This window comes from Prionailurus viverrinus, chromosome D4 (genome assembly GCF_022837055.1).
Source record: "Prionailurus viverrinus isolate Anna chromosome D4, UM_Priviv_1.0, whole genome shotgun sequence".
NCBI lineage: Eukaryota > Metazoa > Chordata > Mammalia > Carnivora > Felidae > Prionailurus > Prionailurus viverrinus.
Window position 1 is genome coordinate 50506512 of NC_062573.1, and position 144179 is coordinate 50650690.

Sequence of the window (144179 nt, forward strand, 5' to 3'; positions counted from 1 at the left end):
GAGGGAATACCAAGCAGACTCCATACTGTCATCCCAGGGCCCAACCTGGGGCTTGAATGCACACATCCTGAGATCATGACCTGAGCTGAAATCAAGAGTCAGATGCTTAACTGACTGAGCCACCCAGGTACCCCAAGCTTAACTTTTAAGAAGGGAAAAAAAATGATATAGCCTATCTTATATTATATAACCCTACCTTAAGGGAGATAAATCCACACACATGCATTCTAAAATATTTTCTAACTATTTCAACACATTTAGTTTTGTGATTGTTTTCCTTTTCCAGCATGCATCTAAAAATGCTTTTACAGGTAACTCCTACAGTTATATTTAATAAGAAAATAACAAAATTCCAGTGCGACGATTTGAATGGCCTGTATTTACAAGTCTATGAGTTCCTCCACTTTGTTAATATATTTTTGAAATACAAGGAACATGAGAATTTTATCGGAAAGTGAACTTGTTCACACTGCTGGCAATATCAAATAAATGCTTCGAGCGAAAACCTTATAAGCAAGCTTCAAAGTGGTAAATATGTGTAATCGTCCTGATGACTCAGCCATCTAGCAGTTACTTGGTTTCATAAAAAGCCAAAAGAGAGATGATTTGAAAGGAATGAACCTCTTCCTCTTCTTAATTTTATTTTAATTACCTAACTACTTGAGGAGCTTCAAAACATTGACCCCCCTGTATTACACTAGGTTGAACCCTGTGCCATTATAAGATGCTTCTTTTTGCAACATTTGATTTGTGTTGTTTGATTTTGTTTCAATTTTGGTAAAATAAGAATAACAAAATTTATAGTTTTAATCATTCATAAGTGTACATTTCACTGGCATGAATATATATTCACCCTGGTGGGTAACCATCTCTACCGTCCATCTTCAGGACTTGTTTTCACGTGTAACACAAACTGTATCCATTAAGCAAATCCCCCTTGCCCCCTCCCCCCAGCCCATGGTTACCACCATTCTCCTCTCCTTCCCAATGGATTTGACTACCCCAGGTACCTCATGTAAATGGAATCATACAGTATTTATCTTTTGACTGGCTTCTTCACTTAGCATAATGTCTTTAAAGTTCATCTGTGTGCTACCATGTGGCAGAATTGCATTCCTTTTCAAAGTTGAATAATTTTCCACTTGATGAGTGCACCATATTTTGTTTACACATACATCTGTCAGTGTATGCTCCAGTTGCTTCCACCTTTGGTCATTTGTGGATAATGCTGATGTAAACATGGGTGTAAAGATAGCCATTCATGTCCCTGGCTTCAGTTAGTTTAAGTATATACCCAGAAGTGAGATTGCTGGATCATATGGTCATTCTGTTTTTAAGCCTTTGAGGAAACAATTTACTGTTTTCTCGAGTGGCTGCAACACTGTTTTATATCCCCGCTACCAGTGCACAAGTGTTCCAATTTCTCTACATCATCACTAACACTTGTTATTTATTACCTTTTAAAGTTGTAATTTTTTCTGTGGGGGCACCTGGCTGGCTCCGTTACTTGATTTTGTCTCAGGTCATGATCTCAAGGTCCTGAGATTGTGCCCCATGTAGGGCTCCACACTGGGCACAGAGCCTGCTTCATTCTCTCCCTCCCTCACCCTCTGCGTTTCCACTCTCTGCATGTGCATTCTCTCTCTCTCTCTCTCTCTCTCTCTCTCAAACAAATAAATAATAAAGAAAATAATAGTTGTTCTAATTAGCACAAGGTGGTATCTCATTGTGTTGTTTTTCTTTTTCCATTGTGGTTTCAATTTGCATTTCCCTAATAATGATGTTGAGCACTTTTTCTTGTGTTGCTAACTATTTGTGTCTTTGAAGAAATGTTTATTTATCTTTGGTTATTTATTAAATGTTTTTTTTAATTGTTGAGTTTTACTCTATTTGGGATATCACCCCTATCCAGATAGGCAACTCACAAATATTTCTACTATTTTGTGGCTTGCCTTTTCATTCTGTTGCTAGTATCCTTTAATGCACAAAAGATTTAATTTTGATAGAGTCCAATGTGTCTTTTTTGTCGCCTAGGCATTTGGCATCCAAGGAATATCCAAGGAATCATTGTCAAGACCAAGGTCATGATGTTTTTCCTTTGTTTTCTTCTAAGAATTTTATAGTTTTAGCTCTTAAATTTAGGTCTGTGATTATGTATGTGTGTACGTATATATGTATGTATTATTTTAGAGAGCACACAACCAGGGGAGGGGGGCAGAGGGGAGAGAAAGAGAGAATCTTACACAGGCTCTATGCTCAGCACAGAGCCTAGTGCCTGGCTCGATTCCACAACTCTGGGAACATGACCCTAACTGAAATCAAGAGTTGGATGCACAACCAACTGAGCCAAGCAGGCATCCCAGGTGTGTGCTCATTTAAATTAATTTTGTGTATGGTGTTAGGTAAAGATCCAACTTCATTCTTTTGTTGTGGATTTTCAGCTTTCCTCAGAACCATTGTTGAAAAACTGTTCTCTTTTTCAAGATGGTTTTGACTACTTGGGGTTCCTTGAGATTCCATATAAATTTTAGAATTGGTTTTTCTATTTCTGCAGAAAACATGCTTGGGATTTTAATAGGGATTACAATGAATCTGTAGATCATTTAGAGTAGTATTGACAATAGTACTGAGTTTTCTGACCAATGAACATGGGATGGCTTTCCATTGATTTTTGTTTTCTTTAAATTCTTTCAGCATTGTTTTGTAGTTTTCATTTTATAAATCTGTCAACACCCTGGTTAAGTTAATTTCTAAGTATGTTATTCTTTTTGTACCATTGTAAGTGCAATTAAAAAAAAAGATATACCACTCACTTTGAGGAAAGACTTTTAAGCTTATTGAAGTTTTGTTGTAGTAAGGTGTCATGGAGTGAGTGACAAAATTGGAAACATAATTGAAATCTTGTTTTCAGGTCCAGTTTACTTTTCTGTTACATTTTAACACTAGATCCTGCAATATCATTAATTTTACATACAAGAAAGTGGTAGTTGAAATATTAGTCATTTAGCATCTACCAGGACATTAATGTTGCAAAGTGCTCTAAAATCTGTCAATTTGCTATAAAGAAACTTGATGAGAGAATTCTAATAATTATTCTACCTAGTTAAACTGTGGAAGCAGAACTCAAATGGGATAAATGGCCTACCCAAGTTCATGCTAGATATTGTGAAACCACAGTAAATACAAAGACTAATCAAATACCCTCTCACAATGAACTCAGAGGCAGCATCTAAAAATAGAGACGGAACTTGGAAGCTAAACTCCAAGCTCAAATTTGAAACCATTACATTTGAAACCATTAAATCCCTATTGAGAAACCCCAAACATTTTCTGAATGGTATAATTGAGTGTTATTATATTCCTGGTTTGAAATATTATTGCTGGAATGCAAACAATTAATGCTACTATACACTTGGAACATTACAATAAAATTGTTTTCATTTATCTCAATGTATAATATGCAGCTCAGTATAGCATTTTAGAAGCAACATCTTTAGGACCTTCCAGATATATTAGTGACTAATGAAATGAGTTTTAACAGTTACCCTTTAAAAAAAATAATAAATGGGATATTATCTGTCACCTACCAAATTGTCAAATATCTCTGTAACTGATCATATGCCATGTTTGCAATTGTTTTGTGAGTTTTGTTGCTTTTTTTTTTTTTTTTTAGTAAACCTGCTTGGAAACTAAATTGGTCCAAATTTTGTGAATATTAACATGAAAATATGAGTCAAGAGCCTCCATAAAATCCATAGACTCTGATTAATTATTTTGTAAAATACAAAATGTAGAAATAAGCATAAGTGATTTCATGAATCATATATTGAAGTAAATATATTGACTGCTTTTTTATAATAGCATAAAATTGGAAACTTAAAGTTTAAATGGACTATTATGCAATTACTAAAAACAGTGATGTTGAAAAAAATGACAACATTAAATCCTGAAGTTCTAAAAGCTTTATTTATTTATTTATTTATTTATTTATTTATTTATTTATATTTTTAATGTTTATTTATTTTGGAGAGAGAGACAGAGCATGAGCAAGGGAGGGGCAGAGAGAGAGAGAGAGAGAGAGACAGAGAGAGACAGAGAGAGACAGAGAGAGACAGAGAGCCTGAAGCAGGCTCCAGGCTCCGTGCTAACAGCACGGAGCCCAACGTGGGGCTTGAACTCATGAACTGTGAGATCATGACCTGAGCCAAAGTCAGATGCTCAACCGACTAAGCCACCCAGGTGCCCCAATTTTTATATATTTTGTAAGTGAATCTTTTACATTTAAAAGTGAATCTTTCAAATTAATGTTGTCTCAGAAAAATCAGAAAATCTTTTCACATATAGCGCAGGTCACCTTTTAGAGAGTTTCACCATTGATGAATAAAATGAACTTTAAAACTGAGAACATTTATTTTCTGACAATGTATAACACAAAAAGGCAAATTTTTAATACTCTCCTTTCTTCCCTCGATTACGTCTATTTTACCTTACTGTTTTTCTTTAGTTTTCTGCATTAGCCTATTCTCATACTTTTTCCTTACGTATATAATTAAGAGATATGCAAGCATTATGCTATTTATTTTTCATATTGATACTTTTAGCAATTCACTAATTGTGGTTTTTCTCTATGGAGGAAGTGTTTGGATTTCCCTGAGGGGCTTTAACAGTGGTCCCAGCATTCAGTATTTTTTAAATTGAGGTTTTGTACCATCCATACAGAGTGGAATTCTGAATATTTAATAAGGAGAACTGATTAGCTGTGAACTGAAGTTAGCTTTCTTCTTTTCCCTAAATAGCTTTTTAAAGCTTTTATGATTAATTACCCTTCCTCATGTCATATTTAAATTTAGAACCAATTTAAGAAAAAAAATTAAGTATTTTAGGCACTTCTGTGTAGGGAGAGAGGCAAGATAGAACATAGATTAATTAGAAACAATTAAGTAATTCTTTTTTTAAAAAAATACAGTCCTTGGATATTGTTGAATGGGGCGGGCTCATTCAGATGAAGCCTATCACTCAAAAAACAAATAGAGAACTGAATGGTAAAGCGATCATTGAATTGGAATTCTGAATTAAATGGCATCCACAAAATTCCAAAGTGTCTGAAACTTTGCCATTTTGTGCTGACCAAGACATTTCACAGAAGCATAGCATGTGAGAGCTGGACAGGGGCTCAGGTATCCTGTGTTTCACATACTTTTCTCATAAATGTGGAAACTAAGGTTCAAGAAAATAACCTGTGTTAGTTACCGTGTTAGTATTAGACTTCTAAAAGAGTTTTATCGCAACTTTGATGTTTAACCATAAATCTAGATAAGCAATTTATGAACATGGTCATGTTTGTCCCTTAGTAATTCTATCTTACTTGATGCAACTTAGATACAAGCAGTTACAGCATAGTTATTCTTTCCCAGTTCCGTTGTATCTCAGCATCCTACTACAAGGCAAAGCATAAATGATTGTTTGAGAAAATAAGCTCTAATCTGAGCAGCTACTGAGAGTCCAGAGAAACAAACTGACAATGGCCAACTGGATATGCAATAGAACTCTAACCCACAATGTGCAGTAAACAGTTTTTGCAATTATAGACTAAAAATGGTCAGGACTCAGTTCATAATTACTATCTTCCCTAATTTTTCACCCTCCTTCCATTTTAGGGCCAGTCGGAGAAAGGGAAATATGCTCCCCTGCCCTACAACATAGGATGTCTGCTTCTGATTAACGTACCTCCAGCTTTCCCATGTGAGCAACCTCCCATCAGAGCATTACTGAAACCCTCCTGTTTTCCACTGTAAAGCTTTTCAACTAACCTGCCTGGTTTTGCGTCTCTCCCAAAATGCAAACAGCAGAGCCTGACTCCCTTGTTATAGCAAACTCTGAATCGTTTCTGTCTCTGCTTGTTTGATTGGTCTTCACTTATTTACACAATATATTTAAATGACCATATAATTTATTGTCCACTTCTGACCACGGGTGAGAGTAAAAGAGAATGCTTAATAATACCATCAGGAAGCACCTGGTTGGCTCAGCGGGTTAAGCATGGGACTTTGGCTCAGGTCATGATCTCAGGGTTCGTGGGTTCGAGACTCGCATTGGGCTCTGTGCTGACAGCTCAGAGCCTGGAGTCTGCCTCGGGTTCTGTGTCTCCTTCTCTCTCTGACCCTCCCCCACTCGCACTCAGTCAGTCTCTCTTTCTCTCTCTCTCTCTCTCTCTCTCTCTCTCTCTCTCTCTCTCTCAAATATACATAAACATTGAAAATAATAATAATATCAGGATTCTAGATGTAATCTGGGAGTTTCTTGGTAAGTTTGGATGTTGATCTGATTCAGGAAAAACAGCCAGAGGCAGGGAGCCAATCCACATTGTACTTGATCAAATGGAATCAGATATGAAGCAGGTTAATAATTATCAGGTTTTGAGGAGTGGAGAAATGTGAGGTTTGCCAAAGAGACCTATACGTTTCCTGCAATCAGCTCTCTCTGTATGTACGTGGTTTTTCTACGTGGAATTCCTGTGTGTACACACATGTAAACCATTTGCACCTCCCTCCTCTACTGAAGCACATTTAGTGCCCACACAACTTCTTCCTCTTGGAGTCTCTCTTTTCTATCTTTATCTGCTCTGTCATTTCTTAATTCTTTCCTTTCCACATCTCCCAAGCCCTCCTTTCCTTGGAGTCCTTACACATACTTTAAGAACAATTAGCTGTTTTTACGGTATAAAATTAGATACTCTGTTATGAAATTAAAATCTAGCTGTATTGAATATTTTATTAACAGCATTCCTTTTCAACAATAAATGTTTGCAGTTAACATTTTTTGTAAATACAGGGTGAGTAGAGTCCAATAAACAAATGAAACTGAGGAAAAGGGAAAGAGAAAAATGAAGAGAGAATAATTTACAACTGGGGTGTGTGTGCGTGTGTGTGAGTGTGTGTGTGTGTGTGTGTGTGTGTGTGTGTGTGTGTGTGGTGTTAAAGTCGTCGATTCGCCTTCTGCACTTTGAATCCATGGTAATGGTATATTTCTATTATTTTGCTACATTTTATTTTTCAAATTCGTTTAGACAATATTGAAGATAAGAATGGGCAAATATTTGTGCACTGACTGCTTAACTAAGTGAATCTTCTTCCACTCCTTGTGGTAGTAAAATGTTTGCTATACATTATTGCTGGCTATAGCACATGCTTGAGTTAAGATAATTACAGTCTAAATAGCCCATTCCCATTAACTTCTGTAAAGTTCTCTTCGATACAGAGGTCATCAGCACATTTTGACATTCTAATTTAGTTACAGGGCTAAGGTTTCCAAAAACATTGAGATCAGCAGAAGGGAGTGTCAGGGTTTGTCTTTTTCAGAAATAAACCCCCTTAATAAAATATCATACACTGTAGCAAGAAAACATTGGGAAATGGAGAAGTCTGAATGACCGAACAGAGTAGGGCCACATGGTGATTAAATTGAACCATGATCTGGTTTCAGTTAAATTCAGTCAAGATTTTCAGTTTATCAATTTGTAAAAGCAAGAAGTAGTTACCTCTTCAAGACACTACAAGATCTTCAGAGCAAGTTATCAAGTGATGCATACAATATGGCTGTCACCAAAAAGCAATTCCATATATTGTATGTCATTAATGTTTCGAAATGTCAGTAATTCCGTAGGAAATAAAAGTCAATTTTCAAATGTTCTCTTTCGATATTAAGTTATTAACTTGAAAATTAGATGTCTTTGCTGTGAATTTTCTTGTTAGTACACATAACATCAACTTTGAAGCTATAATTGGATTATGAATGGACTAACCAAAAGGAAGTTGATTTTCACTGTTACAAGCAATACTTGAAAGAAGGAAAAATTGACACTTCACAGCTATTTATTTCTCAAAGCTTTTATAGCATTAAGGGCTCAGTTATGCACACTTCAGCATACAGGCAGGATAATTCCTGCTTTAATGAAATGGCCAATTTATCCTAACACTAATAGTAAAATACAAAATTAAAGGTCAAATCCCCATCAGGCACTGGTCTTGGGCATGGGTGTTCTTCATAATTGTCATTGCGTTGCAAAGATCTAAATACTAATCTATTTCTCCTGCAGAAATTCTTGAGCGGTACAATGAATATCTAATCCTTTACTTATTACATTATTAAAATATACAGAAATCTGCTAGATGTTTCCCAAGTCCTTAATTACTGCAAAGATGCTATTTCTATATTTAGCACCAAGCATATCATATACAAAATCTCACTGTTAAGTCAGCCTTTCCCATAGTGTATTTTTCTCCCTATGGGCTTTCTGAAATTGTTTCAAAGTTGTTTTTTTTTCTTTTTTTTTTTTGAAACGTCAGAAATTACAGGTTAGGGAATGTAGTGGATGCCAGACTTTTTATCCGCTTCACCAATCTGGCACAGCTCCCATAATGTGGAATTGCTTATGCAGTCAATACTTAACGGATTTTGGAGCGACTTCCCTTCTAAATCATACTATGAGTAAATCACATTAACTTTTCAAAACTCTTCAGTTAATTCCAGGTCAGGAGCCCATGGCACTTACTGCCTCATGCACCATGATTGGGTACACTGCAAGGCACATAGTCAGTATATTGTCTGAGAATCTAATGGGATTTGGCAGGTAATGTTTATCTCCTGCTCCCTGCCCCACCCTACAGAGAGATTTAAACTTCTGTCATATGAGTTCGGGGGATACTAGCAGGTCTCTCAATGGAACCAGGCTACATATATTTTGTGAAGTAAGTAATATTGATTTTTAATAAAAGAGAAGACCTTTCTTCTCCAATGTATCTGAGATGTTTCAAAAATGTTATCCTCAAAAGAGACAGATATTCTTCAAGGATATGTTAGGTTTGGCCCAGTTTAAAAATGAAAAACTGGCCCTCAAATAGATGTCCTTCTAACCCTCACTCCATGCATACACTTTTAGAGTATGTAATTTGGTAAAGCTTTGTTTATGCTATTCACTGAATAGTATAAATAGCTAAAAGAGCTTCCTAAAAATATGTAGCCTTTCATAGAGTTTGGAGATGCATATTTTATTCCTCAGAACAAGAAATGAAAAAAAAATTAATAGGGCTCAATGGTGGAGTATACAAATCCACTGATTTTATTTCATAATCCAGAGTTTGAAAGAAAGATAAACGTGTATAAACCTTCTACAAAATATATATATATATATATATATATATATATATATATATATAGATGCAATTTAATTTCCTATATATTTTAACCTTACATTTAGTTTATTAAAAAATCTATTTCTGAGGCGCCTCAGTGGCTCAGTTGGTTAAGCCTCAAACTCTTGATTCTGGCTCAGGTCATGATCTCCCATTGGTGGGATCGAGATCCACCCCCGCGCCCCCCACCCATGTCTGGCTCCGTGCTGGCAGAGCTGAGTCTGCTTGGGATTTTCTCCCTCCCTCACCCTCTGCCCCTCCCCTACTTGCATGTGTGTTTGTGCTCTCTCTCTCTCTCTCTCTCTCTCTCTCTCTCAAAATAAAAAGCACTGAAAAAAATCCTTAATGAAATCTATTTCTTAGAATTAAGAAATGAAAAGATCTATGACTTAAGGGCAGCATTTAAAAAATGGAAATCACTCTTTTTAACTATTTTATTTCATAACCCGAGTCAAGAGAATATATAAGAAAATAAAAAATAGGTTATTTTATGAAATAAATCACTTATGTAATTTAATTTCATTTTCATTTAATCCTAATACGTAATTTTTAAGTCTATTTAATATATCTTTTGTAGTAACACCTTCAGGTTAAGCAGAAGAGACTTTGGGGGAAATAAGGCCCCTTGGTCTTCCCTTTGAAGGGAGGCGGTCTGAGAAGGGAAGACATATGGAAGCCTTGTTTCCTAGAAATAAAAATAACTGGGGCACCCGGGTGGCTCAGTCAGTTAAGCGAACGACTGGGCTCAGGTTATAATCTCGCAGTTCGTGGGTTTAAACCCCGCATCAAGCTCTGTGCTGACATCTCAGAACCTGGAGCCTGCTTCAGATTCTGTGTCTCCCTCACTCTCTGCCCCTCCCCCCACTCATGCTCGCTGTCTCTCTCTCTCTCTCTCTCTCTCTCTCTCTCTCTCTCTCTGTCTCTCTCTCTCAAAAATAAATGAACATTAAAAAAATTAAAGACATAAAAATAACAGCAGACGACTAAGAAGGTCCTAATTTGCCATCCCCGAAGTATCCTGAGGCTATAAAACAGATTGTTTCCACTGGATTTCTTAAGCTTTGTAACATCCATGTTTGCCACCTTTGTTTGTTCTTGAGTGTTTAGTAGAAAACAAAATAGTAAAAATTTTCTAGGTGACTTATCAGTGAAATGACAAATCTCTCATTCAGCAAACAGACTTGGATCAAAAGTAAGAAATCACTACAAGACTGTATTTCTCAAACAGCTATTCAGGCATGATCTATGAGTTTTGTTGGTGTTTTTGTTATAATTAGAACCCTTAAAATAGTGTCACATGATTATAATAATTCAAATATGCCTTTGTGCTTCTGGTTTATAGTGAAGCCTAATTGTGCTAATATATTCAGATTACTGGAGAAGGTGTGGGGGGGAAATGTTAGATGAATGATGACTTTATATTAAGGAAGGAAAAAAAATTACAATCAACCATTTTTTCACTAGAGTGAATAAAGAGGGGCTCCTGGGTGGCTCAGTCAGTTAAGCATCAGACTCTTGATTTCAGCTCAGGTCATGATCTCCTGGTTCCTGAAATCAAGCCCCGCATTGGGCTCTGTGCTGAGAGTGTGGAGCCTGCTTGAGATTTTCTCTCTCTCTTTCTCTCTCTCTCTCTCTCTCTCTCTCTCTCTCTCTCTCCTCCCCCCCACACTCTTTTCCCCTCCTCCACTTGTGCTCTCTCTCCCCCTCTCTCAAAAATAAATAAACATTTTTAAATAATGAATAAAGAAAAACGTGAGAGAATTAGGCATTCACACCGTAGATTAATGATGGGAAAGCTGAACTCAAACTATGTCATTCCAAAGCAGTCAGTTCCATTTTTGCATTGTTTTGGCGAATTGCCCCTCAGAAACAGTGAACCAGTCATGACCAAGACTGTCTATTTTGCTTCTGAAGTACCTCTCATCTGTTGCTTTCCATGTTTCCTATCAGCATCAACATCGTGCTGACAGCGTCCCTCTCTCCTCCTGCTGGTCAACTCTAAGGACCTCTTGCATTTCTACATCCATTCACTTTTGGATCCACAGACTTGTATCCACATTCCAGCAACAGTGACTTTTACAAAATAGAAAACTCTTTACATGATCCCATGGAAAAGAACCTTGAATGGCTTCTCAGTGCTCTAGAGATAAACACCATAAAACTTAAGATGGTCTCTCATGCCCTTATGATCAAAGTCTTAGACTTTTCCTTCAGCTTCATTCCCACTGAGTCACAAATCTCTCCCCATGCACAGGACGTGGAAACCATCTTTCTGGTCCGCAAAGGTGACATGAACTTCACATCATGGCAATCTACCTAAATTCTGTATAGATAATTTACTTGATTCATCTTTTAGTTCTTACAGCAAATCTGTTTCCTTATTGCAGCCTCCAGTTCCTCAAACTCAAGTTCCTATTGTAAGTTGTTATGAAACGACATATCTTCACTTCATAGTATTTGTCAAAGTTTATAATTAGATAATTATTGAGATTATTGATGACTGTTTCATCCCACTGAAATGTAAGCTCGAAGAAGTCAGAGATCATGGCTGTTTGTGCTCACTGTTTATCCCTAGGAAGCACACAAGTTCTGAAACAAACTTTGCTGAAGGAATGAAAAACGTGTCAAGGCATGAAGTCTATTGTGTTACCAAATTAGTTTTGTAGACTTAAAATTTCTTTATTTATATTTTTCATTTAACTTGCAGATTTGGGGGCACCTGGGTGGGTCAGTTGGTTAAGCATCTGAATTCAGGTTAGGTCATGATCTCAAGGTTCATGAGTGGGAGCCCCGCGTCTGGCTGTGTGCTGACAGCTCAGAGCCTACAGCCTGCTTCAGATTCTGTCTCCCCCTGTCTCTGCCCTCACCCCCCCACTCGTGTTCTGTCTCTGTCTCAAAAATAAACATTAAAAAAAACAAAATAGGGGCGCCTGGGTGGCTCAGTCAGTTAAGTGTCCAACTTCAGCTCCGGTCATGATCTCACTGTTTGTGGGTTTGAACCCCACATCAGGCTCTGTGCTGTCAGCTCAGAGCCTGGAGCCTGCTTCAGATTCCGTGTCTCCCTCTCTCTCTGCAACCCACCTCCCACATTCTGTCTCTCTCTCTTCCTCAAAAATAAATAAACATTCAAAAGTTTAAAAAATAATTTTCAGATTTGTTTTAATTTTACCGTTCTTAATGATTTATAATGTAAATTTGTTTTAGTTTAGTTTTTACATATAGAAGTTACAATATGATACACCAATATAATAAATTGGAATTTTTTTTTCCTTCTGAATTGAATGTGCTACTGAACTACACTGAATGATTTATGGATCAGAAACAAACACTTAGCTATCAAAGGAGAAAGCAAGTTGAGTTCTCAGGCCCTTTATAAAAATGTAAGAGCATATGAAATTTGCTTAATCTTTAGAGGGACCTATGCTGGAAGATATAATCACATTATTTTTGAAAAACAATTTAAGTAATATATGTTCTATTTCTTAGCACTTTTTATTTTCTTTTTTTTAAACTAAAAATGAAGGTAAATTATTCATTGGGGAGCTTAAAAATTGTGGAGAATAAAATTCTCAGCATGTCGATGTCAGAAAATCATAATGATCCTCTGAAAAAAAGGTCAGTAATGGATAGAATTTCAGGAGAATCTGAAATAAAGACAAACTTCAAGAAGTTATTTGAGGCTCATGCTCAGTTCCCATCACCTCCTATTTTATCTTGTTTCAATCCTCAATTACTTTTGAAATAAACTACTTGGGGTTAGGTTAAACTTCACAGGTTAGGGGTACACTCCCCTCTTAAAGCAGACTTCAGACACCAGCTGAAAGTTTGCATGTTCTCACGCCCTCTCACATATAACAATCAGTCTATATAAATTCAGGAATTGCCACTACCTGTGCAGGTTTGACAATTCACTAGAAAAACTCACCAAACACACAAAAAAACATTATACTTAGTATCAAAATTTAAAAATAGATTTATTTCTAAAGCAATTTCAAGTTTACAGCAAAATTGAATCAAAGGCATACAGGTTTGTCATATACTCCCAATTCCAACATATGGAAAGCCTCCTCACTGTTAATATCCCGCAGTGGAGTGGTATATTTGTTAGAATTGTTGAACCTACATTGATACAATATTAACATCCAAACTCCTTACTTTATGTTAGAGTACATACTTGGTATTGTATATTATATGGCTCTTAAAATGTATAGTGATATGTATTCACCATTACAGTATCGTACAGAGTAGTTTCACTGCCCTAAAAATTCTGTCCTCTGCTTATTCATCTCTCACTGTCTGCTTACCGCTGGAAACCCTGATACTTTTTTAATGACTTTGTTGTTTTAACACAGAGTCTTATTATAAAATTGAGATTAAGGTACAGAGATTTGCCATATGGCCTCTGCGCCCACACATGCACACCCTCCTTCATTATCAAATCACTCACTAGAACGGTATATTCTTTTTATCAAGGATAAGCTACATTGAGACATCATAGTTGCCCAACATCCATAGTTTACCTTAAGGTTGACTCTTGGTGTTGTAATTCAAAGGGCTGGGACAAATGTATAATGGCATGTATCCATCATTACAGTGTCATTTAGAGTGTTTTCACCATTCTAAAAATCTTCTGTGTTTCACTTATTCATCCTTTTCTCCACGCTAACCTCTGGCAAACACTGTCGTTTTTACTGTGCCGATTGTTTTGCATTTTTCAGAATGTTGTGGAGTCAGCATCATGCATGCAGTATGCAGCTTTCTCAGATTAGCTTTTTCACGTAGTAATATACATTTAGGTTTCTTCCATTGTTTTCATAACTTCATAGGTCATTTCTTTTTAGCACTGGATAATATTCCATTATCTGGAAACACCACCGTTTATTTATTGGTTCATATACAGAAAGACATCTTGGTTGCTAACAAGTATTGGTGATTATGGAGTAAGCTTCTATAAATACCCATGCCCAGGCTTTTATATGGAAATAAGTTTTCAGTCCTTTTAAGTAAATATCAGTAGGAGTGATTGCTGGATCATATGGTGAACATACGTTGATTTTTGTGAGAAACTGCCAAACAGCTTGTCAAAGTGTCTATACATTTTGCGTTCCCGCCAGCAAGGAGTGAGAATTCCTGTTGTTCCATATCCTCACCTGTGTTTCACATTGTTCATGTTTTGGATTTTGGCTAACCTAATAGGTGTGTAGTGATATTTGTTTTAATTTTTTTTCCCGTATATTATATGTAGTAGACTATCTTTTTATTTGTTTGTCATTTATATTATCTTCTTTGGCTAGGTGTCCTTTCAGTTATTTGGCACATTTTTTAAAATTATTTTCTTATTCTTCATGTATTTTGAATAATAGTCCTTTATCAGATGTGTCTTTTGTAACTATTTCAAGTCTGTGGCTTTTCTTTTTATTTCCTTCACAGTGCTTTTTCAGAGCAGAGACTTTTCACTTTAATGGAATCTATCATTTAATGGAATCTTATCAATTCTTTCTTTCACAGATCTTGCCTTTGGTGTTGTATCTAAAAAGGCAACACCAAACGCTATCAATCTGGAATTATTTCCTCTTTGTTATCTTCTAGGAATTTTATAGTTTTACATTTTAAATTTAAATCTGGGATCCATTTTGAATTGTTTTGGTGAAGGATATAATTTCTGTGTCCAGACTGATTTTTTTGCACATGCATGTCTAGTTGTCCCAGCACCATTTGTTGAAGAGACTATTTTTGTTTTATTGTATTGCCTATGCTCCTTGGTCAAAGATCCATTAACTACATTTATGTCGGTCTGTTTCTTGGCTGTCTGTATTATTCCATTTATCTATTTGTCTATTCTTTTGCCAATACCACACTGTTTTCATGACTGTAGTAGCGTTACACTAAGTCTTGAATTTGGGCAGTTTTAGTCCCCCCACTTTGTTCTATTTTATATTGTGTTAGCTATTTATGGGTCTCTTGGCCCTCCCTATAGAATTTATAATTAGTTTGTCAATACTAATAAAATAACTGGCTGGAATTTTGATTGAAGTTACCTTGAATCTATACATCATTTTGGGAAATATTGAAATCTTGGCAATATTGTCTTCCTATCCATTAATGTGTAATATTTCTCAATATATTTTTTATTCTTTTCATCAGTCTTTGGGATTTTTCTCCTATAGGTTTTGCACATATGTTTCTTTTACGTTTATAGTAAAAATTTCATTTTTAGAATGACATTTTGAATAGTATTGTGGGATTTTCTAATTGAGGTAGGGTTGAAACACAATGCTATATTAGTTTCAAATGTACAACATAATGATTCAGCAAGACTATACATTAGTCTATGCTTACCATGAGAGTAGCTACCATCTGTCAACATACAACACTATTATAATACTATTGAATAATGACCTATACTGTACCTTTTATCCTTAGGACTTATTCATTCCATAAGTGGAAGCCTTTATCTCCCACTCTCCTTGTCTCATTTTTCCATTCCCCTACGCTATGCCTCTGGCAGCCATCAATTTGCTCTCTGTATTTATGGGTCTGATTCCGTTGGCTGCTTGGTTGGTTTTGTTTTTTTTTTAGATTCCACATATAAATGGAATAATATGGAATTTGTCTTTCTCTGTCAATTATTTACTTAGAATGATGCCATCTGAGTCTATCCATGTTGTCACAAATGGCAAGAGCTTACTCTCATTTTTGGCTGATTAATACTCCATTGTGTGAATGTGTGTGTGTGTGTGTGTGTGTGTGTGTGTGTGTGTGTGTATCACATTGTTCTTATCCATTCATCTGTTGATAGATACTTGAGTTGCTTACATGTCTTGGCTATTGTAATTAATACTATAATAAACTTAGGGGCACATGTGTATTTTCCAATAGTGTTTTCATTTTTATGAGTAAGTACTCAGAAGAAAATTTAGTGGATCATATGATATTTCTATTTTTAATTTTTTGAGAAACTTCCATACTGTTTTCTATAGTAGCTACATCATTTACATTTCCAATAGTGCACGAGGGTTCTTTTGTCTCCACATCCTTGCCAACACTTGTTATTTCATGTCTTTTTGATTCTAGCCATTCTGACAGGAGTGAAATATCTCAATGTGGTTTTGATTTGTATATCCTTGATGATTAGGGATGTTGAGCATTTTTTCATGTATCCGTGGGCTATCTGGATGTCTTCTTGGAAAAATGCTGATTCAGGGCTTCTGCCTGTTTATTAATTGTTTTTTGTTTTGGGGTTGGGTTTTATGAGTTCCTTTTTGGATGTTAATCCCTTATTAGATATATCACATGCAAATATCTTATCCCAATCAGTAGCTTACCTGTTCATTTTGCTGTGCAAAACCTTTTTATTCTGGTGTAGTGCCAATACTTTGTTCTTGTTTTTGTTTCTCTGGCCAGAGGAAACATATCCAGAAAATATAATTTCAGGTCTCACATTTGTATCTTTAATACATTTTGAGTTTATTTTTTTGTATGTAGGTGTAAGACAGTGGTTCAGTTTCTTTCTTTCTTTCTTTCTTTCTTTCTTTCTTTCTTTCTTTCTTTCTTTCTTTTTTTGCATATAACTGACCATTTATTCTAGCACCATTTATTGAAGAGATTATTTTTTCCCCATTGTATATTCTTGCCTGCCTTGTTGTGAACTAATTGACCATAAATCTATAGGTTTATATCTGGGCTCTCTATTTTGTTCCATTGATCTACATTTCTATTTTTGTTCTAGTGTAATACTGTTTTGATTGACACAGCTTTGTAGTATGTCTTGAAATCTGGGATTTTGATCCCTCCAGTTTTGTTCTTTGTCAAGATTGGCTCTCCAGGTCTTTTGCGATCTGTACAAATTTTAGTATTATTGTTCTAATTCTGTGGAAAATGCTCTTGGTGTTTTGTTAGGGATTGCACTGAATCTGTCGATTGCTTTGGTAATATGAACATTTTTTTATAATACTAATTCTCCTAATTGTTTGTGTCATCTTCAACTTTTCTCATCAGTGTCTGATAGTTTGTAGAGTGTAGATTTACCACATCCTGGATTGAGTTTATTCATAGGTATCTTGTTCTTTTTTGGTGTAATTGTAAATGGATTTATTGTCTTAACTTCTCTTTCTGCTACTTTGTTATTAGTTTATAGAAATGCAGCATATTTCTGCGTATTAAGTTGGTATCATGTAACTTTACTGAAATCCTTTATTATTTCTAAGAGTTTTTGGTAGAGTATTTGGGGTGTCCCATGTACGTTATCATGTTATCTGCAAATAGTAACAGTATAACTACTTCCTTAGTAACCTGGTGATTTCTTGTATGATTGCTACACCTAGGATTTCTACTACTAGTTTGAATAGAAGTGGTGAAGGTGGACATCCTTGTCTTGTTCCTGATCTTAAAGGAAACCTCTCAGGTATTCACTATTGAGTATGATGTTACCTGTGGGTTTTTCATAGATGGTCCTTATTAGGCTGAGGTATGTTCCCTCTCCACCCACAATGTGGAGAATTTTTACCATGAATGGATATTGCATTTTGTCAAATGCTTTCCCTGCATCATTGAGATGATCACAATTTTTTTTAGTGTTTATTGATTTAAGAGAGATAGAGAGTATGAACAGGGGAGGGAGAGAGAGGGAGGGAGAGAGAGAGAGAGAGAGAGAGAGAGAGAGAGAGAGAGAGAGAGAGGAGAATCCCAAGCAGGTTCTGCACTGTCAGTGCAGAGCCTAACATGGGGCTTGATCTCATGAACAGTGAGATCAAGACCTGAGCTTAAATCAAGAGCTTGACACTTAACTGACTGAGCCACGCAGGTGTCTGATCACATGTATATTTTTTTTATCCTCTGTTTATTAACATCGTATATCACATTGATTGATTTGTGACTACTCAACCATCCTTGCATCCATCCCTGGAATAAAACTCATTTGATCACAGTGAACCATCTTTCAATGTATTATTGATATAGTTTGCTAATATTTTGCTGAGGATTTTTGTATCTATGTTCAGCAGGGTTATTGGCCTGTAGTCTTTTCTTGTAGTGTCTTTGTCCAGTTTTGGTATCAAGATAATGCTGGCCTTGGAGAATATATTTGGAAACTTTCCTTCTATTTATTAGAATAGTTTGAAAAAAAATGTATTAACTCTTTAAATGCTTAGAGATTTCACCTGGTTTGGTGAATCCATCTGGTCCTAGACTTTTGTTAGTGGGTGTTTTTTGATTACCAATTCAATTTCATTACTAGTAATGGGTCTGTTTCAATTTTCTATTTCTTCCAGATTCAGTTTTGTAATATAGTATGTTTCTAGGAATTTATCCATTTCTTCTAGGTTTTCCACTTTGTTGTCATTATATTATTATTGTTGTTGTTGTTGTTGTTGTTATATAATATTATATTATATATTATATTATTATAATTTCTTGCAATAGTCCTTATAATTCTTTGCATTTCTGTGCTGTCGGTTGTACTTCTCTTCTTTCACTTTTGCTTTTATTGATTTGAATCCTCTCTCTTTTTGCTTGATGAGTCTGGCTATAGATTTATCAGGTTTGTTTTTTTCACAGAACCAGTTCTTGGTTTCATTGATCTTATTTATTTATTTATATATTTTTTAGTCTCTAATTTATTTCTGCTCTGATATTTATTATTTATTTCCTTCTACTAACTTTGGGATTTGCTTGTTCTTTTTGTTGTTTCTTAGATTATAAGATTAGATGGTTTGAGATTCTTCTTGTTTGAGGTAGACCTATGTTGCTATAAATTTCCCTCTAGAACTTCTTTTGCTATGTTTCAAGATTTTGGATTGTTTATATTTTCATTTGTCTCCATGTATTTTCATAATCCCCCTTTGGTATCTGTATTGGCCCATTGGTTTCTTAGTAGCAAGTTGTTCAATTTCTATGTGTTGTGTTTTTTCCCCCAGGGTTTTTCTTGTGATTAACCTCTAGTTTCATACTATTGTGGTCAGAAACGACAAATGATATGACTTTAATCTTCCTAAATTTATTGAGATTTGTTTTATAATTACACATGTGATCTATCCTGGAAAATGTTCCATGTGTGCTTAAAAAGAATGCATATTCTATTGTTTTGGGATGGAATATTCTCAATACATCTGTTAAGTTCATCTGGTCCAATGTATTATTTAAAAATACTGTTTCTTCATGATTTTCCTTCTGGATGATCTACCCATTGATGTAAGTGCAGTGTTAAAGTCCCCTACTAATATTTTATTACTGACAGTTTTTCTTTTATGTTCGTTAATATCTATGTTATAAATTTAGATGCTCCAATGTTAAGTACACAGATATTTACAACTGCTATGTCCTCTTGTTGGATTGATCCTTTATCATTAGACAATGCCATTATTGTATGTTTTATGGTCTTTGTTTTAAAGTCTATTTTATATGTTACAAGTATTGCTACCCCAGCTGTTTTTCACTTCTATTTTCATGGTAACTTTTTTCTATCTTTTCACTTTCAGTCTATGTATGTCTTTAGGTATGAAATGATGCTGTTGTAAGCAGTATATAGATGGGTCCTGATTTGTATCCATTCTCTCATCCTATGTCTTTTGATTGGAACATTTAGATGATTTTCATTTTAAGTAATTATTGATAGTTATGTACTAATTGCCATTTTGTTAAATGTTATCTGGTTGATTTTGTAGTTCTCTGTTCTTTTCTTTCCTTTCTCTATCATTGTGTGATGGCTCTCTTTAATGTCATGATTGGAATACTTTGTTTTTATTTTTCATGTATGTATTATAGTTTTTTATTATTATTACCATAAGGTTTGTTTACAACATCTTAATATATAGCAATTTAGATTAAGTTGAGAGTCACTTAAATTTGAACACATTCTACAAGAATTTCTTTTTTTACTCTCCCTTTCTCTTTTTATGTAAATGTTGTCATATTTTACATCTTTTCATTCATAATTTTATTATTTTGAATTATGGCCTTTTCATACTCCCTTTAACATTTCTTGTAAGCCTGGGTTAGTAGTGATGAACTTCTTTTTAAGTTTTGTTTGTCTAGGAAGCCCTTTATCTCCCCTTCATTCTGAAAGATAACCTTGACAAGTAGTGTATTCTTGGTGGAAGTTTTTTTTTTCCTTTCAGCATTTTGAATATATCATGACACTGTCTTCTGTCCTGCAAAATTTCTCCTAAAGAATCAGCTGAGAGTCTTATGCAGTTTCCATTGTTTGTCACGATTTTCTTCTTTCTTGCTGCTTTTAAACTTCTCTTTATTGTTAAAATTTGACATTTTAATTATAGTGTGTTGTAGTATGGACCTCCTTGGATCATTCTGTTTGTGATCTTCTGTCATTCTTGAACATGAATGTTTGTTTCCTTTTTCAGGTTAGGGACATTTGCAACTATTATTTCTTCAAATAATTGTCTGTCCCTTTTTCTTTCTCTTCTCCTCTGGGATCCCTATAATGAGAATGTTTGTTTGCTTGATATTGCCAAGACATCCCTTAATTTATCCTCTTTTTAAAATTTTCACTTTCTTGCTCTTCAGTTTGTGTGCTTTCCATTTCCCTGTCTTCAGATACCTGATCCATTCTTCTGCTTCCTCTAATCTCCTCTAGTCTCTCAGTATCTAATATACTATACCTCTACTGTATTTTTTTAATTTCAGTTCTTGTATTCTTTAACTGTCATTGGTTCTTTTTATATATTCTATTACTTTGTTGAAGTTCTCACTGAGTTCTTCTCCTCTTCTCTCCAGTCTGGTGAGCATCTTTATGACCATTACTTTAAACTCTTTATGAATAATCATTATTTTTCTGAGCATTTGTCTTGCTTTTTTATGGAGGCTTTTCCTCTTTCTTATCATTTTGCGTGACTTTCTATATTTGTTTCGATTAACTAGGCAGAACAGCTACTTTTCCTTGAGTTGAAGGAATGGTCTTGTGTATGGTCATCTCCTGTGTGGACCTTGCATGCCTGGTGACTTTGGCTGGATGGATCAAGCCAAGGCTGGTATGAGCTGGGAGTTTGGGGCATTATGTACTATGCTGCCTTGGTGGGATAGCCAGAACTGAAGTGGGCATGAGTCAGGGTGGTACCAGGGCTCTCCATGCAGAGAGTACCCAGGTAGGATTGCTAAAGCTGAAGTGGGAGCAAGCCTGGTGGTACCAGGGTTCTGTGCACAGAGGGCACACTGGCAGGACAGCTAAAGCTAAAGTGGAAGAGGTCCAGGGTAATCCTAGGGTTCTCTGTGCAGAAAGTGCCATGGCAGGATAGCTGAAGATAAAATTGGTACAAGACAGGGGGGGTCCTGGGTCTCTCCACACAGAGAGCACCCTAAGAAGGTAGATGAAGCTTAAGTGGGGGAAAGCTGGGGTGTCCCAGATATCCTCATGCAGGGGGTACCTCAGTGTGGTGGCTCTAACCAAGGTGGGTTGTGAGCTGGTGGTCCTGGGTTCTCCATGCAGGGCACACCCTGGCAAGACAGTTACAGGTGAAGTGGGTGCTAGCTAAGGGTTCCTGGGGATCTCCACGAAGAGGACACCGTGGGAAGACAGCTGAAACTGAAGTTGGTGCTTGTCAAGATGTCCTGCAGTTCTCAGTACAGAGGGTGCCCTGGCAGGGTGGCTGTAGCTGAGGTGGGATGTGAGCCAGGATATTATGTGTCACTCTGCACAGAAGGTGACTGGCAGGATGGCTGAAGCCAAGGCCAGTATGGGCTGGGGGTTACTGGGGGTACTCTATGCAAGGGGTGTCCTGTGGGTCTTCTGGAACCAATGCAGGCTCATGCAGAAAAGTCCTGGGTTACTTTTGATGTGAGTGTCCTAGCAAGTCATCTGGAGCCATACTGGTATGGGCCTGGAGCGTTATGGAGTGTTTTGTGCCTGTGTCACCTTGGCAAGGTGCCTGAAACTATAATAAGCACTGACCAAGGGTGTACCATTTTGTGCTGTGTTGGGGCTGCCTTGATTGGATGGCTGGTGCTCATGGCTGGCTATTACATTTGGACCCTGCTCTCGTCTATGCTTTCAAGATGGAGGGGGAACTTAAACTGTGGTACTCAATAGCATCTCCAACCCAGAGAGAATTCTAGGTACTCCTCTGCCATTTGGTGGAGTTCTAGGGCTGGATCTGTATACTTTAGCTGCTCTTTTGAACCATAGCTTTTTTTTTCTGTGCCCCAGTGCATCCAAGGCTGGGTGGGCTAAAGGCCCAGGGCTCACTGAGGCAACAGGCCACCCCTGGCATCTAGACCCTGCTCCTGTCTGTGCTATCAATGTGCAGAGAGAACATAATCTGTGGAACAGTCACTTTGACCATAAGTTCCAGCAACCCTCCCAACATTTGGCAGGGTTCTAGAACTGGTTCCTTTACATTCTAGTTGCCCTTTTAAACAACGGCTTTTTTTCTGTGACCCAGGGAGTCAAGTCTGTTCACAGTCCCTCAATACTACCACTCCCCACCACAGTTCCCAGCATTAGGGTTGGGTTTCCCTAGTTACAATGTCTGTTCTCCTGCTTTTCTCTCTGTGGTCTCTCTGTCTTTTGTCGTGCAGAAGCTGTTTATTTAGTCCTCAGTTCTTCAGTAGGGACAGCTCTATAAATAGGTATTGATTTGGTGTGTCTGTGGAGGATGTGAGTTAAGGTTTTCCAACATAGCCACCTTGGACCAAAATCTCTTATATTTTTTATTTCGAATCCCATTTTTTTTATTGCTAGTGTATAGGAAAGCAATTGACTTTTGTAAATTAACTCTGTATCATACAACCTCTTCATAAATGCTTTGTCAGTTAAAGAAGTTTGTCCTCTTTTGTTTTTCCTTAATTAATTTCCCATTGAAGTACAGCTTATATACACTATTATTTTGGTTTCAGGTGTACAACATTGTGACAACATTTATATACAGTTTTAAAATGCTCACCTTGATAAGTATAGTCACCATACAAACTTATTACAATATTATTGACTATATTCCCTATGTTGTGCTTTACATCCCTGTGACTTATTTATCTTATAACTTGAAGCTTATAAACTTAATCTTAATCCCCATCATCTATTTCACTCATACCCCCAGCATCCTGGCAACTACCAGTTTGTTCTCTGTACTTATGACTTTGTTTCTATTTCATTTTTTTCCACAAATACATTAAATCATCTGGTATTTTTTTCCTTTTCTGTTTGATTTCATTCATTTAACAAAATACTCTCTATATCCATCCATCCATGTCATGACAAATGGCAAGATTGAACTCTTTTGTGTGGCTAATAATCCATAGTGTACACACATGTGTGCAGACACACGCACACACACACTTCACCACATACTCTTTATCCATTTTGTCTATCAGTGGACAATTCTGTTGCTTCCATATCTTGACTATGGTAAATAATGCTTCAGTGAACAAGGGGGTACATATCTGTTTTCAAATTAGTGTTTTTGTTTTCTTCAGATAAATATCCAATGTAACATTACTGGCTTGTATGAAATTTCTATTTTTAATTTTTTTTCCACAGTAGCTGCACCAATTTACATTCCCACCAACATTGTGTGAGGGTCCCCTTTTCTTCAGATTCTCACTAATACTTGTTAATCTCTTGTCTTTTTAATAATAGCCATTCTGACAGGTGTGAGGTAATTTCTTATTGTGGTTTTGATTTACATTTCTTTGATGAGTAGTGAGGATCTTTTCACGTGCCTATTTTTCATCATTATGTATTTTTTAGAAAAAAAATATTCAGGTCACCTCACACCTCTTATTTGGATTTGGGGTAGTTGATGTTGAGTTGTAGGAGTTCTTTATATATTTTGATATTAACAACTTATTGGATACATTCTCCCATTCAGAAGATTGCATTTTCTTTCTGTTGATGGTTTGCTTTGTTTTGCAAAAATTTTTTAGTTTAGTTCCAATTGTTTATTTTTACTTTTGTTGCCCTTGCCTGAGGAAATATATCCAAAAATATTGGTAAGACTAATGTTCAAGAACTTATTGCCTATGTTTTTTTCTAGGAGTTTTATGGTTTCAGGTCTCACATTTAGGTCTTTAATCCATTTCGAATTTATTTATGGCATAAGTGCTCCAGTTTTATTCTTTTGTATGTGGTTTTCCAGTTTTCCCAACAACATCTGTTGGAAGAGACTCTTTTCCCCATTGTATATTCTTGCCTCATTGTCATATAAACATGGGTTTCTTTCTGGGCTTTCTATTCTTTTCTGTTGACCTATGTGCCTATTTTTGTCCCTGGACCATACTATTTTTATTATTAAAGTTTTGTAGTATAGTTCAAAATCAGGGAGAGTGATCCTCCACCTTTATTCTTTATCAAGATTGTTTTGGGTGTTCAGGGTCTTTGCCATACAAATTTTATGGTTATTTGTTCTAGTTTTGCAAAAAATGCTATTGGTATTTGAATAGTTCTAACAGTTTTTTGTTTGAGTCTTTAGAAGTTTCTATATGTAGTATCATGTCATCTGCTAATGGTGATAGTTTTACTCCTTGCTTTCCAATTTGAATGCCTATTGTTTCTTTTCCTTCCCTCATCAATATGGTTAAGATTTCCAGTAATGTGTTGATAAAACTGGGAAAGGGGAAATCCTTGTCTTATTCCTGATGTTAGCTATAGGTTTGTAATATATGGCCTTTATATGTTGAGGTCTGTTCCCTTTGTATGCACTTTGTTGAAAGTTTTTAACATAAATGGGTGTTGAGTTTTGTCAAATGTTTTTTCTGCGTCTATTGAAATGATCATATGATTTGTAATCCTACATCTTGTTAATGTGGTGTATCATGTTGAATGATTTGTGAATATTGAAACATACTTCCATCCCTAGAATAAATCCCACTTGATCATAGCAATTAATCCTTTTAATGTATTGTTGAATTAGTTTTGTTAGTATTTTGTTGAGGATTTTTGCATTTATGCAAAGGGAGATTAGCCTGTCATTTTCTTTCTCTTTCTTTCTTTCTTTCTTTCTTTCTTTCTTTCTTTCTTTCTTTCTTGTAGCGTTATTGGTTTTGGTATTGGGGTTATGTTGGCCTCGTAGAGTGAATTTGGAAACATTCTTTCCCTTCCTGTTTGTGGACTAGTGTGAAGAGAATATGTATTAACTCTTCTTTAAATGCTTGATAGAATTCACCTTGTTCAGAGAATCCATCTGGTCCTGGACTTTTGTTTATTGGTAGTTTTTGATTATGTACTGGTACAATTCTGTTGCTAGTAATCTATCTGTCCAGATTTTTTAAAATTTTTTCCTGATTCAGTCCTGGAAGATTGTATGCTTCTAGGAACTTATCCATTTTTTCTAGGTTTTCCAATTTGTTTACATATAGTGTTTTGTAGTAGTCCCCTGTTATTCTTAGTATATCTGTGGTATTTGTTGTAATTTCTCTTCTGTTTCTGATTTTATTTATTTGAGTCCTCTCTCTTTTATTCTTCATGAGTCTGGCTAAAGGTTTATCAATTCTGTTTATCTTTTGAAAGAGTCAACTATTCAGTTGCATTGATCTTTTCTATTTTTTTTTGTTCTCTATTTCATTTATTTTCAATTATATATTTATTATTTTTTCCTCCAATAAATTATGTGTTGTTTCTTCTCTTTCTAGTTCCTTTGGATATAAGGTTATATTGTTTGCTTGAGCTGTTTTGTTTTGTTTTGAGGTAGACCTTTATCATTATAAATGTCCTTCTTAGGGCTGTTTTTGCCACATCCCACAGATTTTGGAATATTATATTTTAATTTCATTTGCCTCAAGATATTTTTGTTGTTGTTGTTTTGATTTCTTTATTGGCCCATTGGTTATTTAGTAGCATGTTGGTTAGCCTCCACGTGTTTATGTTTTTCCCAGTTTTTTTTTTAATTGTAGTTGATTTCTAGCTTTATAACTTTGTCTCAAAAAAAAAGATGCTTGATACAATTGCAGTTTTCTTATATTTATTCAGACATTTTTTTTGTGGTCTAATATGTAATTTGTTCTGGAGAATGTTCCATGTGCACTTGGTTCCATGTGCACTTGTCCTACTATTTGGGGATGTAATATTCTATATATGTCTGCTAAATTCATTTACTCTCATATGTCATTGAAATTCACTGTTTACTTATTGATTTTCTGTCTAGATAATATATCCATTGATCTAAGTGGGGTTTTAAAATCCTCTGTTATTACTGTGTTACTCTCTTTCCTCTTTTTATATCCATTAACATTTGCTTTATATATTTAGGTGTTCTATGTTGGGTTCAGAGATATTTACAATGATTCCATTCACTTTTGGATTGATCCTTTTATCATTATGCAATGCCCTTCTTTCTCTCTTGTACAGCCTTTATTTTTAAAGTCTATTTTGTCTGAAATAAGTACTGTTACTCCTGCTTTTTGTTTGTTTACTTTTTTATATTTGCATGGAATATTTTTTTTCTATCCTTTCACTCTCAGTTTATATGTATCTTTAGGTCTGAAGTAATTCTCTTGTAAGCAGCATATAAATGGTTCTTTTTTTTTTTACATTTATTTATTTTTGAGAGACAAAGCGAGACAGCGTAATCAGGGGAGCAGCAGAGAGAGAGGGAGACACAGATTCAGAAGCAGGCTCCAGGCTCTGAGCTGTCAGCACAGAGCCTGATGCAGGGCTCTAACCCATGAACCGTGAGATCATGACTTGAGCCGAAGTCGGACACTTAACTGACTGAGCCACCCAGGTGCCCCTAAATGGTTCTTTTTTATCCACTCAGTTACCCTTGTCTTTTAATTGGATCATTGAATCCATTTATGTTTAAAGTAATTATTGATATATATGTACTTATTGCCATTTTGTTCATTGTTTTCTTGTTGTTTTTGTAGTTCTTTTCTGTTTCCTTTTGCTCTTTCTTTGTGATATGGTGACTTTAGTGTTATGTTCAAATTATTTTCTCTTTATTTTTTCATGTATCAATTATAGGTTTTTGGTTTGTGGTTACCATGAGATTCATATATAACATTATATGTATATTGCATCTATTTTAAGTTGGTGGTTCTTTAACTTGAACACATTCTAAAAGCACTACATTGTTTACTCCCTGCTTCCCATGTTTTATGGACTTAACCTCATATTTTACATCTTTTTACTTTATTAATCCCTTAACTACTTATTGTAAATATAATTGATTTTACTACTTTTGATTTTTAACATTTATATTAGCTTTATAAGTGATTGATCTAAAATTTTTACTCTGTTTGCCCTTATCAGTGAAGCTTCTTTTTTTTCTTTCCTTTTTGTCTTTTAGTTATGGTATTTTCTGTTTGAGGAAGCCCCCCTTAACATTTCTTGTAAGGCTAGTTTACTGGTGATGAACTCCTATAACTTTTGTTTTGGAAACTTTTTATGCCAGGCAGAGTGTTCTTGATTGTACGCTTGTTTGTTTGTTTGTTTTCTTTCTTTCAGCACATTGAATATATCATGACTGCCTTCTGGACTGAAATGTTTCTGCTGAAAAATAAGCTCATAACCTTATGGGTGTTCCCCTATATGTTACTAGCTGCTTTTCTCTTGCTGTTATTAAGAATCTCTCTTTAATTCTTTTGTTTTGGTATGAATATCTTTTGGTTCATCTTGTTTGGGGTTCTCTTTGCTTTCTGGACCTGGATGTGTTTTCCTTCCACAGGTTAGGGAAGTTTTCAGATATTATTTCATCAAGTAGTTTTCTGCCACTTTTTCTCTCTCTCCTCCTTCTATTATTCCTGTATTGTGAGTTTTAGTATGTTTCATGGTGTCTCAGAACTCTTTCAACCCATCCTCATTTTATAAAATTCATTTGTGTGTGTGTGTGCTATTCTGCTTGAATAATTCCCACTACCCTGTCTTTTAAATAGTTAATCCATTCTTTTGAATTTTCTAATCTACTATTGATTCCCTCTGGTGTATTTTTTCATTTCGGCTTTTGTATTCTTTAGCTCCATTGGTTCTTTTTCATATTTTCTATCTCTTTTTTGAAGTTATAACTGAGTTTGCCCACTCTTCCACCAAATCCGGTGAATATCTTTATGACCATTGCTTTGAACTCTTTATCAGGAAGATTAGTTTTCTCTGTTTTGTTTAATCCTTTTTCTGAGGTTTTGTCTTGTTCTTTCATTGGAACATATTTTTAGTTTTCTCATTTTGTCTGATTCTCTAGGTTCGTTTCTACATAGGTTAACTATGTCTCCTGATCTTGAAAATAGTGGCCTTATGTAGAAGGCATCCTATTGGGCCCAGTAGCACAATCCCACCTGGTTACCAGGACTGAGTGCTCCAGGAGTGTCCCTTATGCAGGCTGCTTGTGCCATCCTGTTGTGGCTGGGTTGTAACTGCTATGGGAATGCTGTTTGGTGGGGCTCGCCCCTGTGTGGCTGGCTGTGAGGCTGGCTATAACTATTGCAATCATGCTGGTGGATGAGTTTAGCCCTAGTGTTGCAGACTTTGAGGTTCAGCCACAACTATTAGGCATATTGGTGAGTTGGGCTGCTCGCACCCCCCCTTCCGGGGTGCAAGAGTTGCTTTAGAGAGGTTCTAGTTTGTGCTGAGGCTTCCCACAGGGTATGATGAGGTTGTAGTTACTTGGGTGTGGGGGGGACTGGTTCCAACCAAGGCTACCTTTTGAGCATGAATGATTGGGAACCGTTTTGGAAGCGCGCCTTCCAAGGACGGCAGATTGGGAGAGGCAGGTCTTTGGGGAAACACTAGTGCGAGGAGCCATGCTGACAAGGTAGATGGTGAGTGTCAGAACTGGTGCCCACAAGCACCCAGCAAGGAAGCCTGAAGGAAGGTGATTAAAATGGCACCTGTCAGTGCTTTAATTCCTGGAGAATGTTTCTACAGGTCCCTGCCCCACCAGCACACACTCTAAACTCAGTCAGTAAATCTTCACATATGGCTCAGGTGCTTTTCGAACTGCTGCCACTGTTCTGGGTCTCAGAGTGAGTGATATTGGGAGCTGGACCTTCAAGAGAAGAATCTCAATATCCTATAGCTATCTGGTTCTTCCTGAGTTAAGCCCCACTGATTTTCAAAGTCAGATATTAAGGGGGCTTGTTTTCCCAGGGCAGATCCCTAAAGCAAAAGCCATCAAATGAAGGACCTGTTCCTTCCTTCTCAGGATGACTTTCAACCCTGTGACATCCATCCTACTTATGGGTTACCATTCTAGGGGGTTCATTCCTAACCACATTTCTGCCCACAGAGAGAGAGTGAGCATATCAAAAAGTGTGTGTGTGTGTGTGTGTGTGTGTGTGTGTGTGTGTATTTGTAGTCTTCTTCAGGTTGCTTTCACAGTGAGTTGTACTATATGTGGTTACAGCCTTGGTGTGTCCATAGAAGATGAACTCAAATCTTTCTTCTCTGCTGTCTTCACTTCTATCATTTTATAGAAGTTTCATGGCAGGTTTTTTTTTTTTGTCAATTTTTGTGAATTTTATAGATAGATGATCGTGTCTTCTATGAACAAAGAGAGTTTTATGTATTGCTTCTCAATCACTGTTTTCTTTCTTCTTGTCATAATGAATTAGTTATGACATCTAGTACTATGTTGAAAATAAGTGGTGGAAAGTGACATGTTTGCCTTGTACATAATCTCAATAGGAATTTTTAAGTTTCTCAACAATAAGAATGATATTATTGATAGATTTCATTTATATATTCTTTATCAGTTTGAGAAATTTCCCTCTCTAAGTTTACTGAGAGTTTTTACCATGAGTAAATATTCAATTTTTGTCAAGTGCATAGCTGCTTCCATTGATATCATCAGGATTCTTCTTTAACTTATTAATATGGTGGATTACATTAATTTTTTCAAATGTTGAAAATGCTTTGCATACCAGTGAGAAATCCCACTTGGTCATAGTGTATAGTTCTTTTTACACATTATTGAATTTGATTTGCTAATGTGTTGTTGAGGATTTTTAAAAATCCCTTTGTTCATGAGAGATACTGGTCTGTTGTTTCCCATTCTTGAAATGTCTTTGTCTTAGTTTCATCTTAGAGTAATGCTGGACTCACTGAATGATTTAGGGAGTATTCCCTCCACTTCTATCTTTAAAAGATGTTGTAGATGATTGATTTATTTTCTTCCTTAAATATTTGGGAGGATTTACCAGTGAACGCATCTGAGGCTGATACTTTATATTTTGGAAAATCATTAATTATCTATTCAATTTATTTAAAAGGTAGAGGCCTAATAAACCTCTATTTCTTTTTGTGTGAGTTTTGGTAAATATGTCTTTCAAGGAATTGCTCCATTTATCTAGCCTATCAGATTTGTGTTTATAGAATTGTACATGATATTCCTTTATTATCCTTTTAAAGTGTAGTGGGATCTGCAGTGATATTCTCCTCTTTCATTCCTCGTGTCAGTAATTTGTGTCTTTTTTCTTCTTAGGTTGACTAGAGGTTTATCAATATTATTGATCTTTTCAAGTAATCAGCTTTTGTGGATTTTCTCTTGATTTCCTATTTTCAAGTTTATTGATTTCTCTTCTAATTTTTATTACTTATTTTCTTGATCTTACTTTGGGACTAAATTTACTCTACTGTTTCTAATTTCCTATAGTAAATGCTTATGTTACTGATTTTAGATTTTTCTTTTCTAATATATACATTAAATTCTGTACACCTTTTTTGCTATATCCCACAAATTTTGTTAAGTTGTATGTTTATTTTCACTTAATTAAAAGTATGTTTTGGATTCATCCTTGTGGCTCAGTTGGTTAAGCATCTGACTTCAGCTCAGGTCATGATCTCACAGTTTGTGAGTTTAAGCCCCCCATCATACAGCTTGGAGCCTGGAGCCTGCTTCAGAATCTGTGTCTCCCTGCTTGCACTCTGTCTCTCAAAAATAAAGACTTAAAAAAATAAATAAATAAAAGTATTTGTTAAATTGAGATTTTTTTCTTTGACCCATGTGTTACTGAGAAGTGAAATGTTTAATCTCCACATATATTGGAACTTTTGTTATTGATTTCTAGTTTAATTCAATTGTGATCTACATTGTGTGATTTCTATATTTAAATTTTTTAAGGTATAATTTATGGCCAAAAATTAAGTTTACTTTAGTGAATGTTTCATGCAAACTTGAGTAGAAAGTGTATTCTGCCATAGTTGGATCAAGTGATAAATACATTTCAATTGTAAGCAGTCGATTTATGGTGCTATTGTGTTCAAATCCTTGGAAGTTAGGCTGTTACCCTGTGGCTCAAAGTCCCAATCCTCTAATTACACTGTTGGCCTCTGGCATGGTAATGCCCCATATGAGTCTTCTAGTCATCATAAACTATCATGGCTCATTATGAATAACATAGATACTTCTGTTACTTGGGAAATTTCAAGAACTTAGAGTTTATTTGCCAGGGACCAAGACAAGGATAAAAAAAAAAATCTGATTACACAAGAGCTATAAGAGCACTGTAAAAAGTAAGACCTATACTCCTTATCACAAAAGAAAAATAATAAGTAAGGAACAGAAGCAATAGTAGTATTGAAACAAAGAAAACATCTCAAGAGGAAGTTCTGATCCTTAGGTTCATGATCTTATTAAAGAAGCAGAATGGATCATAGAAAAGATAAAAAATAACAATCAAATGAGTCTATGAAATGTCTGATTATAGGAAAATGAAGAATAGAACAACAGCAAGTATAGAACAATGCAGATACTTCATACTGGTTTACTGTGTTTGAAAATTTGATTAGAATTTTATTGAATGTTAATCATAAAAGATACGACAGAATAAATCTGATTGTTTATTTTCCTGTTTCTTCCTCTGACTGTATATGCTATATCTTTCTTTTTTTTTCTTTTTTTCCCTTTCTTTCTTTGTAGAAGTGGTAAATAAAATTTTAAAAAGTATAAAACATTCTATTTTATACTTTGAAGTATATAGTAACTTAGAAATTATGATTACTGTATTGAAAATTATCACATATGTATTTATAAATGGTCACATTGTCAACTTTAGGATTTACAGGTCACTTATAGCTTGTTCGATTTTCATTATCCTCTTCTCTTTCTCAATATTATTCCAGTTTAAAAAATATATGCTTTCATAAAATATAAAAACATTTTTAACTTGAGGCTACACAAAAATATATCACAGGTAAGAATTTGGCACATGGTCTATAGTCTGACAATTCCTGAACTATTGCATATAATCAGGGATAAAAAGACATGTAGTATTTCCAATTTCTTATACTTTATATGAAGTAATACAAAATTCTAGTTTGTATATAAAAAGTTAATGGTTAATATTTCAATTTCAGCAAACTCTAAAAACGTAATGCAAGGAGTTAATAGCTAAATGTCAATACATAAAATACCTGTAGCTAGGGCCTTTAAAATGACTGAAGTTATATTGTGTATGTTCTAGGAATCCAATAAAATGTAACTAGAGACCAAAACTTTAAGACATTCAGAAAAAAAAATATTTGGGGGCACCTGGCTGTCTCAGTTGGTAGAGCATGTGACTCTGGATCCGACTCGAGCTCGAGCCCCATGTTGGGCATGGAGTGTCCCTAAAAAAAATAAATAAATAAAATAAACAGACTTAAAAGGCACATCTACAAAACACAATGTAGGGTCATGTTTGTACCCTAATTCAAACAAGCAGGATATTAAAAAAAATTAAATTGAAATATTTGGCCACATACATGTAAATGATCAATTGTGCCAAAATAGCAATAACAAGTTTAATTAGAAAATGACATGAAATAAAATAATAATATCAGTTTTGGGATTTAGCTAACAAAACAATTCTCAGGATTTGAGAGGCTTAAATATATGCATGAAAAAGAAGTCCCCCAAATCAATGAAACGGTTGGGAATTCTTAAGAGATATTTAAAATTATTGAAGTCTGATAAAGTATATTTTAATGATTACTAACTCACATTTGCATTAAACTCAACTTCTGGGATATCCAATTTTTCTACTTCTATGTACATGATTAGTTTGAAATTACATCACCTTTTATAATACACAGAAAAATTTCGAAAGTCTGCTATTATGAGTTTGATAGTCCAAAATTGGACAGATTTTTCTTAGTGAAGGTAAAATTGGTTTTCTTTATGGTTAAAATCAAATCTTTTAAAATTTGCATGTGAGTTATTATTTAAAAACACCATGACTAGGAAATAATATGATTTAAATAAATTGTTAATTTCTCCTCACATAGTTTATGTGGTAGTAGTTGTCTATTCTCTAGTCTTGGGAAAAAATCTAGGAAAAATAAATTGTATGTATATTATAGATTATAAAAAATGTTTCTTTTTTAAATTGTTTACATTTATTTATTTATTTGAGAGAGACAGAGCACAAGTGGGGGAGGGGCAGAGAGAGAGAGGGAGACACAGAATCTGAGGCAGGCTCCAGGCGCTGAGCTGTCAGCACAGACCTGAGGCTGGGTTCGAACTCACAAACCGTGAGATCATGACCTGAGCCGAAGTCGGACGCTTAACTAACAGAGCCACCCAGGTGCTCCCAAAAATAATGTTTCTTTTATGTATAACATATAAAAAGCATGATTTCTCAGGGAACAGAAAAATCCAGTATGTGTAGTGATTATTTTACAGTGCAATCTTAAAAAATAATTACAATTGACCCTTGAACAACACAGGGTTTGAGCTGCACAGGTCCACTTATATGCAGATTGTTTTCTTTTTTAAAAAATATTTTTGTAAGGTAAATTTGTAATGTTTTAAATATTTTGTAATGTTTTATTTATTTTTTGAGGGAGAGAAAGAGCTTGAGCAGAGGAGGGGGCAGAGAGACACACACAGAATCCGAAGAAGGCTCCAGGCTCTGAGCTGTCAGCACAGAGCCTGACGCAGGGCTTGAACTCATGCACTGCGAGATCATAACCTGGGAAGAAGTCAGATGCTTAACCGACTGAGCCACCCAGGGCCCCCCGATTGCTTTCAGTAAATACAGTGCAGTACTGCAAATGCATTTTCTTTTCCTTTTGAGTTTCTTAATAACATTTTTTCTCTCTAGCTTACTTTATTGTAAAACTAAAATATACAATACATGTAACATACAAAATATGTGTTATTGACTGCTTATGTTATTGGTAAGACTTCTAGTCAACAGTGGGCTATTAGTAGTTTTGAGAGTATCAAAGGTATTCATGGACTTTTGGCTATATAATGATCAGGACCCCTGACCCCCTCACTGCCCAAGGGTCAACTTTAATTTTATAAGAAAGGCTACAGTTGTCATTCTCCTCTAATTCATGTTGTCTATCCATCCTGGCCTTTTTCAGGTTTCTGTCCAATCATATTGTCTAGGCCAACAGTCACAAGCCCTAAAGGAGGCCGACTGGAGGACTAGAAATATCATGAATGCAAAACCTTAGGTTTTGGTTTTTTTTTGTTTGTTTGTTTGTTTGTTTTTTATTCTGTCAAAAAAAATTTGAGGCAATCTTTCTTCCTAAAATTTTCCTTAAGGATACAACTTGTTAACCTAGTAAATAATTTTGAGGTGTTATGTTTCACTAGACCCTGCTCTGTGGCTCTAGGGCTGTAATTGCAAACTACAGATGGATGTGGTATAGTTCACACTCTGATTTCAGTCTTTTAAATCTAAATTCTGTTGCTATTTTTCAATATATATATGCAAGCTTTGTATTCCTGATACTTGAAGAGATTTATGCCAAGTTCTTACCATTATGGTATTTTCAAGCTGGGTCCTGTTAACAGTCTACTTGTGTTCAATCTAACTAAATCCACTTCTGACAAATAGTCTCCACATTATACCGAAAGGAAGTTGATAAACCATATCCCAACAAAGCCAATCCAAAATTGTCCTTTCAATATTAACATCATCCCAAATCGAATCAAAATGTAGGTCTGTCCACAGACTCTGGACTTGACAGACATCATGCTCCTCTTCTGGGAAAAGAGATTTCTTCTGTCCTTAAAAAAATGTTCTTTGTCCTCATTTGCATCACTTTATTAAAGCTATTCTGAATAAACTTCATCATTCATGATTGTGATACCACACTGCATCGATAAATGATCTACACCAGGTATTCTTAAGTATTTTGGTCTAAGAAGTCCTTGGCTTCCCTAAAAATTGAGGAATGCCAAAGAGTTTTATGTTGATTATATTAATATTTAACACACTATAAAATTAAAATTATTAATATCTAAAATATTTACTAATTGATATAAACGGCAAAATAATCCTGTTATATCTTAAAATAAATAATATATTTCATAAATAAGAACCATTTTCTCATAATGAAACCAAAATGAGAAGAGTCATGTTATATTTTTATCCAGATCACTTCAATGTCAGGCTTATCTATTTCCACATGCAATCTCTTGCAATATGCTATTCTGTTTGGGGTTATTGGAAATAAAGTGCCTCACAGAGATATGTAATTGGAAATAGAAGTATTTTATCAACCTTTTAGGTAATTGTGGGTTTCATTCCCTGATACCATACCTAAACTTGCCAAATAGTAATATTTTAATATAAACTTATTTTATTGAGGTATAATTGATGTGCAACATTATATCAGTTTCATATGTACAACATAATGATTTAATTTTTGTATATGTTGTAAATAATCACCATAAGTCTAGTTAATATCTGACACCATACATAATTACAATTTTTTTTCTTGTGATAAAAAGACTTAAGTTCTATTACCTTAGCAACCTTCAAATGTGTAATACAGTATTATCAACTATAGTCACTATGCTATATTTTATATCCCCATGACTTATTTATTTTTATACCTGAAAATATGTAAATTGTGACCTCCTTTCCCCCACATGTAGCATCACCAAACTGTTCCCTGTATATATGTTTGTTTTTTTAATTCCACATCATAATGAGATATGATAATTCTCTGCCTGACTTATATCACTTAGGCCAGTGCCTCAGAGTCCATCCATGTAATAGCAGATGGCAAGATTTTATTCTTTTTTATGACTAAATAATAGTCCGGTATGTGTGTGTGTGTGTGTGTGTGTGTGTGTGTGTGTGTGTGTGTGTGACAATTTTTTTATCCATTCATATTTGAGTTGTTTCTATGTGTTGGCTCTTGTAAATAATACTTCAGTCAATAAGGGGGTACATATATCTTTTTGAATTAGTGTTTTCATTTTCTTTAGATAAATACCCAGAAGTAGAATTTCTAAATCATATGGTACTTCCCTTTTTAATTTTTTGAAGAACCTCCATATGGCTCTACCATACTGGCTACACCAAGTTACATTTCTAACAGTACACAAGGGTTCTCTTTTCCGCATTCTCACTGACACTTGTTATCTCTGCTCATTTTGATAATAGCCATCATAAAAGATGTTTATACTTGTAAGACAAATACCTAAATCTGCTTAGCAAAGTTTGTGTCTCAATTGTTCTTTCAAGTGAAAATGGTGTTTTATAAAAATTGTGGCTAATTCAACCCACAGCTCAATAATTGTTTAAAATCTCATCATGTTTAGTGCTTCTGTTAGACTTCTGCTCTTGCTAAACATCATAATATATCATTTGCAAAATTCAACCACCTATCATGTTGTTTTTAAATTTTTGAAGTTAATCAGTTTATTCTGTGTATGTCACTGTATTTTTCTTCTGTTTGATTTTTGTGACTGAAAACTAAAATCAGTCATCATTTGTTATTATAAATATAATTTTCATTGCTTTAATAGATAATTTGCTGCTGAGAAAAGAATATTATGAATGCATTCCCTTTCTAAAGATGCAAGGTTCTTACAATTTCATTGGTTTTTCTCTTATACTCTACCCATTCTTTTTTTTTTTTATTTTTTTTAATGTTTATTTATTTTTGACAGAGACAGAGACAGGGACAGAATGCGAGTGGGTTAGGGACAGAGAGAGAGGGAGACACAGAAGCAGAAGCAGGCTCCAGGCTCTGAGCTGTCAGCACAGAGCCAGACACGGGGCTCAAACTCACGTGCTGTGAGATCATGACCTGAGCCGAAGTCGGACGCTCAACCGACTGAGCCACCCAGGCGCCCCCTACCCATTCTTAATACCATGTTATGTGTTGGTTCTCTTTGTACTTTAAACATAGCTTTCTTTTAATATTTTATGGTTTTCCTGAATATTCTAATCTTGTTCTCTTTTCTTATTGAGTGTAATTAATATTTCTTCATGTTATGCAAAAACTTAACCCATCTTTTCCAAAAAAGCTATAAGTTTCATACATCTTCTTTGTATTTCCCAAGGTGACTTTCCTGTAGCTTTCCAACTTATTTCTCAGGATTGAACTGGTGGTTTTATAGACCTCATTGGGAATTCAGTTCTATTATATTTTTCTGTTTCAAAACAAAATTTTTTAACATTTATTCATTTTTGAGAGATGGAGAAAGACAGAGCATGAGTGAGGAAGGGGCAGACAGAGAGGGAGACACAGAATCTGAAGCAGGCTCCAGGCTCTGAGCTGTCAGCACAGAGCCCTATACCGGGCTCGAACCCACAGACTGGGAGATCATGACCTGAGCTGAAGTCAGACACTTAACCACCTGGGCCACCCAGCGGGCCCATGGTTCTATTATATTTTTCTGACATAGATAAAACAATTCATAGTTCAAAATTCCTAATCATTCTCATTTTCCTTTTTTTTTTTTTATTTAATTCAAGCAACTTTACTGGAAAGACTGCAAAGTATTTTTTTAAATATCTTTGCAATTATGAAAATGTTATAATTTTACCTTCACAGTTGTATGAGAGTTTGAATGGTAGCAATATCTTGATTCTATTTTTTTTTTTTTCAGAATTAATAATCTCTTGTACTGTCTTCTAATTTCCAGTGTGGTAGGTGAAAAGGCTGATTTCAATAATTCCTTTTGTGATATAGGTATATATTAGTCTATTTATTCATCTGTCTGTCTGTCTCTCTTTGCTTTTAAAATCTCCTCTTTAGGGGCGCCTGGGTGGCTCATTTGGTTAGGCGTCCGACTTCCGCTCGGGTCACGATCTCACAGTCCGTGAGTTCGAGCCCGGCGTCGGGCTCTGGGCTGATGGCTCAGAGCCTGGAGCCTGTTTCCGATTCTGTGTCTCCCTCTCTCTCTGCCCCTCCCCTGTTCATGCTCTGTCTCTCTCTGTCTCAAAAATAAATACACATTAAAAAAATGAAATAAAAAAATACAATAAAATCTCCTCTTTACCTGTGATAACCGGGCAATTCAGTGGGATGTCTACATGTGAGTCTTCTTTCACGTTTATCAACACTTGATGAGACAAGTTAAAATAACAACTTACCTATTTGTTCAACTATTGCAAATAATTTTCATTCTTTACTTTTCCTGATCTTTTTTGCTGGAACTTCTTTTGTCCACATATTAGATCTCCTGGATTGATTGATTTTTCCTTTTATTTTTACTTCTTTCTGCAAGACATTCCTATGTCAGACCGACTCAGAGCTAGTGACACAAAAATACGGTTAATTGAGATGAGTCTGTATCTAGTGGAAACAGTTATTGGAACAAAATTATATTTCTGATTACAACAGTAACAATTTTTCTGGTGGCTGTGGCAATATAATTTGTGACACTATCAAGTTCCCAGAGCAAATGCGCTAATAAAACAAGCTATTATATCTACTGGTTTCCTCCAAGGACTAGTTACACAACCAGATTCTGTACTTTGTTGCTGTGGAGCTCACTGTCTGATTCAACAGCCTATCTGATAGTTCTGTCAGCCAACCAACATCCTCTTCAATACATTTACTTTTCTGACAAAATCAGTGAGAAATCGTTTCTATTGTTTACAAACATGAATCCTGACCTATTCAGATACTGACACCTAGCCTAGTCCTAATAGGACATAGCATGGGTTTCTGTAGGTGCTTCAGTGAAAATTAGTGTAAGTATCCATGACGCAGCTGCTGAGTAGACAGACCTTCAACGAATTTCCTTTCAGCAACTTTTTCATTCTTAACTTTGTATGGAACACCAGGTTTAATGCCTCTGGGGTTCCACTGATAATATCAGCCCCACTGATATTGGAGGTCACTGATGGATGTGAGCAGTTGCTTTTTTCTTCTTGCTGTTTGCTCAATTGATGCATATATACCAGTTTCTAATATACAGAAATATGTGTACTCTCTTGTGCAAGTAACCTCTATGTTTCTCTGAAATTATAGGCATTCTTTTATTTCTAAATATTATTGCAGTGATGTTTCAGATGGGTTAGGCAGTGCTCACTCCACCATCAAGAACCAGATGTCAAGCCAGTTATGTTGGAAATAACCCACAATTCAATATTTTTTTAAAATCTCATCATGTTTAGTGCTTATGTTAGACTTCTTCTCTTGCTAAACATCACAATATATCATATGCAAAATTCAATCACCTATAATGTTGTTTTTAAATGTTTGAAGTAATCACAATTTATTCTGTAAATCATTTGTTATTAAATAAATATATTTTTTACTGCTTTAATAGATAATTTGCTGCTGAGCAAAGAATATTATGAATACATTCCCTTTCTAAGGATACAAGGTTCTTCTCATTTCCTTGGTTGCCACCAATGCCACAAACTCTAGCTAACCCATGTTCACAAACAAGATAGGAAGACTAAGGAACCAATTTCATAGAAGATGCAGGAGGCTAAAAGGTTATTTATTCGAGAACAAAGCCAAGGTTAGACCACATGGATAGTCTCAATAGAGACAATAGCTTTGGTTCTGCCACTGGTAAAGGAATGCCTCCATGGACAGCACCCTCAACTGGTTTACTTAACCACTGCAGACCGTCGTTTCTCATTCCTGATCATAAGTGGAAGGCATTCAGCCCTTCAACAGGCTGATGTTAGCTGTTGGTGTCTCATCGATTTCCTTCATTAAACTGAAGTGATTATCTTCTATTCCTATTTTATAAAGACTTGCTTGGAATTGTTGGTGTAGTTTTTCAAATGCTTTTTCTTTAATGAGTATAATACATGGATTCAAATGTTCAGTATTAACATGGTGAATGGCATTGATTTATTTTAATATTAAATGCACAGATATATTTTTAGTATAAACCTCACTTGATTACGATGTATTATCCTTTCTATGTGGTGCTAGATTCAATTTTCTACAATTTTTTCATAGAATCTATGCATTTATAAATATTAGTGTGTAGTTTTCTCTACTTGGAGTATTTTTTTCTAAAATTGTTATCAAGGCAAATCTTACCTCAGAGAATCTCTTGGTAAGTATTCTTTCTGATTCAATTTTTCTGGAAGAAAAATAGTGTAGAATTCCTTCCATAATTTTTCAAAGAATTCATCAGCAAAGCATTCAGAGCCTTCAGTTTATTTCATGGGAATGTTTTTGTTGTATATTTTCATGATTTGAAATTTATGGTTATTCAGATTACATACTTATTCTTAAATAAACTGGTAATTTTTGTCTTCTAAGGATCTTCTTTCCTATTTCATCTAAGTATTCGATTTATAGACATAATGTTGCTCATAGTGTTTCTTAATTTTCCTTTTACTGTCTCTAGCATCTGCAGTGATGTCACATTTTTTATTTTGCTACTTATATTTTGAATCTTCTTTTTTATCAGTACATATAAAAGCTTATTGTTCATATCAAAAATAATCTTTTTTTATTTTCACTATCACTTTCTATTAAACATTTTTTTTAATTTTATCCTTGGTATTATTTTCATGCTCAATTAAATTTCAGCTTGTCTTTCTTTTTTAGTTTTTTAAGGTGGATTCTGAGGTTATTGATTTAAGACATTTCTTCTTTTCCAACATATATTTAATACTGTGTCTTCTCTAATACTGCATAAGGGATACCCAGAGATATCTCTATAATTTGATATGCTGTTGAGAATTCAAACTGCTGACTAAATTCCTAATGTCATTTATACATGGAATCTAAAAAAGTTGAGTCCCTGTAGCCAAAGAGGAGAACAGTGGTTTCAAGGGGCTGAGGGTCAGGGAAATGGGGACATATTGGTCAAAGTGTACGGATTTTCTGTTATGATATGAACAACATCTAGGAATCTAATGCACAGCATGGTGAATATATTTAATAATAGTGTATTGTGTACTTGAAACTTGCTAAGAGTGTAGATCTTCCATTTCCTCACTACAAACATAAAAATTATAGCTAAGTGAGGAGATGGAGATGTTAATTAACTTGATTTTGGTGATCGTTTCGTAATGTATATGTATCACATTGCATACCTTAAAAAATTGTCTCATATACCTAAATGTATACAGTTTTTATTTACCAATCATACCAAAATAAAGCCGAAAAAAAAAAAACAACAAAAACTGTGTGTGATATTTCAGGCCCAGCCATAGGCGATTACAAAGGCTGTACCTGGCAGGCCTCACAGAGGAAAGCTGCCCTCCCTACACTAGATTTGATGTACAGCCAGTGTATTACAGTCTCAGAAGGGAATTGCAGTCAAAGTTGAAGTTCCTTCCCCTGACCAAACATGCCATATCCCTAGCCAGGCAGGCACCTTCACTTTGGTCTTTTTTTTTTTTTTTTTTAACATTCATTTATTTTTGAGAGACAGAGAGAGGCAGAGTATGAGCAGGGGAAGGGCAGAGAGAGAGGGAGACACAGAATTCGAAGCAGGCTGCAGGCTCCGAGCCGTCAGCACAGAGCCCCATGCGGGGCCTGAACTCACAAACCGTGAGCCGAAGTCAGACGCTCAACCAACTGAGCCACCCAGGCGCCCCTACTCTTGGTCCTTTTATCTGAGGCATTGGGTTGAAGTCTCCTTTAGTTACCTCCCAAGGTATCCTTATGAGGAAATCTTGACACTTTTACCCACTATAATCCATTCCTAACCATTCCCCTATCCTTGCCTAACCCCTGAATACATAAAACTGATAGAGCCTTTGTTCAGGGCTCCCTCAATCATAAGATGACCCACTCCCCACATCTACTTTGATTACTTGACCCTAACAAGTGCACCATTCCATGGTGAAAAATAGATCAGGGAGACTCAGTGCTTCCTCTGGCTTTAGACTCTGCTTATAACATCACAGTGATTAAGGGTTAATTCTTTCATCTATAACTTGTGGCTTTAATCTGCTACTCTAACACACCTAGAAGCTCAGTTCTCTCTCCCAGCTCAGCTGAGCACCTGATAGTCATGTTTTTATTTCTATTTAGTTCAAAATACTTTCTAACTTGCTTTGTGATTCGTTCTTTGACCCATGAGTTATTCAGAATTGTACGACATAGTTTTCAAATTTTGGGAAATCACCTAGTTATGTGTCTTTTATTGACTTCTAATTTAAATGCATGTGGCCTGAGAAGATATTTTGTATCAACTGAGTTATTTGAAATGTACTGAGGCTTGTTTTATGGCTCAGTGTATTGTCTATTTTAGTAAATGCCTCAAGTGCTCTTTAGAAGAATGTCTATCCTTCTGTTGCTGGGTGGGCTTGTCCATAAATGCCGTGTAAGTTAAGTTGGTTGGATACCGCTGTTCAAGTCTACTGTAGCTTTACTGATGCTATGTTACTTATTCTGTCATTTATTGAGAGAGGGCTATGGGAATATCCAGCTAAAATTATAGAATTTTCTATTTATCCTTGCAGTCCCTATCAGTTTTTCCTGATAGATTCTATTTCTATTTACGTTGCCAACCCCAGAACACCTTTTTGTTAGTTTTGCTTAAGCAGTTATCTTTTATAGAGGTATACATAATAATAAAGTCTTCCTCACTTCCTCATTAGGTTATTGTTTCCAATGCTCTTCGTTCCTTTGTGTGGATCCATGGTTCCATCTGTTCTCATTTTACTTCTTCCTGAAGGACATCCTTAAATATTTTTCAAGTGCGGATTTGTAGGAAATGATTTCTCTCCGATATTCTATATGTTAAAATGTCTTTCAGTTTTGTTTTTGAAGATATTTTCCCTGGGTATTGTAGATTGAATATTATTCTCCCATAGTACATCAAAGCTGTGGCTGCACTATCTTATTGATCTCATACTTCCCGGGGGGGGGGGATGGGGGTGGAAGAGAGGAATCTGTCATCCTTATTTTTGCTCTTCTATACGTAATATGTTTTCTCTATAACTGAGTTTAATATTGTTCTCTTTATCCCCCTTTAAGCAATTTGATTTTGATGTGTCTTTTTTTTTCTAAATTATTTTAATGTTTATTCATTTTTGAGAGACAGAGAGAGACAGAGCATGAGTGAGGAAGGGGAAGAGAGAGGGAGACACAGAATCTGAAACAGGCTCCAGGCTCTGAGCTGTCAGCACAGAACCCAACGCGGGGCTCGAACTCACAAACCGCGAGATCCTGACCTGAGCCGAAGTCGGGAGCTCAACTGACTGAGCCACCCAGGCGCCCCTGATTTTGATGTGTCTTGATGTTGTCTTCATATTTGTTGTGTTTGGGATGTGTTGATCTGTGGATTGATAAGACTACAGTTTTCATTCAACTTGGAAATTATTTTGTCAGTAGTTTTTCTCCTCTCTCCTTGAGGATCTCTGCTTGATGTTTTTCCACATCTCACTGATTTTTTTGGTCATTTTTAAATTTTTCTTTTTTTTTTATTTCCCATTTTAAAAATTCTCCTTTTTACCAGTGTTTGTCTTTTGGTATTTTTATTATTATATTTTCAACTTTACTAATACATTCCTCTAATTTGCTATTAATTCTATCTAACATAATGTTCATTTCAGACCTTCCAGTTCTTATCACTGGAAATTTTAATCTTTGTTTTATATCAGCACTGTTCCTACTTAATTTTTGGATATATGGAATTTAATTATAATAACTCTGTGTCTTTTATTGCCAATTCTATCATCTAGATTAATGCTAAGGTAGTTTCGGTTCATAGATTTTTCTCCTTATAAAAGGCCATTATTTCCTTGCTTTGTTGAAATCCTATAAAGCTTCATTGACATAATCAACATTGTGAATTTTACCTAGTTGGGTAATGGATATTTCTGCACTCTTATAAAATTCTTCAACCTTTTTCTTTTTTTTTTTACTTTATTTTATTCTTTTTTTTATTTTTTTTTATTATTATTATTTTTTTACCATTTATTTATTTTTGAGACAGAGAGAGACAGAGCATGAACGGGGGAGGGGCAGAGAGAGAAGGAGACACAGAATCGGAAGCAGGCTCCAGGCTCTGAGTCATCAGCTCAGAGCCCCACGCGGGGCTCGAACTCACGGACCGCGAGATCGTGACCTGAGCTGAAGTCGGTTGCTTAACCAACTGAGCCACCTAGGCGCCCCCTTTTTTTCTTTTTTTTTTAATTTAAATTTTGGTTGATATACAGTGCAATATTGGTTTCAGTAGTAGAATTCAGTAATTTAAAACTTACACCTAAGACTCAGTGCTCATCACAACAAGTACCCTCTTTAGAAACCATCACCCATCTAATCCATCTCCCACTCACCTCCCTCTGTCAACTCATAGTTTGTTCTCTTATCATTAAGAGTCTATTGTGGTTTGTTTCCCTCTCTTCTCTTTTTCTGTCATATCCTTTATGTTCATTTGTTTGTTTCTTAAATTCCACATATGAATGAAATCATATAGTATTTTCTTTCTCTGATTAATATATTTTTCTTAGCATAATATATTGTAGCTCATCCATGTTATTGCAAATGGCAAGGTTTCATTCTTTTTGATGACTATCATTCCATTATATATATATATATATATATATAATATCTTCTTTATATATATAATATATTCTTTATTCATTCATATATATATATAATATCTTCTTTATGTATATTATATATAATATATATCCAGCTAAAATTATAGAATATATGTATATATATATATAATATCTTCCTTATTCATTCATCATCAATGGCTAAGTATCATTCCATTGTGTGTGTGTGTATGTATCTTTTTTATCCATTCATCAGTCGATGGACATTTGGGCTCTCTCCATAGCTTAGCTATTGTTGATAATGCTGCTATAAATATTGGGGTGTACATACCCATTAGAATCTGGAATTTTGTATCTTTTGGGTAAATAATAGTGCAATTTCTGGATCATATGATAGTTCTATTTTCAGTTTCTTGAAGAACCTCCATACTGTTCTCCAGAGTGGCTACACCAGTATGCTTTTCCACCAACAGTGCAAGTGGCTTCCCCTTTCTCCACATCCTTGCCAACAACTATTGTTCTTGTGTTGTTAATTTGAGCCATTCTGACAGGTGTGAGGTGATATCTCAGCAAGGTTTTGATTGGTATTTCCCTGTTGATGAGTGCTGTTGAGAATCTTTTCATGTATCTATTGGTCATCTGTATGTCTTTTTTGGGAAAAGCTGTTGCTGTCTTCTGCCCATTTATTAACAGGATAATTTACTTTTTGGGTGTTGAGTTTCATAAGTTCTTAATAGATTTTAGATACTAACCCTTTATTGGAAATTTCATTTGCAAATATCTTCTCCCATTCCTTCGGTTGCATTTTAGTTCTGTTGATTATTTCCTTTGCTGTGCAAAAGCTTTGTATCTTGATGAAGTCCCGATAGTTCACGTTTGTTTTTGTTTCCCTTGCCTTCTGTGACATGTCAAGTAAAAAGTTCCATCAGCTGAGGTCAAAGAGGTTACAGCCTGTGTTCTCCTCTAGGATTTTCCTTGTTTCCTGTCTCACATGTTAAATCCATTTTGAATTTATTTTTGTGTATGGTGTAAGAGACGATCCAGTTTTACTCTTCTTCATGTCATCGTCCAGATTTCCCAGCCCCATTTTTTTAAAGAGACTGTCCATTTGCCATTGAATATTCTTTCCTGCTTTGACAAAAATTAGTTGAACAAATAGTTGAGTGTCCATTCTGGGTCTTCTAACTGTTCCATTGATCTACGTCTCTGTTTTTGTGTCAGTACAGTACTGTCTTGATGACTACAGCTTTGTAACACAGCTTGAAATCTGGAATCATGAAGCTTCCAGTTTTGTTTTTATCTTTCAAGATTGTTTTGGCTATTCGGGATCTTTTGTAGTTCCATACAAATTTTAGGATTATTTGTTTGAGCTTTGTGAAAATGTTGCTGGTAATTTGATAGGGATTGCATTAAATATGTAGATTTCTTTGGGTGTATAGACATTTGCACAATGTTTGTTCTTCCAATTCATGAACATGGAATGCTTTTTCATTACTTTGTGTCCTTTTCAATATCTTTCATAAGAAAGGAGATCTTTTGTTTTCTCATTAAAAAAATAGTTTTTATTTATTTTTGAGCGGCAGAGAGAGAGCATGAGCAGGGGAGGGGCAGAGAAAGGGGAGAAACAAGATCTGAAGCAGGCTCCAGGTTCTGAGCTGTCAGCACAAAGACCGATGTGGGGCTCAAACCCACAAACCACGAGATTGTGACCTGAGCTGAAGTTGGATATTCAACCGACAGAGCCACCCAGGTGCCCCAAGAAAGGAGATCTCTTACCTCTTTATTTATTTTTATTACTAAATATCTTATTGTTTTAGGTGCAATTGCAAATGGGATCAATTCCTTGATTTCTTTTTCTGCTACTTTGTTATTGGTATATAAAAATGCAACAAATTTCTTCATGTTGATTTTATATTCTGCAACTTTGCTAAATTCATGTATTAGTTCTTGCAGTTTTTTTTGGGTTTTTTTGTGGAGTCTTTCAGTTTTTGTACATACAGTGTCATGTCACCTGCAAATAGTGAATGTTTGGCTTCTTCTTTGCCAAGTTGGATGCCTTTTATTTCTTTTTGCTGTGTGATTGCTGTGACTAGGACTTCTAGTGCTATGTTAAATAACAGTGTTGAGAGTGGACATCCTTGTCTTGTTCCTGACCATAGGGGAAAGACTATTGGTTTTTCCCCATTAAGGATGATATTAGCTGTGAGTCTTTCCTATATGGCCCTTAGGATGTTGAAGAATGTTCCATCTATCCCTACTGTGTTGAGGGTTTTTATCAAGCATGGATGCTGTTTTTTTGTCAAATGCTTTTTCTGCATCTTGCTTTTAGAATCAAGGTAATGCTGACTTCAGAAAATGAGTTTGGATGCTTTCCTTCCATTTCTGGTTTTTGGTTTGTTTGGTTTTTTTGGTGTTTTTTTTTTGTTTGTTTGTTTGTTTGTTTTGGAACAGTTTGAGAAGAATAGATATTAACTCTTCTTTAAATGTCTAGTAGAATTTCCCTAGGTAGCAATCTGGCCCAGGACACTAATTTGTTGGGAGATTTTTTATTATTGATACAATTTCTTTGCTGGTCATGGGTCTGTTCAAATTTTCTATTTCTTCCTGTTTCAGTTTGGTAGTTTGTAAGCTTCTACGCATTTGTTCATTCCTTCCAGATTTCCCAGTTTGTTGGCATATAATTTTTCATTGTATCCTCTTATAATTGTTTGTATTTCTGTGGTGTTGGTTGTGATCTCTCCTCTTTCATTCATGATTTTATCTATTTGGATACTCTCTTTTATTTTTAGTAAGTCTGGCTGTTTATCAATTTTGTTAATTCTTTCAAAGAACCAGGTCTTTGTTTTATTAACTTGTATTGGGTTTTTGGTTTGTCTGTTTGTTTGTTTCTATATTACTTATTTGTGCCCTAATATTTATTATTTCCCTTGTGCTGGCTTTAGGCTTTTTTGCTGTTCCTTTTCCAGCTCCTTTAGTTGTAAGGTTAGGTTGTGTATTTGGGCCCTTTACTTGCTTCTTGAGATAGGCCTGAATTGTAATATACTTCCCTTTTAGGACTGCCTTTGCTGCATCCCAAAGGATTCGGACTGTTGTGTTTTCATTTTCATTTGCTTCCATGTATTTTTTTTAATTTCTTCTTTAATTTCCTGTTTAACCCATTATTCTTTAGTAGGATGTTCTTTAACCTCCATGTATTTGAGGGCTTTCAAAATGTTTCTTGTGGTTGACTTCAATTTCCATAGCTTTGTGATCTGAAAATATGCATGGCATGATCTCAATCTTTTTGTACTTGTTGAGTGCTGATTTGTGTTCCAGTATGTGATCGATTCTGGAGAATGTTCCATGTGCACTTGAGAAGAATGTGTATCTGCTGCTTTAGGATGAAATGTTCAGAATGTATGTGTTAAGTTCATCTGGTCCAGTGTGTCATTAATAGCCATTGTTTCCTTGTTGATTTTCTACTTAGATGATCTGTCCATTCCTGTACTTGGGGTGTTGAATTCCCCTACTATTATGGAACTATTATCAATGAGTTTCTTCATATTTATGATTAATTGATTTGTATATTTGAGTTATTTCAAGTTGGGGCCATAAATAGTTACAAATTTTAGATATTCTTGATGCATAGACCCCTTAATAATTATATAATGCCCTTCTTCATCTCTTGTTACATCTTTGTTTTAAAGTCTATTTTGTCTGATAGAAGCTTTCTTTTGATATCCATTAGCATGACAGATGGTTCTCCATCCCCTCACTTTTAATCTACAGGTGTCTTTAGGTCTTAAATGAATCTCTTATAGGTAGCATATAGATGAGTCTTGTTTTTTTTATCCATTCTACTACCCTATGTCTTTTGGTTGGAGCATTTAGTCCATTTACATTCAGAGTGATTATTGAAAGATATTAACTTAGTGCTATTGTGTTACCTGTAGAGTTGGTGTTTCTAGTAATGCTCTTGGTTCTTTCTAGTATTTGTTGCTTTTGGTCTTTTTTTTCCCACTCAAAGACTCCCCCTTAAAATTTCTTGTAAGGATGGTTTAGTGGTCACAAACTCCTGTAGTCTTTGTTTACCTGGGAACTCTTTATCACTCTTTGTATTTTGAACGATAGCCTTGCTGGATAGATTATCTTGACTGCATATTTTTACCATTTAGCAAATTGGATATATCTTGCCACTCTTTTCTGGCCTGCCAAGTTTCTGTGGACAGATATGCTGCAAACTTGCTCTGTCTTCCATTGTAGGTTAAGGACTCCCCCCACCCCCCCTTGCTACTTTCGTGATTATTTCCTTGTCTGCATATTTTGTGAATCTGACTGCGATATGCCTTGGAAATGACCAGCTTTGGTTGAATTTAATGGGAGTTCTCTGTGCTTTTTGGATTTTGATGTCTGTCCTTCCGCAGATTAGAGAAATTTTCAGCTATTACTTGCTCACATCAACTTTCTGCTCCCTTTTCTCTTGTCCATCTTCTGGGACTCCTATGATAGGAATGTAATTATATTTTCATAAATGACTAAGTTCCCTAAATCTGCCTTTGTGATCCCTGACCTTTATTTCCCTTTTCTTTTCAACTCATTATTTTCCATGATTTTATCTTCTGTATTGCTAATTCAGTCCTCTGCCTTGTCCATTCACATTTCTATGACCTGAATTTGGGTCATCTCAGTTATGGCATTTTTAATTTTAGCCTGACTAGATTTTAGTTATTTTACCTCTACAGAAAGGGATTCTCTGGTGTCTTCTATGTTTTTTTAGAGCCCAGCTAGTATCCTTGTAATCAGTTTAAATTCCAGTTCAGACATCTTACTTCTACACCGTTTAAATCCCTGGCTATCATTTCTTCCAGTGCCACTAGGGGCAGACCTCTGAAACTTCAGATTATGTGTTCCACTGTTTATAAAAAAAAAAAAACAAAAAAAAACAAAAACAAAAACAAAAACTGGTGGTATCGAGAGCCTCTCCTTTTTCTCCTATCAGTGGTTTTGGGGAACTGTTTTCTTGTGCAGTCCCTTGTGTGTGTTTTAATTTTTTTTTCTCTAACTGCCTTCAGGGGAAGTGCTTTCTTGCGCAAACCCAATGCACTGCTCTCTCCCTTCTTTCTTCTATGAAAACGGCTTCCTCCTTTTGCAGCACCACAGCTCTTCTCTCACCCAGTGCACCTTTCTGCACCATGCACCTGCTGCATTGTATACTTCAACAGAATGGGTTTTTCTGTTAATCCTCAGGTCAATTTTCTAGGTGTTCAAAATGGTTTGATATTGATCTACTTGTGTTCAAGGGACAAGACCAGCCAAGGGTTTCCTTACTACCCCATCATCTTAACCTCCCTTCAACCTTTTTCTGAAGTGCACTTGCATTACTTAAGACAGATTTATCCTATTTGGTCCTGACTTTATGATATTTTAGGCCAATCTGAAGCACCTCTTAGTCTAGGATTAATTATCAGTGTAAGGTAAGTTATTCTCGCATATTCTACCCAATTCTTTATGAATTTCTCCAGTTTGACATATAGCAACAGACTCTATTTCTGGCCCTATTTGAGTGCCTGACACTGCTCTCTAAGATTGTCAGATGTTTTTCTCCTGGACTTTAGTAGTTTCCTCATGAATATTCATGCAGTATTGCTCTCCTGATCTGTGCCTGTGTCCTGGGTTTTCTTTCTGTTCAGCTCTTTTATCTTCAGTAGTCTTCTTGTAAACTCTAGCCATCCTGATCTCTCTGGACTCTCAACTCCTTTTTCTCATTTGAGAGTATCCACCAGGCTACATTTTAGGTTTCCTCACCCTGTGCTATAGGCTGGAAAGTCTCTTGGGACAGTAAACTGGGACAGTTACAGCATTTCCCTGGCTTTGTTCTGTATCTTTTATGGATCACTATTCATTATTGTCTGATGTTAAGTATCTTTAAAACTATTGTTTATATATCCTATCTGTTTTTCCCCCTTTTTTTTTAGTTATTTCATCCATAAGCAAGTCCCGTTTTTATTACATCTTTGGAAAAAAGAATTACCATCTAAGTGGTTTTAATTCTAAAGATTTACAAGGATATGGCACACTCGGTCATTTCAAATTCTCACCGTGAATTAAGTGAAATTTTATCTGTATTATAAAACTTGCCAAGTACAGTTTATGTATATCCAAGTTTAACCTGCATATTTACTTTCCACCATCTATGAGTATATACAAAGATTTAGGTCCAGAAATAAAATATCAAAGCTCATATTAGGCAATGGTGTTAGTGTTATTAGATCAGTGGGCAAAACATTTTTTAAGCTAATAGGATAGTTTTGAAAGTATATTGTCATGATCCAGAACTGCTTAAATTAAAAATACTGAGTAATTCATTATGCAAATATTGCTCAAACTGTACTTTCCAAATTGGTAGGTGAGTTTGAGACTAGTTAAGGAAAGACATCAAAGAGCTCCAGGTGTTATGTAATTATACCTTTTATTAAGATACATGCTATTCTTTATTAGAAGATACACAAAATTTCAGGAGGTATTTGATGGGATGTTGGATATTTAATTATTCATTATTTGGGCTTGCTTTGATGGTTAGACCCTGGACAACCAATTTAAAAGATAACAATTACTGAGAGTTAAATTGTTATAAGAACACTGCTTAGCTCTTTTGGTTAGGTTAGGGGTTAATAATTAGGCCCTTGAATACAAGTTACTAATTTATAAATATCTGTTCATTTTCTGCGTTGAGGCATATACAAGTATACACTTACTTGAACACTTGTAGTTTTACATGGGCCTCTGACTAGCTCTTGACAATATGACAAGTGGAAGTGATATGTTTTTCTTCTCCACAGTATTTAATATTCAGTACGAGGCTCTTTACCTCACTCATGTGCTAGCATAGAAATTATGAAGAAATCTTTGATTTAAAATGGTAAAGTCAAATCTTGAAGCATTCTGAATTACTGAGTACCTGCATGATAATACTTCACTTAGAGAATTGCTTAGACCCACAGTGGATTTTGCATGGAAGAAACATTTTTATTTTGTTGTTTATTTTGTTAAGCCACTGAATTATTTAATTTTTAGTAATACCTAGGCAATTGTAATAATATAGTCTCCTCTGCCTTAGATATATGATATGGTCACAGATAAAATATTAGTAGTACATAAAAATGTTGTAATTAGTGTAAATTAAACATTCATAATTTTAATTAATAACTTAAATAGTATATAAAAGTGGAAATTCTGTTTCCATTTCTACATAATGGAGTAACAAGAAATACATAGTATAAGTAACATCTTTTGTGTACACTTTTTCTGATACTTAACATACACAATCCTATAACATTACTTACATTTTTAGTAAATGCGTAAATGCAGCTGTTTATCTGACACAGGGTTCTGCTAAGTGTTGTGCACACAATTCATGTTTTTAAGAAGGTGAAGATGTTACTACTACAGAGGGAAGTTTTAATTCCCTAGTAAAGTAATACTAAAATTGGTCTTTTCTTCAATTTGGGTTAGATTTAGCTGTATGTGACAGAAAACCTTACTTAAAGTGATTAAAAATAGAAATTATCCAATATGTTCTTACATATACAAAGAAGTTTGTGAATAATCAGTTTCAGTAGACTTATTGATGACTGGATTGATGTTTCTGTGATTCTATTATCCCTTCTATTTTTATCAGTAAAATTCTGCTACAACTCTGAAAAATAAGACATCATTAACATAGGAAGAATGAAGATAAGTGTGTGGGGAGAAGGAAGGATAGAGTGAGCAAGCATGAGAGGGATGGGGGGTGCGGAGAGAGAGAGAGAGAAAGAGAGAGAGAGAGAGAGAGAGAGAGAGAGAGAGAGAGAGAGAGAGAGACTCTTAAGCAGGCTCCATGCTAAGTGTGGAGCCCAACATGGGGCTTGATCCGCAACCTTGGGGTCATGACCTGAGCTGAAGTCAAGAGTTGGATGCTTAACCGACTGAGCCACCCAGGAGCCCCTTGTAAATTTGTTTTCTTATATTATCTGTCTGGATTTAGTATCAGGGTGGTAATGGTCTCATAAAATTGGTTTGAGGGTATCCCCTCTATTTTGCCTTTTTGGAAAAGTTTGTGAACTGGTGTTAATTCTTTAAAAGTTTGTAGAATTCTCTGCATCCCTACCAGCACTTGCCAACACTTCTTATTTCTTGTCTTTTCAATAAAAGCCATCCTAAGATCTATGAAGTGATATCTCATTGTAGTTTCCATATCCATTTCCCTGATAATTAGTGATCTTGAGCATATTTAATGTCCTGTTGGCCATCTGTATGTCTTCTTTAGAAAATAGTTCCTCTGCCTATTTTTATTATTATTATTTTAAACATTTTTAACATTTATTTATTTTTCAGAGATGAGAGAGAGATAACATGCATGGGGGAGGAACAGAGGAAGAGGGAGACACAGAATACCAATCAGGCTCCAGGCTCTGAGCTGTTAGCATAGAGCCTGATGCAGGGCTTCAACCCATGAACCATGAGATCATGACCTGAGCTGAAGCCAGATGCCTAAGTGACTGAGCCACCCAAGTGCCCCCTAGTTTTAAATCATATTGTTTATTTGTTTTGTTTGTGGCTATTGAGTTGTAGACGTTTTTTATATATTGTTGATATTAATCCCTTATTAGGTATATAATTTCCAAATATTTTCATTCATTTGGAAGATTGCCTTTCAATTTCATTGATATTTTTCTTTGTTTTATAGAAGCATGTTAGTTTGATATAGTTCCACTGGTTATTTCTGTTTTGATACCTCTGCTTTGGTGTCAGATCAAAAAAAAAAAAAAAAAAAAAAAAAGAAAGTCATTGCTAAGACCAATGTCAAAAACCTTACTTCCCATGGTTCCTTCTAGAAGTTTTATGGCTTCAAGACTTACGTTCAAGTCACTAATTCCTTTTGAGTTAATTTTTCTGTATGGTATTAGATAGTGGTCCAGTTTCAATTATCTGCATGTGGCTGTTCATTTTTCATAGCATCATTTATTTAAGAGACTGTCTTTTCCCCATTATATATTCTTGGCTCTTTTGTAGTAAATTAGTTGACCATACATGCATGGGTTTATTTCTGGGCCTTATTTCATTAATCTGTGTGTCTGTTTTTATGTCAATACCATAGTGTTTTCATTACTATCTCTTTGTAATATAGCTTGAAATCAGATATTGTGATGCCTCCAATTTGTTCTTTCTCAGAACTGCTTTGGCATTGCATTTTTGTGGTTCAAACAAATTTTAGTGTAGTTTTTTGTTTGTTTGTTTGTTTTTATTTTTGTAAAAGAGGTCATTGAAATTTTTATTGGAAATGCATTAAGCCTGTAGATCAGTTTGAGTAGTATGGGAATATTCACAACATTAATTATTCCAATCCAGGAACATGGGATATCTTTCCATTTACTTGTTTCTTCTTCAGTTCCTTTCATTAAGGTCCTATAGATTCAACATATAAGTCCTTTACCTCCTTAGTTAAAATTATTGCTAGGTATTTTGTTCTATTGATACAATTGAAAGTGGGATTGTTTTCTTAATTTCTCTTTCTGATAGTTTGTTATGAGTATAAAGAAAATCAACAGAGGGGCACCTGGGGGGCTCAGTTGGTTAAGCGTCCGAATTCAGCTCAAGTCATGATCTTGTGGTTTGTGAGTTCAAGCCCTGTGTTGGGCTCTGGGTGACAGCTCAGAGCCTGGAGTCTGCTTCAGATTCTGCGTCTCCCTCTCTCTCTGACCCTCCCCTGCTCGCACTCTGTCTGTCAAAAATAAACAAACATTTTAAAAGAAATTTAAAAAAAAGAAAATCAACAGTATGCAAAAGCATATTTATTTTGCATTCTTCAAGTTTATTGAATTTATTAGTTCTAACAGTTTTTAGTAGATCATTTAAGCTTTTCTGTATATAAGATCATGTCATCTGCAAACAGGGATAATTTTGCTTCTTCCTTTCCAGTATGCATGCTTTTTTTTTTTTCTTCCTAACTCTGCTGGCTAGGACTCCCAGTATTATTCTGAGAATAAATGGTGAGGTTGGGCAGCTTTGTTGTGTTTTTGATCTTAAAGGAAATTATTTTACCTTTTTACCATTAAGTATGATGTTAGCTACAGACTTGTTGTAAATGGCCTTTTTTATGCTGAGGGGCATTCCTTCTGTGTGCATTTTGGTGAGTGTTTTTATTATGCAAGCATATTATATTTTATCAAATGCTTTTTCTGCAACTACTGAGACAGTCATATGATTTTTATATTTTATTCTATTAATGAGGATATCATATTTATTGATTTGTATATATTGAATTATTCTTGCACACTAGGAATAAATCCTACTTGATCATATTAAATGATCTTTTTAGTGTGTGTGAGATTTCAAGTTGATAATTATTGAGAATATTTGCAAATATATTCATCAAGGATATTGGTCTGTAACTTTCTTTTCTTACATTATCTTTGTTTGGCTTTAGCATCAGAGTAATAATGGCCTAATAAAATGAGTTTTCTGTATTGTGAGGTTTTTGATTACTGATCCAATCCCCTTACTCATTATTGGCTTAACTTTTTCTTAACATTTATTTATTTTTGGGAGACAGAGAGAGACAGAGCATGAGTTTGGAAGTTGGAAAGAGAGGGAGACACAGAATCCAAAGCAGGCTCCAGACTCTGAGCTGTCCACACAGACCCAATGTAGGGCGTGAACTCATGAACCACAAAATCATGACCTGAGTCAAAATTGAATGCTTAACCAACTGAGCCACCCAGGCGCCCCACTCATTATAAGTTTAGATTTTATTTTTCTTCATGATTCACTCTTGGTAGGTTGTATGTTTCTAGGAATTTACCCATTTATTCTAGGTTACCCAGTTTGATTGCATATAATTGTTCATAGTAATTCTCTCGTGATTATTTGTATTTCAGTGATATCAATTGTAATGTTTTTCTTTTATACCTGATTTTATTTGGATCCTTTCTTTTCGTTTCTTAGTAAATATGACCAAAGATTTGTCAATTCTATTTGTCTTTTCAAAGAATCAGCTCTTAGTGTCATTGACTTTTTCTACTTATTTTCTGATCTCTCACTTATTTCTACTCTGATCTTTGTTATTTCCTTCCTTCTAATTTTGGGCTTAGTTTCTTGTAGTTTATGTTGAGTTTATTTCAGATTTTTCTTATTTCTTAATGTAGGTGTTTATCAGTTTAAACTTTTCTCTAAAAACTGCTTTTGCAACATCCCCTAAATTTTGATATGTTGTACTTCCATTTTTGTGTGTTCAAAAATATTTCTTGAATTAATTTCATCTTTGAATTATTGATTGTTCAGGTTCATGTTGTTTAATATCCACATATTATTGATTTATTTGTGGTTTTATTCACGAAATTGATTTCTAGTATTATATCACTATGGCCAGAAAAGACTTGGGCTCATTTCAGTCTTATTAACTTTATTAAGACTTGTTTTGTGGCTTAACATAATCAATCCTGAAAACTGTTCCATGTGTTTTTGTGAAGAAAGTGCATTCTGCTGCTGTTGTGTGGAATAATCTATATCTATATCTATGTCTATATCAATTGATATAGATAGATATAGATAGATAGATATAGATAGATAGAGATATATCTGTTACATATATTCAGTCTAAAGTATCATTCAAATCCATAATTTCTTTATTGATTTTTCTGTCTGGATGATCTATCCATTATTGAAAGTGGGTTATCAATTGTACCTACTATTATTGTGTTGTTATTTCTCCCTTAATACCTGTTAATAATATATATCTTCCAATATAAATATGCATTCTTTATAATTGTTATATCCTCTCCATGAATTGACCCCTTTATCATTATATAATAATGGTCTTTTTTGACATTTTTTTTAATTTAGTCTAACTTGTCCGATATAAATAGAGCTATCCTGTTCTCTTTTGGTTTTCATTTGTCTCAAATTATCTTTTTCCATCCTTTTACTTGCAGCCTATGAGTTCTGTTAAAATTTGTGTGTCTTTTGTAGGCAACATGTATATTGATCTTGTATCATTATCCATTCAGCTACTCTGTACCTTTTAATTAGAGAATTTAAATCATTTACATTTAAAGTAATTATTGATAGACTAGGACTTACTATCATTTTTTGTTAATTGCTTTTCTAATGTTTTGTAGTTCTTTAGTTTCTTTCTTCCTCTCTTGCTTTCTTTGTAAGTGGTTGATAGTTTGATGTGTTTTGTTTTGATTGTTTTCCCTGTAATTTGTTTCTCTATTATGTTTTTGCTTGGTAGTTACCATGAGTCTTTCATAACATATCTTATAGTTAAAACCATTAATTTTAAGGTGATAACAATTTCAATTGCTTAAAAAATTGTACCCTTTTATTTAGTTCTGTCACAATTTATGTTTAACCCTAATTTGGATCTTTTTATTTACTATATATGATATATAATAAGATTAATATATATAATACTGTATATTTCCAAAACTTTTGTCTTAATCTAGATGGTCATTTTCAAAGACATTTAGACAACACTATGTCAGTTTGATACTACTTTTAACTTGGCTACATATTAACTTTTACCAATAATTTTGTACTTTCATAAGTTTTTATGTTTTATATATTTTCATATTAGCATCTTTTTGTTTCAGATTGAAGAACTCCCTTTAGCATTTCTTGTAAGGTAGGTCCAATGCTATAAATTCCCTCAGCTTTTGGTCTTGTATCTCTCCTTCATATCTAAGTGAGTGCTTTTCTGGGTAATGTTGACAGTTTGACATTTGGTGGACTGTTTTTTTTTTCTTTCTTTCTTTCTTTCTTTCTTTCTTTCTTTCTTTCTTTCAGCACTTTGAATATATCACTTTCTCGTGGCTTGAAATGTTTCTGCGAAGAAATCTGCTTATAGCTTTACCAGGAATTTCTTGAATGTGAAGACCGTTTTATCTCTTGCTGTTTTCAAGATTATTTCTTTTTGATGGGGTGCTTAGGTTGCTCAGCAGGTTAAGCATCTGACTTTGGCTCAGGTCATGATCTCACAGTTTGTGAGTTTGAGCCCCGTGTCAGGCTCTGTGCCGGCAGCTCTGAGCCTGCAGCCTGCTTTGGATTCTGTGTCTCTTTCTCTCTCTGTCCCTCTCCCACTTGTACTCTGTGTCTCTCAAAATTTTTTAAAAAAAGTAAAAAAAAATATTTCTTTTTAAATTTTGAGAGCTTGAGGGGCGCCTGGGTGGCGCAGTCGGTTAAGCGTCCGACTTCAGCCAGGTCACGATCTCGCGGTCCGTGAGTTCGAGCCCCGCGTCAGGCTCTGGGCTGATGGCTCAGAGCCTGGAGCCTGTTTCCGATTCTGTGTCTCCCTCTCTCTCTGCCCCTCCCCCGTTCATGCTCTGTCTCTCTCTGTCCCAAAAATAAATAAAAACGCTGGGAAAAAAAATTAAAAAAAAAATTTTGAGAGCTTGATTATAATGTGTCTTGGTTCATTTCCCTTTGGATTGAATATGTTTGGGAATGTTTGAGCTTGCTCTACCTGGAAGGCTATATCTTTCCAGCTTCAGGAAGTTTTCAGCCATTATTTCTTTAAATAAGTTTTCTTTCCCTTTATCCTTCTCTTCTCCTTTTGGATTTCCTAATGTTGATATTATTTCTTTTGGTCTAGTCCCACAGTTCATGTAGACTTTCTTCTATTTCATACTAATATCTTGAGTCTCCATTGACTGGATAATATCAAGAAATCTGTCTTCAAGTTCACAGGTTTTTTTCTTCTTCCTGATTGGGACTATCTTTGAAACTCTCCATTGCAATTTTTATTTTATTCACTGTATTCTTTATCTCAAGAATGTTTATTCTTTTCATGAATTTTGTTTCTTTGTTGAACCTATTCATTTATTTCCCTAATTCACTCATTTGTCTACTTGTGTTATCTTGAATCTTAATAAATGTCTTTAAAATTATTTTCAATTCTTTTCCAGATAACTCAGATCCATATTTTGGGGGTCAGTTACTGTAGTATTATTGTGGTTCTTTGGTGTTGTCACATGTCCTTGCTTTTTCAGGTTTGTAGTGGTTTAAATAAGGTCTGTACATTTGTAGGCACAGTCACTTCATTCAGCATTTTAAAACTGACTATAGCAGGGAAAGACATTTATACCTGGAGGGGAGTATAAGGGCACTGGCTGGGTGGGATGCAGTGCTTTGGCTCCTGGGAAGGCTCAGTGGCAGAGTCTCTGTGCTGCTCAATTGAATCTGTGATCAAGACTCCAGAAGACATGGAGGTGATAATGGCAGGTATGGTTATTCAGATCTTGGGGGACTGAAGTTGCTGGGACCCTCCTATCCTTTTTGTTTTGTTTTGTTTTTGCCCATGGAAGGAAGCTCTAGCCAAGAAGATCCTTCTGGGTGCCTGGTCCAGCATGCTAACACTCAAAGCCCACAGAATAGTATTGGAGCTTAGATTCTAAGATCATGTACATGTAGAATTCCCATAGTACCTGAGTCCTTGGGTACAGGCATACTTGCTGCATTGTGACACTGGTATCTAGTGTGCGAATATGTGCAGAAATCCCATGGTACATGGGTCTCAGGGACTTACTGATGTGACTGCAGTGGGTAGTGGTGCAGAGGATTATAGCAATGGGGCAAGGTGCAGTAGTAGCACAGCATGAGGAGGGTAGATCAATGTCTCAACCCCAGCCTCACGAGGCAGTGATAGTAGAGTAGCAACGTAATTCATTTATGGCCTGTTAAAGCCATGTGTCAAGACCTAGGGAGCTGGGCCCAAAGGAGTGACAGATTAGCACTGGCAATGACAGTTCAGAGCCACGACCTGGGACTTGAGGGGTCAGGTTCAGGATAATAACAGCACAATCTCAACAATAATGGGTCAGCCATGGCATGGGACCAGGGACTTATGGCTGTGGCTTTTGGTTCCAGCAATGATGGGTTAGAGCCTCAACGTGCTATGGGGGGGGGGGGGGGGTGGAGCTCAGGGTAATGGCAGCACCACTGGCAAGAGTTTAGCACAGCAAGTACCTTTCTCAGTAGTGACAGCTCAGAGTCTTGAACTGGGATGGAGGGTAGGGTTCAAGGTAGCAGCAGTGTCCCTGTCAATGGCTACTCAGAGCTGTGACCTGGAACCTGGTAGGTGGCGATGCACGACCCTGATAATGGGTCATGATAATGATGGTCTGAATGGAGCTTAGGGTGGTTATAGCACCCCTTGCAGTAAAGATTCAGCACTGCAACCTGAAATGTAGTGGATAAGGCTGAATAGATTGGTATCTCTGTGATTCTACTATCCCTTCTGTTTTAATCGAATTCTGCCATGACTCTGAGATATAAGGATATAATTCAACATAGGTAAAATGGATATGTGAGGGGTAGGGGAGAGGAGGAGTGACATAAACCACTTCTGATCCTTCTCATTAGAGATTTTCTGGAACGCTTTGCCTTTGTCCATCCCCCAAAACTCTTGTATATATTATTGTCCAGAGCAGTATCAAATGTTTATTCCTAGCTATAGTAATGCTAGAAATGACAACATGTACATTTCTCAGCCTCTGTTTTTAAATTTTTTTTTCACCGTTTATTTATTTTTGGGACAGAGAGAGACAAAGCATGAACGGGGGAGGGACAGAGAGGGAGACACAGAATCGGAAACAGGCTCCAGGCTCTGAGCCATCAGCCCAGAGCCTGACGTGGGGCTCGAACTCACGGACCGCGAGATCGTGACCTGGCTGAAGTTGGACGTTTAACCGACTGCGCCACCCAGGCGCCGCGCTCAGCCTCTGTTTTTAAAATCAGATAAAGAAAAATTTGTTTGATCATGTTTTCTGATTAACCAAAGTAGAGTATCTGCTGTAGCTATAATTTAAATATGCATATGTATTCGTTTCTGTACTATATCCCTTTTAATCTGCTGGAAGCCATGCAATGTTAGAAGTACTATGCAGGTTTCACAAATATATACAGAGGCTTAAAGAATTTCAGGTACTTGTTCAAAGTGTCACAAAGTATGATGTATATGGATGAAGAGACACTGACTTCAATTGCTAAAATACTATTTCAAAATTTGGCTTTGAAGTTTCAACCTTTAGTCACATTGGAATAAAGTGTACTTCCGTTTAACAGGATTTTTGGTATGCACATACCAACTAAAACTTAGTGAAGTATTGAACTATATTTTTCTCAATGTACTGTGCTAATTCAAGTGAACTGCTCATGATCAAAACAAAAAAGTATAACATTATTAACACAAAAACATCAGACTCTTGATATGGTACTCATGAGAACTTAATTCCTTGACCTGTAGCCATAGTAATACATAATGTCTTCAGGGTTTTTCACTATCCATCAGGATCCAATCATAGCCACATTTCCTAGCTATTCCATCTCGTATTGCCAGCCTTTCATGGACCTATTTGTGTATTAATTTTCCTGAAAACTCAATTATTCTTACATTCTCAAGGTTATACTTCTAACACTGTTAAGTATTTCTTCTTCTTCATGAAACAGCTGCTGTGTGCTTGTGTTACTTAGGCTTTCCCTGAAATCTAACCCAGAAGAGATGCATTTTAATGATCTTTGGGTTTTACAGTATTTGAACAAAAGCCACTTCCTGTGAGCAATCTAAACTCAAAGAGATAGTCAACTTAGGTTGCCACTTCCTCATTGGGTAAGTCAAGATAGAAATAATGTGAATCCTACACAACATGATCTAGTGAGAATAAGAAATGTACCATAATCAATCAAATATCTCTTATTTTTGATGTTTTTTTTTTCCTGTAGACTGATCGATACTTATAAAGAGATGTTTAGTCTTTTTTTTGTAGGCTGGCTGATTCTGTTTATAAGTCTATGAAAGGATCCCTTGATGCTCATCTTTAAACTCCTTTATTATTACATTTTTCTGGGTTTTCCACACATCAATCAATACATTTACAATAGATTTATAGAACTGGATAATAGCAATGCAATTTTGACATCGTCCTGAATATGAAAGTTTCCAACAGATGTACATGACCTGACCTAAGCTGCAATTATAAAGTTAGTTTCCAGATCTCAATTTCCTTTTCTGTCCAGCTTCCTTACTTAATTCACACATTTTGGCACTATTCACTTCCCTTCTATTATCCTTTCCATATGTTCATTGGAATTCTCTCTTCCTTATGCATTACCAACATTTACTGAACATATACAATGTGCCAGTTACTGGGATTAATATTTAAGCATAGATAAATGCCTTAAGCAGGAAAACTCCCACAAAGGAAGATGGGGTTTTAGGTTTACTTAACTATTACAAAAGTTATTATAGAAGTTTTCATGAGCTTCCAAGGGGGCAAAAGAAAGTATTACTCAAATAGTTTTGGAGAATAGATGAGGTTGTATAAGGATAACACAGGACTTATGATTTATTATTTTTAATGTTTTTTAGCTTTATTGAGATATAATTTTTATGTTTCATTTTTGAGAGTGGAAATGTGAGTGGGGTGAGGGGAAGAGAAAGAGGGGGACAGAGGATCTGAAGTGGGCTCTGTGCTGACAGCAGGGAGCCCAGTGTGGGACTTGAAGTCACAGATCGTGAGATCAAGACCTGAGCTGAAGTCAGATATTCAACTGACTGAACCACCCTGGAGCCCCAAGATATAACTGACATTTGTGTAAGCTCAAGGTGTACAATAAATTGATTTGATATACATATCACAAAATGATTACTGTACTAGCATTAGTTAATGTCTTTATGTCTCACATAGTTACATTTCTATTTTGTGGGGAGGGCATATAAGATTTTAATTTTTTGCAATTTTCAAGTATTATAGTATTATAAATTAAAATCACCATGCTATTTATTAGATCTCCAATCTTATTTGTCTTATAACTGAAAGTTTGTATCCTTTAATATCTCTCTTTATCTCCACCCCTACCTAAACACGATTTTAAGATGTTTTTATGGGTTCTATTTTTTAAGATTCTTATAACACAATATAAGTGATATTATATTTGTCTTTCTCTGTTGGATATTTCACTTAGCATAAGGCGTTCAAGGTCGATCCATGCTGTCGAAAATAGGATCTCCTTTTTTATATATGAATAATATTCTGTTACGTATTTACACCATATCTTTTTTTTTATTCATTCATCCATTGACAGATAGGCAGATTGTTTCCATATCTCAGCTACTGTGAGATATTACAATACACACGGAAGTATGGATAACTCTTTGATATTGTGTTTTCATTTCCTTTGGATACACATGCAGAGTAGGATTGCTGGATCATATGGTAATTCTTTATTTTTTTATTTGTTTTTAAAAACCTTCATATTTAAAATAGTTGCTGTACCAATATACATTCCCACCATCCATGCATACAGATCCCTTTTCTCCACATCCTCCTAACACTAGTTATGTCATCTTTTTGATGCTAGCCATTCTAACAGGTGTGGGGTGGAATCATCTTATTTCCCTGATGATTAGAGATGTTGAGCATGACCTGTTGGTCATTTGCATGTCTTATTAGGGAAATATCTATTTACTTCCTCTATTTTTAAATTGTATTCTTTATTTTTTTGCTATTGAGTTTTATGGGTTCTTTATATATTTTAGATATTACCTCCCGATCAGATAAGTGATTTTCAAATATTTTCATCCATTCCATAGGTTGACTTCATTTTATTGGTTATTTCTTTTGCTATGCACAGGCTTTTTAATTTGTTATAGTCCCATTTAACACTTTTTGGTTTTATTACTTGATCTTTTTGCATCGTGTCCCAAAATCAGTTCCAATACCAATGTCACAAATCGTTTTTGCTATGTTTTCTTCTAGGAGTTTTATGGCTTCAGGTCTTATGTTTAAGTCTTTAATCCATTTCAAGTCAGATTTTGTGAGTGGAATAACATAGAGGTCCAATTCATGTTTATTCAGATTTCCTAATATCATTTATTAAAGAGATTATCTTTCCTCATTTTGTATTCTTGGCTCCCTTGTAAAATGTTAGTCAATTGTATATACATGGCTTTATTTCTGGGCTCTTGATTCTGTTCTATTGGTTTGTTTCTATTTTTATTATAAACAAGTCTTTTTATTACTATAGCTTTGTCCTGTGGTTTGAACTAAGTGTGATACCTCCTGCTTTGTTCTTTCTTAGGACTGCTTTGGCTGTTTGGACTCTTGTAATTCCATACAAATTTTAGGACATTTTTATTTTTATGAAAAATACCATTGAAATTTTAATGTTTATTTTTGAGAGAGAGGGAGAGAGACTGCAAGAAGGGGAGGAACAGAGAGAGAAATGACAGAGAGAGAGAGAGAGAGAGGAAGACAGAGAATCTGAAGCAGGCTCTGTACTGACAGGATAAAGCCTGATGTGGGGCTTGAACTCACAAACCATGAGATCATGACCTGAGCCAAAGTTTGATGGTTAGTCCACTGAGCCATCCAGGTGTCCCAATACTGTAATTTTAATAGGATTGAACTGAATCTATAGCTGGCTGTGGGTAATACAGATATTTAAACAATGTTATTGTTGTTGTTGTTGTTGTTGTTATTTTCTGATCCATGAACATGGGCTATCTTTCTATTCATTTGTGTGTTCTTTAATTTCTTTCATCAAAGTCATATAGTTTTCAGTGTGAACATCTTTCATTTTCTTAATAAAATTTGTTCTGAAGGATTTTTATTGATTTTGATGCTATTGTGAAGGGCAATCTTTATTTCTTTTTGAATGTTTCTTTCCTGGTGTGTAGGAATGCAGTTGAGTTTTGTATATTGATTTTGTATTTTGCCATTTTACTGAATTGGCTCATCAGTTCTAACAGTTCTTTTTTTGAGGAGTGTTTAGTATTTTCTATATATGTCATATGCAAACAAATACAATTTTGTTTCTTCTTTTTTGATTTCAATTTTTGAAACTTTTTCTTGCCTAATTGCTCTGGGTAGCATTTCTAGTACTATCTATACTTATAGGAGTGGTAAGACTGGGCATACTTATCTTGTTCCTGATCTTAGAGGAGAAGCTTTCAACCTTTAACTGTTAAGTTTGATGCTAGCTGTGGGCTTGTCATATAGGACCTGTATAGTGCTTAGGTATGTTGATTCTATACCGTTTCTTGATTTATCATAAAATTATGGGGGGTTTGTCAAAATCTTTTCTGTATCTATCACAATGATTGCATTGACATGGTGTATCACATTTATTGAGCCAACCTTGAATCTCAGGGATAAATTCACTTGATTGCGGTGTATGTTCCTATTAATGTGCTATTCAATTTAGTTTTCTAATATTTTGTTGAGAATTTTACATCTATATTAAACAGTGTATTGATTTGTAGTATATATTTTTTTGTAATCTCCTTACATATCTATGTTGTATGGGTAGTACCACCCCAGTAAACTAAGTGTTGGAGCAATTCTACCTCTTCAGTTTTTTTAAAGAGTTTGAGAAGGATTGGTATTAATTTTTCTTTAAGTATTTGGTAAAATCACCAGGAAAACCTTGTGGTCCTGGGATTTTCTGTGTAGGGAGGCTTTTAAATACTGATTCAATCTCCATACTCATTAAGTCTGTTCACATTTTCTGGTTTTTCATGTATTCTTCTAGGTTAATCAAATTTAGTGTATTATTGTTCATAATAGTCTCTTATTAACCTTTGTATTTCTATACTGTCAGTTTTAATGACTCTCTCATTTTTTAAAATGTAAATGTTTTTTCTTAGTCTAAAATTATCAATTTAATTTTTCTTTTAAAAAACAGGTCTTGGGGCGCCTGGGTGGCTCAGTCAGTTGAGCATCCGACTTTGGCTTAGGTCATGATCTCACGTTCGTGAGTTTGAGCCCCACGTCGTGCTCTTTGCTGACAGCTCAGAGCCTGGAGCCTGCTTCCGATTCTGTGTCTCCCTCTCTCTGCCCCTCCCATGCTCGTGCTCTGTCTCTCTCTTAAAAATAAGTAAACGTTAACAAAAATAAAAATAAATAAGTAAATAGGTCTTAATTTTGATGATCTTTTATATCATTTTTATGATCTCTATTTCATTCATTTATTGTCTTCTTTTTAATGTTTATTATTTATTTTGAGAAAGAGAGAGTGGTGGAAGGGCAGATAGAGAGGGAGAAAAATCAACCACCCAGGCACCCCCATTTCTTCTCTGATCTTTATTTCCTTCCTTCTACTTATGTTATGTTTAGTTGGTTCTTGTGTTTCTAGTTTCTTGAGCTGTAAAGTTAGCTTGTTCATTTAAGATCTTTCTTTTCTCTGAATTGCTTTAACTTTCTCTCTTAGAGCTCCTTTGCAGTATCTCATAATTTTTCATCTGTAGTGTGTCCATTTTTATTTGATTTGATATTTTTGATTTCCTTTTCATTACTTCCTTATTCAACCCACTGGTGTCATAGATTCTAAGTCTAAAGTTCTCTCTTGCCCAACAAGAAAGCAGATGCAGGATGAAAAGAGAGAGATGGCTAATGTCTGGGAAAAGACAAGAGCCCTGAATAAGGGTCCTTGCTCTGTATTTATTAAGATCAGAAGGCTTACAAAGGTAGTGGGCATGCACAAAGAGACAATGAATCTGTGAACATTAACTCATGGGCATGAGGGAAAAGTGGGTTTTGAAAATATATGGTGTTTGGGGTTTGGGTCAATATAAAACAAAATCCTGGCACTGGGCAGATGGGGAGATGGTTGTTTAAGGAAGACATGAGGCACCATGTCTGTTTATTTTAGCTAGCCTAGGAGATAAAACAGGGCAAATAACCTCAGGGTTAACAAGGCACCTTTTCTTTTGCTAATTAGCTGTTCTCTGGACAGCTTCGCCCTGCAAGCAGTGGTCTATAGCCCTATTTACCAGTTTACCTAACTTAGTCCTTCCTTCCCATGAAAAAAGCTTTCTGCTATAGTACCAATTGGGGGGCATTTTCACCCTGAATGCCTAATCTTGCTTACCTCATATACCTTTGTATTGGGGGGTCCTCTCTATTCCGGAGCCTTGACTCCTCCCTATTTTTTGGGGGGTCTTATCTTGTTTACCCAAGCTTGGGTGAGAGCATCCTATGGCTTTGCAATTCTTTATGCCTTGTTAACCCATTGGTGCAAGCCCTGGGAATTCCTAAACTTGTTCCCTACACACTGGTTGTTCAGAAGTGTGTTGCCTTCCACATATTTGTAATTGATTTCTAGTTTCATACCACTGTGACAGAAAAAGATACTCGGTATAACTTTAATCTTTTTATATTTGCTAGTACTTGTTTTATGAACTATCATGAGATCTGTCCTGGGTAATATTCCATGTATGCTCAAGAAAAATGTGTATTCTGCTGCTGTTGGATGGAATGTTCTGTATATATCTGTTAATTCCATTTGGTAAAGTGTATTTCAAGTATAACATTCTTCGTTGATTTTCTATTTGGATGGTTTATGTTGGAAGTGGTATGTTGAAATTTCCTATTATCATTCTATTTGTTGTTTCTATCTCCCTAAGATCTGATTGTTTGTTTAATATATTTATATGCTCTAATGTTGGGTACATATGATATCTATGGTTGTCATATCCTCTTGCTGAATTGGCCCCTTTATCATGATATAGTAACCTTATCATTTGTTATGATTCTTTAAACTCATTTTGCCTTGTGTAAGTATCGGTTCTCCTACTCTCTTTGTGTTTACATTGCATGAAGTATCTTTTCACTTGGAGTCTATATGTTTTAAGCCTTAAAACTGAAGTGAGTCTCTTGTAGGCAGCATATGATAGGGCCATATATATATATTTTTTAATTCATCCAGACAATCTATATATTTTGCTTGGAGATTTCACTCCATTTGTATTTAAAGTAATTATTGATAGGTAAAGCCTTAAAATGGTATCTTATTATTTATTGATTGATAGGTAAAGCCTTAAAATGGTATCTTATTATTTATTGATTGACAGGTAAAACCTTAAAATGGTATCTCATTGGCTCTTTATACATCCCTTGTTTCTTCCTCTCTTTCTGCCTTCTTTTATAAATTAATAATTTTCTGATGTTGTATTCTTCTATTGCCTTCACCATATCTCATATATCTCCTTATGTAAGTTCATGAACCTTACATAAAATATATTCTAGATATAACACTGTATTTTATCCTGGTAATTTAACTTCAATCGCATCAAAATTCAACATTTTTATTCCCTCATATAAAGTTTTGTGTGTCATAATTGACATGCTTTTATATTGCACATTCATTAATGAATCCACATTAAAAAACTATAGCAATTTTTATTTGAATATATTTGTCATATAACTGTGTAAATTTAAGGTGTACAATATTAATTTTATACATTTATGTTATAATATGATTGCCATCATTGGGATATTTAGCACTTCTATTACATTACATAATTATCCTTTCTTTTTAGTGGTTGGAATAATTAAGTTCTAAAAATTTATAATTAAGTTCTAGTCTTTCAAAATTTTTGATGATTATGGTAGAATATTGTTATCTATATTCATTATCCAGTTGACCCTTGAACACTGCAATGCGCAGTCAGAAATCCATTTATAACATGCAACTCCCCCAAAACTTAAGTGCCAAGAGCCTACTGTTGACCTGAAACCCTACTACTACCATAAACAATTAACACATATTTTATATGTATTCTATTTTCTTATTAATTATTCTTCTGTTGCTTTCACCCTATCTCTTATATCTCTGATATAATCTTATGTCTAAGAAAATCATAAGGAAAAGAAAATACAATTATAGTACTGTATTATATTTATTTAAAAAAATTCCACATAAGTGGTCCCATGCAGGTCAAATCTTTGTTGTTCATTAGATCCCTGTGGCTTAATTACTATCGATTGCACGTTTGTACTCTTAAACAGCATCTCTCTTACCCTTTATCCTCCATCCCATGTTAACTATTATTCTGTCTTTATAAGACTCCACATGTAACTTTTATCATACAGTACTTGTCTTTGTCTGACTTATCTCACCTGTCATTATGTGCTCAGGGTCCAAGTATGGTCTTGTAAATAACAGGATGTACTCCTTTGTCATGGCTGAATAATATTCTTTATTATAATGGTGTGTGTGTATAATACACACACACTCTATCTTCTTTATCCTTCATCCAATGGTGTTGATGGGCATTTAGTTTGATTCCATATCTCCACTATTGTTAATGATTCCATAAACATGGTTGTACATGTGTCTCTTTTAAATCCTGTTTTCATTTTCTTTGTGAAATTGTCATATAGATCTATTTTTTATTTCTATTTTTTGAAGAGCCTGAATATTGTTTTCCACAGTGGTTGGACCAATTTACATTTTTACCAAAAGTGTACAAGGGTTTCCTTTTCACCACATCCATGTCAGCACTTGTTGTATCCTATTTTTTTTTTTTTTGATGACAGCCTTTGATGATAGGTGATATTAAACACCTTTTCATGTGCCTGTTAACCATATGGATGTCATTCTTGAAAAAATATCTCTTTACTTCCATCATTTTAGTTATATTTTATATTTTTATTGTTACTGAGTATATGAATTATTTATGTTTTTGAAATTGACACCTTATGAAAATATGGCTTACAAAAAAACTCTATAGATTCTGTAGGTAGTCTTTTCTTTTTGCTGTTCCTTCTGCTTTGTAGAAGCATCTAAGTTTGATGAAATCCCATTTATTGCTTTTTTTCTATTATTTGTATTTTTGGAGTCATATTCAAAAGTCCTTACTGAGACTCACATCAAGGAGCTTCTTCCACACATTTTCTTCAAGGAGTTTTATTTTACTTCATTTGTTGTTGTCTCAAGTTTTTATTTAAATTCTAGTTAACATTTAGGGTGATATTGGTTTAGGGTGATATAGGAGAATTTAGTGATTAATTACTTACATATAACACCTGTTGCTCATCACAAGTGCTCTCCTTAATACTCATCACCCATTTAGCCCTTTTTCTGCCCACCTCCCCTACATAAACCCTCAGTGTTTTTTTTTTTTCTCTATACTTGAGTCTCTTATGTTTGGCTTCCCTGTCTTTCTTTTTTCCCTTCCCCTATGTTCATCTGTTTTGTTTCTTATATTCCACATATGAGTGAAATCGCAGTATTTTTCTTTCTCTGACTGACTTACTTTTCTTAGCATAATGCTCTGTACTTCCATCTATGTCACTGTAGTGGTGAGATTTCATTCTTTTTGATGGCTGAATAATATTCCATTGTATATATGGAATATATATTCATCAGTCAGTGGAAATTTGGGCTCTTCCCATAATTTGTTGACAATGCTGCTATAAATATCAGAGTCTGCATGCCCCTTAGGATGAGTATTTTTATATATTTTGGATAAATACCTAGAAGCGCAGTTGCTGGGTCATAGGGTAGTTTTATTTTTAACTGTTTAAGGAAACTCCTTGGTACTTTCCAGAGTGGCTGTACCATTTGCATTCCCACCAACTGTGTGAGAGGGTTCTCCTTTCTCCACATCCTCAGCAGCACCTGCTGTTTTGTGTAGTTTGCTGTTTTGTTTGATTTTAGCCATTCTGAAAAGTATGAGGTAATATTTCATTGTAGTTTTGATGTGTATTTCCCTGTTGATGAATGATGTTAAGCATCTTTTCATGTATCTATTGGTCATCTATATGTCTTTTTGGAAAAGGCTGTTCTTGTCTTCTGCCCATTTATTAATGGGATAATTTATTTTTTGGATGAGTGAACACTTTGTCTTCTACCAAACACAGTGACTTTCAATAACTTTCTCAGATTTTGAACTGGGTTGGTGGGCAAACAAAAGTACAGTAGAACCATTGATGTTTCTTCATCAACCAAAGAGAGAAAAGTCAGTTATAACAAAGTGAGCACAACCCTAAAGAATTAGAGCTAATGAAGGACAAAACTGGTTAAAGATAATAGAGTAATTAGGAGATATAAGTAGCTCAAACAAGGTTTCTAAATATTAAAAAAAAAATGGTCCCAAAAACAATGCAGTAGATGAATTGAAGGGGCTAAGTATTCTACAAACCTGTATGTACAGAATGAAAGATCAAGTACAGAAAATATCTTAAAGCAGTAGAGAAAAATATAAACATTGGAAAATTGCAATGAATAGGGAAAAAAAAACAAAAAACAAAAACAAAATTGGAGGATAGCTCCAGAGGATCTAACACTTGTATAGTAAGGAGATAATCAATCAAGTGGAAGATGCAAAAAGTAAAAATGTATCAAAATAATCTATTCTTAAGATGAAAAAATCCCAAATCTATATATTCAAGGGCCTATAAGGGGAAAATAGATGATAGATAGGTAGATAGATAGACAGATAAATAATAGAGATAAATGCAAAGAAAGAAAGAGTAAAAGAGAGCTTGCTTGATTAAAAATACAATTTAATTGGAATTATTATGTAAATAATTGTCTCACAGAAATGGATCAAATCAGTAGACAAAAATATAATGACAAAGAGGACCTAAATAATAATATTAATAAACTCAAAACATATTGTTTCTATGTGTGTTTGTGTTGAAAGAGAGCATAAAGTGTCAGATTAGAGACATTATCAGCCATTTTCTCTACTCATACTCAAATAAAATTAGAAAACATAACAAAAATTGGCCCTTTAAAAATCTAACCTTGGAAATTAAGAAATAAAAAATGAACTAAAACTTGAATGGATATATACATTTACATAGAAATTACAAAATAACATGAAAGAAACTGGATTTTTCATGATAGGAGATAATCCTTTGGTCGGACAAATGATGCCTTTTAACAAACAGGTGTTTCACTTATCCATACCAGTCACAAACCAGCTAAAGTTGTCCTTCAGAAAAATTACACATTTCTCTATATCATGAGCCTTTGCAATTGCTAACAGGGTCAATACCAATTTTTAAATCCTCAATGGCTAGGACCTAATGGATGCCCCTGTATTTACACCTGAGTATGTGAGTGAAGAGAAGGCCTGATTATGACCCATGGTACTCCTTATTCCAACACCACCCCCTTATCTTTACTTTCTTTATTGTGCCTCATAGTGGACCTTTGCTAGGTGATAAATCATGTAAGTCACCAGCATTCATTCCACAGGTACTGCTCATGTGTTGTTGGTTAATATTTGCTAATATATAAATGGATTTTATATTAATTTCAAGTTAGTATGCTTGTATTTTAATAAAGAGCTTACTCAAAGAAGTAGGAATAAAACATAAAAACTTCAGACAATGCTGGCCAAAGAGATCTATTGCTTATAAGGATGCATTTAAAAAACTTCATATCAATGTTAGTGGGTAGAGGCTCAATCTGTTGCCAGAGAATTAGAAGAGCTAAAATGGTTAAATGTTGAAGGAGCTAAAAGATCATCAGAGGAATGTGGTTGTAAATATACACTTTCTGTGATGTAAATTAGAAATGGAAGAAAATATTAAGTAGTTATTAAAATTAGTGCTGAGTCTTGGTCCTGATTTTAGTAAGTGTTTTAGTGAAGATCCCTAATGCTTTCTTGATAATAGTCTCATGCTTTGGTTACTCTATATTGTCTCAGAGGCAAAGCATGGAAAATAGCGAAGGACAAAAGAGAAAATGAGTCACTGAGTAAGTTGACACCTCATTAGCTTTAAAAAATGCAGTCTGCTTTTCCATGAATACCATTAAATCCCTGAAAAGACTAAAAGGTCCTATCAAATTGCAGGCAGTGAAAGCAAATGAAATAGCTCAACTAGTTCAAAAATGCATGTCCTACCAGAACTGCATCAAGATTAATTTAACAACCTCTAGTAAGAAACTATAGGCCCATCTGATTTTTTTAAAAGAGAAATTGTTTTTTTTTCATATCTTTAAGTGCTTTAATTCATGAAAATGTTCCCCCCCCAAAAATAAACTGTTTAAGTGTAAAACTAATCAGATAAATACAGCAAGCCTCTATTGGATACCTAGTATAGGCAGAGCAATGTTAGAAGTAAACCAGGAAATACACACATATATACAAAGAGAAATTGTCCCTATTTACATGATACTTAATTTTGTTTTGTTTTTTTTTTAATTTTTTTTTCAACGTTTTTTATTTTATTTTTGGGACAGAGAGAGAGCATGAACGGGGGAGGGGCAGAGAGAGAGAGAGACACAGAACCGGAAACAGGCTCCAGGCTCTGAGCCATCAGCCCAGAGCCTGATGCGGGGCTCGAACTCACGGACCGCGAGATCGTGACCTGGCGGAAGTCGGACGCTTAACCGACTGCGCCACCCAGGCACCCCGATACTTAATTTTGATTAAAAACATAAATTGTATGTACACGACATAGCCAGAATATATAAGAAAGTATAAGACAACAGAAAATATTTTAAGCAAATAGAATTCAAAACCAGAAAATGCAATTAATAAAATAGCAAAACAAGAAATGCAATTAATATAGTAGCAAAGGAAAAGGTCTTGAACTTAACAAACAATATTCAATTTAATTAGCTTCTACTTAGTGGATAACCTTGGTCAAGCCAAGCATCTTTCAATCCCAGTCATTCACAAACTAACAGTAAGTAATAAAGTCTACTTCATAGGTTTGGTTTAGGCATTTAATGAGACAATGAATATGAATATGCTTTCACAATTGTAAGTTACCAATAAAGTGAAAAGTTTTGTCAGGAAAAATATTTTACTCAGGGGTGGATATTGCTTCTCTGCTTACATACATGGTTCTGAAACATAACTGGGCAGTCTTTTACATCATCTATTTCTGAAGATTCATTGTACAGATAATTACCATGTGGCTTGCAAAAGTTGAAACAAATTTTATGCCACATTAACAAAAAAGAGACTCCTGGATCATAGTAAGATGTAAAAACATGTAGCTGTTATTATTTACCAAATTTACTTAGCAGGGTTTTTTTTGTTTTGTTTTGTTTTTTTTTTGAGAATCAACACTTCATTCTCTGTGACATTAGAGAAATACAAATGGAAAATGTATGGCCCTACCCCTCAAGAAACTCAAATTGTAAAGGAAAGTCAACTATTAATATACCTCCCTCCCAAATGTATATAATATTAACAAGTATACTTTAAGTTTATTCATTTTATTATTTTAGAGAGAGAGAGAGAGAGAGAGAGAGAGAGAGAGTGTGTGTGTGTGTGTGTGTGTGTGTGTGCATGAGCCAAGGAGGGGCAGAGAAAGAGGTTAGAGAGAGAATCTCAAGCATGATCCATGCTGCCAGTGGAGAGCCCCACATCGGGCTTGATCTCACAAACTGTGAGATTATGACCTGAGCCAAGATCAAGAATCAGTTGCTTAAGCAACTGAGCCACCCAGGTGTTCCAATAACAAATATACTTTAATGTTTATAGGGCTAGAAATATGAAATAAAAGTTTACCTAATTTAGAAATGCATGCCACTATATCATAAACATACTAAGTTTAGATACATATTCTAATTTTCATTAGATAAAATCTTACCCTTAACATATAAGCTAGAAATTTATTTTGGCACAAATGATAGCCTTCTATTTTGTTTTTAACTGCTTACTCCTGGGTAGAAACCACTTACAGCAAATTACATTATGGAAAAATAATGTTCATGATTTGATTCTAATTTGCTGATAGTTGCTCTAAAGATCACACCTGTCTATTATTATTAATAATAACCAGGCTCTAATAGTCATAGATTGCTTGTAATTACGGGACTTGCAAATCTTGAAAACTGTATTTGAAAAGGTTTTTATATTTAGTTAATCATTTCAGTTTTGCCTTAGCTAAAGTTTACAAATCTTATTAATTCTATCCAAAATGCCAGGAATTTTTTAAGATTATATATGAGTTGCTACAACTTTTTTCTTATTGAACACAAGATATTTTTAAATGTAAAAACGTTATTAAAGTCAGCTTTGGTAGTTTTATGTTTCAGTAATACTAGACTTTTATAACCCTTTGTATTTCTGTGGTATCAGTTGTAATGCCTCCTTTTGCACTTACAAATTTATTTTATTTATTTACAACTGAGACCTCTCAGTTCTTGGTAAATCTAGTAAAAGGTCTATTTTTTATTTACATAAAAAAAACCAGTGTCAGTTTCATTGATTTTTTTCTATAGCCTTTTTACTTATTTATTTTAAAAATTGATGGGGCGCCTGGGTGGCGCAGTCGGTTAAGCGTCTGACTTCAGCCAGGTCACGATCTCGCGGTCCGTGAGTTCGAGCCCCGCATCGGGCTCTGGGCTGATGGCTCAGAGCCTGGAGCCTGTTTCCGATTCTGTGTCTCCCTCTCTCTCTGCCCCTCCCCCGTTCATGCTCTGTCTCTCTCTGTCCCAAAAATAAAAAACGTTGAAAAAAAAAATTAAAAAAAATTGTTTTACATTTATTTATTTTTGAGAGAAAGAGAGAGACACGTGAGCAGGGGAGGGGTAGAGAGAGAAGGAGACACAGAATCAGAAGCAGGCTCCAGGTTCCAGGTTCCAGGCTCCAAGCTGTCAGCTCAGAGCCCAATGCGGGGCTTGAAACCACAAACTGTGAGATCATGACTGGCTCAGGCGCCCCTTCAATAGCCTTTTTAGCCTTTATTCAGTTTTTCTCTGATATTTGTTGTTTTCTTCCTACTACTAACTTTTTTTTTAATTTTTTTTATTCCGTTTATTTATTTTTGATTGAGACAGAGAACAAGTGGGGGAGAGGCAGAAAGAGAAGGAGACACAGAATCAGAAGCAGGCTCCAGGCTCTGAGCTGTCAGTGCAGAACCCAACGTGGGGCTCAAACCCACAAACCGTGAGATCATGACCCCAACTGAAGTTGGACGCTTAACCGACTAAGCCACCCAGGGGCACCTTCCTACTAGTAACTTTTGGCTTCATTTATTATTGTTTTTCTAGCTCTCTGATGTGTAAAGTTAGGTTATTTATGTGAGATTTCTCTTGTTTATTGATGTAGGCATTTATGACTAAACTGCTTTTGCTGCGTCTCATAAGATTTAGCATGGTGTGTCTCCATTTTCATTTTTCTTAATGTATTATTTTATTTCTCCTTTGACATTTTTTGACTCAAGGTCTGTTCAGGAGCAGGTTGTTTAATCTCCATACACTTGTGAATGTTTCTGATTTCTTTATTAAATTACCTTTTTTTTTTTTTATTTTAGAGAGAGACAGTGTTCAGAGAGAAGAGCAGAGGGAGAGAGAATCTTAAGCAGGCTCCGTGGTCAGAGTGGAGCCCAATGTAGGGCTTGATCCCACAAACCTGGGATCATGACCTGAGCCAAAATCAGGAGTCAGATGCTTAACCAAGCCACCTGGGCAACCCCATGAAATCGAATTAGTGTCATACTATTATGATTGGAAAATATGCTTGATATGATTTCAATCTTTCTAAATTTATTAAGTAAGACTTGTTTGGTGGTTTAAGATGATCTGTCCTGGAGAATGTTCCATGTGTTTTTTTGAAAATAATGTGCATTCTTCTGCTGTTGGATAGAATGTTCTATATCTATTAGGTACATCTAGTCTAAAGTATAGTGTAAATACAATGTTATCTTGTTGGTTTTCCTTCTGGATGATCTATCAGTGAAGTTGGAGTATTGAAGTCTGCTACTATTGTATTGCTATTTCTCCCTTCAGATCTATTAATATTTGCACATTATACCCTCTTGATGAATTAACCTCTTTATCACTAATAATTACAATGCTTCCTGTTATATTATTTGGCATAAAGTCTATTTTGTCTAATATAAGTACAAACCCCTTCTTTCTATTTGCATGAAGTATCGTTTCAACATTTTCACTTTCAGTCTACTTGTATCCTTAAAGTTTAAGTAAGTCTCTTTTATCCTTTCAGCCACTCTGGTTGGAGAAATTAGTCTATTTACATTTAAAATAGTTAATGGTAGATATGTACTTACTATTGCCATTTTGTTGTTTTCCAGTTGTTTCTATAGTTGTATTGTTCTTTACTTTCTGTATTGCTTTCTTCCTTTGTGATGTGATGGTTTTCTCTAGTGGTATGCTTGGATTCTTCTTTTTATCTTTTGTTAATTCCACTATAGATTCTACTTTGTAGTTACCATGGGGCTTACATAAAACATATTATGGATATAACTGTATTTTAGCTGTTAACTACTTAACCTTGAACACATACTAAAGCTGTACATATTCTCATTTTAGGTTTTTGATGTCACAATCTACCTCTTTTTCAAATAGTACATCTATTAACAAATTATTGAAATTATAGTTAATACTTTTGTCTTTTGAACTTAGTACTAGGTTTATAAGAGATTTATCACTTTACCAGTGAGTTTCATACTTTTATACATGTTACATTACTAATGAGAACCTTTTGGTTTTCACTTGAAGAGGTCACATTAACATTTCTTGTAGGTCTTGGCTCATGGTGATAAACTCTTATAACTGTTGTTTTTCTGGAAAACTGTTCCTTTCTTTAATTCTGAAGGACAGTATTGCTTATTAGAGCTCCTGGTTGGCTCAGCATTTTGAATAAATCACCTACTCTCTTCTGGCCTGCAAGGTTTCTCCTGAGAAAGCTGCAGATGGCCTTATTAGGATTCACTTGAATGTGATCATGATTTTTTCTCTTGCCGCCTTTAAGAGTCTCTCTTTGGGGCGCCTGGGTGGCTCAGTCGGTTAAGCGGCCGACTTCGGCTCAGGTCATGATCTCGCGGTCCGTGAGTTTGAGCCCCGCGTCGGGCTCTGTGCGGACAGCTCAGAGCCTGGAGCTTGTTTCGGATTCTGTGTCTTCCTCTCTCTGACCCTCGCCCGTTCATGCTCTGTCTCTCTCTGTCTCAAAAATAAATAAACTTTAAAAAAAATTTAAAAAAAGTCTCTCTTTAACTTTTAACAATTTAATTATAGTGTACTTTGGTTGTATCTCTTTGGATTCATCTTTTCTGGAAGTCTTTTTTTGCTTCCTGGACATAGATGCCTGTTTTTTCCCTAGGTTAGGAAAGTTTTTAGCCACTATTTCTTGGAATGGGTTTTCTGGCGCTTTTTCTTTCTCTTCTCTTTTTGTAACCTTTTTAAAATGTATATTGAATCAGTTGACAGTGTTCCATAAAACTCTTATGCTATCTTTACTCTTTTTCATTCTTTGTCTTTTTGTTGTTATGACTGAATGAATTCTACTGCCCTGTCTTCAAGTTCATATATCCTTTAATTCTTTTGATCTAAAGTGTTGTTGAATCTATTATATTTTTAATCCAATTGTTGTATTCTTCTGCTCTGTGATTTCTCTTTGGTACTTTTAAATATTTTCTCTCTGTTGATATTATCAATTTGCTCATGCATGGCTTTGCTGGCCTTGGTGAACATCTTTATGATCATTAATTTGAAATCCATCTCAAGTGAATCATTTATCTGTTTTATTAAAATCTGCTTTGGAATTTTCTCTTGTTCTTTGCTTGGATCTTATTCTTCTGTGTCTTCATTTTCCATAAAAATCTGCTTTGGTTTCTGTGTAGTAGATAAAACATCCATTTCTTCCAGTCTTGAAAGAATGGTCTTGAGTTGGAGATAAAACTTGCCAGTCTGCCTAGCTTTTACCTCCTAGTTCTCTCAAACTTTTGTGATTGTTCAATCTGACCCCTTTGTTCTTAGAGGTTCCTAGGTTGTAAGGGTTTGTTAAGAGCTGTCAGTATGCATTAGGGAAGAATTACAGTCAGCACCTTATTGTAAGCTAAGTAGAGGCTGGACTATGATGTAGCTGCTAGAAAAGTATGTAGCTAACCCCCCTCCCTGAAAGAAATTTTGCCTGCTCAAGTATAATTCCACAGAAATGGTTCTCCTGCACCTATTAGAACTTCTTCATGGTTTTCTACACTACTATGGGACTTGTGAATACAAACCCTGTTGGCTATCAAAGCCAGTGATTTAGGGGTCCCACAGATGGTAGTGAGAAAAATTTTGGTGGCAGACATATGTATAAGCTCCTTCCACACATGCTGGCTGTAGAGAAAAGGATGTCATCCAGTATTCAGGGAAGATTGTGGCTAGCCTTTCAGTCAGCAACTTTTAAAATATGCAGATAAACCACTTCCAGGGAAATAGTGAGAGATGGATGTTTTTATCTGCTCCTTCTGCACTGAACCCTGAGCAAATAGCCAAATAAATACCACCTTTTTCTGCTACAGCTGTGTTGTGTAATACTGATTTGTACATATGCAAATTATCTACTTATTCTAAAGATTAAGAAAACTGTTAGAACTCATAAACTAATTCAATAAAATTTTAGGATAAAAAATCAATAAACTTATCAGAAAGAAAAAGAAGCTACAAATAAGGAGAAAAATAATCTGTGGTCATAGAGTATGGAATTAATGTTGATAAAGTGTGATAAACAAAGCCATTTACAGATTCAATGCAATCCTTATCAAAATTCCAATAGCATTTTTCACAGAAATAGAAAAATCATCCTGAAATTTGCCTTTTGTACAAAAGACACTGAATAGCCAAGGCAATCATGAGAAAGAAGAATTAATCTGTAAGAGTTACCCTTCCTATTTCAAATCATATCACAGTATTACAGTAATCAAAACAGTGATATTGGCAAGATGGACAGCCCCTTGCAAAATAATGAAAATGAACCACTATTTTATATTATACATGAAACTTAACCCAAAAAATGGACTAAAGACTTACATGACATAAATTATATAAATCCTAAAAGAAAAAAAAATAGGCAGTTAGCTCCTTGATATTGGTCTTGTGGTGACTTTTTGTATCTGACACCAAAAGCACAGGCAACTAAAGCAAATAAGTGGGACTACATTAGACTAAAAAGCTGTGCAGCAAAGGAAACCATCAACATAATAAAAGGCAAAGTATGGAATGGGACAAAGTATTTCCAAATCATGTATCTGAAAAGGCACTAATACCCAAATATATAATGAACTTATATAACTTCATAGCAAAACAAAACAATTAGTTTTTTAAAATGGGCAAAGGATCTAAATACACATTTTTCCAAGAAGTAATACAGATGGCCCACAGGTACATGAAAAAATGTTTAACATTACTAATCATCAGAGAAATATAAATCAAAAGCATAATGGGATACCGCCTCAAACCTTTTAGAATAGCTACTATGAAGGAGACAAGAAACAACAAGTGTTGGTGAAAATGTGGAGGAGAAAGAACACTGTTGGCGGGGGGTGGGGATCTAAATTGGTACAGGCACTGTAAAAAATAGTATGGAGGTTCTTCAAAAAATTAAAAACAGAAATACCATATGATCCAATAATTCCATTATTGGGTGTTTACATAGGAAAAATAAAAACCCTAACTCCAAAAGATATAGGCACTTCTATGTTTATTGAAGTATTGTTTACAATGGTCAAGACATGGAAGCAACTTAAGTGTTCATCAATAGATGAATGGATAGGGGCGCTTGGATGGCTCAGTTGGTTAAATGTCCACCTTTGGCTCAGATCATGATCTTGCCATTCATGAGTTTGAGCCTGGTGTCAGGATCTGTGCTGACAGCTCTGAGCCTGGAGACTGTTTCAGATTCTTTGTCTCCCTCTCTCTGCCACACCCCTGCTTGCACTCTGTCTCTCTCAAAATGAACAAACATGAAAAAATGTTTAAAAAAAATAGGTGAATGGATAAAGAAAATGTGTGTGTGTGCAGTGCTGGAATATAACATTGTCAGAAACAAGGATAAAATCATGTCATTTGAGATAACATGAACAACCTAGAGGGTATTATGCTATGTGAAATAAATCAGACTAAGACAAATACCATATGATTCCACTCATAAGTGGAATGTAAAAATAGTGAATAAACAAAAAGCATAATCAGAACTATAAATACAGAGAACAAACTGATGGTTCCCAGATGGGAGGGAGGTAGGGGGTTGGCAAAATGAATGAGGGAGAAGGAGAGATACAGGCTTCCAGTTATGGAATGAGTAACTCATGAGATTAAAAAGCAGAACATAAAGAATACAGTCAATAAGAGTGTAATAGCAGGGGCGCCTGGGTGGCGCAGTCAGTTAAGCGTCCGACTTCAGCCAGGTCACGATCTCGCAGTCCGTGAGTTCGAGCCCCGCGTCAGGCTCTGGGCTGATGGCTCAGAGCCTGGAGCCTGTTTCCGATTCTGTGTCTCCCTCTCTCTCTGCCCCTCCCCCGTTCATGCTCTGTCTCTCTCTGTCCCAAAAATAAATAAATGTTGAAAAAAAAATTTAAAAAAAGAGTGTAATAGCAAAGTAATGGGATAGATAGCTATACTTGTGAACATAGCATAAGATGTAAATTGTCAAATCACTAAGTTGTACACCTGAAACTAATGTGACATTATGCATCAATTGCACTCAAAAAATAAAAATAACAAATAAAAAAATAAGTTAAAAAAAAGACAAGGGATAACTAGTGTTGAAAAGGGAACCCTTGTGCATTGCTGGCAAGAAAGTCAAGGGGTGTAACTTGGAATTTCTTCAAAAATTTCAAAATAGTACTACATATGAACTAGAAATTATACCTCTGGTTATTTACCAGAAGGAAAAAAAAATCACAATTTCAAAAAGATATATCTGCACTTCCATGTCATTCCCAGTATTATTAACAATAGCCAAGACATGGAAATATAATAAAGTGTCTATCAATCAATGGATGAATTGACAAAGAAGATGTGGTATATATATTTATATACAATGGATATTATTTGGCCAAGAAAAAGGAAATGCTGCCATTTTAACACCATGGGTAGAGTCCATTATGCTAAATAAAATAAACCAGACAGAGAAAGTTAAATAGTGTATGATTTCACTTTTGTGTACAGTGTTAAAAAAAAAACAACTCATGGATACAAAAAAATATATATTGGTGGTTCCCAGAGATGGGGATTAGAGGGTGGGAAAAATGGGTGAAGGTGGCCAAATGGTGCTAACTTTAAACGTAAGATACATAAGTCTTGGGGATATAATGTACAGCATAATGAGTACAGTTAATATGATATTTTTGAAAGATGCTAAGAGTGTAGACCTTAAAAGTTCTCATCACAAGAAAAAAAATGTGTGATAATAGATATTAACTTACTAGGTTAATCATTTCGCAATATATACAGTTGACTCCTGTACAATGTGAAGGGGTTGGAAAGCTGGCCCTGAATGTGGTAAAAAATGCATGTATAACTTATCACTTCCCCAGAACATAACTACTAATAGCCTACTGTTGACCAGAAGCCTTACCAATAACAGTTGATTAAGACACATTGTTATGTTTTATGTTATATATTATATTCTTTAATTTTTTTTTACTCTTTATTTTTGAGAGAGGGAGAGAGAAATATAGACTGCAAGTGTGGGAGGGGCAGAGAGAAAGGGAGACACAGAATCCTAAGCAGGCTCCAGACTCTAAGCTATCAGTACAGAGCCCGATGTGGGGCTCGAACCCATGAACCGTGAGATCATGACCTTAGCTGAAGCCAGATGCTTAACTGACCGAACCACCCAGGTGCCCCTATATTATATTCTTATAGTAAAGTAAGCTAGAGGAAAATGGTTATAAAAATCATAAGGAAGAAAAATACATTTAGAGTACTGTATTTATTTTTTTAATATATATAAGTGGTCCCATGTATTTCAAACCCATGTAGTTCAATGGTCAACTATACATATATCAAATTATGTTGTACACCTAAACTTAATCCAGTGTTATATGTTGGTTAAAAAAAAGAGTGAAAAGGCATATATACATATATATATATATATATATATATACACACACACACACATATATATATATATGCATAGATATGTATGTGAATGTATGCACATATCTACCAGGTACACACACACACACACACACACACACACACACACACATATATATATATATATACACACACACATATACTTATTAAACATTTAAAGAAATTGCTTTCAAAGTAAGAAAAAACTTCATTGAGAGAATAATATTGTAATTTGATACCTAGAGCAGTATCTTGCTCAAAACCATAGAAGTAATTTAACTGATAGGGTTATAACTCAAAACAGGATTTTATATCACAATGCTAGAGCAGGATTTCCCAACCTGTGATCCAAGCAGCAGTTGTTTCTGAAGCTACTAAGAGGAATTCTATAAATTAAAAAAAAAATGGAGAGGAATATTCGTAGGTAATGAATTTGAAGGGTTGAAAATAAAATTTAAGTGAGTTACATGAAGGTCAGTTCCCAGAATCTTTAAAAAGACTTATGTGCATCATGAAAATACTTGTGGATATAAATTTGTAAACTTGTTTGCCCAGAGAACTTGCCATTTATTATTAATGTTGTAGGAATCCCAGGTTCTACTAAACTCAGTTTTAGAAATGCTGTTTTATGAAAACATTTGTGTCCCCTAAATTGCAAATATTTCTATTTGCATGAGATTCTCAAAGAAAACACCCAAAGTTACTTTCCTGGTGCATGTTGTATGCCATATTTTCTGTTAAAAATAAGCAACTGGGGTGCTTTGGTGGCTCAGTTGGTCAAGCCTCTGACTTTCAGTTTGGCTCAAGTCATGATCCCATGGAACAGCACAGAGCCTACTTGGGATTCTCTCTCTTCCTTTGCCCCTCCACCACTATCGCTCTTTCTCTCTCTCTCAAAATAGATATACTTGAATAAAATTAAAATAAAATAAAATAAAATAAAATAAAATAAAATAAAAACATAAAATAAAATAAATAAAAATAAGCAAATTATGTTTAAGAATCCTTGCAATATCAAAGGGTACAAACAATGGAATGCTATCAATGTCAAAATAGTGCTTCAAAAGAGGGATAATAATTGGAGAGCATTACAGCTGTTGCCCCAACCATAGCCCACATTCTGTAGGTTGATAATCAAAGAACATCCTGAGATTTATGATAGTCATAGTTGTCATACACAGTAGGTGGGTCAATTTTCTATATACCATATACAACTTGAACCTGTGTCTGGGCTCTCAATGTTTTGTTCATGAGATCTAGCTGAATGAACCAGAATCTAGGAAAAAAGGAATTTTGATGATAAAATTTCATTTTCTACTCTAGCAAGGATTAACTCCATTATTTCTCTAACTGTACTAGGAGTATCTTAAGGAATATCATGTATTGTCTTTCCTAGTGGTGAAGAAATGAGTTGAATTACCTCTCACATATATAAGCAACCACTGCATCCCATTTACATTACTTATTTATTTAAAAAAAAAAAGTTACCTTATGGACTCTTTATAATAGAAAGAATAATCAAGACTTTAGTGATATAGAAAGGAAAACAACCCTCCCTTAAAGCCACAAGACTCAGGTTTGGGTTCTAAATAAGGTATGCAATGGTTACATGTCAACTCCTCTATGTTTTGTTGGTTTCCTCATTGATGAAATGGTGACAATAAAACCTGCCCTGAAGTACCAAAGAGATGTTTTGGAAGTTAAATGCAACATACTTCAGGAAAAGTATAAAGTACTAAAACATTTCCAATGCCACTAAATATGCTTCTAACTTGAATTCTCTTTCATGATGTCACGATTGAGGAATTTTAACTTACCTCAAGTGAGCAAAATATACTTTATATATTCTGTATCCATTCCTATCCACTTAGTGACATTAAAGTTCATAAAATAGAAAATGAATCTTGATTAGAATAAATCTACTTGAAATAGTTGTATAACACTTTTTATAGATGTATTTTAGCATAAACATGGATTGCTTTGCTTTTCTGTTTCATTTTCTTTAATTCCAGTCCAATGATATTTTTATCATTTAACAAATCTGATGGCAAAGTTTTGTCTTTCTCGCCTGAACAGCTATCCATCTGGAAAAAAAAATAGTTTTTAAATCACTGTTTAATCCTGAATCACACAACAGTGGGTTCCAAATTACAGACATCTTATGTGGAGTGAGTTATTTTCTAGGTATTGGAATTTCCTTTCAAAGTACAATTTTCATGACAAATTCAAAATCCAATCTACTGAAAAAAAAAAGCCATTGCCAACAAACAAAACAAGACATTTCTGTAAAACCACACCTTATTTTCATACTAAATTTGAAGTTGAATAACCTGTAGGCAACATTTTCTCAACACCAGCTATGTGTAATATATATATTTAAAAATATATCAGATTTTCCCAATAGGGAGTGTGTGTGTGTGTGTGTGTAACCAGAACACTTGTATTATAGAATCATGACTATATTAATTCATTTTAATGTCCAATAGAAACAATATTACAACTAAATTTAATTAGTAAATTTTTGTATAGAATTTCTGGAATATGTAATTAAAAAGGCAATTTTGAATAAATTTATATAAACAACACCCATAACTAAAATTTCCTAATCCAATTATATGTTTGGTGGGCATCAATACAGTTTTAAGAGTTAAAGACATTACATTTACCATGATTAGTTGTTTCTGATTTTCTTTAAATTAAGTAATCTATTTAGATTTTAAAACATTTTTTAATGTATGATATTGGGAAATTATTAGAAATACAAGTAAGAAACCTGATTTTATAACTCCTTCAACCAGAAGCAATATCACATTTATACACCCTTAAACACACTTAACAAATTTGAAATAATACCAAATAAATCACTTTATCTTGCATTTAATGTTGTTTTCCTACAATTAAATCTTATAGACAGTTTGCAATGTCTATACTTTTTTGAATATGTCAAATCTTAGTTATTAATTTATTATGATATTTATTATATTTTTATTTTCCCTTTCATAATTATTGCTGGTATGGGTGATCAAGGTGAAATATCTTCTTATCCTTCTGAAACAGATGTATGTTTGCATACAGAGTTTATATTTTCAGATAAATATTTTTTACAGTAGAGCATATATATAAGCTTTTCATACCAACAACAGTTGAAAAAAAGTATGAAATGTGTGAACTGGAAATGCCCTCAAAGCACTGAGAGAATATGAATTTTCTTCTGTCATCTCACCTCAAACTATAAGGTTCCCAGTCTGGTGGGGCAGAATAAAGTCATTGTGACAAACTGCAAAGCAGGGATTGTAAAGGATTTAGGTAAAATTGTTGCTTTTACAATGTATTTTTCAAATGAATTACCTCTCTTAGAAGAGTGATACAGATGAGAATAAAACATGAGGACCAATAGGTAGGAATGACTTATGACATCATGCCATGTGGGGACTTAGGAAAGGGAGTGAACCTCCATTTAACCTCCTCTCTGGCTCTTGTGTGTCTTAAAAAAAAAAAGTGCCAAGGTAGTTTTGTTTAACTAGCTGATTTCAAATAGTTCCTTGAGGCTGATTTTATAAAATTTCTCTGATATTTTATGGTTGTACAGTTTTATGAGCACCAAAAATGCCACAAACCCCAGAAATGGCATCTCATTTCACAGGAACATCTTTTCTTAGGATCAAGATGAAGCTAAGTTACTGACTCCTGAACTCTTTTATAACAGTCTCACTCAGGTTTAAATTTCACCAGACTACCTAACATGACCATTAGTTCCGTGTAATATTATCCTGAGTACTTTTATTATAGATCTTCATTATTTAAATGTTTCTCTTTTTCTGAGCAAATAATCTATGACCTATATGTAATACAGAACTTTCAGGTGTCTGTCTACTAAATTAAATGCTTAGCAATTTCATCTCTAAGCACCGTGAAGTTACCCTTCAGAAGGCACTGATCATTCAGGCATTGGGGATTGATACTCCAACAAGAGAACATTATTTTTATACCAGGATACTAAGCAATTTAAAAAAATCTAAAATCTTACTATTGTATGAGAAAGTTCAGTAACTGCACGATTACCACGAGATAATATTGGCAGAGTAGAATAAACACTAGTGTGAGTGTCTGATGTATTCTGGTGCATTTAATATGTTCCATACCAAAAACCACACAGGACATGATATTAGAAAAGACCTAATTTTCATTTTGATCCTTGAAAAAGTAATAGGGATGCTGATGTTTTCCAGGTTTTAAAATATTTCCTTTAGAATCAAGTCCATTTTTCCACATTCTATATTTTTAAAAAAAATTTCAGCAGAGCATGTGATATCCACAATGGATGCAATTTCCTTTATTGTAAGTAAAATCACTCCTGTTGAGATCTTAAGGACACTTGAGCACTTTTGCTTTCCATGAGAGAGCAATAATTGCTCATCTTAAACCTTACCACTGCCATTGATGACAAAAAGACAATCTCTAGATACGACCCACAATGCTTTCACCAAGTTGAGTTTTCCAAAAGATGATATGAATTGCACAAACATATTATTGTGGTTTGCGTTGAGAAGCAAAAATCTCACACAAAAGGCTGAAGAGGGAATCATTTTAACTTTAAGTAGAAAACTATTATTATCTCTATACAGGATTCCAATTAAGGAATATCCAAGAGAAAAGAAGACTGGTAGAGACGGTAATAAACATTTCAGATTAGTTTTGTATATTGAGCTACATGTTGAACAAGAAAAAATAATGAGCCTGAACCACATCCCATAAATTTCATAAGGATTATTTTCCTAGTTAGTCAATTTAAGTAAAATGGAGCTATGAAAATCAAGTGACTTTAAGCTGATAACACCAAATTATTTTGTCCTTAAGTACATGAGGAAAATGTGTATCTTTGCATTTTACATTAGTGAAGTGGGGTGAAGAAAAAAGCACAAGACGGTGGAAATTGCCTAAGTTTTATCTACTGGCCTGGGAAGATATGAATGAAGTGCCATTCCTAGCCAATTATCATATAGTAGGTACATAAACTAAGGCACTATAAACAGTCTTTATAGGTGGGTAATAACAGTATCAGCAACTATAATTATAAACAATTATAACAATGTACCTCTTCATTAAGAGGCAGACCTTTACTAAGTGTTAGTCATCTCATTTAATCCTCTGTGTAACCCAGCAAGAACATATAATTAACCACATTTTACAAATAAAATCATTCGGTTTAATATGTGCTCATACTGAGGTAACGAGCAAGTGACTGAAGTCAGGATTAGACCCTGAGCCAGTTTTACTATGATTTGTTTTTTTATCCAAGTATAGCAAGCTGATTTTCAGAAAGAATAGCATGTGTATCAAAGCACACAATGATTTTCTTAATTAAGTTGATAGTTATGCAACCCTGTGAGGTAAATAACAATTATTATTCCTTTTTAGAAATAATACAAGAGAGATTTGAAGAGGTTGAGCTGGTTTCCAAAGCCACAAATCTGGCAATAGCTGAGGCAGGATTTGTATTTAGGCTTTCCAGTTTCAAATATAACATTGTTTCAAATATTCTACCATGGGGAATGCTTCAGAACAGTGGTTTCTTTAATACACTGTTTCTTTAATACAGCTATTACTCTTTCAAAAATCTGTGGCCTACCATGGTGGAGGTGAGAGATACAAGTTTTCCAAGAATAGAATTTATATACTTGCTGACATTTTAATAATAGATTTAATACTTATGATAGGATTTTATGATTTACAAATCATAATAATGTTGGAATGTAGTTAACTGTTACAACTTTTAAGTCTAAGCAAATATACAGTTCACTCTTTGTTCAGCTATGTAATAATACTATTGAGTTTGCATTTTTAACTATGTTAATATAAATAACAAAAAATGGTATTTGAAATCCTACCTGCATTTATTATAGTAATATAGTTCCCAGTAATTGCATGTTACAAAAATGAGTCACTATAGTACATATATTCTGTATTTATTATTTGATCCTATAAACAACTTAGCATTCTAAGGTATTGATAACCCCATATTCACAAGAGGAAAGTGCTACTAAAAGAAATTATCTTTGTTGTTGAATGTCAAATAAGTGACAGAACCAATTTGAACTGGTTCTTTTGTATACATATACATATATATATATATATATATATATATATATATTTGAGAGAGAGAGAGAACAAGTCGGGGAGAGACAGAGAGAGAGGGAGAGAGAAATCTCAAGCAGGCTCTATGCTGTTTAGCATAGAGCCTGATGTGGGGCTCAATCCCAGGAACTGTGAGTTTATGACCTGAGCCAAAATCAAGATTCAGATGCTTAACTGACTGAGCCACCTAAGTGCCCCTGAACTGATCATACTATGCTATCTGGGCCAAAATAGAAATTATCTCTATTAGACAATATTTCACTAGGACATATTTGAAAGTATAATAACTGAAACAAAGAGTGTAAATTTCAAAGGAAAAGTAGTGAAGAGTGAGAATTTTAGCCTTGCTGAATAGAGATAAGCAGAAGGAGTGGAAAATCATGTAGCATGACAATCCATTCATGAAATCTGACTGACAACTCAGTCCATGCTTGTCTGCAGAATGTGACTCTGATCATGAGGCTCTCAAACCCAGTGTGTTTGACTCTTCATTCATTCTTAGCTAACAGTCTCATTTTCCTTCCAAGATCATATTCCCCAGTATTCTCCATATGAAAGTAATTTTACCTTTTTTGATATATTTTCTAGCTCAATGTAGTTAGCAGCTATTTTTTGAGCAAATATCATTTCATCACATAGACATTTTGGACTAGAAAATATTTTTCCCTTTACGCTATGCTTCCCATGATGCTAAGAAAATCAAATGGTAAAATATGAATGAATTAATAGAAATATGCTTTGCAGCTCACTTTGTTATTAAGTTACTATACAAAACATACCTGAAATTTAAATTTTCAGAATTTTCACACACATAAATCATTGTTCATGAATAGTATTTTTCCTATTTTCCAATTATGTAAATATCAAGCCTCTATACCAGTGCCATGCTGTTATCCCTTATTTATTTTTTAAAAGGATTCTGATACTCAAATGAGATATTAACCAAATCACATCACATATTTTCAAGTGATACAATTGAACTTCATACTTAACATTTTTAAAAGCTACATATTCGTTTTACTGAGTACTATGAGCTATATAAAATGTGGTCTTTTTATATTTTGAACTAAAGTTTGAGTTTTCAAATTTCTTCATGTTTTGTCCTAAATCTACATTTTGCAGTTACTCTAACTACTGGACTCCAGTAATATAAACTCTACCATTAGTTGTGCATTAAAGATGGCTAATAACATGACTATCATCAACTGATAGTGGATGCCCAGAGTGCTATGTTGAGAAAGACTGAAGTATCCAATTAAGAAGATTGCTGTGATAGGTGAGTGATACTGTCTAAAAGCAAGGAATAAGGAAAGTATAACATTTGTAACTCATTCCTGAAAATGAATTTGTGGAAACTTTTGGTCTGCAAACTTTATTTTCATACCACTTCTGTTGGGTGATCAAAACAAGTTAACCATATAAAAAAGATCAATTTAAATTAAGTGCCCCATGATGAGACATACTTTGATCGGGAATTACTTCAGCCTGTGAAACTTGACTTTTTTCTCTTATTTGTTATGTTTGTTTGTTTAACCAACAATAAACATGCTTCCATATTTGGCCTATTCAAGGAACCCAAAGAGGCCAGTAGATTTGAGTAATTAAGAGATAGAAAGGAAGGAGCTCTCTAATGCGACCGAGAGGTAGATAGGAGCCTAATTTAAAGTATCAGAGACTAATATAAAGCTTCAAGTAGATTTATGTTGATAAGGGCCATGACCTGACTTATATTAAAAAAAAAATACTGCTAGTCACTTTGAACAAAGTGGAGTATATTGCCTCAAGCACAAATCAAGAGTCTATAACCATAATTTAGGTATTCTAATTAAAAATAACTCTGGTTCCAGACATTTAAGGAAACTGTCAAAACACTAGAACATCATTAAGTTATTGGAACATATACTTCGGTGGCTATGTACAAAAAGGAACACATACATTTCTTTTTTTTTTTTTGAACACATACATTTCAAAAGCAGTTAAGAAACAGTCAAAACACAGTCAACGACCACCAAATATTTAGTTTTTCAACAAAAATTGAGACAAAAAGTACAGCTTATATACAAGAAAAATAAATTTAGTAGATATTATCCTTGAAGAAATCTAGGTGTTGGAATCAATAAATAAGGACTTTAAATACACTATCTTAAATATACTGTAATTGGTAAAGCAGCCCCCAAACAGCTATATGGAACAAGGAGAATAATCTTTCACTAAACAGAGAATATCAAAAAGGAGACATAAAAAGAAATTAAATTGAAGTTCTGGAGTTAAAAAATACAGTAACTAAAGGAAAAAAGTTACTAGAAATGTTGATCAACAGATATGGAGGGGCAGGAGAAAGAATAAGAAAACTTTAAGATAGGTCAAGTTAGACTGAGTCTGAGGAATAGAAAAGGAAAATAATGAAAAAAATAACACAACAGAATCTAAGAGTTCTTGGGACCCATAAAGTACACCAACATATGCTTGATGGGAGTCTTGGAGGCAGAGAAGAAAAAGGGATTAATTTTTTTTTTGCATTAATAAGGTCTTAAAACTTCCCAAATTTGATGTAAGATATGAATCTACACCTACAAGAATATCAATAAACTTCAAAAATAAATGCAACCCAAAGAATGGGAGAAGACATTTGCAAGTGACATATCTGATAAAGGATTAGTATCCAGTATCTATAAAGAATTTATCAAACTCAGGGCACCTGGTGGCTCAGTTGGTTAAGCATCCAACTCTTGACTTTGGCTCAGGTCATGATATCATGGTTTGTGGGTTCTAGCCCCATGTTGAGCCCTGTGCTGACTGTACAGAGCTTGCTTGGGATTCTCTCTCTCCCTCTCTCTCTCTCTCTCTGTCTCATGCTCTCTCTTTAAATAAAGAAATAAACTTAAAAAAATAACATCAAACTCAACACCGAAAAACAAACAAACAAACAACAGCAACAAAAACCCACAAAAAACAAATAATCCAGTTAAGAAATGGGCAGAAGTCATGAATAGACATTTTTCCAAGGAAGGCATCCAGATGGCGAACAGACACATGAAACGATGTTCAACATCACTCATCATCAGGGAAATACAGATCAAAGCCATGACACAATACCATCTCACACCTGTCAGAATGGCTACAATTAACAACACAAGAAACAGCAGATACTGGTGAAGATGTGGAGAAAGGGGAACCCACTTACACTGTTGGTGGGAATGCAAACTGATGCAGCTGCTCTGGAGAAGAGTGTAGAGGTTCCTCAAAAAATTAAAAATAAATTACACTATGACTCAGCAACAGCACTACCAGGTATTTACCCAAAGAATATAAAAATGTTGATTTGAAGGGACACATGAGCCTCAATGTTTGTTGCAGCATTATCAGCAATAGCCATATTGAAATATATAATAGAATAGAATATTACTAGGCCATCAGAAAGAATGAAATCTGGCCATTTGCAATGATGAGAATGGAGCTAGAGTATATTATGCTAGGCAAAATAAGTCAGTCAAAGAAAGACCTATATATGATTTCACTCATATGTGGAATTTAAGAAACAAAACAGATGAACATAAGGGAAGGGAAAAAAAGAGAAGGAAGCAAACCAAAGAGACTCTAAACTGGTTGCTGGAGGGGAGGAAAGTGGGGGATGGGCTAAATGGGTGATGGGTATTAGGGAGGACACTTGTGTTGACCACTGGGTGTTATAGGTAAGTGATAAATCACTAAATTCTCCTGAAACCAATATCACACTATATGTTACCTAACTGGAATTTAAATACCAATTTGAAAAAAAAAAAACTTCAAAAATAAAATATTCAAAGGGATTCACATCTGGAAGCCAAGAAGAATGAGAAAAATCTTGAAAGCAGAAAGAAAGAAGCGATTTGTTACATACAAATGATCTTTATGAATATTAACAGCAAATTTCTCTTCAGAAAACATGGAGGAACAGCAGGAAGATGGGAGAGTGGTGATATATTTAAGGTGCTGAAATGAATACTAATAATCAATACATTTGTATATGACAAAACTCTTCAAAAATCAAGGAAAAATTGAGATGTTATCATTAAAAATAAAAGAGCTAGTCATCAGTATCCCTACCCCTACCCGATAAGAAAAGTTAAAGGGAGTAGTGCAGGATGAAATAAAGGATACTGTGTAGCAAATAGAATCCACAAAAAGAAATAAAGAGCAGGATAATGTAACTACATAGAAAAAAAATAAAAGCTAACTGTCTTGCACTTTGGAGCTGCTTTCTTTATCCCTACATGATTTAAAACATAAATATAAATTAATGGGCATAAAAGAGACAAAATTTATTTTTTTACAATAAGAAAATAAAAAGAACTGAGAGGTAAAGAAGCTTAGTTTTTATACACTAATGTAATTAAGGTGATATTAGTTAAACTTGGTAGCTATAAAATTAAGTTGCTAATTATAATCTCCAATGTAGCCACTAAAAAATAAAAATAAATACAGAAAAAGCAATCATAAGGGAATCAAAATGGTACATTAGAAAATAGAAATTAATCCTAAAATAATACAGTGATGGAGGAATTAAAGAAAAAAATAATAAGATATATAGAAAAAGCAAAATGGCAGGGGTAATTACTTTCTTATCAATAGTTGCTTAATATAAATAGATTAAGCCATTCAATCAAAAGGCAATTGGATAAATGGAGCTAAGGATTCAACTACATGCTGTCTACAACAGACTGACTTGATTAAGACATAAAATGTAAAAATATGGAAAATGATATTTCATGCAAATAATATAAAAAGAGAGTGAGGTGAATATAATATTTTCAAAAACACTAAACTTTTAAAAGTTGTATTAGAAGGCAAAGATGAACATTATGTATTGTTAAAAGGGTCAGTTAAGAAGCTATAAGTACACACACACACACACACACACAGCCCCCCAATATGTATAAAGCAAAACATGCCAGAATTGAAGGGAGAAATAGTTCTACAATAATAGCATGACACTTCAATATGACACTTTTCAATAATGGGTAGAACAAATAGGCAGAAATTTAATAAAGATATGGAAAACCTTGACACCACTATAAACCAAATATACCTAACGGACCTATAGAACATTCGACTTGACAACAGCAGGATATGCATTCATCTCGGATGCACATAGAACACCATCAGCAACAGAGCATAATGTAAATCTTGATATATTTAAAAATATTGAAATCAAATTATCTTCTCCACTGTGAGATCCCATTTGAAATGATAACAGAAGAAAAACTGAAAAAAACTAATAAATATGTGGAAATTAAACATCATACTCTTAAACAACGTGCCAAAGAAGGAATTCTAGTAGAAGGACATTCTAGCCCTTATCCTCCCTTAAAAATGAACAGAATCCTGAGAGAAGCCTAGATTAAAATTAAGAAGCTGCAGCCACCCAGTGGAGCACAAAACCCAAGGATAGCTGCTTAAAACAAAAACAAAAACAAAAACAAAAACAAAAACAAAAACAAAAAACAAACAAACAAAAAACAAATAGCCCAGTACATTACATGTGTCATCCTGTTCACCATCCCAGAACAGCTCAGTTCAAGAAGAATACCCTCAGCTATGATCTTATTCGTGGGAAAATGTAGAGAAGGAGAATCCCTGCCATTTCATCCATGCTGTGGATTTGCCCAGAATCCACAGACAGAATTGCCCAGCGGTTCTATATTGCTACGTCTTTTAAGAACAGCAGCCATTGTCGCTCACCTCTCTCCCCTCCGAGACCTTATTACTAAGAGGAATCCTTCAGGCAATGATGTTACCAAATGGGAGAAAATGAGAATAGAAGGACCCCAACATCCATCAGCACTAAAAAAAACAGAAGTGCTGCCATCACTGCAGATACCGTAACTTTAGTAATCAAGAATCCCTGAAATATTTATGGACACTGATCTGTGATGGAGCTGTTCAGAATCCATGCAACTGTGCACTCATGGAAATGGAGCTGCTGCACAGCACACAACCAGTACCCTTGCACCAACCCAGAGTCAGTCCATAAAATCTGGAAGAGGCAACTACTTATTCATATAAGCAGAAATCAATTCAAAGGTACGAGTAACATGAAAAACAAGGAAACATGACATGACTGAAGGAACACAATAAATTTCCAGCAAGTGACTGCAAATAAGGATCTACAAATTATATTACAAATAATTCAAGATAATGATTTTAAAGGATCTAAGCAAGCTAGATAAACAATTCAATGACATTAGAAAATTAAACCCTGAACAAAAAGAGAAATTCAACAAAGAGATAGAAACAATTAATAAAAAAAGATATTCTGGAGCTGAATTATGCAAGGAATAAAATGAAAAGTGTTATGTAGAGCTTCAGCAGTATGTGTGGTCAACCAGAAGAAAGAATATGAACTCAGACATGTCACGTGAAATTATTCACTTAGAGGTAGGTAAAACTAAAAAGAATAAAAGAGTGAAGAAGGCCTACATCAATACTGAGAAACTCACAGATGAAGCAATATTCATATCATAGGAATCTCATTTGGAGCAGAGAGAGAGAGAGAGAGAGAGAGAGAGAGAGAGAGAGAAGGGCAGAAATCTTGCTTAATTAAATCATGGCTAAAAACTTACTAATCTTGGGGTGTCTGGGTGGTTCAGTCAGTTGAGCATCCAACTCTTGATTTTAGCTCAGGTCATGATCCCAGGGTCATGGATCCAGCCTGCATTGGGCTCTGCACCAAGCGTGGAGCCTGCTTAAGGTTTTCTTTTTCTCTCTCTCTGCCCCTCTCCCTCTGTGCTTGCTCCTGTCTGTCTGTCTCTCTATATAATTAAATGTAAAATAAATTAAATTAAATTATTAAATTAAACTTACAAATCTTGAAAGGGAAATGAATTCCAGATTCAGGCAGTTCATAAAACTCCAAATAGGATCAGTCCAAAAAAGGAAACACCTGGACACATTATAATAAAATTGTCAAAAATCATGGACCAAAAACTTTTCTGAAAGCATCAAGAGAAAAATGACTCATCACATACAAGGCCCTCTTCCCCACCACCTCCATAAGACTATGATTGGATTTCTCAGCCAATTGGAAACTTACGCAGGTCAGGAAAGATTGAGATTATATAGTTCAAATAATAATTGGGGAAAAAACCCTGCAAACCAAGAATATTATACCTACCAAAATTATCTTTTAAAAATGAGGATGAAATAGTCTTTTTCAGACAACTAAAAACAGGGATTTCAACATCAATATACCTGTATTACAATAAATGTTTAAGAAATATCTTCAATTGAAAAGAAAACACACTAAATACCAATGCAAAAAGAATCTGAAAGAATGTCACTCTACTAAGGTAAACACATAGAAAAATACAAAATAATGAAACATTGTAATGGTACTGAATAAATTACTTTTGATCTTAGTATAAAAGTTAAAGGACAAACATTTGCTAGTGGATACACAATATGCAAAGAAGCAACATTTACTAAAAAGTGGAAAGGGAGACTACAAAAGTAGAGTTTTTATAAGCTATTAAAATTAAGATGCTATTGCTTTATTGGTGAGTGACATCAGCATCAAGGTGATGCATCATTCCTCTTCTCTCTCTGCTTTAACAACTAAATGGGCATCTATAACTGAATAAAAGTGTCCATACACATTGCATAAGACACCCAGGAGGTTTCTACCACCTTGTGTATCTGAAAGTGTGCCGATAGGACCTCAGTGGGGGCTATGAGTATGAAGAAGTCAGTGAGCCTGTCCCACCCTCATCTGCCACGATCAGGAAAAATAGAAACTGAAGAGTGAAAAACTGCATGAATACCCATGGGTGAGACTTTGAGGAGCTCTAATCTGCCTGAGGGAAGAATCTGAAACACCATCTGCATGAGATAGAGATGTGTGTAGACACAGAGGAGAGAGAAAACTTGCCAAGGTGGCCCACTTACTAGGACAACATTGCAAGGGGCTTTATTTTGCTGGCAGTAGCAGCAACTCTCCCATGTCATAGTTGGAAAGCAAAAGTGATAAGTGTCTGTCTGGCTGCATCAGTTGTATGGGCCATGGCAGCAGACACCAGTTTCTCTCCAGCAGACCTACATAACTTGGGTCAGGAAGAGGACAATGAAGGAGGCAGATAAGAATAAAAGAGGGCATTGACAAGAAGATGTGGTATATGTTTATATTATACAATGGAATACTAATCAGTGATCAAAAAGAATGAAATCTTACCATTTGCAACAACATGGAAGGAACTAGAGTGTATTATCCTAGGTGAAATAAGTCAGTCAGAGAAAGACAAATATGATTTCATTCACATGTAGAATTTAAGAAATACAACATATGAACATAGGGAGGGAAGGAAAAATAAGATATAAAAAAAGGGAGGCAAACCATAAGAGACTGGAGGGAAGGTAGGTAGGGAGATGGGCTGAACAGGTGATGGCCATTAAGGAGGGCACTTGTTGGGATGAGCTGTGGGCTCTACCATTCCTGCCCCCCTTGGCCCCAGTCCACAACAACCACTTCTCCATCTTCTCTTCCCTGCTCCCCCCACCCCCTCCTATCTGGTTGCTTCCTTGGAGATCCCCCACTCCCTCTCCTTCAGATCCAGGCCCTCAGCTCACCATGGGCGGTTCTCCCTCCAGGGAAGGGGGAAGAGAGACCCAGACGTGAGATGCATAGCGACTACCTGGATGGGCTTAGGAGCCTATTTGAGGGAACTCCCTGCCCCTTTCCTGGGGCTTTAATACTTTTCCAAGCCCCTCGGATCTCTTGCCCTTCCCCTACCGCACCATCAGGAGATCTGAATATCAAGGACCACCTGGCTATCATGTATGAGAGACTGAGACAAGAGCTCCCCAATCTCTTCCTTCACTTCCATGACTATACTCTGTATTCATCGGGTGTGGAATTCATCAATGAGATCCTGAACGTATGTACCAAGGGCTGGACATGGTACCTTCTGTCACTGACCATCTGCCACTTCCTGGCCTGGAACTATTTTGCACAGCTTCAGTTGGAGGTTCTACAGCTGACCTGCAACCCAGAGAATTAGACCCTGCAAGCCTGCTGGTGGCTTGTGGGGCTGCTCATCCACATAGTCTTTCTACATTTCTATAAGTGTGACAAGGAAGAGCTTTACCAGACCTATGTTGCCATTGCCTAGACAAACTGTTGGTGTGGTTTGAGTTCTTTATATATTTTGGATATTAAACTCTTATTGGATATATCATTTGCATATATCTTTTCCCACTCAGTGGGCAGCCATTTTCTTTTGTTGATGGTTACCTTTGCTGCACAAAAACTTTTTTTTTTTTGGTGTAGTCCCACTAATTTACTTCTGCCTTTTCTTCTCTTGCCTAAGGACACATGTTTAGAAAAATGTTGGTAAGTCTTATGTCAAACGGATTACTACCTATATTTTCTTCTAGAGTATCAGAAAACTGTAATACTATGTTAGAATGATGTGTTAATCACTTGACTATAATATAAAGGTGAAAAGAAAAGAGTATTTAAAAAAATATAACAATTATAATTTGTTAATGTAAATGGTGACATCAAAAATATAAAGAGGATGAGCAAAAGGGCACAGACTTTGTAGACATGACAGAAGGTAAGTGATATTGGCTTAAAATGGACAGTTTTATCTATGAGAAGTTTTATGTAAGAATCATGGTAACCACAAAGTAAAAAATTAGATTAAGATTATGACATACAGGGGCGCCTGGATGGCTCAGTCGGTTGAGCATCTGACTTTGGCTCAGGTCGTGATCTCGCGGTCTGTGAGTTCGAGCCCCGCATCAGGCTCTGTGCTGACAGCTCGGAGCCTGGAGCCTGCTTCGGATTCTGTGTCTCCCTCTCTCTCTCTGCCCCTCCCCTGCTCATGCTCTGTCTCTCTCTCTGTCAAAAATAAACATTAAAAAATAAATAAATACAAAATATGACATACAAAAAAAGGGGAGACAGAGCATACCACTATGTAAACTTGTAAGTTGAAACTAAAAAAAAAATCCTCAACCAAATATTAATAAACTGAAGCCAATGATATATCAAAACACTCACACACCACAATCAAGTGGGATTTGTTCCAGGGATGCAATAATGGCTAAACAATGTGAACATGATATATAACATTAATAAAATGAAAGAAAAATCATATGATCATTTCAATAGATGTATAGAAAGCATTTGAGAAAACCTAACATCCATTTATGATAAAAATATCAACAGAGAGGATATAAAGGGTTGCACATCAACATAATAACTGTCATATATGAAAATTCTACAGCTAACATCATACTCAGTGGTGCAAATCTGAAAGCTTTTCCTCTAATAGTAGCAACAAGACAAGGATGTCCAATCTTGCCACATTTATTCAACATCGTATTGGAAGTCCTTTCCACAGCAATGAGGAAAGTAAAAGAAAGAAAAGGCATCCAAATCAGAAAGGAGGATCTAAAACTATGACTATTTACAGATAACATACTATATAGAAAGCCTGAAAAATCTACCAAAAACTGATAATAGATGAATTTAATAAAGTTGTGAGAACTTCAACAAAGATAAAGAAAACAGGGAAAAAAATTACCTAACTGAAATCACAAGGTTGAAGAATGCAAGAATTGAACTAAAAATGCACTAGAAAGATTCAACAACAGACTCGATCAAGCAGGAAAAAGAATCAGTAAACCCAAAGACAAAACAGTAAATTCACCCAATCAGAGGAGTAAATAAAAAAACAAATTATAAAAAATAAGGATAGCTTAAGGGACTTATGAGACAACATCAAGCAGACTAACATTCCCATTATAGATGTCCCCCGAAGAGAGAGAGAAAGAGATAGAAAACTTATTTGAAGACATAAAGGTTGAAAATTTTCCTAACCATGGTAAGGAAACAGGCATCTAGATCTAGGAATCCCAGAAAGCACAAGTTTGATAAATCCAAAGAGACCCACACCAAGACAGATTATTAAAATATCAAAATTTAAAGATAAGAGAACATTAAAAACACCATAAGGAATATAGTCAATGGTATTATAATAATTGTATGGTAACAGGTCATAGTTACCATAAGCATACCATAGCAAATAAGATTGTCAAATCACTATGTTGTATACCTGAAACTAATGTAACATTGTGTGTCAACTATATTTTAAAAAACAGCAAGAGAGGGGGTGCCTGGGTGGCTTAGTGGGTTGAGCACCAGACTCCAGATTTTGTCTCAGGTCATGATCTCACACTCATGAGACTGAGACTCATGTTGGGCTCCACACTGTGTTTGGAGCCTGCTTAAGATTTTCCCTCCCTGGGGCGCCTGGGTGGCGCAGTCGGTTAAGCCTCCGACTTCAGCCAGGTCACGATCTCGCGGTCTGGGAGTTCGAGCCCCGCATCGGGCTCTGGGCTGATGGCTCAGAGCCTGGAGCCTGTTTCCGATTCTGTGTCTCCCTCTCTCTCTGCCCCTCCCCCATTCATGCTCTGTCTCTCTCTGTCCCAAAAATAAATAAACGTTGAAAAGAAAAAATTTAAAAAAAATAAAAATAAAAAAAAGATTTTCCCTCCCTCTCTCCTTCTTCCCCCCCCCACTTCTCTCTTTCTTTCTCTCCTTCTGCCCCTCTTTCCCACATGATCTCTCTCTCTAAAATAAAAAATAAAAAGCAGCAAGAGAAAAACAACTTGTTACATCCAAAGAACCTTTATACAACAATCAGAAGATTTTTCAGCAGAAATTTTGCAGAATGAATTGGCATAATATATACAAAGTGCTTGAAAACAAAAATTTAAAAAAGACTTTCTAACTAAAAATACTCTACCCTGCAAAGTTATTCAGAATTAAAGGAGAGGTAAACTTTTCCAGACAAGCAAAAGGTAAAGGAGCTCATCATCAAAGCCAGTCTTGTAAGGTTTAAAGTGATTTCTTTAAGCTGAAAAGAAAGGGTGCTAATTAGTGACAACAACAACAACAAACATATGGAAGAATGAATCTCACTAGAAAGGTAAATATATAATAAAAGTCATGTATTACACTTATAAAATTATTATGAAGGTTAAAAGACAAAAATAGTAAAAACAACTATTACTACAATTAGGTAAGGCATTTATAAGATAAAAAGATGTAAAATGTAATATCAAAATTTAAAACATGGGGCAGAGAAGTAAATATGTAGATCTTTAGAATACAATCAAACTTCAGATTTTATCAACTTAAAACAGACTCTTCTACCTTGTTATGGTATGCTCATGGTAATCACAAAGCAAAATCCTAAAGTAGATACACAAAGAGAGAGGAATCTAAGCATACCACTAAAGAAAGTCATCATATCACAAAGGAAGAGAATCAGAAAGAAGAAAAAGAGAAATTACAAAACAGCTGGAAAACAATTAACAAATGACTATACATACCTATCAAATATTACCTCAAATGTAAGTGAACTCAATTCTCCAATCAAAAGGCAGAGAGTGGCTGAATGGATTAAAAAAAAAAGAAAGACCCATCTATATACTGCCTACAAAAGATTCATGTTAGCTGTGATGCCCCACAAATAATGAAAGTGAAAGTGAAAAAAGAGATTCCATGTAAACAGAAATCCAAAGAGTGCTGGGACAGCCATACTTGTATCAGACAAAATAAAGTTTAAAATAAAGGTTGCAATAAGAAACAAAGCAGGACATTACATAATAATAAAGGGGTCAATCCAACAAGAGGATATAACATTTGTATATATTTATGCACCTAAAATAGGAGAATACACACACACACACACACACTGTGTGTGTGTGTGTGTATGTATAAAGCAAATATTAATAGACCCAAAGGTGAATAGAGATACACTAATAGTAAGGGACTTTATTTTGTTTAATGTTTTATTTTATTTATTTTGTGAGAAAGAGAGAGAGAGAGGGGGATCTGAGGAGGGATAGAGAAAGAAAGGGAGGGAGAGAGTATCCTAAGCAGGCTCTAGACTGTCAGCACAGAGCCTGACCATGAGACCATGACTTGAGCCAAAGTTGGATGCTCAACCAACTGAGCTACCCAAGTGCCCTGATAATAAGGGACTTTAATACCACACTTACATCAATTGATATATCATCTAGACTGAAACTAGATAAGGCAACTTCAGCCTTATATGATCCCTTAGACCAGTTTGACTTTATACAGAATGTTGCATCCAAAGGAAACAATGTACATTTGTAAGTGGCTATAGAACATTCTACAGAACAGATAATATGTCAGGCCACAAAACAAGTCTTAAAAATTTTAAGAGGGCTGAAATGATATCTGGCATCTTTTATCACTATAATGGCATGAAAATAAAAATCAGTTTTGAGAAGGAAACTCAAAAATTAACAAGTGTGTAAAGATTAAACAATATGCTTCTGAACAACCATGGGCTAAAGAAGAAATAAAAAAAATATTTTGAGAGAAATGAAAGTGGTAATACAATATATCAAATTTTGTGGCATGCAGCGAAAGCATTTCTAAGAGGGAAGTTTATAACAGTAAATGCCTACCTTAAGAAATAAGAAAAAATCTCAAATACACAACCTAACCTAACCTCAAGTAGAAAAGGAACAAATGAAACTCAAAGTTAGTAGGAAGAAGGCAATGACAAAGATACAATCAGAAAAAAATTAAATTAGAGACTAAAAACATAATAGGAAAGATCAGTAAAACTAAGAGCTTTTTCTTTGAAAAGACAAACAAAAGGATGAGACTTTAGTTAGATGCACCAAGAAAATAGAGGGCTCTAGTAAACAAAACCAGAAATAAAAGACATTACAATGATATCACACAGATAAAGGATTATTTTTTTATTCAATATAATTTATTGTCAAATTGGTTTCCAAACAACACCCAGTGCTCTTCCCAACAGGTGCCCTCCTCAATGCTCATCACCCACTTTCCCTTCTCCCCCACCCCTCCATCAACCGTCAGTTTGTTCTCAGTATTTAAGAGTCTCTTATAGTTTGCCTCCCTCCCTCTCTGTGACTTTTTTTTTCCCCTTCCCCTCCTCCATGGTCTTCTGTTAAGTTTCTCAGGATCCACATGAGTGAAAACATATGGTATCTGTCTTTCTCTGCCTGAATTATTTCACTTAGCACAATACCCTCCAGTTCAATCCATGTTGCTGCAAATAGCCAGATTTCATTGTTTCTCATGGCCAATGTATTTATAAACCATTATTTCTTTTTTTTTCAACGTTTATTTATTTTTGGGACAGAGAGAGACAGAGGATGAACGGGGGAGGGGCAGAGAGAGAGGGAGACACAGAATCGGAAACAGGCTCCAGGCTCTGAGCCATCAGCCCAGAGCCTGACGCGGGGCTCAAACTCACAGACCGCGAGATCGTGACCTGGCTGAAGTCGGACGCTTAACCGACTGCGCCACCCAGGCGCCCTTGAACCATGATTTCTTTATCCATTCATCAGTTTATGGACATTTAGGCTCTTTCTATAATTTGGCTATTGTTGAAAGGGCTGCTATAAATATTGGGGTACAAGCGCCCCTATGCATCACTACTCTGGTATCCCTTGGATAAATTCCTAGCAGTGCTATTTCTGGGTCATAGGGTAGATATATTTTCAATTTTTTGAGGAAGCTCCAGTTTTCCAGAGGGACTGCACTGGTTTGCATTCCCACCAACAGTGCAAGAGGGTTCCCATTTCTCCACATCCTCTCCAGCATCTATAGTCTCCTGATTTGTTCATTTTAGCCATTCTTACTGGTGTGAGGTGTCATCTCAGTGTGTTTTTGATTTGTATTTCCCTGATGAGGAGTGACATCGAGCATCTTTTCATGTGCCTGTTGGCCATCCGGATGTCTTCTTTAGAGAAGTGTCTATTCATGTCTGCTGCCCATTTCTTCACTGAATTATTTGTTTTTCAGATGTGGAGTTTGGTGAGTTCTTTATAGATTTTGGATACTAACCCTTTGTCCAATATGTCATTTGCAAATATCTTTTCCCATTCTGTCGGTTGACTTTTAGTTTTGTTGATTGTTTCCTTTGCAGTGCAGAAGCTTTTTTCTTGATGAGGTCCCAATAGTTCATTTTTGCTTTTAATTCCCTTGCCTTTGTAGATGTTCCAAGTGAGAAATTGCTGCAGCTGAGGTCAGAGAGGTATTTTCCTGCTTTCTCCTCTAGGGTTTTGATGGTTTCCTGTCTCACATTCAGTTTCTTCATCCATTTTGAATTTTTTTTTTGTATGCTGTAAGAAAGTGGTCTAGTTCATTCTTCTGCATGTTGCTGTCCAGTTCTCCCAGCACCATTTGTTAAAGAGACTATCTTTTTTCTATTTGATACTGTTTTTTGCTTTGTCAAAGATTAGTTGATTATATATTTGTGGGTCCAATTCTGGGGTCTCTATTCTATTCCATTGGCCTATGTGTCTGTTTTTGTGCCAATACCATACTGTCTTGATGATTACAGCTTTGTAGTAGAGGCTAAAGTTGGGATTGTGATGCCTTCCTCTTTGGTTTTCTTCTTCAGTATCACTTTGGCTATTTGGGGTCTTTTGTGGTTCCATACAAATTTTTAGGATTGCTTGTTCTAGCTTTGAGAAGAATGCTGGTGCAATTTTGATTGGGATTTCATTGAATGCGTAGATTGCTTTGGGTAGTATTAACATTTTAACAATATTTATTCTTCGAATCCATGAGCATAGAATATTTTTCCATTTCTTTGTGTCTTCTTCAATTTCCTTCATAAGCTTTCTATAGTTTTCAGCATACAGATCTTTTACATCTTTGGTTAGGTTTATTCCAAGGTATTTTATGGTTCTTGGTGCAATTCTGAATGGGATCAATTTGTTTATTTCTCTTTCTGTTGCCTCATTATTGGTGTATAAAAATGCAACCAATTTCTGTATATTGATTTTATACCCTGAGACTTTGCTGAATTCATGTATCAGTTCTAGCAGACTTTAGGTGGAGTCTGTTGGGTTTTTCACATAAAGTATTATGTCATCTGTGAAAAGTGAAAGTTTGACTTTATCTTTGCCAATTTTGATGCCTTTTATTTCATTTTGTCTGATTGCTGATGCTAGGACTTCCAACACTATCTTAAACAACAGTGATGAGAGTGGACATCCCTGTCATGTTCCTGATCTTTGGGGGAAAGCCAGAGATAGAATGGATTATAAGAGACCACAAGAACAGCTACATAGCAAAATATTTTAAAACCTTAAGAAAAGTATAAATTCTTAGAAACATACAGCCTACCAATACTGAATCATAAATAAATAGAAAATTGAACAGACTGATTATTAGTAAGGGTATTGAATCAGTAATCAAAATCTGCCAACAAATAAAATCCAGGAACAGATGGCTTTACTGATAAATTCTATGAAACATTCAAAGAAGAATTAATACCATTCATTCTCATACTCATAAAGACAAGAAAAAAATGAGGAGCACTTCCAAACTCATTTTATGACGCCAGCATACCCTGAAATCAAAATCAGACATAGATATTACATGAAGAAAATTATAGGCCAATATCTCTGGTGAACATAGATATAAAAATCCTCCACAAAACATTATCAAACAAATCCAACTATATATAAAAAAATTATACACCATAGTCAAGTGGGATTTACTTCAGTGATGCAAAGATGATTCATTATCTGCAAGTCAATCAATGTGATATAACATGTTAACAAAATGAGAAATAAAAATCATATGGTCATCTCAGTAGATGTAGAAAATCATTCGACAAAATTCAACATTCATCTATGATAAAAACTCTCAGTAAAGTGGTTATAGAGGAAAAATAGCTTAGCATAATAAAGGCCATATATGACAAGCCCACAGCAAACATCATACTCAACAGTGAAAACCTGAGAGCTTTTCCTCTAAGGTCCGAAAGAACACAAGGATGTTTGCTCTCCTCATTTTACATAGTATTGCAAGTCCTAGCCAGAGAAATTAGGCAAGAAAAAGAAATGAAAGGCATCCAAATTGGAAAAGAAGAAATAAAATGGTTACCGTTGCATATGACATGATATTATATATAGAAAACCCTCAAGATTCCACAAAAAAAATGTCAGAACTAATCAACAGATTCCATAAAATCAATATATATAAATCAGTTGCATTTTCATACACTAATAATATAACATTTTAAAAGGAAATGAAAGAAATATGTCATTCACAATAGCATCAAAAATAATAAATTTAATGAAGGAATAAATTTAATGAAGGAAAAGTCTCTACAACAAAACTGTAATATTTCATTGAAGGAAAGCAAAGACCTAAACACTATCCTCAAATTTGTATGGAACCACTAAAAACCCTGAATAACCAAAACAATAATGAGAAGAGAGAACAAAACTGGAGGTTCCATGCTCCCTGATTTCACTCTACGTTATAAAACTATTGTTATTCAAACAGCATGGTATTGGCATAAAAAATGACACCAGCATCAATAGAACAGAATAATAAGCCTAGAAATAAACCCATTAATATACGGTCAATTAATTTACAATAAAGGAGCCAAGAATATACGATGGGGAAAGGACAGTCTCTTTAGTAAATGGTGTGGGTAAATTGGATGACTATATAACATTTTACACACACAAAAATTAAGCCAAATCGATTTAAGACTTGAACAAAAAGACCTAAAACCATAAAAATCTTAGAAGAAAATATAGACAGTAAACTCTCTGACATAGATCCTGATGATGATTTATTGAATCTGACACCTAAATAAAACGAAAGCAAAAATATATAAATGAGACCACATCAAACTAAAAATCTCCTGCAAAGCAACGTCATCTACAAAATGCAATGGCAACATACTAAATGAAAAAAAAATGTAAAACATATATCTGATAAGGAGTTAATGTCAAAATTTATAAAACACTCATAAACTCAATAGCAAACAATCTGATTTATAAATGGTCAGAGAATCATAATAGACAATTTTCTAGAACTCATGTGTATATGGCCAACAGGCATATGACAAGATGTTCAACATTGCTCATCATCAGTAAAAACTAAATCAAAACCACAATGAGATATCACATCACAACTGTTAGAATGTCTACTACAAAAAATAAAAATAAAAACAAGACATAACAAGTGTTGGTGAGGATGGGGAGAAAAGGGGAAGCTTTGCACGCTGTGCACTATTGTGGGAATGTAAATTGGTGCATCCATTATGGAAAAAAATTATGTTTCTTCAAAATTTAAAAATAGAACAACCATATGACCCACCAATCCACTTCTGGAAATCTGTCAAAGAAAGAAAAAAAAAGAAAAAGAAAAAGAAAAAGAAAAAGAAAGAAAGAAAGAAAGGAAGAAAGAAGGAAGGAAGGAAAGGAAGGAAAGAAGGAAGGAAGGAAGGAAGGACGGAAGGAAGGAAGGGAGAAAGAAAGAAAACAAAATAGTAACTCAAAAACTCTATGAACCCTTTGCTTATTGCAGCATTATTTACAACAGTTAACATATAGAAAAACCTTACGTGTCCACTGATGGATGAAAGATGTGGTGTGTGTATATATATAATTATATAATATTTGTGGGGCTCCTGGGAGCCTCAGTTGATTAAGTGTTTGACTTTAGCTCAGGTCATGATCTTGCGGTTCATAAGTTTGAGCCCATGTCAGGCTTTGTGCTGACAGCTCAGAACCTGGAGCCTATTTCAGATTCTGTGTATCCCTGTCTCTCTGCCCCTCTCCCACCTGCACTCTGTATCTTTCTCTATTAAAAATAAATAAACATTAAAAAATTAAAAAACAAATATAATAATTGTACATATACACACACAATGTAATATTATTTAGTCATAAAGTAGATTGAAATCTTGATATTTATGACAAGAATGGCCAAATACAAATGGACAAGTATGAAACTGTTCAATATCTCTATCCATCAGGGAAATCCAATGTTGGGAAAAGTGGATAACTACAAGCAAACGAATGAACCACCTCACTTCACATTCAAAAATTAACTAAAAATTAATCAAAAGTATAAATATAAGAAAGCTAGAAGTATAATATTTCTAGAGGAAAGGAGTAATTCTTCATGATCTTGGATTTGGCAATGATTTCCTGAGCTATATCACCAAAAGCACAACAACAACATTAAAAAGAGATCAATTACTATGAAGAGTGAAAAGACAACCTACAGGACAGTAGAGAACATTTGCAAATCATATATCTAATAATGGTTTAGTATTCAGACTCCATAAAGCACTATTCCACTCAGTAACAAAATGAAAACCCAAGTAAAAAAATGGAGAAAGACTTGAAATGACATTTCTCCAAAGAAGATATACAAATGGCCAATAAGCACAGGAAAATATGCTAAAAATGGTTTGTCATTTGGGAAATGCAAATTCAAACCACAATTAGATATAAGTTAACACTCACTAGCATAACCATAATTAAAAACCCAGAAAATAACAAGTCTTGGCAAGGAGAAATTGGAACCCTCATATATTGCTAGTAGGAATATAAAATGGTAATCCTTCTGTGGAAATCACTTCTGTGATTTTTAAATAATTTAAAAAACCCCACCAGATCCAACAGTTCCACTTTTACATATCTAAAATAATTTTAAAAATATATTTAAACAAAACCTGGTACACAAATGTTTATAGTAGATTTTCTTTGTCATACGGCTGCTAATTGTCAGAATCACAATTTAAGCTCAGTTTTCCGCTATTGCCTGTACTGTATTGGCACTCTGCTTCTTGTCACCTATTCATAAACAAACTATATAGGCTATTCCAGTCTCTGTATGTAAAATGATATTGTATTTGATAGCTACATTAAACAAAATTCTGTAATTCAGTCATTCTTCCTGGCTTTCAAACATTTCTGGTGGTAGTTGAGTCTGGGAATTAACAGCAGCAAATAATATTTCATAGGCTTGAAAAATGGATACTTTATAGTGGCGCCAAGATTTGTGCTGCACTGTAGCTGAGTGTTAAGAAAGCCTATTTACTCCAAATGGCAGAGAAAGAGCAGGATGGTAAAAATATAACTACTGGAGGCAATAAATACAGTTTTCTATGAAATGTGATGTTGTTGACACTGGGCAATTTAAAAGTCTAATGTTAAGATATTTTACTTTCTGACATCAGCTCAGATGTTAGGATAAAGCTTATTCAAACTATTATGAGTTTTACTGTATGTAAAATTATAAACTGATAGTAGTGTTTATTTATATGGCATACATTTATCCACTAGAGGTGTTATATACTATATTAGTAGTCTCAGAGGTGATCTTTGAGTAATTCTCAAACCTTAAATAATATTTTGCTGATTTACAGTTTAAGAAGTAGCATAGGAGATGCTATTATATATATCTACTTTCCCCATTTTTGAGTGAAAATGACAATATATTTTAAGGAAATAAAATGTTAACAATTAAAATTCATATAATTGAATATAAAAATGAAGGCTAGATCATATATTGAAAAATTAATAGAGTTTTAACTAATGAGAATTAGTTGTTCCCAAACTGAAAAGCTACCTGTGTCAAACAGTACCTCCATGTATTTATTTGAAGATAACTTTGCGTGTTAAACCTAAAACAAAACATTTTAGTGCAGAGGAAAAAAACATTTTATTTGGAGCATAAGCTAACATGATCAGAATTCTACAGCAGAGAAATTATTTGCCTATTTCTTGTGATTGCCTGTATATTTTCACCATCGCCATTTGTGGTATTGGGTGAGATTAATGATCTTGTGATTCTGATTTAACAACTTCATATTTTATGAACTTAAAGATGGATGTCTATGAAGCTGTCTAGTTTTAATATTGCTTTCTTTTTAGAGGAACCCTATATACCATAAATAAATCAAAACAAATAAAGATTATACGCAAATATTGCTTGTATACTCTCTTTTGATCATTTACTTAAAATATTAAAATATTTATTGCAATATAATCCATCTCTAACATTTTTTTCTCATGCCTACTTTAACTTTTCTTAATGTCACAATTTTGGCAATTCTGTGTGCCACTTGTGTTACTTTTCATGGATTTGTGTTTTACTTTAGATTAAATGATGTGCCCTGTGTGTATGTGTGTGTGTAGAGAGAGAGGAACATGCATGCATACAGGAATGGAAAAATAGTCTAAAAATGATGTATTTCAGTATGACATAGTTCTACTCTAGGAGATAAGTACTATAATCTGTTTAATTTATACCATTTGGATAACTTTAGCTATGTGTATATGTACAAATATTAACATAATTTACATATTATTCTATAGTTTACATTTACTCATTCATACAATATCATGGGCATGATTCAATATCAGTGATTAAGGAACTCGTTATAGACTCTAGGTCTAAAGTTCTCTTTTGTCTAGCAAAAGAGAGGGATGCAGGATCGAAAGTAAGAGATGGCTAATGTCCGGGAAAAGAGTCCCAAATAAGGGTCCTTGCCCTGTTTTTATTAGGATCAGAAGGCTCACAAACATGGCTATGGACGTGTGCAAAGAGACAATGAATCTGTGAACACTAACTCATGGATGTGAGAAAAGGGGGTCTTGAGGATATTTGTGGTTAGGGGTTTGGGTTAATATAAAACAAAATCCAGGCGCCGGGCAGTCGGGAGGAAGGTTGTTTACAGCAAACATGAGGCAGCACTTCCTTTTAACTTAGCTAGCCTAGGGGATGAGACAGATAGGGGGAATAAACTCAGGGTCCAAAACATACCTTTTCTTTTGTTAACCATCTCCACTCTGGGCTGCTTTGCCTGCAGCGAAGCGGTCCATAGTCCAATTCACCAATTTACCTAACCTGGCCTATGAAAGCAGCTTTTCTGCTATAGTACTAAATTGGGGGTGTTTCTGCCCTGAATATCTAATCTTGTTTATTTCATATACAAATGTATTGGGCACCTTTGCACCGTTTCTATTTTAGTCCTTTACCTCTCCCTATCTATTCTGGGGGGTCTGCACCGCTCTCTATTTTGGGGTGCCTTTGTTCCTCCATAATCCTGGCACCTTTGTGCCTCCCTATTCTTGGGGTGTCTTTGCACCCCCCTCTTCTTGGTGGGCCAATCTGGTTTACCCAAACTCGGGTGTGAGCATTTTATGACTTTGTATTTCTTTATGCCTTGTTAACCCATTGGTGTAAGCCCAGGGGATTCCTAAGCTTATCCCCCACAGGCACTTAGTTTCATAACATTTTTATATTACTTTATGAATATACTATACTTTATGTAAGCATTGATAATCATTACACTTATTCCAGTTTCTTAGTACTACAGATGCTGCTTCCATAAATGCTCAACGTTTTACCCATATAAAAGGAATACATCCTAGAAATTAAATTTTGTAGTCAACACTTATACAAATTCTATGGTTTGAAAGATTATGGCCAAATGCCTTCAAAGGGGCTATTTATTTAATTTTCTTCTTAGAATTATTCATTAACATTTAAAATAACTCTTGTACATAGAGATATACAATTCATTAGAATGAGGTACTGAATCTTTTTAATTTTTTTCATGCTTATTTATTTTTGAGAGAGAGAGAGAGAGAGAGAGAGAGAGACAGAGCATGAGTGGGAGAGATGCAGAGAGACAGAGAGACACAGAATCTGAAGCAGGCTCCAGGCCCCAAGCTGTCAGCACAGAGCCCGATGCGGGGCTCGAACCCACGAACCGTGAGATCATGACCTGAGCCAAAGTCGGATGCCCAACCAATTGAGCCACCCAGGAGCCCCAGAGTACTGAATCTTATAGAGGACTCTATTAAATTGTTATTCTGACCTCACTCTTTGTAAATAAATACAGAATTTAAAAGTAAGAATCATATAGGGAGAACAGGTTACTTACTATCCATAAAACCAGAAGCCATGATGAAGAGGAGATACATTTTATAGTTTTTGAATCCCTAAATATCACAAACTAAGGCAAACTGGTAGTCAATATTGGTAATAAATATAAACTTACAAGAAAGTTTTTATAATTATAAAATATTCCTAACATATGCCTGAGTATTACTAAATAAACTCAAAACTAAGCAGACATATACAACTGTAAACTCATGATCTCATGCCTCAGCTGGGCCTTCAACACTGCTATTATTATTATATAGTAACACCAGCTTAATCTTCCACTTGTCACCTAAGCTCTGCTCCATGCCGCATGCTTCTGATTCCTTTTTCTTATCTCCTCAACTCCCCTTGCTTACGTCATAATTCCTAGAAAAAAAAACAGAAGCCATTATATTGGAAAATCATTCATCTTCCAATCAACAAATTATAAACCTACTGCACTTGTATATCCTTTTTTTCTTTATTGCTTCTTAATGTGGTAAGTGTTCTTCTGCCTAAGAACAGACATAACTGAAATCCAGCCACACCTGCCTTCTCATGGATTGCTCCAACAAATGCTATTTTCTCTCTTCTGCATCTTCAGGATCTCCTTCTCCATGGGATCTTTACATTCAATTGTATTCTCACATTATCAAATCATACAAAAAGAAATAAGTCCACACAAATCTCTGAGCCAAATATTTGCAATAGTTGCCTCATATACCGTCACATCTGCCTCACCTCTTGTGTAGTTTTTCATTCTTTACTATTAACATAAAATAGGCTTTGCTAGAGCCCTCACTAACCTTCATGTGTTAACATCATTTGAAAAGTTACAGTCCTGATCTCACTTGACCAGCATTTATTACTTTTTAAATTTTATTATATATATATATATATATATATTTGTGTGTGTGTGTGTATGTGAGAGAGAGAGAGAGAGAGAGCATGTTACTGGGGGAGAGGGGCAAGAGGAGAAGGAGGGGGGAGAGAGGGAGAGGGAGGGGGGAGAGGGAAGGGGAGAGGGAGAGAGAGAGAGAGAGAGAGAGAGAGAGAGAATGAATGGCAAGCAGGCTCCACACTCAGCACAGAGCCTGATGTGGGGTTCAAGTTGAAATCAAGAGTCAGATGCTCAACGGAATGCACCATCCAGACGTCCCTGTTACTTTTTAATAACTGTTTTCCTTTGAGTCAATACAACTGCTCTCTTCTCATTTCCCTCTTACTTCCCTTGGCTCCCTTTTTCAGTCTTTTTAAATTCAACTTTGTTGAATCAAATTCTTCAAATACTTATATTGAAGAAGTCTTAATATTGTAAACCTCCCTCAAGAATTTTCCAATCCAATACAGCAGCCGCTAGCCAACCATATGTAGCAATTGAATACATGACCATGGCTAGCTTGAATTGAGATGTACCAAAGGGTTAAATATACATCAGATTTTAGAGATTGTGAAAAAATTCAAAATATATCCTTAATATTTTATATTTCTTATGTATGTAAATGATATTTGAGTACAGTATTAAATCTCTTATTAAAATTATTTTTACTTTTTTGTGTTTATTACTGTGGCTATTAGGAAATTTAAAATTATGTATATGAGTCACATCTGTAGTTCACATTATATTTTTAATAGACTGTACTGTTCCAGACCATGAAATGCAACATAGACTATGAGGTGTAGAGATTTTCATCCTCCATTCATATGCAAACAGTTCTGGAATAAATTACTTGCTGTCCCATTTGTAAAAGGTGTATATTCTCCAGTTTGACATAAGCTAACTGACCCTTACTCTTTCTCTGATTACTTTCTTGGACTTTGTAAATATATCAGCTTGTAATGTCCTTGAACCATGTCATAGAGTTTTATCTTCCAATCTAAAATATTCCATCATTTATTTTCTTATAAAAGAGCTTGTCCTTCCCTTAAAAGAAATTCCTCCACCAGTTTCTAAAGTAATGCATTTTTACCTATCTACTTAACATTTATTAAAAATTATCTTTTAATTATCTGATTGACTCATATTTTAGAATTAAATTTGTTCACTCTCAAGTGAACAGATACTTATACTATTTAAACAGAAAATATGCAAAAATATGTAAAACTATGTAAAGCTGATTTAATCTTAATTATAAATTATATATATTCATTAGGATATAACATAGTATAATTTCAAATTTCCCCCAAAGATATTGAAAGAGTCAAACATAAAACAAATGTATACATTATCTCGCTAACAGTCACATATACATATTTCTTGTCAGCAGATCATCTTCCTCTAAAAGGACCAAAGGACCTGGGCGCCTTTCATGTTTTGGGTCTATTACCAGTCACCATTTGCACTCAGCTGAAAGAAAGGCAAAGTGAGTGTGGAGGAGGCACAGCCAATTACTAAAAGGCTTGATCATTAAGTTGCTTACATGGCATCCTGAAATTCTAGCAGCTACAATTCAGATACATTGATATACCAAATTTCAAGAAGAAATGTAATGAAGATGTATGTACAGAAGGAGGTACAGATTTTGTTGAGTATTTAGCAGTCTCTGCTATAAGTAGGATAGAATTATACATGAGCTGTCTCATAAATGTATATCAAAACAAAAATCATAGGTAAATTATACCAAGTAAATTTCATTAAGAAACCCAGAATATAAAGAGTATGCTTAAATAGTATATTTAATTTATTGTATTCTTTTAGACTTTATAACAGCCACATAAAAATAACTTCATTTATAATATAATGCATTCTTACACATATCAGACAGACAAAAAGAGAAAAATACCATCCCTTCAAAAAGACAGAAAAATAGCCACTCTGGAAAATAGTATGGGGGTTCCTTAAAAAATTAAAAATAGAACTATCCTATGGCCCAGCAATTACACTACTAGGTATTCATCCAAGGGATACAGCTGTGCTGTTTCGAAGGGGCACATGTACCCTAATGTTTATAGCAGCATTATGAACAATAACCAAAGTATGGAAAGGGCCCAAATGTCCATCGACTGACGAATGGATAAAGAAGATGTGGTATGTATATACAATGGAATGTCACTCAGCAATCAAAAAGAATGAATTCTTGCCATTTGCAACAATATGATGGAACTAGAGTCTATTACACTGAGCAAAATAAGTCAGAGAAACACAAATATATGATTTCACTCATATGTGGAATTTAAGAAACAAAGCAGATGAATGTAGGGGAAGGGAAGAAAAAATAAGATAAAAATGGAGAGGAAGACACACCATTAGAGACTCTTAAATACAGAGGACAAACAGAGGGTTGTTGAAGGGGTGTTGAATGGTGGGGTGGACTAAATGGGTGATAGGCATTAAGGAGGGCACATGTTGTGATGAGCACTGGGTATTATATGGAAGTGATGAATCACTAAATTCTATTCCTGAAAAAGAAAAAAAAAAACGTTTTAAAAAAAATAAATCTTCCGCCAAAAAAAGACAGAAAAAAATTCATATATAATTAATATCTTATTTTACAACAGAAAATCACTTGCAAACTAGGAGTTATAAAAATCTTATTTCAAAAATATTTTATTTTTTTAATTATTTTTATTTTTTTTCTTTTTTGAAAACAAAATTTAAATCCAAGCTATTTAGTATATAGTGCAGTAATGATTTCAGGAATAGAATTTAGTGAGTCATTACTTCCACATAACTCCCAGTGCTCATTCCAACAAATGACCTCCTTAATATCCATCACCCATTTAACACCCCACCAACACCCCTACAGAAACCCTTATTTTGTTCTCTGTATTTAAGAGTCCATGGTTTGCCTTACTTTCTGTTTTAATCTTATTTTTCATTCCCTTCCTCTATATTCATCTTATTTTTTTAAGTTTATTTATTTATTCTGAGAAAGAGAGAGAAAAAAAAGAGAGTGCATGAAGAGCGGAAAGAGAGGGAGAGAGAATCCCAAGGCTCCACGGACTGCACTGAGCCCAACATGGGACTCAGTTTCATGAACCATGACATCATGACCTGAGCCAAAGTCAAGAATTGGATGCTTAATAGACTGAGTCACCCAGGCACCCTTTGAAAAAAAAAATTTTAAACCAAACCCAACCTTTTCTGCAAAGAGAAAAAAAAAATCAAAATAAGCATATATATCAAAGTCTTGAAGGTGCTAGAATGGCAGTGATTTTACCCCTATGGACAATGATCTGATTATTTAACATAAAAAGCCACATTAATAGAAGGTCTCCTTTTTCAAAAAGTTAAAGTGGAGTTATCATATAATGAGAATGTATGATGATGATCAACTTAGAAAATCTAAAAGATTCACTTGTAAAGTCATAAAGACTAAGAAGAGTTTTAAGTTACATTTAGGCTATGAAATATATATATACATAAAAATAGTTGTCCCACTTAAAAATATGGAGAGTTAAAATTATACATACATATGCATGCCTTCAATAATTAAAACACTTTTACTGGAAACACGAAGTATGAAGATTATTCATGACAGAAATTTACTAGGCCGCATCAACTTCTTACTCAACACGTCTCCGGAGGCAAGGGAAACAAAAGCAAAAATGAACTACTGGGACCTCATCAAAATAAAAAGCTTCTGCACAATGAAGGAAACAATCAGCAAAACTAAAAGGCAACTGAAGGAATGGGAGAAGATATTTGCAAATGACATATCAGATAAAGGGTTAGTATGCAAAATCTATAAGGAACTTATAAAACTCAACACCCAGAAAAGAAATAATCCAGTGAAGAAATGGGCAAAGGCATGAATCAACACTTCTCCAAAGAAGACATCCAATGGCCAACTGACACATGAAAAACCATTCAACATCACTCATCATCAGGGAAATACAAATCAGAAACACAATGAGATACCAACTCACACCTGTCAGAATGACTGACATTAACAACTCAGGCAACAACAGATGTTGGCGAGGACGTGGAGAAAGATGATCTCTTTTGCACTGCTGGTGGGAATGAAAACTAGTGAAGCCACTCTGGAAAACAGTATGGAGTTTCTTCAAAAAATTAAAAATAGAACTATCCTATGACCCAGTAATTGCACTACTAGGTATTTATCCAAGGGATACAGGTATGCTGTTTCGAAGGAGCACATGCACCCCAATGTTTATAGCAGCACTGTCAACAATAGCCAAAATATGGAAAGACCCCAAGTGTCCATCAATGGATGAATGGGTAAAGAAGATATGGTATATATACATAATGGGATATTACTCAGCAATCAAAAAGAATGAAATCTTGCTGTTTGCAACTATGTGGATGGAACTAGAGGGTATTAGGCTCAGTGAAATTAGTCAGTCAGAGAAAGAGAAGTGTCATATGACTTCACTCATATGAGGACTATAAGACACAGAAGAGATGAACACGAGAAGGGAAGCAAAAATAATATAAAAACAGGGAGGGGAACGAAGCATAAGAGACTCTTAAATATGGAGAACAAACTGAGGGTCACTGGAGGGGTTGTGGGAGGAAGGATGGGCTAAATGGGTAAGGGACATTTGAGGATTCTACCCCTGAAATCATTGTTACACTATATGCTAACTAAATTGGATGTAAATTAAAAAAAATTAAATTAAATTTGAGAAATTAAATTAAAAAAATAAAATTAAATTATTAAAAAAATCCTCAAAACCACAGGATATAAAAAATGATTTTTTTCTTTAAAATATAGTGTCCCAATTTTATTAAAATGGGAAGAAAACACAAAAAGACATTTCTCCAAAGGAGATATACAGATGGCCAACAGACATGAAACTATGATCAACATCACTGATCATCAGGGATATGCAAATCAAAAACACAATATCACTTCACACTTGTAAGAATGGCTAAAATAAAAAACACAGGAAACAACAGTGTTAGTGAGTACATAGAGAACAAAGAACACTCGTGCACTCTTAGTGGGAATACAAACATTTAGTAATACTAGAAATAAAAGAGGGAATATCAGTAAATATCCCTCAGACCAAATGTACACACACACACACACACACACACACACACACACACACACTTAGTGTAAATAATGCTATGAACATCTCTTTGGCTGCAAATTTTATAACCTATGTGTAAGGGAACAATTCCTTGAAAGACAAATGTTCTAAAACTCAAGAAGAAATCAACAATCTGAATAGGCCTATCTATTAAAATAATTTAATCAATAGTTAATAGTCTTTCCAAAAAGAAAGAACCAGGCCCAGATTGGTTTCCTGTAAATTCTACCAAACATTTAAGGAAGAAATTTTATCAATTACTAGAATCTCTTTCAGAAGATAAAAGCAGAAGAAATACTTCCTAATTTATTCTATAAGACCAACATGACTCTCATATGAAAAACAGATGAAAACATTACAAGAAAAGTCTACAGACTAATATCTCTCATAAGCATACATGCAAAAATCCTCAACAAGGTATTAACCAAAAATCTAACAATGTATAAAAAGAATTATACACCACAGCCAAGTGGAATTTGTCCTAGGTATGTCAGGGAGTTTCAACATTTAAAATACAATGTAATCTGGGCTTCTGGGTGGCTCAGCCAGATGAGCATCTGACTACAGCTCAGGTCACGGTCTCGTGGTTCCTGAGTTCAAGCCCCACGTTGGACTCTGTGCTGACAGCTCAGAGCCAGGAACCTCTTTTGGAATCTGTGTCTCCTGCTCCCTCTGCCCTTCCTCCACTCACGTTCTGTCTCTCTCTCAAAAATAAATTTAAAAAAATGTAATCTATGACATAAACAGACTTAAAAAGAAAAGCTATATGATCACATTGGTATATTTAGGAAAAAACATTTGATAAAAATATGTTTATAAGAAAAACTTTCAGTCAATTAAGATTAGATGGAAACTCCCTCAATATCATAAAGAATATCTTTAAAAACCCATATCTTAACATTCTACATAATGGTAACAAACTAGAAACTTTCTACTAACATCAGCTACAACAAGAATATCTTCTCTCATACTCCTTTTAAATATTGTACTGGATAATTTAGGTAATGCAATAAGAAAAAGAAATAAAAAGTACATTGATGGGGTAGTAATGTATCAAGCTGTATTAACAGATGACATGATGATCTGTGTAGAAAAATCCATAAAAATTAACAAAAAATTCCTGTAACTAAGAAGTGATTACAGTAAGGTTATAGGATGTGAGTTTAAATATCAAAGTCAATCATTTTCCCATACATAATCAATAAACAGTTGAAATTGAAGTTAAAAACATAGTCCCATTTATATTAGCACACTAAAAAATAAAATAACTTGTGTATATCTAATAAATTATGCCCAAAATCTATATGAAGAAAACTTAAATACATTGATGAAAGAACACAAGTAAGAAATACATATATGGGAGGATATTGCGTGCATATCAATAGAATAAGAATGTTGTCAGGATGTCAGTCATTCCCAACTTGGCCCATAGATTCAGTGAAATCTTATTCAAAATATCATTAATTTGTGAATAGTGCTCAATTAAATGTAAAGATTATAAGGAAAGGCAAAAGACTAGAACAGTCATCATAATACTGAAGCAGTTGAGTGAAGTCAGATGACTGACAGACTGACAGTTCCTGCCTTCAGGACTTGTTATAAACCCCACAGTAATAAAGCCAGTGTGGCATTGACAAAAGATGGATCAAAATAGAGAAATAGACTCTCATAAATATAGTCAACTGATTTTTGACCAGGGAGCAAAGATAATGCAATGTAGACCAAATAGTCTTTTCAATAAATTGTACTGGAATAACTAGACATCCACATTCAAAGACCTGCATCTAGATACAGACCTTATACATCGGAAAAATTAATTCAAAGTAGATTACAGGGGCACCTGGGTGGCTCAGTTGGTTAGGTCTCCGACACTTGATTTTGGCTCAGGTCATGATCTCGAGGCTCCTGAGAGTTTGAGCCTCACGTGGGGCTCCCTGCTGACAGTGCAGAACGTATGTGGAATTCTCTCTCTCTCCCCCTCTGTCACATCCCGCACTCACACACACACACACTCTCTCTCTACATAATAAATAAACTTAAAAGAATTGATTATGCACCCCCATGTAAAACATAAAACTATAAAGCTCCTATAAGATAACATAAGAGAGACTCTAGTTGGCTTTGAGTTTGGTGATAACCCTTTAGATATAATACCAAAGGCACAATTCATTAAAGAAACACTTGCTAAGAATTACTTCATTAAATTAAAGTTTTCTGCTTTGCAATAGACAATGTCAAGAGAATGAGAAGACAAGTCACAGACTAGGAGAGTATATTAACAAAAGAAATGTCTGATAAAAGATTTACCCCAAATATCATTAATGAGAAAACAAACAATCCAAGTAAAAAAATGGGCTAAATACCTGAATAGACACCTCATCAAATAAGACCTACAAATGACCAAGAAGCATATGAGAAGATTCTCCGCATTATATGTCACCAGGGAAATGCAAATTAAATTACCAATGAAATATCACTACATACCTATGAAACATACCAAAATCCAAACACTGCACTACGAAATCTGAAGAGGATGTGGAACAGTAGGTGGTGGAATCGATTTAGTTACCGTTGGTTGAAAGGCAACATGGTACCACCACTGCGGAAGAGAGTCTGGCAGTTTCTCAAGAAAGTGAACATATTCTTAAAAAATAAATAAATAAATAAATAAATAAATAAATAAAAAAGAAAGTGAACATATTCTTAAAATTTGTTTCAGCAATTGCATTTCTTATTATTTACCCTAAGATTATGAAGACTTATGTCCAGAGGAAATATATATATATATATATATATATATATATATATATATATGTGTGTGTGTGTGTATGTGTATGTGTGTGTGTATATATATGTATATATATGTATATATATACATATATATGTATATATATGTATATGTATATATATATATATATGTCCACAGGAAATATATATATATGTGTGTGTGTATGTGTGTGTGTGTATATATATACATATATACATATATATATCATCAATTATTGATTCAATAATCTCTTGCTTTTTCAGATATGAACCCATGATAAAAATATACTTGTAGTTACTACACAGAGTTCAAACAATTCGAGAAAAGTTGGTGCTATGCCATGAAAAAGTCCTATAAGTTTCCTAAGAGTAAATTTTTCTTAGGGAAAAAAAAAATGTATGTGATATTCCCTGATAAATAAACAAGAAGGGTTACATGTTTATTTAATCGAGACATAAAGATTTGACCTGACCTCTTCAATCAAGAGATTAGAAGTTCTGGTGCACTACAGTAACCATGTGGTAGATAGAAAGTAATGTACATGTATAATTGCACAAAAGTGACTGTGCAATGACAGCACAATGCCCTTTTATCTGTGAAATGTCAGTCTTCATAAAGACAACATTTAGCTGCCAATACTTTAGCATTTATCTTCCTTAATGTAAAATCAATATTTCCATGGAAGCTAATTACACTCGGTATTAACTAACAAAAACATCTTGTCTTTTCAAGTGCCTTGGAAATAAAAGGATGCTCCAGCTATGAATTAATCCTAATTGGCCTGCTGGAAATTTATTTATATGTGACATGGAAAAGGTGATTTATCTTTAAAATGATACAATTTTAATATTCTGCTCCTAAATTGGCAGAAGCCTCTTTACGTTCAGCTACTCTAATTGGTGAGTGGAGTACCTAGTTTTGAATATGTGGAGAAATGAGGATTCACATACTTCCTAGAAAGCGAAGACAGGATGTCCTCCACAGATAAGGAACTCTAGACTCAAGTGGAAAAGGCCAAAAGAAAACTACTCTGTGTTGTTTTCTCCAAGATTCTTCATTTATCCTTTATTCTTCCTTTTTAAGACCTCTCCCATTAACCTCTGGTCACCTATCCACATATTTTGCCATACTGACAGACACGGGGAGATTATAAAATATCATGTTTCCAATATCAGAACACCCACTAGACTATAAATGCAGAATCACACTTATACACAATTAAAGTGAACATTTAAACAATATGTAATTTTGCCATTCCTTAAAACTTTATAATATCCATTTCTACCCAGAACGTGGAAAATCACCTTTGTGTACTACAGCTGCTGTAACGAATCACCGCAAATTCAATGACTTAAAAATGCAAATTTGTAGTTTCACAGTTCTGAAAGTCAAAAGTCCAAAACGGTTTTCTTCAGGCTGAGATATCAACAGGGTGCATTCCTTTCAGGAGACTCTAAGAGACAATCTGCTTCTTTGCTGAGGCTGCCTGCATGCCTTGGGTCATGGCCTCCTTCCTGCATCTCAAAGCCATCAGTGTTGCATCTCTGACTTTTCTTTCATATTTGCATCTCCCTCTGACCACTCAGGGAAGTTTCTCAGCTTTTAAAGGCTAGCATGGTTAGGCTGAGCCCTCCCGGATAATCCAGGAATATCTCGAATCTTAATTTCCTTAGTTTTAATCACAACTGCAGAATCTTCTTTGTCACAGGTTTCAGGTATTACAGTATGGACCTTTTTTGTTGTTGTTTTTAATGTGATGGTAATCATTAATCTGCCTTTCATAAGTTAAGTTTCTTCAAAAGAAGTTTTACTGCTCATTAATCAGGAACTTTCAGGAAACCTCTGCATATATCACTTACTATCTCTCTCTAAAGTGGATACATGACAAAGAAAGCACATTAGAAAAGACTGACCCTGAGAAATCCACATAATTGCCATCCCTGCTGATTGGAAAGAAAAATTGATAGATTCCCTTCCAAATCTCAAGCTAATTCATCTCAAGGGCAGAACATAAATCATGTAGAAATCTTTGGATGCAAATAACTCTGGGAAATGTAGTTCTTAAACTTCCAACATTTGTTAAAAGAGACACACACACACACACATACAGAGAGAGAGAGAGTGAGAGAGAGAGAGAGAGAAAAAAATAGAAGAATAAATATTGGTACTAAAAGAAAACATAACCCTTGACAGTTGGATTAAATTCAAATCATTAACGTAGGTATGTCATAAGTCAGAATACTAGAGTTTGATAGAAAAATTGTTTTCAGTTATGTTTGTACTAAAATATGCTTTAGGTGTTAAGTGGTTAATGTGCCTCAAATTATTAAATTACCAATGTATATTTATCTCTGTGTGAGTTTACCAATTTGTTTTAAATAATCTCTGTGAACTTTATTTTTGAGAACCGTATTTCTCAGAATTGTAAACAATACTATGAGTTTACCAAATGAGTTTACTTTCCTAGTGATAAAGCAAAGCTATATTTTTGAACCACTTTGCATCTCACCGGGCTCATGTCTTATCTCAGTTACATCTAGTAAATGAAAGGGAGTTCTTTTTGTTTTTCAGCTTTCATGACAAGTTATAGACCCATGTGTTCAAACTAAGCCAGTTTCAAAAGGGAGGAAGACCGATCAGCATGCATGTGTCTTTTATTTTTCTTTTGATTGTTTTAAATTTTTATATTTGGGTGTAGTTGACACACAGTGTTACATTAGTTTCAGGTGTACAACACAGTGATTCAACCTCACAATATATTATGCTGTGCTCATGACAAGTGTTGCTACCATCTGTCGCCATACACAATCATGAATATGACTTTAAATGAAGGAATAATAAGAGGTTATATTGTTAACCCATAAAGGTTTGGGGACTTTACTTAATACCATAATATAGCTTACCCTCTCCTGACTCCTATAGAAATATTCTCTGATTTTTAAAATTATTGATGAGTATAGGACATGTTGAGAGAAAATAATAAATGTAACTAATACTTATCATTCCGCATGCATCCTACATTTTTTCCTTTATTTTATATCTATGCATGGCATTGTGCTAATCATAGGTGGGCCATATTACGAACTGACCTCAATGTAAAATAAAATGTTTTAAGTATCTAAAAAACTTATTGTGACACTGTGACATGTTTTATATATATGTTACTTCACATTCATAGACTACTTCTTATATATTTCATATATATTAGCTAAGATGGTCATTGTGGAAACCTCAAATAATTTTAGAAAAGTTTACTAACTTCTTTGATACAAATATGAGAGGGGCAAACTCTTAATTCTCATTCTATAGATAGTTATACAGACGCATCTAAAGACTAAAAGACTAATCCAATAATGTAATAGAGAATCTAAGTCCTTTTTTTCTAACCCATACATGTTTTCTATTTTTAAACATGTATCAACTTATTCTCTGGTATACATTTGTCATTTGGGAAATGAGAGAAAAATACCTCTCTTGGGAGCAAGATGACATTGATAAACTTTGCAGAGACTTGACTGTCATTTCCCCAATTTAAAAGACTTCCTTTCTGACACAGAAAATTGAGTAGCTATGAAAGAAAAAGAAAATAAAAAATTAAAACAAAATTTCTTCAAAGAAATAGTTTATATTAAAAGAAAACAAGAAGAACAACAAGAAATATAATTACTCAGAAAAAACGGAGGATTTTCTTTTTTATTTTTTACAAACAAACCTGAGTTGTCTCTAAAGGTATAATTAACTGAGATGGAAAAGAGAACACTGCACCAAACTACAAGTAGGTCAGCTCATTTGAGGTTCTCGGCTGCATAGGCTCTGACAGCTGACGGGATATTTCTATATATATATGTATATATAGAAGATATACAGCTTCCAGTGATTTATTGGTCTTTCTTTCCCTAATGCCTGTTATATATAAAAAAATGGAAAAGAAAACCTATAGTTTTCCTTTTTGCTTAGGAAAAAACCTGCACTGGGGACTTGAGTGTAATTATGAAATGGAGTTAGCTGTACCCAGGTGCATGAAACACATTTCTAATTACATTTAAACACAAAGGAACAGTGACTGATGAAAGAAATTTTTGGTGTTTTCCTGGCCCTATAGATATTACCCTAAATTTTACTTCATATAATAATTAATTTCTCACATTTTAAATATTAAAGCTAGCTCCCCCCCTCACTAAACATCCATAGACAAATAAACACAGATATATTGGCATTCCCCTTAAACAGCCTTAAATTTTGTGAGTAATAACATTCTGGAAAAGTCAAAGTGACCTGTTTTCAAACCCGAGCAAATCCCACCATGTTTGATTCTTGAGACTCATTTGTCCCATTTCAAGGACATTCCCAACAAAATATCACACATGCCTCCCTAAGTAGCCCATTATTGGCAATATTCCACTGGATAAAGCATGCTTAATTTTATGCTCATTTTGGAAACTAAATCCTATGCTCTGAGCATATTTGAAATATTTTATCTCTGAATCTTGGCTCTGAAGTTTTGAATATTTTGCACTATTCCTATTATCCCATTCTTGTCACTCTTCCTCCAAGAAATTTTCCAATCCACTTTTGCTCAGTAGACCATGTTCTTCAACTCATTTCATGTAACCCTTTGCAGACCCAGCTCAAGTGAGACTGCTACACTCTCCTTACTACCTCAAATCTCTGCAAATGGGCTTCTGGTCCCCTCCATCTACTGATGACATACATGATATTATTGCTAAAGGCAGTGGAAAATATGGCCCATGTATTATCTAAAATTTACCAGAGTTGAGGCTATTATACTCTGTATCTCATTTATTACTCTTTTTCCTTATATGGTTTCCAAGAAACTATAAGTCTACCTCTCTCTGTCTTTTTTCAGAACTCTTATTATCTAGCCAGAGTCTCCAGAAATGCTACAGATAATCTCTGCTCCACATTTCTTAATTCGTTTTGAAATATTTGTGCAACAACTATAGGCTGATGACTATAACATTTATACATTCAACAAAAACACACGTTTATTGGTACTTCATCATTATCTCATGTGCATATCAAACACAACATATTTGAAGCTAAGCTAATATTCAGAAAGTACTTAGACCCTGGCCCATTATAAACAAATATTTGGTATACAGAAATAAATTTTGCATAGTGAAGTGTTTAAAAGTATGAGCTTTATAGTCAGTCATGCCAGATTTGAATACTAGCTTTAATAAAAAAAAAATACTTGCTTCATGCTGTTACAGTCTTTATGAAGATTACATAAAATAGTTACCATACTGGGCAGCAAACATAAATGTTTACATAGGTTATTATCATTGTTAATAGCACTTTAAAATAAACTGTATATCCTATTTAATTTTCCTTGTACATGTCCATGAAATCTATCCCCATTTTATCATTCTTACTAACAATGCTTTAGATCAAGTCCTTACCACTTGTTGCTAGTATTGCTGAAATATCCTTCAAATAAGATCCTAACTATTCAACCTCAATTCTCAAAAATTCCATGAAAATATTTTTCTAAAAATCAAGGTCATAATACTTCTCTTTTTAAAGTTTATTGATGGTTTTGCATATATTTACTGAATACTTTTAAACTCCTGAGTAAAGCATTCAGGATTTTCTTCTACTTCTCTCGGTTTACCTCTCATCACTACTGCTCTTACTTTCTATGTTATAACCATACTCAATCATTTTTAGTACCCCTGATGGACCATGTTCACTGTCATGTTTGGGACTTTTGACATGAAGTACATTCTATCTTGCCTCAAGTTTCACTTGGTTTGCATCGCACATTATTTTCCTTCCCTCAACATTTTTCTGATCCTTCAATCTCAATTCTTAACCCTCTACTGTTACATAGTACTCTGAGTATTTCCCTACTGTAGCACATAATAACCTATATTTTAACTCTAAGTTCACTTGTCAGAGTGCAGGGAATATGACGGTCTTTGTATTTTTCATGTCCAGACCAGTATCTGATGCATTGTAGAGTAGTAAAATTTATGACAGAATATAATTAAAGTGATATAGAATCAAGGCAACATCAATTTCAATCTAAGATTTTGAGGGCAAGGATTATATATTAGACTTCTTTGTATTCTTTGTGGCTTGTATGTCAATAATAATTTATTAATATTTGCAACTTTTCTCTGCTACGTTTAAATCATTTATTATTCCTTTGTCTTTTCCAGGGTAATAAGGTCTAGCAGGTTGAAACATGTGTAGCTTGTGATGGCATTACAGACTTAGAAAGTGGACTCGGTGGGAAAGTTCAGTCCATTTCTCTCAAGAATGCTATAATAATGCCTTCCAATATTTGTCTTACTATAATTTATTCCCCCGACCACAAATAGTGACATACAGTACCCCCAAAAAAAGTTTCTGAAAAGTTTCTGAAAATAACTGTTGCTCCTTGAGGAATTAAGTAAATAGATAAATAATGCATTCACAAATTTAAATACCAGATACATTTGATTAGGTTTTTCAGAAAGCTTGCTCTAATATCCTATCTAATTAATAGTTAACAGTTTTCAATTATGAGTATTAAAGGTGTTCAAGAAAATATCTGAGATATCCTAAAAAGTTTCAATAAATTTTATAAGTCGGTTTAACCATAGCAATTTACTTGCCAAAACAACAAATTTTAAATTGGTCCAACAGCCTTTGTTCTTTAAAGGAAGAAATTCCCTTATAATTATCCAAAGGTCTCAGAGGTGGCATTAAAAGGGCTCCAAATATTACTTTGTTCCTTCCCTCACTACAGAAAATAAAATAATTTTGAACAACACTTTAAGAAAACATGTATCTATATGAATTTAAACGTCCAAAATATTTACTATCTCTAAGGGCCATGAAAATTATTCTGTCCATTATAAATATTCAAGACATTCTCTATTGCAGGTGTTAGCAAACTATGATCCACATGTCAAATATGGCCCATTGCTTGTTTTTTTTTTATAAAGTTTACTATACCACAGTCATACACATGTCTTTGTATTATCAATGGCTGCTTTCTCACTAGGTTGGGAGAGTTCATGCAACCTTCAAAGCCTAAAATATTTACCATCTGACGCTTAGAAAAAAAAATTTGCTGACCACTGCTGAAACTCTTCCAATAAATTATATCTGATGAAAACGTAACAAAGTCTTCCCAGACAACATTCAGCTAAAATAGGTGTCCAAATATTTTGACATGGACACACATGTGGGTGCACACACACACATACACACTCATATATGTAATTGTATGCATAGTATTTTTTTTAATCTGGACACATTGACAAAATTTTACCATGAAAAAACAAATTGTCATTGTCCTTCAACAGCACTGCATAAGAGCCACATGAGATAATCAGGGACCGACCCATCTTTGGATAAGTGACATGGTAGGGCTGCCTTAGCTTATAAAAATATGAAACTCATATCTGATTAGTGAAAAAAAATAGATAATTCAGCCCAAGAGCATGTTTTCAAAATAGAGGTTGGGTCACTTTAGAAAGGGTAATAAAATGGAAATGAAATAAAGGGAAACAGTAGGCCAGGATGCAGTAACATAGCCTGAAACCTGAATAGCAACAGTGGCTTTCAGCTTGAAAAACTTTTAGAAGATGGATAATATCTATGCAATATGGGTCTCAATAAACTTTATATCAGATAAAAAAGGAATATACTCCTTAAAAGGTAAGAAACAAAGGAGGTGAGTCCAACAATTTTTGCAGCTTCCCTGCAAAGTTTTGTTTTTGTTTTTTTTCTTTTCCTAAATTCTTGCACAGGAAAGGCAAACAGACTAGCCCAGCAGATTGCATGAGTTATGAAATGGGACTGGGCTTTTATGAAGGCTAAGGCCAACTAGAGTTCCCAAGGAAGAGTACTGACAGGGAGAGAACTGCAGAAAGAGAGAACTCTAAAGACTCTAAAGAGTCCTATCTTAGTATTTAGCTGAATATGTCAACAGCTCCTGTGTATAAAGCAACTACCCAAGACTTAGAGGAAAACAAAAATAAACAAACAGAAAGATTAGAGAAAAAACTCCTTGAATTTACCAAAAGCAGTGGCTGGGGGCTGTTCCTAGTAGCCAGAGTAGAAACTCTCAAAGCTTGTTAACATTGGGTAAAGTATTCAGAAGCGTTTAGTTTAATAAAAGACAATTAGCCCTATACCAAACACTGCTCTGGTCTTACCTTAAAAGGCTTAAAGGAAAGTTTCTAAAGGATCAGCAACTGCGTCCCGGAACAAATTTCAAAAATAGTTAAACAAATACAACAATATTCACAATTCAAGAATGTAAAATTCACAATATGTAACAACTAAATAAAAAAATAAAGAAACAACAACAACAAAACTATTAGCATGCACCATAAAAGCAAAACTATCAAGCCATGAGGAGAAAAAATATGAATCATTTTTTAAAAATATCAATCATTTGAAAATGGACCAGCAATGAACATATTAGAATTAGTAGACATAGACATTAAGTAGTTGTTAAAACTGACTTCCTCATTGGAAAAATAGAGGGAAGGTTGCCCATGTTAAATAGAGACATGGTAAACATGAATAAAAACCAAAACAATCTTTTAAAGATGAAAATTATAATGTCTGAGATGAAAATTACTTTACACAGATTAATGCTGTTTAAAAATTGCAGAAGTCAATTATCAATAAACTAGAAGGAAACTAGAATAGAAACTACAAAAAATGAAAAAAAACTGAAAAATTAGAGAAACAAAGTGAGAGAGATGTAAAGAAGTACTGCAATAAATAATGACAAAATTTTTTCCAAGTTTTATGAAAAGTAAAAATCTAATGAGTCAAAAGTTAAATGAATCACAAGCATAAGAACAATGAAGAAAACTAAACAAAGGAACATCATAATCCAACTACTTAAAATCAGTGATAAAGAGAAAAGCTTACAGTTTTCAGGATACAGGTCTTTCACCTGCTTGGATAAATTCATTCCTAGGTATTTTATTCTTTTTGATGCAACTGTAAATGGGTTTGTTTTCTTAATGTTTATGATAGTTTGTTGTTTGTGTTTAGAAATGCAACAGATTTCTAACATTGACTGCATGCTACAACTTTACTGTATTTGTTTAGTTCTAACACTTCTTTTCTTGGGTCTTTAGGGTTTTCTGTATATAATATCGTGTCATCTGCAAATAGTGACATTTTTACTTTTTCCTTTCCATTATGTAGGCCTTTTATTTTGTTTTCTTGCCTAATTGCTCTGGCTAGAATTTCCAACACTATGCTGGTTAAAAGTGTTGAGTGTAGGCATTGTTGTCTTGTTCCTGATCTTAGAAGGAAAACTTTCATCCTTTCACTGTTGAGTATTATGTTAGCTGTAGGTTCATCCACATTGTCTTTATAATGTCGAGGTATGTTCATTTTATATCTACTTTGTCAAGGGTTGTTAACCAAAATGGATGCTGAATTTTGTCAAATGTTTTTTTTTGAACCTGTTGAGATGATCATATCATTTTTTATCATTTTGTTACTGTGGTGTATTACATTGATTGATTTGCAGATGTTTATTTTTGTTTTCCTGGAATAACTCCCACTTGATTATGGTACATGATCCTTTTAAGGTATGTTGAAATTGGTCTGCTAATATTTTGTTGAGGGTATTTTTCTTCTGTGATCATCAGGGATATTGACCTGTAATTATTTTTTTCTTGTGTTACTCTTGTCTGTTTCTGGTGTCAGTTGTGAAGTGAGTTTATAAGTGCTTTTTCTTTTTCTATTTTTTGTAAGAATTTGAGGATTGGTATTTATTCTCTGAATGTTGAGTAGAATTTATCAGTGAGGCTTTCTGGTCCTGGACTTTTTCTGGTTGGGAGATTTTGATCAGTGATTCAACCTCCTTGCTACTAAGTAAAGTCTCTTCAGATTTTCTGTTTCTTCATGATTAAATATTGGAACGTTGTAAGTTTCTAGGAATTTATCAACTTCTTCTAAGCTATCTAATTTGTGGGCATGTAATTGTTCATAGAAGTCTCTTATGGTCCTTTGCATTTCTGTGGTATCACTTTGAACACCCCCTCTTTCATTTCTGATTTTATTTATTTGAATTCTTCTTTTTTGATGAGTTTAACTAAAGGTTTGTCATTTTTTTTTTAACTTTAGAAGAAACAGCTCTTGGTTTCATTGATCTTTCCTACAGTTTTCTTAGTATCTATTTTATATATTTCTATTTTGAATCTTGTTATTCCTTTTCTTCAACTAGTTCTGGATCTTGTTTTTTTTTGTTGTTTTTTTTTCTTTTCTTTTCTTTTTTCCTAGCCCTATAAAGTATAAAGTTAAGTTGTTTGAGATTTGTTTGTTTCTTGTGGTAGGCACTTATTTCTATGAGCTTCCTTCTTAGAACTGCATTTGCTGCATTTTATAAGCTTTGGTGTGTTGTATTTTAAGACTACATGACATTGATGAAAGAAATTAAAGAAGATACAAATAAATGGAAAGATATCGTGTGCTCATGTATTAAAATAATGTTTTTAATTTTTTAATGTTTATTTGTTTTTGAGAGAGATAAAGAGACAGACAGTGAGCAGGGGAGGGGCAGAGAGAGAAGGAGACACAGAATCCGAAGCAGGCTCCAGGCTCTGAGCTGTCAGTACAGAGCCCAACATGGGGTTCGAACTCACAAACCATGAGATCAGGACATGAGCTGAAATCAGATGCTTAACTGACTGAACCACTCTGGCACACCTTAAAAGAATGTTTTCAAAATGTCCACAGGCCCAAAACAATCTACAGATTCAATGCAATCCCAATCAAAATGCCAATGGCATATTTCAGAGAAATGGAACAAACTAGTCCATCAAAGATCAGATACTAGGTAGCTAGTATCTATGTAACTTAGATAGATCTAAGATTTGATAGATTCTTACATAAAACATTAAAGTATGATCCAAAAGAAATTAAGTTGGCTAAATTTATCAAATTTAATAAATTTTTGTTTGAGGAAGATGCTGCTAAAAAAATAAAAAGACTAGCACAGACTGGGAGAAAATATTTGCAAATCACATATGTGAAAAAGCCTTGCATCTAGACCATATAAAGAAAAAAATCTCTCAAAACTCAACAAGAAAACAAGTAAAACAAATAGATAGACAAGTAAAATTGACAAACACCTTATGCACACACTTCACCATACAGAATATATAGATAGTACAGAAGTGCACAAAAAAATATTCAACATCATTGTGCATTAAGGAAATCTAAATATGAGCAACAATTAAATATTGCTACAAACCTATTTAAAATAAATAAATGAAAAATCTTGGCAAACCAGGTCCTTATGAAAATATGGAACAATTGAATTTGTCATATTTCTGGTATAAATGGGAAATTATATAATAACCTAGTTATCCTTCTCCTAGATATTTCTCCAAGAAAAGTGGAAGCATATAATCAATGGGGAAAAAGCTCTCTGTATAAGAATTATCGTAGCTGCTGAAGTTAAATAAACAAAAACTTAAAGAAAATTCAAACGGATGAAAAAAATAGTGGTACACATACAATACAATATTACTCAGGACTAAAAAAAAAAGAAACTATTGATACATGCAACAACTTAGATGGATCTCAACAGCAAAATGCTTGGTGGAAAAAGCTAACCCCAATATGTTACATACTGTATTATTCCATTTTTAAAATGACAAAACTATACTAATGAACAGATGAATATTTGTTAAGAGTTAAGGTTGAGGACAGAATTGGATTATAAAAAAGAAATCCAAGCAATCTAAATTTCTCTCTGGTGACAGAACAATAATGGATCCTGATTGTGGTGGTGATTACCTGTGATATAATTTCATAGCACTCTAAACTGAATTAAAAATAAATAAATGCATTCAGGGGTGCCTGGGTGGATCAATTGTTTGAGCATCCAACGTTTGGTTTCAGCTCAGGTCATGGTCTCACGGTTCATGGATTTGAGCCCTGAGCTTTCTGCCCCTCCCTCTCTCTCTCTCAAAATAAATAAATAAACCTAAAAATGCATTAAAAAACTGATAAAATATGAATGTATGCACAATATCATACCAAAGTCAATTTCCTGGTTATGATAAATGTATTATGGTTACATAAGTTATCATTATGGAAGGTTGGCTAATGGATACATGGGAATTCTACTGTTTTTAGCTTCTAGTGAGTCTAAAATGGTTTCAAAACATTAACTGGACTACAGATATATACTTAACAATTCTCTCACTATAGTGCTCCATTTATTTACAATATAGCGCAAGTATGTTATTTTAAATCAGAAGCTCTATTGCTGACTTTTTAAGTATTTTTGTTTTTTACCACATAAGGCAAAACATGCTATTTCTCACAGACTTCTATTCAACAAAAATCTTGGTCTAGCATGTTGCATTATTTATTTTTCTTCCACACAGTGGTTTTAGATTTCCCTGAATTGTTGCTACAAACACAATTTCATCATTCTTGGTTAAATTTGAACATTTCTGACAGTTCTACTCTTTTAAAGTCATACTGATTTAAACTCCAAGGCACATAAACCATAGGATTCTATGACATCTCTAGAGTTTAAGACTTATCATTCTTTATTTACATTGACTCCCTATAATTCAGTAGATTGCCTTACTGGAAGTCTAGGCCTAAGATGTCTTTGGCAGTAATTGATTCTAGAATCAAGTGGCAGATTTATATTGATTATTACCATGAAACCAGTCATGATGATTGCGACTCCTATAACATGTTGGTTAATTTCACATGGCATATCATTCTAACCCAGAATAATGAGAACTGACAGACTGTCTGGCTCAAAGTGATTGTTTGATCTCCCAATAAAGTGAAAAATAACAGTTTTCACCACTGTAGCAAATTAGGTAATATGACAGAACCAAGGAGTTTGGATTAAACCATGGCTATAGGTCAAAGTTAGAAATGGATGGGAGCATCGTATATCATATGTTTTGACTTATTAAATCATAAGTAAAAATTCATTAGCAAATAACTGTTTATTATGAATTACCAGGAAAATGCATCTCATTGAGTTTTTTCAATGTTATTTCATGCCTGTATCCAAAGTTTTGCAGGTAGCTGAAATGGTGATTATCAGACTAGGTGTTTTAATTTATGTCCAACAAAGATAATGAACCAGTCTTTAAGGGTAGGATGATTATTTTTAAAACAGATTAATAACATTAGGCAGAAAATAAACCAATGATTAATCCCAACAAATGCATCTTGGAGTTTAGTCACTGATTGTAGTATAAAATAAAACTTCAAAGGCTGGCATTCTAACTCTTGAGAGATGCCAACTTAACTAAGTTCAGGCATAATGTCTTCTGTGTAGGGCTATGTCCTCGAACAAAAAGAAAACTCTTGACTCTCTGCCTGTCTACCACACTTTTAGCATATGTTAAGTTGTTTTGAAACTGTTTGTCTCTAACAGTTATTTGAGATTCCCTGAGAAAAAGGATTCTGTGCTGTTTTGTTCAATGTTCACAGCATTTAACGCAATTTCTGGGACAAAGCAAGTGCTGATAAAATTTTCCTCTGAAGTAAGTAAATATATATCCAAACCTGCCAATGGGAAGAAAAATAGAAAAGAATTGTGAAGAGTAGAAAACGTAGCACTAAAATATATATAATGCTAAAATAATCATTCCATAAGTAATTGAGAACCATTGGAAGAGGGGTACTAAGGATATTTACTAATTAGCACATGTAATCTGGGTAGTCAGATTGTATAAATTGATACAATATATTGGTTTTTTTTTGGAATTATGTATAAAAATAAGGGAAATAAAAAACAAACAGAAGTAAAAATATGAAAAGGATTTTTACTTAAATATAAATTCAGTAATACATGTTATTATTTTTTTTTTAGGATTTTTACTTAAATTCCAGTTAGTGGACATGCAGTTTACTATTAGCTTCAGGTGCACAACATAGTGATTCAACACTTCCATGCAATACCTGGTACTCATCACAACAGTTTCACTCTTTAATCCCCATCAACTATCTACCCATCACCCTCACTCTTTTCCCCTCTAGTAAGCATCAGTTTGTTCTCTACAGTTAAGAGTCCGTTTCTTGGTTTGTCTCTCTCCTTTTTTTTCTCCATTGTTCATTTGTTTTGCTTCTTAAATTACACATATGGTTGAAATAATACAGTATTTGTCTTTATCTGCCTTATTTCACTCAGCATAATGTTCTCTGATGTTTACAGCAGCATTATCTACAATAGCCAAATTATGGAAACAACCCATGGAATATTACTCAACCACAAAAAAGAATGAAATCTTGCCATTAGCAATTACATGAATGGAGCTAGAGGATATTATGCTAATCAAAATAAGTCAGTCAGAGGAATACATCTTCTTTAAGATATAAAAAAAAACTGCAAGAGAATGCCTTTCACTCTGATAATAAGCTAAATAATCTAAAAAATATCATATGTTTTCAGTTCCTCAGACATCTGAGGTCATAAGATAACCATGCTTACTGAACTCCAAAGATTGATAAACCCATCCATGAAGACTGGGCATAGAATGAACTAGTATGACATTTTTTACTCACTGGAAGCCTCGATGATGATATGTGGGGACAAGAAAGCATTCTGTAATATTTTAATTTAATCTCATTATTTTAATGGATCTCTGTCTCTTAGCTGTGACCTTCACAAGTATTATAGCTTCCCATCCACAAGTATACATGGAACTAGAATGAGGAAAAATGTTCTCTTCCCCAGTGGAATAAGGTCTTCTACCCTGAAGAACAGGCCTTTGTTATGAAGAAGGTACTTAGAAGTACCCCATAAGTATTATTCTTCCCCTTGTTGTAACAGAAGAAATGCTTTTTTTTTTTTTTTATTTTTGTATTGTTTAGATTTGTTGTTGTTGTTTTAAGGACAGAATTGACCATTTCTAAGCTTGTTACATGTTAAAGCTAAAACTGGAAGTATTTTCTTTTTTCTTTATTTATGGAACAGTCATTGTGGGTAAAAGAACAATAGAATAATATTGTAAATTATACTTAAAGATTATACATAACCTTTATGCCAAGAATTGATATCCAATTGATATCCAATTGATATCCAATCTATACATTTTGTTTTTTTGTTTTTTGTTTTTTCTTTTTTCCAGGCCATTACTGTAGAGTTTAAGTCCATCTCAACTATAGGCGATCTTAGTTTGAGTATTGTTGCTATAATTACCTTAAGTGCAAAATAGGCCTCAAAGCCCTACAAAGATGGATGGTCATTGTCTTAGGTTTAGTGTGAGAACTAAATGCCAGACCTCTATATACCTGTTCCTCAGATTTAAGCATGCTTGAATCATAGGGGTGACTCATCCACCATTCTTGTTCTTCCCCTTGCAATAGATTACAATTGCTTGTCACCTCATTGTAGAAAATGGATAATCTTGATTCTTCTACTTCCTTCTTAGTCATAGACAGGCCCTGTGCACCTGTACTTCAGAGACAGGACTTTCTCTTTTTTTTCTCATAATGGCAATTAATTTATGCTCTTCTACTTATTGCCAGGTTTAGCACAGTAGACATCCTGTTCCTTCCATAATGGCAGCCTACATCTCCCTGCTTCAGTGAGTGTTCAGAGATCCAAGCTGCTTTCCCACCCTTGTGCCACCAACAGCTATCCTTTGCTTGGTAGCAGAGAAAGATCAATTCACTGGTAACTTTTCCTGCCTAGCAGTAACCAGTACTAATACTAATATATGGTCTAAAGTGCTTCTAGTGATCTTAAAATTCTCTAGTTTCCCTTCAAATCTTGGCAGGCCCTGCATTCATGCAGGATGGGAGGCAGGAGCCTATCAAGTCTCTAGTCCTACTCCTAATTAGACTTACATAAAACCTCATGCTAAAGGCCTAATTACCTCAGTTTTTATTACTTGGTAATCATGTCTCACTTTTAACCAAATTTTTAAGGCACGCTGAAAGACAAGAAGAGCGAATGCAAACATTAGCAACATACTCTGACATGATGGGTATAAGAATTATTGTAAAAGTAATTTGCAATATCAACCATTAATATGTTAAAAGTCTTAATGAAAAAAAATACGCCATACAGAAGTATGTAGGTAATCTAAAGAAAAAGATGTGAACTCTTAAAAGCCAAAAAAGTGCAATAAAGTAAAACTAGATATATAATTTTTTAAAGGTTTATTTATTTATTTTGAGAGAGAGAGAGAGAGAGAGAGAGAGAGAGAGAGAGAGAGAGAGAGAGACTGGGGGAAGTTCAGAGAGAGAAGGAGAGAAAGAATCCCAAGCAGGCTCCAAGCTCAGTGTGGAAGCTGACATGGGATTTGTTGTGGAATCTGACATGGGATTTGATCCCATGACCATGAGACCAGGACCTGAGCTGAAATGAAGAGCCGGACCCTCAACTGGCCTAGTCACCCAGGCAACCCTAGATAAATAATATTCTTAAGGAATCATTGTAACAGAAAGGAAGAATGAATTTGATGGAGTCATAAATAAACTGGACAAGGCCAAGGAAGGAATCATAGAGCTTGGAGACAGGTTAATAAAAGCTTCTCAAACTGAAATTCAAAAAGAAAAAAAAAAGCAAAAAACAAAAAACAGAAGAAAACATCCAAAAACTGAGGTACAATTTCAAAAGCTTAGCATACACATAATTTGAATTCCAGGAAACAGAATGGAGAAGAAATAATAGAAGTAATAACTGGTGAGAGTTTTCCAAAGTTAATGATAAGTATCATATTACAGGTGTACTAAGTTCAAAGGACACTGAGTAGAGTAAGTACCAGGAAACACACACAGAGACACAGACACACACACACACACACACACACACACACACACACACAAAACAAAAAACCTTCATGAGGCATATCATAATCAAACTGCAGAAAACCAAAGACAAAGGGAAAGTCTTGAAAAAAGCCAGAGAGGTGAAAAAAAACCCTATATACACAGAAAAAAAAGATAAAAATCATAGACTTTGTGTCAAGAGCCCATGCAAGCAAGAAGAGAGTAGAATGAAATGTTTTAAGTGTTTAAAGAAAGAATCCACCAATTTAGAATTTGATGTTCAGAAAAATTATTTTTCAGAAATAAAGAATATTTATTTTCAGTAAGGGGGTGGGAGAAACTTGATTTTCAAGTCCAGAAGGCCTGTTCTGAATTTTTTTTTTAATTTCCATGGAGAAGGAAAATGATATATATCAGATTTGTATCTAAATAAAAAAAAACAAAAACAAGGGTGACTAGTGACTCATTCAGTTAAGCATCCAAATCTTGATTTATGCTCAGGTCATGATTTCACAGTTCATGAGATTGAGCCCTGCATTGGGATCCATGCTGAGGGTGGAGCCTGCTTAAGATTCTCTCTTTCCCTCTCTCTCTGCCCCCTTCTCATTCATACTCTCTCTGTCTTAAAATAAATAAATAATTTTAAAAAATAAAGAAAAAAATTATTGAGGAATAAAGATAAATATTTTATTTCTCTTACTCTTTTTATCTAAATATAACTGTTTAGGAAGAAATAACAAAATATATTGGGTGCTTATAGTAAATATGTAATGTTTATAGGTAAATAAATGAAACAAATGATGGCAATGTCACAGGGGACATTAGGGTGAAATTACAAATGCTTTGTTACAGAGTACTTCCACTATATGTGAAGTAGCACTGTGTTATTTTAGGATAAACTTAGATAAGTTAAAAATGTATATTGCAAAATATATATCAACAATTATAAGTAGTAAAACATATACGTAATTGATATGCTCATAGAAGAGATCATTGGAATCATAAACTCTTAAAGCCAAAGCAAGGAGACAAAGAGTAGAAGTGAAAGAAACTGGAAAATTAACAAAAAGAAAGTAGTTACAAACGTAGTAGATATTAATCCAAATATAGTAATTATCACTTTAAATGTGAATGATATAGATACATTGACCAAATGCATAGATTGTCAAAGAGAATAAAAATCAAAGCTGACTATATCTGTTGTGTAAAAAAAAAATCCCCTTTAATTATAAAGACTCAGGTATAGAAAAAAGTAAAAGGACGGAGAAAGACATAAAATGTTAACACTAATCAAAGAAAAGCTAAAGTTTCTTTGATTTCAGAGCAAAACAATTATGGGGATTAACATAATTACATTAGGATGAAGGGATCAGTTCTTCAAAAAGTAATAACTATTGTAAACACACATGCACCTAACAACATAATTTTAAAATTCATGAGACAAAACTGATAGAACTACAAAGAGAAAAGACAAATCTGCTATTATAGTTGGAAATTTCAACACTCTAGTTTCAATAATTGATAAATTAAGGCATCAGAAACTTATTTAGAATATAGTTGACTTGAATAGCCCTACCAGAATCAAATTAATCTAACATATATTTATAGAATACCCCAAACAATTGTAAAATACATATTCTTCTAAAGCTTATATATAACATCCATCAAGATAGAATGTATTTGGGGCCAATAACATACTTAATAAGTTTAAAATAAATCATACAAAATATTTTCTCTGGTCTCAATGAATTCAACTAGAATCAAGAATAGATGACTGGAAAATCCTCAAATATCCAGATATTAAACAATACACTTGTAATGACACATAGATTAAAGAAGAAATCATAAAGGAAATAAATTATAAAGTAAATTGAAACAAATATGCAACTGATAAAATTTTCTAGGATGCAGTGATTACAGTACTCCAAGGGAGATTTATTGCATTGAATGAATATATTAAAAAAATAAAAATCAATAATCAGGATTCTAGCTTAGGAAACTATAGAAAAAAACACAATTTAGGTCTAAGCAAGTAGAAGAAAAGGAATAATAAAAATGGAGCTCAAATTAATGAAATTAAAAGCAGAAAACAATAGGCATAATGAATGACATTATCACATATCTCTCTGAAAAGATCAGAGATCAGTAAAATTGATAAAATCAGTCAGGCTAATTAAGAGAGAGATACAGGAAATAAGTAATCCTTGTGAGAAATTAAAGACAGGTTATCTATAGTGATGATCCCATGGACATTAAAGGAATAATAACACCTTGCTGTAAACAACTAAATGTCCACAAATTTGACAACTTAACTAATTGAATCTAAAGACACAACTTATCAGCACTCAAATTAGGCATTGAAATAAATGATCAAAATAGGCATTTATCTATTAAAAATTATGTTATTAATAACTGTCAAAATGAAGTCATATTTCCCTTCTAGAACACAGAAAGTAGAAATAATAGTTCTCACTTCCAAACACATTCTATAAGTTTTATATGACTCAAATACCAAAATCTGACACAAAAAGTACATGAAAATAAAATACAGATAATATCTCTCACAAATATATGGAAAACTCCTCAGAAAGTCTAGGGAAATAAAATCCAACAGTGTATAAATAATTATAGAGCTCAGGAGCACCTGGATGGTTCAGTTTGTTGAGCATTCAACTCTTGATTGCAGCTCATGTCCTGATCCCAGGGTCATGGGATCAAGCCCCGTGTTGGGCTCCACACTGAGTGTGGAACCTGCTTCTGATACTCTATCTTCCTCTCCTTCTGCCCCTCCCCTCTTTCTAAAATAAAATTAAATTAAAATTAAAAAAAAATACACAGCTCAATAAAGTGGAATTTATTCTAGGTATGTATGAGTAGATCAACATTTGAAAATCAGTATTATTTATCACATTACCAGCTAAATATGAAAGGCATATCAATTCATGAAGAAAACGCATTTGACAAAAACCCAACAACATCCATTCTTCATAAAAATTCAGCAAACTAGGAATAAAGAAGAACTTTCTCCAGAGTGCCTGCATGGCTCAATTAGTTAAGCGCCTAACTTCAGCTCAGGCCATGATATTATGGTTTGTGAGTTTGAGTTCAGCACCAGGCTGTCTGCTGTCAGCAATGGAACCTGCTTCATATCCTCTGCCTCCCTCTCTCTCTGCCCCTCCCCAGTTCATGCTCTCTCTTCTCTCTCAAAAATAAACATTATTTTTTTTTAATATTAAAAAGGAACTTTCTCAACATGATAAAGTACATTAACAAAAACCTACACCTAACAGGGCACCTGGGTGGATCAGTCAGTTAAGTTTCTGACTTTGGCTCAGGTCATGAGCTCATAGTTTATGGGTTTGAGCCCCGACTTGGGCTCTGTGCCAACAGCTTGGAGCCTGGATCCTGCTTCAGATTCTGTGTCTCCCTCTCTGTCTGCCCCTCCCCTGGTCACACTCTGTCGCTCTCTCTCTCTCAAAAAATAAATAGTAAACATTTAAATAAACCCTACACCTAACAATATACTTAATATTATGAAACTAGAAACTTTTCTCCTACCATAAGAAAGAAGGCAAGAATATAATCTCTTATGAATTTTTTTGACATCATAGTGGACATCGTAGTTGTTCAACAAAACAAAATAAAATATAGCATACACCAATTGGAAAAGAAATAAAATTGTCTTTATTTGTATATGACATGATTGTCTATGTAAAAAATCATAAAAATATTATGGTACTAGTGAAAGAATAGACCTATAGGTCAATAGGACAGAATACAGAGACCAGAAAAAGACCTACACAATCATAGTTAACATATTTTTGACACAGGAATAAAGACAATAAAGTGGAGAAATGATAGACATTTCAATAAGTCATCTCCAGACAAGGATGTTCATAAGCAAACATTAATAAATAAATAAAAATAAAGAACAAAGGTACAAAAGGAAAAATGACCTGGATACAGTCCCTACAACTTTCATAAAAACTAACTCAAAATTTATTACAGACTGAAATATACAACATAAAACATAAAATTCTACAACATAAGAGACAGTCTATGTGACCTTGAGTCTAATAATCAATTTTTAGATATAACACAAAACCATGATCTCTAAAAGACAAAAAAAAATGTTAATTTCAGCTTGAATAGAATTTAAGACCCATAAGGCTAATTGCAGATCTCTCAACAGAAACTTGGCAAGCCAGAATGAGGGGTATGATATATTCAATGTGTTGAACTGGAAAAATCTGCAGCCAAGAATATTCTATCAGACAGGCCTGTCATTCAGGATAGAAGGAGAGATAAAGAGTTTCCCAGATAAATCAAAAGAAGTTCATGACCAACTAAACCAGCCCTACAAGAAATATTAAAGGGGACTCTGAGTGGAAAGGAGAGACCAAAAGTGACAAAGACAAGAAAGAAACAGAGAAAATCTCCAGAAACAATGACAAAATAAGTAATGGCAATAATGACATATTTATCAATAATTACTTTGAATGTAAATGGACTAAACACTCCCATCAAAAGACATAGGGTGTCAGAATAGATTAAACAAACAAACAACAACAACAAACCCAAGATCTGTCTGTATGCAGCAGATACAAGAGATAACAAGAGATAGCTTTTAGACCTAAAGACACCTGCAGATTAAAAGTGAGGGAATGGAGAAATGTTTATCATGCAATGGACATCAAAAGAAAGCCAGAGAAGCAATACTTATATCAGACATACTATATTTTAAACCAAAAACTGTAACAAGAGTTGGAAAAGGGCACTATATCATAATTAAAGAGACTATCCAACAAGAAGATCTAATTGTAAATATTTATGCTCCCAACATATAAGCACAAAAATATAAAAAAAAACAGTTAATAACAAATATAAAGGATTTCATTGATAATAACAAAGTAGTAATAGGGATCTTTAATACCCCACTTGCATCAATAGACAGATATTCTAAGCAGAAAATCAAGAAGGAAACAATGGCTTTGAATGATACACTAGATGGACTTAATAGATGTATTCAGAAAATTTCATACTAATGCAGAAAATATACATTCTTTTCAAGAATGTCTGGCACATTCTCCAGAATTGATCACATACTAGGTCACACACAGTCCACAGCAAGAATAAAAAAGATTGAGATCCTAGCATGCACATTTCATGACAACTTCTTGAAATCAACCACAAGAAAACATTTGGAAAGACCACAAATACATGGAGATTAAACAACATGCTACTAAAGAATGAATGGATAAGCAAGGAAGCCAAAGGAAAAAAATAAAAAAATAAATGGAAACAAATGAAAATACTATGATTTAAAACCTTTGGGATGCAGCAAAAGTGGTCTGAAGAGGGATATAGATAGGTAGGTAGATAGATAGATAGATAGATAGATAGATAGATAGATAGATAGCAATGCAGGCCTACCTCAAGAAACATCTAAAGCAACTAGAGAAAGAACAAATTAAGCCTAAATCCAGTGGAAGAAGGGAAATAATAAAGATTAGAGCAGAAATAAATGATATAGAAACTATGAAGAAAAACAAATAGAAGAAATCAATGAAACCAGGAGCTGGTTCTTTAAAAAAAGTAGTAAAATTGATAAAACCCTAGCCAGACTTATCAAAAAAGAAAAGAAAAACGACCCAAATAAATAAAATAAAAAATGACAGAGGAGAAATACATACCAACACCAAAGAAATGCAAACAATTATAAGAGATTATGAAAAGCTATATGCCAACAAATTGGACAACCGAGAAGACGAATAAATTCCTAGAAACAAATAAACTACCAAAACTGAAACAGGAAGAAATAGAAAACTTGAACAGTCAGACTGATAACCAGAAAAGCAATTGAATCACTAATCAAAAATCTTCCAACAAACAGAAGTCCAGAGTCAAATGGCTTCACAGGGGAATTATACCTAACATGTAAAGAAGATTAATGCATATTCTTCTCAAACTATTACTCCCAAAAATGCAAATGAAATGAAAATTTCCAAATTCATTCTATGAGGTCAGCATCACCAAGATATCCAAATCAGACAAAGACTCCACTAAAAAGAACTATAGGCCAATATGCCTGATGAATATGGATGCAAAAATTCTGAAAAAAAATACTATAGATAGAATCAAACAGTACATTAAACGGATCATTCACCACCATCAAGTTGGATTTATTCCTGGGCTGCAAGTGTGATTCAATATTTGCAAATCAAGCAACATGATGTACCACATTAATAAAAGAAAGGATATGAGCCATATGATCCTTTCAATAGATGGAGAAAAAACTTTTAACACAGTACAACGTTTATTCTTAATAAAACTCTCAACAAAGTAGGGCTAGAGGGAACAGATCTCAACATAATAAACCCACAGCTAATATCGCCCTAATTGGGAAAAACAAGAGCTTTTCCTCTTTGGTAAGGAAAAGACAGGGATGTCCACTCTCACCACTGTTATTTAACATAGTACTGGAAGTCCTAACTGCAGCAATCAAACTAAGAGAAATAAAAGGTATCCAAATTAGCAAGGAAGAAGTCAAACTTTCACTATTTGCAGATGACTTGATATTCTATATAGAAAACCCAAAAGATCACACCAATTTTTTTTTTTTTTAGAATTGTTACATGAACTCAGTAAATTCACAGGTTACAAAATCAACATACAGGAATCTGTTGCATTTCTTCACATCCATAATGAAATAGCAGGAAGAAAAGTCAGGGAATCAATCCTGAAAACATAAGATACCTAGGAATAAACCTAATCTAAGAGTACTCTTAAAACTATAAAACACTGATGAAAGAAACTAAAGATTACACAAAGAAATAGAAAAACATTCCATGCTCATAGATTGGAAGAACAAACATTGTTAAAATGTCTATACCCAAAGCAATCTAGCCATTTAATACAATCCCCATCAAAATACCACCAGCATTTTTCACAGAGCTAGAACAAACAATCCTCAAATTTGTATGGAACCACAAAAGACCCTAAATAGCCAAAACAACCTTGAAAAAGAAAAGCAAACCTGGAGACATAACAATTCCAGACTTTAAATTATATTACAAAGTTGTAGTAGCCAAGACCCTATGGTACTGGCACAAAAACAGACACATAGAACAATGGAACAGACTAGAAAACCGAGAAAGGAACCATAACTATATGGTCAACTAATCTTTAACAAATAAAGAAAGATTATCTAAATGACAAAAGACAGTGTATTGAAAAAATGGTGTTGGGAAAACTGGATAACGACATGCAGAAGAATGAAACTGGACCACTTTCTTACATTATACACAAAAATAAATTCGAAATGGATGAAAGATCTAAATGTGAGATGGGAAACTATTAAAATCCTAGAAGAGAGCACAGGCAGTAACCTTCTTGACATTGGCCATAGGGAACTCTTACTTGATATGTCTCCTGA

At 34.5% G+C, this 144179-nt stretch overlaps 1 protein-coding gene across 1 annotated transcript; it reads left to right on the forward strand.

Annotated features, from left to right (window-relative positions):
* The first annotated feature begins 28780 nt into the window (after positions 1-28780).
* Positions 28781-97606, forward strand: LOC125149871 (uncharacterized protein C6orf136 homolog). The gene is given in 3 exon segments (XM_047829022.1): positions 28781-28886; positions 93769-93812; positions 96941-97606. Coding segments are annotated over 3 exon segments (816 nt in total).
* The last annotated feature ends 46573 nt before the right edge of the window (positions 97607-144179 follow it).